The 144,179-nt window shown below is 37.4% G+C and overlaps 2 protein-coding genes across 8 annotated transcripts; both read right to left on the bottom strand.

Moving 5' to 3' along the window:
• Positions 1 to 42,625: 42,625 nt before the first annotated feature.
• On the bottom strand, positions 42,626 to 113,472 carry LOC149812083 (polyadenylate-binding protein-interacting protein 3-like). 7 transcript variants are annotated; one of them, XM_089993739.1, is made up of 16 exons: positions 113,306 to 113,458; positions 112,388 to 112,551; positions 98,383 to 98,539; positions 97,953 to 98,114; positions 97,622 to 97,758; positions 97,190 to 97,380; positions 94,762 to 94,939; positions 94,436 to 94,666; positions 77,218 to 77,345; positions 76,994 to 77,066; positions 76,567 to 76,600; positions 65,284 to 65,504; positions 65,041 to 65,187; positions 45,384 to 45,479; positions 45,158 to 45,220; positions 42,626 to 42,902 (listed from the first exon to the last, which is right to left on the bottom strand). In XM_089993739.1, the coding sequence occupies exons 3-16, from the start codon at positions 98,519 to 98,521 to the stop codon at positions 42,885 to 42,887; spliced, it is 1,818 nt and encodes a 605-aa protein (XP_089849865.1). In that variant the 5' UTR covers positions 98,522 to 98,539; positions 112,388 to 112,551; positions 113,306 to 113,458; the 3' UTR covers positions 42,626 to 42,884. The 7 variants fall into 7 exon arrangements, with proteins under 7 accessions (XP_089849865.1, XP_089849866.1, XP_089849869.1 ...); XM_089993740.1 differs by having other exon boundaries at positions 112,460 to 112,551; positions 113,306 to 113,411; XM_089993743.1 differs by lacking the exon at positions 112,388 to 112,551 and adding an exon at positions 110,095 to 110,165 and having other exon boundaries at positions 42,626 to 42,927; positions 113,306 to 113,410.
• A 24,216-nt stretch (positions 113,473 to 137,688) lies between these two features.
• LOC149812082 (uncharacterized) lies at positions 137,689 to 138,563 on the bottom strand. Its single transcript, XM_089993744.1, has one exon. The coding sequence runs from the start codon at positions 138,544 to 138,546 to the stop codon at positions 137,902 to 137,904; it is 645 nt and encodes a 214-aa protein (XP_089849870.1). The 5' UTR covers positions 138,547 to 138,563; the 3' UTR covers positions 137,689 to 137,901.
• Between the last annotated feature and the right edge of the window lie 5,616 nt (positions 138,564 to 144,179).

Here is a 144,179-nt window from a genome sequence, read left to right as displayed (position 1 = left end):
ATACTTTGATCTCTAATGCTATTGGAAATTTATTATATTACGAGATGTATATTATTGACAGATGCACGTTTGACCTGAAAAAAAAGGTTCATAATAAAGCAAGAGTGGAGGGTTCAATTTGTGAGACATACACTTTAGAAGAGATTTCAAATTTCTCATCTATATACTTTGAACCTTACATTCCAACACGTTACACTTGCTCACCTCTTAATGATGATGTAGAACAATTTACTATGGCTGACAAACTATCGATATTTCAACCACTTGGGCATGCCTTTGGCAGTTGCCAGTCAAGACTCTTGGAAGATTGAGAGCAAGATGCAACACATATCTATATCCTTTTTAACTGCTCAGTGATCGACCCTTACATCGAGTAAGTATACTTAATATGTAATACTAAGTTCTATACGTGCGTACATGGCTCAGTAATATGAATATTTGTTAAGTGTAGAAGATTTGATCTGAAGTTACGAAGAGAACTTTCACATCTCACTGATTCAGAAGTACAGAAAGAACGTAAAAATAAGTTTGGGGCATGGTTTAAAGAGTTGGTAAGGAAGATGACATGCATTCTTTTCGTGTAAACAACAATATGTTACTTAATTGGTCGTGATCACAGTCATTGTTTATGCTTATAGGTACGTCATGGTGATGTTAATGATCAAGAAATATGTGATTTACAAAATATTCTGACCAAAGTTATGCAATGTTACAATGGGTACATCATAAATGGTTATCGATTTCATACAAAAGACTACGGTGTAAACAAGTCAACGATGAATAGTGACATGTGTGTTAAGGGTAGCAGCTACAGTGAAAATGAACATGAGTACTATGGTGTTATTGAAGAAATAATGGAGTTGACTTACTTAGGCATAAATAATATGGTAACTTTATTCAAGTGTCATTGGTTTGATTCCACAGCAACAAGAGTCGACAAAGCATTAGGCATTGTAGAGGTGAATCATAAATCAAGGTTTAAAACATATGAACCATTTATATTAGCCTTGCAAGCTCAACAAGTTTACTATACTTCATATCTGAATACAAGAAAGTCATATAGAAATGAATGGTGGGCGATTTGCAAGGTGAAGTCTAAACTATACCCCGAGTATGATCAGTTACAAGAAAACAAGATTGTTGAAGAAGGTGATTACTATCAATTAGATGATATATATGACTTCTCTTATGGTCACGATGTCATACATGGTCTGCATGCCACATCTCTATTGATCAATGGCATATGTATGGAAGAATATGATCCAAATGATATACCAAGTAGATGGGTGCCCAATGAAGAAGAAGACGAAGAGGACGAAGAAGAGGAGGAGGAAGAAGAAGAATATGAAAGTCAAACAAGTGATGATGAAGCATACTCGAGCTAGTGAAATACATCTTATAATACATACTATATCACTTTCTCATATGCTGTTATATTTGTATTTCGGAGACCATGCTAGTCATGATTGTAGTTAGCGAGATATTTGAGTATGTTTGCTGCATAGTTATAAATCTGATTCATGTAGGATGATGATGCGTAAATTACCCATAATCATAATACATTTTCATTGCATAAATGTATCATTTGTAGGTTTATAACCCACACTTAGATGCATTTAGATTTCATTGAGCTACGGTTTAAATTTCGTTCGAATCGGACTTAAAACGAGAGAGATATCGCATTTACAGTGCATTGGGCCAGACCTCGGGGCGAAGCGGGTCAGAAACAGATCCAATTAGGCCATCTGGGCCTTGGATTTGGGCCAAATTTTCACGATCCAACCCACATCAACCCATTCACGATTTTTAGAAAAGATTTGCAGAAACCCCCTCTAAAAAGGGCGCCCAACAATATGTTTTATTTTAATCCTTCTTTTGGAAAATGCCAAAAATCGAGCTTTGGCTATAAAAAAATGTTTTAAAACCCTAATAGGCATCTTTTGCTTTGTGAAGAGCGCCTCCTCCAGCCCGATTCTCACTCCAACACCTTCTTCCTCATCAGCCAAATCGCCCCACCTTCTTCCCTTGGGTTTGCTTGGTTTTGCCAAGCACCTCCATTAACACCACCTCCTATTCTTTTGTTTCTTCTTCCATACCTCCCTTTCTTTACCCCTTGCTAAAACTAACCTTTCATGCTGTTGTTTGCAAGTAGTTGCAGCCATGGAGTGTGCCAGCCATGGATGGGGTGATGTCTGCCCCTCCATGGCTAGCTAGCCCTTCCACCGCCGGCTCTCTACATCATCCACACCATTGGTTCTTCATGCCACCTTTAGAGCATCACCACCTGCGATTTCCAGCAACCTACAGCAAAGCAGGGTTAGCCAGCACCATTGAGGGTTGATTAGGCGTCTCCTGAGCAAAGTCCACCTCTTCCTTGACCCCTTCACTCTTCGGACTGCTGGAATAATCCCCGGTCAGTCTTTCTGATTCCCATCTTCTAGTTAGAACCTATTGTGCGTGTGATTTTGGTTTTTCTGCTGCTTGCATTTTTCTTGTTGTTACAAACTTAGGGTAAAGTCTGTTAATGCTTAAACCAACATCTAGTCTTAGTCTGGATCGCAATCTCTATTTCAAATTTTTTATGTTTTTGATAGTTGGAAATTTAGTTGAATCGGTTCTCCTTCTAATACCCAAATCGGTTGGATTACCCCAGCCGGCTGAAGCTATTTAGCGTGGAGTTCAATTTAGCAAATAATGTATATATGTTATGTTTTGAGTGTGTTTAATTAGTTTTAATTCTATGTAACTAGTCTATTGTGTGTTCGTTTTAGGAGAAGTGAAGAAAGCCCAAAATCGGGTAGATTTCATCTACCCAATTTAGGCGAATTAATATAAGTTTGTGTATTTGGGAATTCCTTGGATTGTGTATTAAATTTAGTTAAAGTACAGTAATTCTGCATTGTTTTGATGTCTGGATGTGTTTGGATTACAAATTAGTTTACTGTTAGGTTTGGCATGATTTTAGAAGTATTTCCCCTTTACTCGAGTTAGGTAGGTTCAAAATAATATAAATACTTTGTCAAATTCTATTTACTCTATGTTCTAGCATAGTTATAATACTTAGTTTTTGACAGTACTAGAATAATTTAGCTGATAGTAGGATTGTGTTGCTTTGTTGTAGTTGAGTAACTAGTTGATCCAGTGTTAGCATTTGTTGTGTATGATAATTTAGTTTTATTTTTATGAGGTTTCATGTAATGTTCAACATAGTTAGTCCATGTATTGACATTTAGTTTTATTTAAGGTCATTAGGTAGGTAGAAGTATGCTTTGCATGTGTGATTAATTAGACAAGTGCAAACATTGAATGAGTTCAAGTGAATAGTGTACTAAAGTAGAAATCCAGTTTTTGCATTGGTTTTCGCTCATTGCCCTATGTGCAATATTCTGAGTTTTCTCAAAATTATTGTTCTATGCTATTCATTAGTAGGTTAATTGTGTGCAAACCAAAAATCAACTCATTTCGAGTTGATTTGGTTTGCCTTTTAAGCGTTCTACAAAATTAGGTTTTTCGCGATTTTAGATTTCGGGTCAAATGGTTCTAGAAATTATATCGAACTTGAAACGCTTGTATCCAGAGTTTCTGGATGAGTTTTTCAATTCTGTAAAGTTCGACAGACTCTTGAGTCTGTCAGAAAGAGAACAAAAGAGAAATACTTAGAATCCAACTTAATCTATCTCTTCATACTTCCTGTTTGCAAAAACCTATTTGAATCCGATTTTGCACTATTCAGGGACAAAACAATCATTTGCTTACTTGTTTGATTTTACTTAGTTTTTAGTATTTTCTAATATTTAGTAATAAACTAACAATAGTTAGGCTAGTTAAAGTATATTTAACTCGTTTGTCTAGTTAGAAATGATAGTTTTGGTTTTCTTTGTTTTTTTTATTGTAGTTTAATTTAGTAATTAGTTCATGAATAGTTATAGTGTGACGTAAAATTAATTAGTGATGATTTACTGACTTTTAATTTTCTTTGTTATAGGTTGATAACTTAGAAATAGATCCTACAAGTGTATTTACAATGCGAAGTGCAAATGCACGTGTGGTGAAAAGACAGAATTACCCCTGGCGATCTGGAGACAATTTAGCAAGCTATTTCAGTTCATTTTTATTTTCATTTTTAGATTGTCATTTAATTAGGATTGTAATATTAACGTAGTTGTAAACAGTTGTGATATTAATAAATCAAAGTTTTAGATTTTAATGTGAATGTATCCCATTCCCTGTGGATTCGACCCGTACTCACCACGAAAGTGGAAAGTCGGTTTATTATTACTTGATGGGTGATTTTCCAAAATATTTGAGTGTGTTTATTGCATAGTTATAAAACTGATTCATATAGGACCTTTAAATCTTTACATTTCATGCATATGTCATGTCCATGATAAGATCAAGAGTTATATAATTGATCCAAATAACATTTTTATTTGTTAGAATATGGTTCATGGAGGTCACAGTGGTCGAGCATCCAATGGTAGAGGATCAAGTGGAGGCCATGATAGCTAGTCTCAACCTTCGTCTTCACGTAATGCTTCGATAGGTATATCATTTAAATAATTATATACTTGATTAGTTTAAATGTGCATTGTGTGAATTTCTAACTCATTTTTTTATAGATGATGTTTCACGTACACATGACCCACCTACATCAGTTATTCATACATATCACGAGACAATGTCGGATGCAGGGTCTTCTCAGTCTGACACATGATAACTCATTCAAATAGTATATATCGATAGTCAACAATAAGTATTTCATTTTTACTTATCAAATACTTATCTTATAAATAGTGTATATCGATAGTTGATTGTTAATGTGTATCAATTCATGTACAGTGTGAGGTTTGAGTCACAAGAACTAATACAAGAAATTAGGCAGTCACTACTTCAGCATCTTTTAGGACCGATCGCTCAATGGAAAGAGTACCTGAATGAGGTGTTGGACAGATTGTGGTCTTCATTCATGGTATACAATCAATTATCATAGCTAATGTGTTTCATATTTAATTTTTTGTTATAGTCATGTATACTAACTTTTTGAAATTATTTGTAGGCTTTGAATCACTTCGCGACTGCGAAGGAGGAGCAGGATGCGAGGCGGGTGTGGCAGAAGGTGGCTGCCAATCAATTTGCCGACATGTTGCACAATATGAAGACTGCAACAATAAAAGCATCTGTTCGGATAGATGATCCACTGCAGTGGAAGGGCCATGGCCTTTCTACTATCAGGTCAGATTATTGGAATACAATGTGTGACAAGTGGGCAACCCATGAATTTTAAAACCGCTCAGCAAAGGATGCACAAAACCGAACGAAGATACTCGATGCCCATCTACACACAGGTAGATCTAGGACTTTTGGGAGCCACCAGAAGAAAATGGTAACTCATCAATATATATTGTTAAATTTATAAGTATTATTACATACTTTTTAATTGAATTTTTTATCATTTAACCTCGTAGGAAGCATAAAAAGGAGGCATTGTGCCTTATAAGAATATATTTTTTGAAACACATAAACGTAAGAGCATAGGAGAGTTCGTATCAAAGAAGGCGAGAGCGATAACGATATGTATTTAATGTATTAATAAATATTATAATAGATAAGTTACCATGGACATTGTAATTCTTAATTATTAATTTATACTATAATCATTACTTTGTAGGAATCATATAAGTAGCAGATGGTAGAGCGATATGGCAATGACTCCACTCAGCATCCGCCTTTTGATCATGCAGCATGGGTGACTGCAACCGGTGAACCAAAAAAGGGTTGTGTGTTCGGGTTTGGGAGTAATATGAACACCACACCATTTGTTGCCTCCTCCAGCCAGGGCTCTCAGAGTTTTCCTGCCAGCATCAACTCCCAGCGTCCGATTGATCATGCTAATGCTTGGGATGGTGTTCGTCAGCTTGTTACGGATACAGTGCGTGACTTTTTACCTAAAGCAATTTCCAACGTTGTCCGTAATGAGTTGTGCAGCTTTTTTCGGGACATGGAAACTTTGTTTGCAGGTGCTCGTCAGGTATGAAATTTCCATGTCATTTATTTCATGTTGTTAGATTTCAAGCTAATATATGCATGATTTCATCACATATGAGCATGATTTCATCACTATGAAATTGTTTGACTGCCTTATAACACATATATGCATGATTGAATCACTATGAAAGTTTTTTGACAACCTTATAACACATATAAGCATGATTTTGTTACGACACTGAAGTCGTACATGATACTTCAAGTACAAGGTTTTGATGATAAACAAGTAAATCAACTGCATTTCAGCTAAGGCAATGAAGACATTGAAGAATTCGATGAAGAATCTTTAAAGACTAGTGTGCAAATGTTAAATTCATTAAAAGACTTAGATTCTTGTAAGAGCCTTACTTAGAGTGCATATTTCGATTGCATTTCACCTAAAAAGTCTTTAGAAAAACTTTTCTAAAAGAACCCCTCATGAATTTTTTTTTAGAAAACTCTTTTCTTAAATTTTTTTGTTTATTAGTCGACCAATAGACTCACCACTCGACTAATCCTTTCGCGCCATATTTTCTAAAAAAGTCATTTTTGTCAAATTAGTCGATCGAAGGTATTATCAGTCGACTGGACAAAATGTCTATTTTCTGGAAAATTTAACAGTAGTCGACTAATGACTTTATCAGTCGACTGGACAGAATATGTGTTTTCTAAAAATTTAGCAGCAGTCCACTAATGCTTTTATCAGTCGACCGGACAGAATGTATGTTTTTCAGAAGATTTTAGCAGCAGTCGACTGAAAGGTTTTTCAGTCTACTGATGATATTATCAGTCGACTAACTTTTCTCTAGTCGACTAAGTTTCAAAAGTTCAGATTTTCAAATGGCTCGATAAACAGATCAGTCGACCGACGATAACTGTCAGTCTACTAATAACTAACTATTAGTCTACTAACTATTGTTTCAGTCGACTAATTTTGTCATTTTTCCTGAAACTTCAAAAAGGCGTGTCTTTTCATTTTTCAAACGTTTTGATTGTTCAAAATGGACTATTTTGACACTCTTTCATACCCTCAACGAATGGAAACTTTCAACTATAAATATGAGTGCATTTTACTCAAAAAAACTTTAATTCAATCAACTTGAATCAATTACTCTTTGCTTTTCACTCATATTCATTTTCTCACTCACTTGATATTTTCACTTCAGTTTTTCACTCAAATTCTTTTGAGAGATAGTGAATTCGTGAGTAGAGTATTTCAACAACCTCAAAAGCCAATTGCATCTCATTTGCATTCAAAAGAAGGGCTCATAGGTTGTATTGTAAGTTGTTACTTATTTCAATTTTCTGTAAAAGGAAGGACTCCTTGGTTTAAAGGAGTTGTTTGCTTTTAGTAGGTGTGTTACTGAAAGTGGGACCGGATTTGGTTTGTGTATGATCTTGTAGTTACACAAGGTTGATAGTGGAAATCTCAAGCGGGTTTTGCTTGGAGACTGAATATAGGTCGGGAAAGACCGAACCAGGATAAATTCTTGTGTTCCTTTGTGTGATTGCTTTTTAAATTGCAAAATCCGTTAATATTCCGCAGACAAATTTTAAAAGCATTATTCACCCCCCCTCTAGTGCTCGTTGCCTCGATCCTACTGCACTTTCATTTGGTATCAGAGCAGGTTTGCTATTATTTTGATTTGATCATCATCTAGCATGACAACTACAACATCTCAACACAAAGAAGGATGCTCCTCTGTTCGTCCTCCTCTCTTTGACGGAACAAACTATGGATACTGGAAAGTGAGAATGACAATATTCTTGCAATCCATGGATCTCGATATTTAGAGAGTTGTTTCAGATAAATACCAAACTCCATCAACTGATTTCAGCCGATGGACCGATGAAGAAAAGAAGACTGCTTCACTTAATGCCAAGGCGATGAATGCATTGTATTGTGTCGTTGACAAGGTAGAGTTCAATCATATCTCTCAATGCTCTACAGCAAATGAAATTTGGCATACTCTTCTCGTGACTCACAAAGGTAAGTCAAAGGTAAATGAATCTAAAATTGCTTCTTTAGTTCATAAATTTGAATTGTTTAAAATGAAGCAAAATGAATCTATATCGGACATGGTAACAAGAATGATCGATATAACTAACACTCTGAAATCCCTTGGAAAAGAATATTCACAAGTAGATTTAGTCAGAAAGATCATAAGGTGTTTAACTCCTGAATGAGAGAGAAAAACCACTGCTATTGAAGAGGCAAATGATTTAAACACTCTCTCTCTTGAAGATTTGGTTGGTAACCTAATGGCATATGAAGTCCAACTTCAAGACAGACAAGAAGAAGAACCCAAGAAGAAATCTCTTGTTTTTAAGGCTACTTCTGACTCTGAAAATTCAGAAGAAGATGAAGATGAAGATATTGCCCTCATCACAAGGCAATTCAGAAGATTCATCAAAAAAGGAAGATTTCAAAGAAAGGTAAAAAAAGCAGATTCTTCCAATCCCAATGAAGTCAAGTGTTTTAATTGCAAAAAGGTTGGACATATTAAGAAAGATTGTCCTCTTCTCAAAATCAAACCCACAGACCAATTCAAGAAGAAAAAGGCATTTCAAGCATGTTGGGATGATAGTGACTCCTCTTTCGATAAAGAATCAAATAAATAAGTCACCAACATGTGTTTTGTAGTACAAGAAGATTCGGTAAGTCAATTTGACTATGATTAGTTATTAGAAGCATTTAATGATTTATATGCTAAATTTAAGAGTCTAAGTTCTAAAAATAAAAAGTTAAAAACTGAAAATTCAACTCTTGACTCTCAAAACAAAGCATTACTTTAAGAGATAGAAGATCTCAAGAAGGAAAACTCTTGTCAAGCATTTGAGATAAAAAAAAATTGGAGTTAGAACCAATCTCTTACAAAAAGAAATAATTAGTCTAAAAGAAAAATCAAATGATCTTCTTTCTATAGTGACCAAATTCACAAATGGTCAAGAGAATCTAGAAAGACTTTTTTGTTCTAAAAGATGCTCTGTTAATAAAACTGGATTGGGATATAGCTTCTTTGATACTCAAAATAGACCAAACTATGTGGTGAAGAATCAAAGACAATATTCTCAACCATTTGTTCAAAGAACTAAAATTTCTAGTAGAAATGCATCTAATCATGAAACTGATAATGCTTATAAGCCTAGACATGATTATTCTAGAAATGTTAAATCTTTTTATAGAAAGAATATTTATTATCAAAGGAAACCAAAATCCAAATGGATATGGGTTCCTAAGACTAACTCTCATGGACCCGAAAATAAAAATGGGTCAAATGCTCTGTTTTCTAATTTTGTTGTAGGTACACAAAATAAAGAGCAAATGGATATTGGACAGTGGTTGTTCCAAACATATGACTGGAAGGCCTGAGTTATTTTTCACCCTCCAAAGTAAGGATGGAGGAACCGTCACCTTTGGTGACAATAGCAAGGGAAAAGTAATCGGTATTGGTAATATTGGTAATCCAAAATTTCCCTTGATAGAAAATGTTCTTTTAGTAGATGGTTTAATGCATAATTTATTATCTATTAGTCAATTATGTGATAAAGATTTTCTTGTTTCTTTTGAAAATGATTTATGCTTAATTTCTGATTTTCAATCTAAAAAGATCATTTTTAAAGGTAAAAGAAGGAACAATGTGTATAAACTATATCTAGATGAGTTACCCACTTTTAATGAAAAATGTCTTGTTGTTTCAAATGAAATTCAATGGTTATGGCACAAGAGACTTGGACATGTTAACTTTAAAATTATTTCCAAGTTATCCAAGAATGATCTTGTAAGAGTCCTACCTAGAATACCATATAAGAAAGATCACTTATGTGATGCTTGCCAAAGGGGTAAACAAATCAAGAGTTCTTTTAAAGCAAAAGATATAGTTTCAACAAAACGTCCTCTTGAACTTTGACATTTAGATCTATTTGGACCTTCTAGAATTCAAAGTTTGAATGGTTCTATTTTAGATATGAAAGCAACATTTGCAATATATTTTTCCAATTGCCTTCTAGTTTGGACACCACTCTTTATTTCTCCAATAACTTGTTCATGTGAATGATTGGGAACTTCTTTCCAAACCGGTTGAAGAGGAATATTTTCTTGAGAAGTATTCTCTATCAAGGGTTCTTCTTGAGGTATTACTTCTTCTACTTCGCTTAGATGTATAACCTGCTCACAATTCTCATCAAATGCAACATGTAAAGATTCTTCAATGCAAGATGTTCTTTTATTGAAAATACGATAAGCTTTACTTCTAAAAGAATATCCAAGAAATATTGATTCATCTGATTTAGAATCAAACTTATCAAGATTATCTTTAGTATTTAACAAGAAACATTTACTACCAAAAATTTTGAAATATGAGATCTTTGGTATACGATCATAATACAATTCAAAACATGTTTTATGTAAAATTGGTCGAATAAGAACACAGTTTAAAACATAACATGCTGTATTTAAGAACTTAACCAATTTACTAGGAATGATGTTTGAGATTTAGTTGATAGACCAAAGAATTATCCTGTAATTGGAACAAGATGGGTCTTCCGAAATAAGTTGGACGAAAATGGTGAAGTCATTAGTAACAAAGCAAGGCTAGTAGCACAAGGCTATAATCAAGAAGAAGGCATAGATTTTGATGAAACCTATGCACCAGTGGCTCGATTGGAATTAATTTGAATGATGCTTGCTTTTGCTAGTTACATGAACTTCAAGTTATATCAAATTGATGTTAAGAGTGCATTCTTAAATGGACACATCAATGAAGAAGTTTATGTAGAGCAACTTCCAGGCTTTGAAAATGAAAAATATCCGAAAAAAGTCTACAAATTAAAAAGAGCTTTGTATGGACTTAAACAAGCACCTAGAGCGGGGTATGAAAGACTACGAAATTTTCTAGAACAATCTGGTTTTTCCATTGGTCGGGTAGACTCCACTTTATTTATTAAAAATCTTAATTCAGATATTCTTATTGTGCAAATTTATGTTGATGACATAATATTTGGTTCTACTAATGATTCTCTTTGTAAAGAATTTGCTAAAGCTATGCAGAAAGAGTTTGAAATGAGCTTGATGGGCGAATTAAACTACTTCCCTGGACTTCAAATAAAGCAAACTGAAGAAGGAATCTTCATCAATCAGGCTAAGTATACAAAAGAACTTCTCAAGAGATTTGGGATGGACTCATCGAAATCAAGAAGGAATCCTATGAGTACAACTACTTCTCTTGACAAAGATAAAAATGGTAAAAGTGTAGATACTAAGCTCTACAGAGGTATGATCGGATCTCTATTATACTTAACTGCTAGTCAACCTGATATAATGTTTAGTGTTTGTATGCATGCAAGATTTCAAGCTAATTCAAAGGAATCTCATTTAACCGTAGTAAAACAAATTCTTCGTTATTTGAAAGATACTTCAGATTTCGGTTTGTTTTACCCAAAATCATCTTCCTTTGATTTAGTTTCATATAGTGATGCAAATTTTGCAGGAAGTAAATCTGATCGCAAGAGTACTAGCGGAACTTGTCATTTCTTAAGAAATTCCTTAGTCTCTTGGTTTAGTAAAAAGCAAAATTCAGTGTCACTCTCAACAACTGAAGCAGAATATATAGGGGCTAGTTTAGCGTGTTCACAAGTACTATGGATGAAACAGACCTTAAAAGATTTTGGTTTGAATTACTCCACAACAACTATTTATTGTGATAACACTAGTGCTATAAATCTTTTGAAAAATCTTGTTCAGCACTCAAGAACTAAGCATATTGAAGTTAGACATCATTTCTTAAGAGATCATGTGTTAAAAGGAGATATTTCGTTAAATTTTATTTCCACTAAAGAAAAACATGCCGATATCTTCACTAAACCACTTAAAAATGAAGATTTTATGAGAATTAGGAGAGAACTAGGCATTTGCTCATTTTTGGATTTATAAAAATGCTTATTTTTGAACAAAATCTCAAAATCGCACTATATTAGTCGACCGATAAAATTTCTAGTCGACTGATGTTTTAAAATTTTTAGAATGAATCGCACAATATTAGTCGACTGATAAAATTTCTAGTCGACTGATGTTTTAATTTTTTTTTAGAATGAGTCGCACATTCTTAGTCGACCGAGAAAATTTTAGTCGACTATTTTTTTTTTTAAATTTTAACTGAAGGGACCCGATACCCCTTGGATTTTTTTTAACACCCATTTTTTTTTTGCATCGTTTCATTTTTGTACCTTTTCATTTTTTTAAAAAAGGAACATAACCCTTAAAACAAAACCCTCTCTCTCTCTTCCGAAAAACCCTCGGAGTGTTGTTCGAACCTATCCTCGTCGAGATTTTCTTGCCGTGACAGGGAGATGCCGGAATCCTCTGGCCGTGACAGGGAACGCAGGAATCCTCTTGCAGTAAACGGTGTATCTTCAAATCTCGCCGGAATCCTCTTGCTGTGACGGTGTATCTTCAGTCCTCGCCAGAATCCCCTTGTGGCAGCCTCCTCGCATCTGTCGTCATCCACCGCGGACTCCTCCTCGTCTATTCACTGTTTCTGTTGCATTGGTTCTCCCTCACAACGTCGGACAACATCTTCCTTCTTCCGGACGACATTTGGAAGTCAACATCATTCTCTACAACTATTATTTTTTTGAGGTGAATCTTTTTTTAACCATGCCTCGTTCGAACTCTGCATCTGCAAAAGGTTTAGGTTCTCGTCCTCCTACACCTTCTTCAAGACATGGATTTTCTCTCAGATTACTTTGAAATCCTCTTTTATATGATACTTTTGGATCGATTTCTGCACTACCTATTTTACCAGGCCGAAATATACTATTTCACCTGTTTTCTCGTTACAAAATAAGAGAATTATTTCCAGGAATTTCACATCTTTTTTATGCTTGTGCAGATACTCTCACTATCCTTTTCTGATTCACTTATTTTATACGAATTTACATTTTGATCATGAAACTGGAGTTATGTCCTCTCTTGTTTGTGATGTTGAAATCGAGTTTGATTCTAAACTACTTGGAGAAATCCTAGAAATTTCATCTTCAGACACTCTTTTCAATACTGTTGAACTGAATGATGAGAGAATTTTTGAACAAATTCTTCTTCCAGGTGCACCTCACTGCCCTCCTTTCAAAAATACTAATCTTCAAACTCGTGCACGCATTGCTGGACGAATCCTTGCCCACAATGTTCTACCTAAAACTTGTTCTTTTGATTACTATTCCACAGATCTTTCTACGGCTCTTTATGTTTTATTTGAAAATATTTCTGTAAATTTGGCCAATGTGTATTTTACTAATTTGTGGAAACAAAAACCATTTATTTCTTATGGATGTCTTCTAACTCGTATTTTCAGACATTTCAAAGTTTCTTTAACAAATGAAAAATATATTGAGCAAAAGGAGTTCTTTGATCAAACAATTTTTAAAAGAATGAAAATTAAATATCTGCCTCCTTTAAATGTTGATCAAACTGAACCATCTGATCCTACTAAACCATCAATTTCTAAACCCTCACCATCTTCTGCGACACCTTCATCTCAAGCAAAAAGAAAGAAATTTTCTACAAGTCAAGACAATGATGAAGTTTTGCAGCGACTCGAAGCTTTGGAGCTGCATCAACGAACTTTTCGTGAAGATGTGACTCAACAACTATCTTCGAGGATTTGTTCAACTCACTTTTCTGATCTTTATGTTATGTCTTTACTAAACTTTGATACTTTATGGGTTGTAATATTTTAAACTTGTATCTCCATTTTGCTTATGCTATTTCTGCCCTTACTCTTTTTTATTCTGACAAAGGGGGAGAAAAAGATAAAAATCAAAATTGCAGGGGATCTTGCATGATGAATGGAAATGCAAACCAATCAATATGTGATATATGTGCTAACTTTTAATGTTTTGCAGCATATTGATAGGGAGAGTAAAATCTCCATCTATGCATCTAAATGCTTCATCTTTGATTAAGTTTGTCATCATCAAAAAGGGGGAGATTGTTACGACACTGAAGCCGTACATGATACTTCAAGTACAAGGTTTTGATTATGAACAAGTAAATCAACTGCATTTCAGCTAAGGCAATGAAGACATTGAAGAATTCGATGAAGAATCTTTAAAGACTAGTGTGCAAATGTTAAATTCATTAAAAGTCTTAGATTCTTGTAAGAGTCTTACTTAGAGTGCATATTTCGATTGCATTTCACCTAAAAAGTCTTTAGAAAAACTTTTCTAAAAGAACCCCTCATGAAATTTTTTTTAGAAAACTCTTTTCTTAAAATTTCGTGTTTATTAGTCGACCAATAGACTCACCAGTCGACTAATCCTTTCGCGCCATATTTTCTAAAAAGTCATTTTTGTCAAATTAGTCGACCGAAGGTATTATCAGTCGACTAGACAGAATGTCTATTTTCTGGAAAATTTAGCAGCAGTCGACTATTGACTTTATCAGTCGACTGGACAGAACATGTGTTTTCTGAAAATTTAGCAGCAGTCCACTAATGCTTTTATTAGTCGACCAGACATAATGTATGTTTTTCAGAAGATTTTAGCAGCAGTCGGCTGAAAGGTTTTTCAGTCTACTGATGATATTATCAGTCGATTAACTTTTCTCTAGTCGACTAAGTTTCAAAAGTTCACATTTTCAAACGGCTCGATAAACAGATCAGTCGATCGACGATAACTGTCAGTCTACTAATAACTAACTATTAGTCGACTAACTACTATTTCAGTCGACTAATTTTGCCATTTTTCCTGAAACTTCAAAAAGGTGTGTCTTCATTTTTCAAACGTTTTGATTGTTCAAAATGGACTGTTTTGACACCCTTTCATACCTTCAACGAATGGAAACTTTCAACTATAAATATGAGTGCATTTTACTCAAAAAAACTTTAATTCAATCAACTTGAATCAATTACTCTTTGCTTTTCACTCATATTCATTTTCTCACTCACTTGATATTTTCACTTCAGTTTTTCACTCAAATTCCTTTGAGAGATAGTGAATTCGTGAGTAGAGTGTTTCAATAACCTCAAAAGCCAATTGCATCTCATTTGCATTCAAAGAAAGGGCTCATAGGTTGTATTGTAAGTTGTTACTTATTTCAATTTTCTGTAAAAAGAAGGACTCTTTGGTTTAAAGGAGTTGTTTGCTTTCAGTAGGTGTGTTACTGAAAGTGGGACCGGATTTGGTCTGTGTATGATCTTGTAGTTACACAAGGTTGATAGTGAAAATCTCAAGCAGGTTTTGCTTGGGGACTGGATGTAAGTCGGAAAAGACCGAACCAGGATAAATTCTTGTGTTCATTTGTGTGATTGCTTTTCAAATTGCAAAATCTGTTAATATTCCGCAGACAATTTTTAAAAGCACTATTCACCCCCCCTCTAGTGCTCGTTGCCTCGATCCTACTGCACTTTCAGATTTCATCAGTATGAAAGTTTTTTGACTGTTTTATAACACATATATGCATGATTGTGATACATAACACATTTATTTAACAGCCTTATAAACCATATATGCATACTTGAATCACTATGACATTTTTTTGGCAACCTTAGAGCACATATCTGCATGATTGAATCACTAGGATTTTTTTTGTCAGCCTTAGAACACATATCTGAATTCTATTAATGTCCTTCACTTTATTGCTAGTCTATGTGTCATTCATCCATCTTACTTTGATTGCTTTAGATTAGGTGCATTATATATAATTTATTTCATTATATTTTGTTTATCAATACTAACCTTTCGGTTCTCTTGTAGGATGCTGAAGATAATCAGCGTAGAGGAGCTGATGGAGGCATGGATAAAGGGGCAGATTGAGACAATGAAGAAGATGATGCTCTGAATCTTGGCAATGATTAGATTCATGTGTTGAATTTGTTGCACCTTCTTGTAGTTTCAAACGAAACTCTTTGTATATATTCACTTGTAAATAATTAGAACTTGGCAAGGATTATAGTGGATCGCTAAATTTTTTCTTCTTATAACTTGTGTTAAATTTGTTTCACCTGCTTTGTATATGTATTTTTTATGTGTACTTTGTTTTTTATACACAGGATATATAAATTGTATAACGAGAAAATTTTTCTCGATATTTATATTTCAAACAATTTTTTTAATTTTTATGACGGATTAACGATGGATAATATCCGTCGCTAATTAGTATTGGCCTCCAATTTAGCGATGGATATTTATCCTTTAGCAGCAATTTTATAGATACTAGGTATGACGCCCTTTGTTTGACATGTCTTAACATTCACAAATATAGTACGACATTTGCAACCATGAGTTGCAAAGGTCTCCAAAGTGTGTGAACTTTTTATTAAAATATATTAAGGGGCATGGGTAGGAAGACATTAGCAAATGTGTGAAGACATTCGTGTGCAAAGGTCAGAATATCTGCAAATGTGAAAGTATTTAGTTAAAAAAGGTGTGCACATTTTAGGGACCTTCGCAACTCATAGATTCGTCTGCAAAGGTCAGGATATCCGCAAATATGAAAGTATTTAGTTAAAAAAGGTATGCATATTTTGGGGACCCTCGCAACTCATACATTTGTGTGCAAAGGTCAAGATATACGCAAATGTGAGTATTTAATTAAAAAAGGAATGCACATTTTGGGGACCTTCACAACTCATGGTTGCGAATGTCCCCAAATGCATGAACATTCTTTTAATTAAATCACATAAGGAGGACATGCAAGAGGACATTTGCAAATATGTAAGGAAAATTTTGCATATTTAGGAGAAAAATCACATATTTGAAAGAAATTTTACATATTTAAATATTTGAAAAGTTCACATATTTGGAGGAAATTCGATTCATTTGTGCCAAGGTTAAAAAAGTTTATTTACAGTAAAAAGTTTATGAATTTAAGAAATTATAGGGCATTTTTGAGAAATGCATCATTTTTGTCATACAATATGGTCATTTTTTGATAATAAAAATAGTACCAAATGGATCTTGAATCTTGTTGTTATCCCGCTCGTACTACTGGATCATTTTTTTGGAGTTGGACAAGACTTGCCTTCAAGTTTGGATAACACATTTGTACTTCTCCCCATTATAACTTACGTTTTGGGTTCTGTCCACAAAGTGTGATATGAACATGGCCATGCTCTTCAAGTTGAAGAGGCATAGCATGACCACTAAAAGAAAAATGCTAATTAGCGACGGATATTTGCGATGAATTTTTTTCGTTGCAAAGTTGCGACGGATTAGTGAGAGAAAACTATTTGTCGCTAACATTCAAAATATTTGCAAATGTAGCGACGAAAATATTTCCCTCGCTAAATCCGTCGCTACTTAGCGATAGATTAGCGACAAAATTTTTCCTTCACCAAAACCCTACAAAAAAATACTAATTAGTGACGGATTAGCGACGGAAAAATTCTCTCGCTAATTTCGTCGCTAATTTTTTATTTAAATCATCCCACCTGAGGCACAAAATTTTCCCTCCCTCCATTTTTTCCTCCCCCCGTTTGATTTAAATCACCCTTCCTCTGACGATACACAACAACCCCCCGAGCCGTGACACTGGCGTCGGCCCTCCGAGCATCCTCCTCCTCCCGCTACCTCTCCCCCGCGCCATCCTCCTCCTCCTCCCGGTAGTGCCCCTCACCGGTCTCCACCGCTCGTCCTGCCTCTCCCTCGCCTGAGGCCCTACGAGTGTGACTGGCGTCGCCCCCCGGACCGTCCTCCTCCTCCCGCTACCTCTCCCCTGAGTCGTCCTCCTTCTCCAGACGGTGCCCCTCGTCGGTCTCCTCCTCCTCTCGCTACCTCTCCCCCGCGTCGTCGTCCTCCTCTCGGCAGTGCCCCTCGCCGGTCTCCACCACCCGTTTTGCCTCTCCCTCGCCTAAGGCCCTCTGAGCGTTACTGGCGTCGGCCCCCGGACCGTCCTCCTCCTCCCGCTACCTCTCCCCCATGCCGTCCTCCTCCTCCAGGTGGTGCCCCTTGCCGGTCTCCACCGCCCGATCGGCCGCCTGCAGCTGCCCGCGTCCCTTCTCCCGCCGTGATTGGCTCGCTGCGGAAGAGCGTTCCGACACCGGAACACGTTGGTTCTGTGCAAAAAAAATTGCTCCCTGGCGGAAAACGCGCCGACAAAGAGCAATTTTTTTTTTAGTTTTTTTTTTAAAATTTAACGATAAATTAGCGACGGATATTAGCCATCGCTAATTTAAAATAGCGAAGGACTCACGATGGATCATGTCCATCGCAAATTAGCGACGGATAAGTTTTGTCACTACTTAGTGTCAAAAAAATTGCGATGAAAGTTATTCATCGCTAAACCGTTTAGTGACGGATTAGCGTCAGATTAGCGACGGATTTAGGTCGTCGCTAATCCACAGGTTTCTTGTAGTGGACCCATTCTAAAGAGTGTAGAACAACTAGAGACACTTTTTCTAAACTATCCATAATCATTCTTCAAGCCCCTGAAGTGATATACATCAACTGGATCTGGAGTTGCTAGATCTAATAATAACAAGCTCCAATCCAAAGTTGTTATTATGAAGATAATTTGGATCTCATGCTCTAGAATATTTGTCACCCTTTACTCTACATGTTGTTGGTGTTCCATGAGTCAGTTAACCATATCCTATAATGGTGGGTCAATTATCCTTATTATAGCCTATAACAATGAGTCATTGATCTCGCCATTATAGGGTATCTCATCGTTAAAACAACCCCACCGCTATTAATGTTTTCAGTTTTAGTGAGTAATCGCGCTGGTATTGGGTTACCTTTAACGGCGCCTTATAAATGTCGCCATTATTAGTCAACAAAGGTCATTACTTTATGATGACTTATTGTGAGAAATATCACCCTTATAGGCCAAAGTAATGAGAAAAATCATCGTTATTGACCTGCATCCTTGTAGTGCTTTCTCCCTCCCCCAACAATAAAACTGTCTCTAGAGTAAACAACAAATGATGGATCATTACCAACTGAGCTCTGCTTGTCTGGTAAGAGCAGCTAGTGCACGTCACCTTGTGTTGGGATGTTGCAAGTTTGAATCCTAATGGTATCATTGTATAACTGGTAGGGGTCTGCCTATATTTCTAACAAAAAATTATCAGCTATGACGCCTGTTTTAGCAATAAAGAATATATAGTTCCTCTGAGATACCGGTCAATCAATAGCAGTGAACTACTTGTGCAAGACGCCCAAACGAGATCAATAATTGTCGAATTACCTCGCAACATTCCATCATGATGGTATGAGTGTCATTTGCCGATGGAGAAGCAACTTCAAGAGACCATCTTGGTGTGTGCAAGCCTCCATCTGGCCAAAGCAGCATTTCTTTTGTTGGACTTTTAACCTGATCAGTTTTTCTGTCTCTACTTTTGGTTTGATGCAATTGGGGATGTCTAGATTGGCAGTGTGGTGCAGATTATGTGCAACTGTTGGGTAGGGTGGCCACCAACAAAAAGAATTGGGCATAGAGTGGAAACTTCTGTCTGAATATCGTTACCACTACAAAATGAAAGGAAATAGCGACAGCTTTTACAGTCACTAAAGTCCACGAGGCCTTTGCTATTGAGCGATCCGCCCGTCATAATTGTTTGGTCGCTATGACGACAGTCATGTTCTGTCGCTATAGCGGTTTATTCTAAATGATACGGCTTAAGCCATACGTAAAACTCTAATTATATATTATTTGTAGTCGGTGGTCCCTATTTAGCCGCTGCATAACAAATGACCAAAATGTCCATGTTCAATTCAAAATTGCCCTCCGTTAAAAACAAAATGACCAGCATGCTCATGTTGAGTTTAAATCAACTGTTATAACAAAATGACCAGAATGCCCCTATCATTTTAAATTGTCCATACTATGCAAAATAGTCAGAATACCCCTGTTCACTTCAGAAAAAGGCCTTGAAATTACTGTAGTAAAATGATCCTGTGCCTTTTAAAAATGCCCCAAGCATAACAACGTAACCAAAATAATCCTGTTCAATGCAAAATAACCTGACTGTCCCGTTCACTTTATGGTCGTTCTTGCCATAGCATAATCATGAGAATGCCCTGCAAAAGGCAACAATAACAAAGACAACTGCATATAATGTAATATAACTGGAAAACATTAAGTTAGTTGTTTTTCTGACTAACAATCATCTATTGGAAGGATGAAACAAGATAAAACTTCTCCTCTACTAGAAAAACCGTCATAATAAATGCAAAAGGAAGCATAAATTTTAGCCTCTCACCTTAAATTAATGTCTTCCTACTTCTAAGCAAGGGTTCTAAAAACCTCCACCTGATATTGACTCAAACACATGCAAAAAGAAGTGTTAGATTCTTGTTGCAAATCATAATTTAAAACATACAAAGTTATTGGTTCCTAAAATTTAATGATGCTCAGATTGTCTTGTCAAAACCAAGAACCCTGTCAGTGGTCTAAGCTCTTAAATTTTGATATACAGTGTATGCACACATACTAATACTCAGTGTTATCAAAAACATTTTTTTTTTACAACAAGATTTCTGAGACATGATCAACAAGATTTTTGTAGGTTAATCTCCTATATTTTCCAGTTATTTCAGTTTCAGTTTCTTAGTATATTACTATATTTTAACTTTTGTTGGTTAATCTTGTATATTTTTCAGTTATTTCAGTTATGTAATTAGATTCTTAATATATTTTAACTTTTGTTGGTTAATCTCATATATTTTTCAGTTATGTCATCAGTTTTTTAGTTACTTTTATATGTTAATCTCATATATTTTAACTTTCGTAGGTTAATCTCATATATTCTCCAGTTATTTCAGTTATGTAATCAGTTTCTTAGTATATTTTAACTTTTGCTGGTTAATCTCATATATTTTCCAGTTATGTAATCAGTTTTTAGTTACTTTTATATGTTAATCTCATATTTTTTAGAATAATCTCATATATTTTTCAGTTATTTCAGTTATGTAATCAGTTTCTTAGTATATTTTAACTTTTGTTGGTTAATCTCATATATTTTCTAGTTATGTAATCAGTTTTTTAGTTACTTTTATATGTTAATCTCATATTTTTTAGAATAATCTCATATATTTTAACTTTTGTTGGTTAATTTCATATATTTTTCAGTTATGTAATGCGTTTTCTAGTATATTTTATCTTTTGTTGGTTAATCTCATATATTTTCCAGTTATGTAATCATTTTTTTAGTTACTTTTATATGTTAATCTCATATTTTTTAGAATGATCTCATATATTTTAACTTTTGTAGGTTAATTTCATATATTTTTCAGTTATTTCAGTTATGTAATCAGTTTCTTAGTATATTTTAACTTTTTTTGGTTAATCTCATATATTTTCTAGTTATGTAATCAGTTTTTAGTTAATTTTATATGTTAATCTCATATTTTTTAGTACTTATTTGAGATTTTTTTATTTCTTATTGGTTGTTATTTCATCAATAAAGCATTTCTTTATTTATTTGTATTTTTAGATATTTTTTTATAAATTTTTTAAAGTTTTCAAAAAAATATTTGAGGCTTACGCTTTACGCCTCGCCTCGGTTTTTGGTGGAGCGCCTTCCTACGCCTCAACGCTTTTCACAACACTGCTAATACTAGAAATTTTGCAAGTACACTGAGGCTTACCTTGGGTAGTGGCTATGCTCCTGGTTCAATTAGCAAGTAATTGTCGACCATTTTTTTGGACTGTTACATATGAAAAATTAATAATGGTGATGATCACATCCTATCTTTTGCAGGCTAGCCACATCTAAACTAGCGTGAAACAGAAATATAGAGAACAGAGAGAATAAAAGGGAATACACTCTACGCTATAAATTTAGTTTAGAAAGCTTATATATATTAATTTTTCCATTTTTCAGTCTTAGAGAAGATTCTAAGCATGTCGTCTTCTTCTGCGTTTGTACCAAAAGTAGACATGTCTGGTATGCCGAAAAAGTTTGTCGGTCAGAATTTCAAGCGTTGGCAGCAACGCATGAAAATCTGGTTCACCATGATAGGGCTGTTGTCGATTCTAGAAATCGACTGCCCTTCGGTTTCTGATACTGACCCTGACCCTGCTGCAGTCACTGCGGCAGTCCAGTGGAAAGAAAAGAACAGTATATGTCGTGGCTGCATATTGTTGGCTCTGTCCAACACATTGTTTGATGTGTATTGTTCTTCGTCTACCACTGCTAAGGGTCTATGGGATCAACTTGACAAGAACTACAATACCGAAGACCAAGGTCTTTAAAAGTACTCTGTTGCCAAGTTTCTGAAATATCAGATGGTAGAGGGCAAGTCGGTCATTGAGCAAGCACACGAGTTTTTGTTGTTGCTCCATAGTTTGGCTGAGGCTGAAATGAAACTTCATGAGAAGTTTCAAGTTATGACCATCGTAGAGAAATTTTCTAAGTCTTGAGTAGACTTTGGTATGTCTCTCAAGCACCGTAGAGGGAAGATTTCCCTAGATGATCTTATGGTAGCCATTGCCATTGAAGAGGAGCATAGGAGCCAAAAACAGATCGTGATACCAACTGAACCGCCTAAGGTGAACATGATGACCGGAGCTTTTAAGGGCAAAGGACAAAAATCAAAATCTGCAATGAAAAACCAGTTTAAACCTAAGGCCAAAATCCAAAAAAAGGCAAAGAACAAACTGTGCTGGAACTGTGGGCAGGTTGGGCATTGGGCTAAGGAATGTCCTTCTAAGAAGGCCAAAGCTCATGGGACCACAGACGGAACGCCTCAAGTCAACATGGTGACTGAGGTCGTTGGGACCAGTACTGGGTATGTTTCTGTTAACTCGCAAATCTATCACGTTTATGAGCCAACAGAGTGGTTGGTTGACACTGGGGCTAATATGCATGTTTGTGCTGATAAGTCTGTTTTTGTCTCATACCAGGCTGTTGCAGGCAGATCCGTGACTATGGGCAATTCAACGACTGCAAATGTGTTAGGGATTGGACGCGTGGATCTGAAGTTTCCTTCAGGATGAGTTTTAGCTTTACACAGAGTGCACTATGTGCCTGTAGTTAGAAGGAACATTCTAAGTGGTTCATGTCTTGTTAGAGAGGGTTATGAATTTAACTTTAAATGTAATAAAGTTGTTGTTTTACATTCTAGAACATTTATTGGCAAGGGGTATTTAGATTATGGTTTGTTTAAACTTCGTATTGAACATGTTTGCAGTGATAAATTAGATAATGATGTTTCTTTTGATTCATTGACTAATGTTGCATATAACATAGAATCATCTGACTTATGGCATAATAGATTAGGTCATGTGAATTTCAACTCTGTGAAACGCATGATGAACTTGAAAATGATTCTTGAGCATTCTATTGATAAAACTAAAAAATGTGAAATTTGTGTGCAAGCAAAACAATGTAGGAAACCATTCCATACGATTGTTAGAGATTCTGAAATATTGGATCTCGTGCATACAGATATCTGTGAGTTTAATGGAGTGTTAACTAGAAATCATAAAAAGTATTTTATCACTTTTATAGATGATGGCACTAAATACTGTTATGTGTATCTGCTAAAATCAAAAGATGAAGCTTTTGATAAGTTTCTTATTTTTAAGAATGAAGCAGAAACACAAACTGGTAGAAAACTTAAAAGATTGAGGTCTGATAGAGGGGGAGAATATACCTCTAATAAACTCGATGAATATTGCAAGTCTGTTGGAATAGTTCATGAGTTTACTGCTCCATATTCTCCTCAATCCAATGGGATTGCAGAAAGAAAGAATAGAACCCTAACTGACATGATAAATACTCTACTTGGGAGTTCTGGATTACCTACCTATATGTGGGGGGATGCTCTGAATACAGCTTGCCATATTCTGAATAGAGTACCTCAAAAGCATAAGGATAGTAACCCTTTTGAACTCTGGAGAAATAGGAAAGCTAGCTTGAAATACCTTAAAGTGTGGGGGTGCCTTGCTAAGGTACTTGTCCCATAACACAATAGGAAGAAGTTGGGTCCTAAAACAGTAGATGCTGTCTTTTTGGGTTATGTAGAGAACAACTATGCCTACAAGTTCTTAGTAATTAAGTCTGAGATATCTGACATAGATGTTAACTCTATTGTAGAGCTTAGAGAAGCTACATTCTTTGAGGATGTATTTCACATGAAAGTTGGTGTACCTCAGAATCTATCTTCTTTAGATATACCTTCAACTTCTGGTTTCATTCCCGAACATGTGGAAAGGATGACAGATGTGGGGGTAGAACCATCTTGTTCTCATCCTAGACCTAGTGAGTCTGAGGAAGTGGTTGAACCTAGAAGGAGCAAGAGACCAAGGATTTCCAAGGATTTGGGAAGTGACTTTATCACTTACCTTATCGAGGATGATCCTCCCACTTTCCGAGATGCAATGGCTTCACCTGAAGCAAAGCATTGAAAATATGACATCAAGAGTGAAATGGACTCCATTATCTCTAATGGTACTTGGGAACTGGTTGACCTCCCTCGTGATAGTTCCACAATTGGATGCAAATGGATCTTTAAGAAGAAGTTGAAACCAGATGGATCCATTGACAAGTACAAGGCGAGACTGGTTGCCAAGGGGTTCAAACAAAAGGAGAGAATAAACTATTTTGATATCTATTCTCTGGTTACCCGGATGACCACTATTAGAGTGCTTATTGCACTGGCTTCCATTTATGATCTTTTGGTCCATCAAATGGACATGAAGACCGCTTTCTTACATGGCGATCTTGAAGAAGAGATCTATATGGATCAACCTGAGGGTTATGTGGCTCCTGGTAATGAAGATAAAGTTTATAGACTTGTTAAGTCATTATATGGACTTAAACAAGCCCCTAAACAATGGCATGAAAAGTTTGATAATATTATTTTATCATTTGGCTTTGTTGTAAATGAATCTAATAAGTGTGTTTATTACAAAGTTAAAAGTGATGGTTGTATTATTTTATGCCTGTATGTAGATGACATTCTATTGTTTGGTTCCAATATGAGAATTGTTAATGAGACAAAGTCGTTTCTTAGTAGTAAGTTTGAAATGAAGGATATGGGTGTTGCAAATGTGATCTTAGGCTTAAAGCTGACTCGTTCAGCTGAAGGGTTAACCATTTCTCAATCTCACTTTGTTGAGAAAGTACTTATGAAATTTGGCTATAACCAAGGGAGATCTGTAGCAACTCTATATGACCCTTCTATCCCTCTTCATAAGAATACGACTGGTGTTCATGTGTCTCAATTAAGGTATTCCCAGATTATTGGAAGTTTGATGTATCTTGCAAATTGCACGAGACCGGATATTTCGTTCTCCGTAACAAAATTAAGTAGATACACAAGTTGTCAAAATCGCACTCATTGGAAGGCATTGGACAGGGTACTTAAATACCTGAAAGAAACTATTTCCTTGAGTTTGCATTACAAGAGATTCCCTGCAGTTCTTGAGGGATATAGTAATGCGAGCTGGATAGCCATGAACTCTGGCAGTTATGGCGTGACAGGGTATGTATTTACCTTGGGTGGCGGTGCAGTCGCCTGGAGATCAGTAAAGCAGACCATCTTGTCTCGGTCTACTTTTGAGGCTGAACTCTGTGCTTTAGATGTCACAGGATTGGAAGTTGAATGGTTAAAGGGACTTCTTGAGGAACTTTCTTTAATGTGCAAGCCAATTCCTACAATATATGTGCATTGTGACAATATGGCCATTATTGCAAAGATTAAAAGCACAAAATATAACCAAAAGCAGAGAAGACACATCCAAGTCAGAATAAAATCTGTAAGAGAACTTGTGTCTCAGTTAGTGGTTGTTGTGGACTATGTTGGATCCAAAGAAAACACAACTGATCCATTAACGAAAGGACTAGATAAGTCTTTAGTCCTGAAATTCAGAGAGAGGATGGGACTGAAACTCATCAGTAGTTCATCTGCAGTAGCAACCCAACCTATCTGAGTGGAGATCCCACAAAGGAGGTTCAATGTGGTAATAACAAGCTGTAGGGTGAACTGGATAGCACCTTATTTATGAGATATTATGTATATGTGTTTGTTCCCCTGTTTACTCTGGAAAGGTGCTGTAGCTGCAAGTTAAGGAAGAGTTAAAACTCTAAATGGGTTCAAAGCCTTCTAGGCGAGATGTTAGCAGTGCATCTCTGGAGAAGCCCACCTATGTGAGTGTAACTGTGTGGCCGCAGTTTTAGGAATTGGGTTATTCCTGAAGTCACTCATGAAACAAGATTCGGGCGCATGGCCTTTAACGCGCCGCCCCTAAAGATTACAACCAGAACCTTTATCATGTTGTTGCTAATGGACACTCCTACACCAAAGGTTCAAGTTCAAGACTTCAGTTCACTTTGTTCCTGTGGGGGTAAAGTTAGTCAACTAAGGTAGTGGTTCAAACCGGAAGGTACCATTGCTGAAAGCATGATATGTCCTGTTGCAGATTGTCTCATCTTGCATCTTGGTTTCCTCCCATTTCAATCTTTGAATTTGTGGGGGAATGTTAGGTGTAAGAAGGAAGGGAGAGAGAATTCAAAGGAGAAACTGAGCTGTTTTGGAGAAGGTGGTCTTGATGAGGTGGAATAGTCCCATATTGCTTGTGTTTGAGTTTGTTGAGGGCTTTATAAGCCACATGTGAACTCATACACTTGTTCTTGAGAACAAGAGAGTGGGATGACCACCACACACACACACACGCGCGTGCCCGCCCGCCGTGTCATGTCGTGCCGAGCCGAGCCGAGCCGAGTCGGGTTCGGGTTCGGGTAATTGGCCCTTTAGGGCCATATCCAATCAAGACAAAGTACCTTTTTACCCAAAGTTTCTTTGGATATTTGGATTCTGTAACGGGTTATGGGAAATGATAATGGGTCATGACTCCTCGTAGTCCGTTAACGGATCACGTCTTTCGAAGTCCGTTAACGGATCACGTCTCCTCAGAATCTGTAACGGGTCCTTCCACGTTTTCATAACCGTTTGTGGGTTATAAAAGCATGGTAAGGGTTGGGGTTACACACAGGCTGAGACAGACGCATTTCTGAAGCTCTGCGATTTCCCATCTCCCCTGTTGCTCTCTCTCTCTCTTTTCTGAGTTATCCCGAAAGGGTGTTCTGCAGCATTTGGTTCGTGGAGGTTGTTTTCGAAGGACGATCCGCCGGAGTGCACCGTTCGGTTCGTCGTGGCTATTGTATCCTGGGAGAGGACGCTGGACCCTGATTTGCACTGTATGTGGGGGCGAATCTTCTCTAAGGGGAGTATTTTCGTACGCCTTAGCCTGTTACATAATCTAAACATGTTTCTGTTGTTTTCTTTATGTTCTTTGCATATGTTTGCTCTTATGTTGTCGTCTGGATTTTGGTTGTTTGCGGAAACCGACATGCCTGCTCCCTGTTGTTGTTTCGATCGTCTGTTGATCATGTTGTATACACTGTTGAATTTCCTGTTTTATATCGTGCTTTATATCATGATGACGATTGTGAAACTGTGTGATCCGAAAAGTGATCCAACATGTTCAATTTGGGTCATCAATGTTTGAAAGATTTATCTATCAGCATTTGATGATGTGTGGTTATGTAATTGAAGGTGGTGCACGTCATGGATCATTACAACATAAATTCTACTTCAATGTCAACTTCTTGGGGAGCCACATTGCCATTAAAGAATGTACTTCGAGTCTTGTCTTTTTTCATGATCAGAGTATAGTTACTGGTTCATCTCAACCACAGCCAACCGTGTCTATTGTACGACAAGCATGGTTGAGCTCATTTCAGGTTCATTACAACAAGCTTCATACGACTAGCCAGCAAACAGTTGCCTCTCTATCCCAAGTCCAGCACAGGGATGCATTACACTTGCAAAGAATATTTCAGTGCACCAATTGCGGAATCATGCATATGTAAATGGGGTAAAGCTGATACAATGGGAACTTGAGAGGGTTATGCAAGAACTAGACTACGTTCAGCTGGATTTCTTATGTCAAAAGTATGCTATGTTGATGCGCAGGGTTTGGTGCGTATGAGTGCAGCGGCAAGGGCAAAAGCCAGAGAGAGAGAGAGAGAGAGGGGGGGGGGGGGGGGTTTACGTGGTTCAACCAAAAGTTGGCCTACGTCCACGAAGGCTATAGGAGGGGAAATTCTATTCATGCCAGCAGAGTACAAAGTGCCCACGAAGGCTTAAGCGTAACTGCCTTTAACAAGAGACAAGGATAATCCCTGGAAATCAGCGACAAGAAGAGGCAAAAGGATGTTGGATCCTGGTAATGGGTCCATTGTGTGGCCATAGGGTTTCACAGAGGCAATCAGAAGAGCCTCAAAACGGTGGGCACTTAACTCACATAAATATCAGAATGAATGGTATACAAGCATAAAAGAATCCTTGGAAGCACCCACACTCGCACAAACAGTAGAAAATGATTTAACATGGTTCGATTACCATAAACCTACATCCACGGTCTATCTATTCTCTCTTGACGATTTTATGAGAGAGAGAGAGAGAGAGATTCCCTTAAGAAGAGCTTCACCTTGAATCAAGAATAGGACTCTGGTCCTTAATTATCTCCTTAATTTTAGGAGTTTCGACTACACTATTTGGAAGGTTACCATCTTGGTGGCTTCCTTGAGTTGCCGACTTTCTCATTTGGGTTGCCAATGGAATTGGCAATGTTTACTGTGTTATCATGTTGCTTTGTTGGACCATTAGATGTGGGATCCAAACCAGGGATCATGATATCCATATCAATATCCTTAACATGCCCCGACAAGCTTAACGTCCTGGGAAGGATGTTGAGCTTGGATCTAAGCAGAGAAAATTGAGCGAAACTTACAGCCTTGGTCATGATGTGGGCTAACTGATATGTGGAGGAGATGTACCAGATTTCCAACTCTTTCTTAACTACATGATTCTGCACAAAATGGAAATTGATTTTGATGTGTTTGCTTCGATAATGGAAGATTGGATTTGGAACCATATACGTGGTGCCAATGTTGTCACACCACAAGGTAAGAGGACCACGAGGAACAATCATAGGAGTTGCTTGAGCTAAAGGATTTCAGCAGTGGTGGATGAAAGAGCTTGATATTCAGCTTCTGTGCTGGATCGAGAAACTGTAGACTGCTTTCGAGCACTCCAGGATATAAGAGAATTATCTCCAATGGATTTTCAGTCATCAAGACTCTCAACCCAGACAGTGTTGGAGAAGGTTGAGAGTTGGTGGTGAGAGCTTCAACGAAACATGAGATCAAAATTTTATTGTGGCCTTGAGATGGCAAAGAATCCATTTGACAACACTCCAATGATTTGTCGTAGGCTAGTGCATAAACTGACATACTTTGTTGACAGCAAACGCAAGATCTGACCTGGTAAGTGTGAGATACTGAAGAGCACCAACAATTTGTCTGCACTCAGTGAGATCTAAATGTGGCTCATTGTCTTGGAGGTACAACTTGAAATTAGAGGCAAGAGGGGTGGACATAGGCTTGGCTCTGTCCATGGCAGCATGCGTGAGCAAGTCAATAGAGTATTTTAATTGAGACGATATGATCCCACCCTTTATAGGAGTTGCTTCAATACCCAGAAAATAATTGAGAAGGTCGGGATCCTTGGGAGCAAATTACAATTCAAAGCAAGTATGACCTGATCAATGAATATCACAAAATTACTGGTATGTAAAATGTCATCCACATAAATAAGAACATTGGCAAGCACAGTCTCACGCTGATGAATGAAAAGAGAAGTGTCTGAGTGGAAACCAAGAAATCTAATTCTTGAAGGAATAAACTGAGGTGGTGAAACCGGGCATGTGGGGCTTGTTTGAGCCCATAGAGAACTTTGTGAAGTTTGCAAATGTGATGAGGGAATCGCAGATTCGCAAAACCAGCAGGTTGGGTCATATAGACCTCTTCATTAAGGCATCCGTGAAGGAATGCATTGTAGACATCAAGCTGGTGAATGTCCCATCCGAAATGGACAATAATTGCATGAATAGTGTGGATGTTGGTTGGCTTTATCAATGGACTAAACGTTTCAAAGTAATCAACCCCAGCCTCGTGCGTGTACCCCTTAGCCACAAGGTGAGCTTTGTAACGCTCAAGTCAGTCGTCGTTGTTTGATTTTGAATATTCACTTGCAACCAACAACATTCTGCAAGAAAGATAGAGGCATTGAAGACCATGTTCCATTTTAGATCAAGGCATTAAACTCATTATGAATTTCATGGCACCAGTTGGGATCATGGCACCAGTTGGGATCCTTGTAAGCTTGAGAAAAATAAGTTGGTTCTTGTAGATGACGAAGCTCAGTAAGGAAAACAAGAAGAATGGGGGAGCGAGTGGTAGAGAGGGCCTTAGGTGGGAGGGAACTTGTCTGCAACCGAGTGTCCATATGGTGAGACCGAGACAGAGGAGTAGGGGGGTGGGTTGGGCCAGTAAAGAGCCCACATCAACCACCAGGTCAATGCTTGGAGAAGCAGGAGTGATAGGGGTTGGCGCCAGGGAGGGGGTAATTGGTAGGCTCGGGACGTCGATCTGAATTGATGCCTATAGAGAGGGTGAGGTTAGCCTGTGATGAGGAGAAACAACTAGAGGAGAAGGAAGAAGAATAGATGCATGAGATGAGGTTGCAACCACGGAGGAGGGTTCCTTATAGGGAAATGCGGCCTCATCAAACACCACATCACAGGCAATCCAGGTCTTACCACTATGCTGATCAAGGCAGACATAGCCTCTATGTTGGTTGTAGCCTAGGAAAATGCAGCAGATGTTATGGAATTGAAGCTTATGTTCCTTGAAGGGGTGCAGTCACGGATTGCATTCGCAACCTAAAAAATTTAGGAAGGTATAATCAAGTTCATCATTAAATGGTAGGGAGTAAGGGGACCTCATTAAATGGTAGAAATAAAAGTATAGCCCAATACTAGGGATGGCAATGGACTAGGGGAAAATGGCACCCTACCTCACCCCGTTTGGACCAGGATGGAGGACATGAAACGAGGATGGAGGTTAAAATAAAAACCCATGCAGGGATGGACTTAGGGTTTCCCCTGCCCCGTCCTCGATCCTTGTTAGTAAAATAACTAAAATACCTTTAGGGATGGCAATAGACCGAGGAGAAATGGGGCCCCGCCCTGCCTCGCCCCGTTTGGATCGTGGATGGAGGACATGAAACGGAGATGAAAGTGGGGATAGAGGTTAAAATCAAAACCCGTGCTGGGATGGAGGGAAAAATCTTGAGACGGGGTGGGGGTGGAGACCTTGCCCACCGCCTCTGCCCCAATCCACTGTCATCCCTATCCAATGTTCTATAGGAACTCCAGATTGTGCAAAAAGGGTAAGGCTCGTCTCAATAGTGCATGTGTTTGCATTTAGTTAAGCCATTTTGCTCATATGTGTGAGGACAAGAGACTCAATTACCAATCCCACATGATTTCAAATATGTGGAAGCAAATCTGGATTCTCCTCCTCAGTCATTTTGAAATGACTTAATGGTTCTTTCAAATTGATTTTCAATAAGAGATTTAAACGTCTTAAACACATCCAACACATCATGTTTTTTTAAGAGAACATTGTTACTCCAACCTTGTGAAAATTGGATTTCTGAAAAGAGATTTCAAGCCTAGAGGCACGTTCTTAAGATCGCTATCTTTAGAACTTTAATCTCCCCACTCCGGAAATTCCGAAGATGCGAAAAAGGGTTTTGTTACGACTGAGTTTCCAGGATACAACTAGGCTTGAACCTCAAGAGAGTCACTGCTTCGCAAGAACAGATGACCTCTCCCACACAGGAACTCTGCAAGCCAAACTGAGAAGAAAGAAAGGAGAAAACTAGAGAGTCAGAGATTATGTTCTTCAAAAGACGAAAATAGAAGAATTTATAGACTTTTAGAGAGGCCAAAACGTTTTGCGATAAATGAGATTAATGGCTATAAATCTGACGGTTTGAAAATAGGATGAAAAGGTACCTGAACGGTCACCCACCTTTGACTGTTAATCAAAGGCCTTTAAAACCGTCCAACAGTCACAAAGCGCCTTAAACTCAATATAAATGATATTAAAACTTTTCAAACGGCCAGATATCTCAAAACCGAAAAATCAAAACGGATATTTGCGCAGCGGTGCGAAGTGCAAAGTGCGCCATCAAAATGCCACCTTGCCCTTGCACGATGCGCACGCCGCGACCGTTGCTGCACGATGTGCACGCCGCGACCGTTGCTACACGATGCGCACGCCGCGACCGTTGCTGCACAATGCGCACGCCGCATCCGTTGCCCGTAAGCCACCCATGGACACAAGGCTTACCAAAGTAAAGAATAGAGAACAAAATCTGTATTTAAACCACTAGAAAAACTGATTTCTCTTAGATATGGGACTAAACTTTTTAAAACACTTTTGGTGGAAAGAAATCATCAATTTTAAAACTTTCCTAACAAACATAAAGCCATGTGAACCGAGAATAGATATCAATAAAATGAACGTAATAACAAAATTCTCTCTTAGAGAGAATAGAGGTAGGTCCCCAAACATCAAAAAAAAAAATCAAAAGAAAGGGCATGACTTTTGCCTTGTTGACATGCATCACAGATAGTATTGCTAAAATTTCTAACAAAAGGAAGACCATATTTCTTAATGACATGATGTACCACTCACATGGACGGATGCCCCATGCAATTATTCCATTGATCAATAGTGGTTCATTATCCAGTGTTTACCTCTTTTTTTTGAGTAGTCTGCAAAAGATTGGTCCTGTAGAGACCGTCCCTACTTGGTTCTTGGGCCATTAGTTTCCCCATGCTATGATCCTTTACATGGAAAAAAGCAGGGTGAAACTCAAAGTATATGTTGTTGTTAGAAGAAAATTGATGCATAGATAACAAATTTCTGGTAATATCAGGAACATGAAAAACATCATGCATAACAAAATTGGAATTTTCATATATAATAAGAGAACTACCAATGTGTTGGATGCTCAAACCTATGTTGTAACCCACTCAAATAGAATCATTACCTTGATATTCGGATTGAAACGACGAACTGTTGAGGTTAGCAGTGATGTGTTGGGTAGCTTTATTGTGTGGGTACCATGATCCATTATCAGTTATTTGGGACGGAGAAACATGATAAGCTTCAGCTGCAGCAGGCTCCTTCTGGAATCAATAGGATCGGCACTAAAGCTCACCATAGTTATTCTTGTCGCAGGCTTGGCAAACAACAGGGGCAGAATGATTTCCTTGTTGTTAGTTTTTGTTTTGATTGAACCAATTGGATCGACCACCATGGCCACAATAACGGTTTTGGTTTCCATTATTGCAATTTCCACCACCTTGATTTTTGTTGTCATTATTTCCACCACGATAATGGTTTTGATTGTTTTGCCAATAGGCAACACTAGCTATGGGAGACACAACTTCATTGGCATCAGATTCACTGACTTGTACCTCATGAATTAAGAGCATACTCAATAAATCATCGATAGTTAGAGGATCCACATGAGTGATTAATGAGGTGAGAAATGCACCGTAGTCTTTTTCTAGGTGACCGGTCATGATAAAACTGCATAGATCATCATCATGAACCAGTTTGAATGCCATAGCCAATTGATGGGTCCGCATCTTCACCTTGTGAAAGTAAACTGAATGAATCAGTCCCTTTCTTAATGGACTAAATTTGAGATCTCAACTACTGGATTCGAGATCAAGAAAACACAAAGTACATGTGTTTGTGAGTGATCCAAAGCTCGTGTGATGATGCAACATCAATGACTTGGTTGTGAACCATGTTAGATAGTGAGGTCAACAACCAGCTAAGAAGCAACTGGTCTTGACATATCCATTTATGAAAAACAGGATTTTCAATAGTGTCCTTGCCTAATTCAGCAGGTAAGAACCATGCAGAGCTTGTTGTTGATCCATCAACTGTAATACCCACAATGTTTTTGGGATTTATTTAGATTATCTGCCATCTAATTAGGAATTTATGAAATATTTGGATTTGATTCTTAGTAGAGATCCATATTGATCAACCAAACGCCCGATGATGCCCCCCCTATGCAGCCTCCAGCAAACTCACCTACGCATGTGGGACTGTCGACCATTATTGGTCCCGATACTAATGAGCGACACCACCATTAACGCCAACCCTCGCTCATTTGTATCTATTATGGGTGGTCAGAATCCCATGAGGTTTTGAACCAAAGTTAAACATGCTTTTGTTCATGATTATTCAACTAAAGAAAAAGTTTTAGTTTTTACATGTTTATACGTAGTTAAAAATATCGGGGTATTACATTTGGTACCAAAGCGGGATGAAAATATTGGCTCCTGATATGTTCAATAAACCTGCATCACTTTGTAAGTATATTCTCATTGAACTAATCATTGTTTTATAATATGAATGTGTGATGTCAAGAACCTAAAAATATGGCTAGGTACATCGCCTTGGATTAAACCTAAAGGGTTTTGTCATTCAAAAGTTTTCTGATAATCATAGTATTACGAAAAATATCTCGGTTTATTTAAGTAATCCTTATGAATGAAAATTTTGAGGACGAAATTCTTTTAAGAGAGGTTGGATGTAATAGCCATAATTTTTAAGGATTTATTTAGATTATATAGCATTTAATTAGGAATTTATGAAATATTTGGATCTGGATCTCAGTAAAGATCCAGATTGATCAACCAAATGTCTGACGACACCATCCTACGCAACCTCTAGCAAACTCACCTGAACAGGTGGGACCGTCAACCACCATTGATCCTAGTGCTCATGAGCAACACTACCACCGACGCCAACCCTCTCTCGTTTATATCTGCTGTGGGTGGTCAGAATCATTTGATATTTTGAACCAAAGTTAAAAATATTTTTGATGATGATTATTCAATAAAAGAAAAAAAATTAATTGTTATGTATTTTATAAGTGGTTAAAGATCTCGTGGCATTACATCAACAAACCTGATCAGATTTAAACTACATAGGAGGGGAGTCTTTTGTGATTCCCAAAGTCGGTAGTTCTCTGACAATAACTTCATCGAGAGAAAGTGTTGCAAATCTGTGGGTGCAAAAAATGGCAACATGGAGTGAGAACTCAAACCTAACGACTCCATTGGATGGTGATCGTGAGATCTTTATATAGCTCTGATACCATAAACATGCACAAAAGAATCCTTAAAAGCACTCTCACACACACAAACATTAAAGAATGATTTAACATGGTTTGATTATCATAAACCTACATCGACAATCTCTCTTCTCTCTTGACAATTTTCTGAGAGAGAGAGAGGTTTCCTTAAGAAGAGCTTCACATTACATCAAGAATAGGACTCTAGTTCTTAATTATCTCCTTGATTTTAGGAGTTTTGATTACACTATTTAGAAGGTTACCATCTTGGTAACTTCCTTGAAGACTCCTTGAGTTGATGACTTCCTCATTTGGATTACGAATGGAATTGGCAATGTTTATTGTGTTATCATGTTGCCTTATTGGACCATTAGACATGGGATCCAAACTAGTGATAGTGAGATCCTTATCATTATCCTTAATAAATTGGACTAAAATCCTCATTTAAGTCTTAAAAAATGACTACCTAGAGAAGAGCTACAAATACTCAGTCATTGCCCAATGCAAGTTTATGAGAAAGCACTAACCCCATTGAAGCAGGTCATTTACGATAATTCCCTCTCACTCTCTTATAGTTTCTATGTTATTCTCCCCACTCACTGCACACATCCTGATCCTAAAATTCCTAAATTGGTATCAAAGCCCAGGGGGTGTGTGTGGTGCAGAGAGTGGTACCTCTTCCAGACAATCATGCTCGGCACTGGAGGAGAAGGTTGCAAGCATGGGACACCATGCCTTGCGGTCGTCGAATGGGCGTGCCCCTATACTGTATTTACACCCTTTCGCAGCTACTCAGGTTGGTAGACCATTCCAAATCGCGTGATGTGGTCAACCCCTTTGGCCGGGCCCAATTCGAATGAATACTAATAGAGGGCAGTGCCTTTGTCTCTTTTGACCATCTATTGCCTTGTTTGGATGTTTTGAATCTCCTTGTAGACTTATCCAAGTGCATAACATTGACCTCTTGTCGACTTGCTTGCTCTTTCTCTATTGTTTGTGCCACCTCAACACCTGGCATGGTGGTCTATTTTAGAATAACTTCAAACCGGTTTCTCTCCTCTTGGTTGGTGTTGACCTGATAAATTATCATTATGTTAGATTGGTTGTGTTGTGAAGATTATTGTGATTATCCCATGTTGTCTACAAATCTGACTACCTCTAAGTTATTTGTCTGCTCATGACTAGAGAATGGATCATTGTAGATGCCTGAATTCTCATTTTTAGTTTATTGTTTTTCATCTCTAGAGAGTTTGGGTTAACCTTTGTCTAGAAGATCTTGAATGATGCCAAAGAGTGATACACAATTTGGTGTCATGACCCATGGTTTGATAGAATTTACAGAACTTAGTAGGGTCATTTTTCTTAACTAGGAGAGGGTTAGGAATATTTGGTAACCTGATCATTCGAGCTTACAATAACAATTCCATGACCTTTGTTAAGGACTATCAAAACCAAGTGAACTTATGATCCCATGTCCAATTGGGGTTTCAATTAGAATAGGGAGTTCTTGCATGTGATCCCCTTATGATCTATATTATCCTTGAGGCGTCTATTGGTTCTGTTTCTTGTTGTTTCAATCCTTGACTAGTAGATAATGTTATATCCCTCATTTATGGTTGGACTCCATCCAACTAGCAGCATCAATGAGTTTCACGAAGGTCTCATACTTTTGGGTGTCTATGAGTCTCTTAAGTGGTTAATTGAAGTTGTTCATAATGAGGGTGATGGCATGAGACTCTCAGATTGGGTCCTTCATTCGATGATATGTTGATCTCCATCTGTTTATGAAATCATGTGTCCTTGTTATTCTTTTGCCTATAATCATAAAGTTTTTGATAATTGGCAAGGTGTCAATCTTATACCAAAATGTCTCAATGAACAAGTTCATTAAAGTCTTGAATTGTCTGATTTGGTAGACATCCAATGTGGAGAACCAAGACGAGGCCTCCCCTCAAAACTGCTTGAGAACCAACGAATTAGAAAATGGTCATTTTTCAAGCAGTCAGAACAAGTATCTAGGAACAAAGTAACATGGGTCTCATGATTTTTTATCCCGCTGAACTTGACAAACTTTTTGGAGGTAAGACCCAAAGGTTCACTATCTTGACCGAAGACAAAATCCTTAATATCGTAGGGTCTTTTCTCACCTTTTCCTCCCCTCATTTGGCAGCTCATATTCCTCAGTTCTTCTTCCAAGTTCCAAACCCTTTACTCGTATTCATTTGGTTGGGAGGATGGAGCCCTGACTACTAGCACCACTATCTCTAGCACATTTGTGGGTTGAACTCTTTTGATGGGGACATTTTGACCCTTTTGCCTATGCACTTGTTTGTAGTTCCTTAACTTAACCTCATTCTATATAAATTTCTGTTAAATCTCTTACATCATACGTTTTAAGGTTGCGTTAGAGTTTTCCAATTTTTCCAAAGTAGACCCTCCTAAGAGGTCCTGGTCTATCCCTTTTCCCTTGTTTGACATCTTATGATTGTATTGAACCTCTTCCTCTTCATTTTTTGAATGTATTTCTTTCTCATCATGTTGACTGAAAGAATATCCTTCATATGGGAAGGTAATCTCCACTCCTTGGTGTGAACTTTTCCCTAACAAGGCTCATAACTCCATGGTAACTCTGGGTTTTTTCTTAGGGTTTCTACATAGATCTTTGGTTATTGACTAATATAGTAAATTTGGGTTGAGGTTCTTAGAACCTTGTCCCTAATTTGATGGATTTAGATTCTTAGGAGTATTTATATAGAATCCTTCCTCAGAATCATTGGTTTGGAATCTATCCACAAGTAAGAATCCAAACAAATCACATAGCACACATATCAAATTTTAAAAAACAAGTTTCCTAGGTATCCTCGAATGCTCCACGGATTTGTGAGGCCACTTCACTGGGTTCTAATGGATGGGGGGTTCTTCTTGCTGGATATTTTGATATATATACCCAAGATATGGCTCCTGGTATGTGCGAGTGAGTACTCAGCCTCCTTTGACAATCACTAATATATCCAAGTTGATAGCTTCTGGTACTGGTAGCGAGATATGAAGATCCAAGAGTGTAGGATAGGATGGGGGGGTTTGCAAAATCCAATCAGAAAATAGTGACTCTACAATGAAAGTCCTAAAAAGGATAAATCAAGCAAAGAAGCAAAGTCAATCCAAACAATGTTCCATACAAAATATAAAGCTAACTTGTTGGAGGTTATTAAGTTTTTTCTAGGAAACCTACGTGTCTTGATGTTCTCCAACAAGTGTATCTAGTTAAATTTCCTAATTTAAAGCAAATAAGAAAAAACATTGAGTTCTATTTAGGGTTTTTACCTATGAAACCCGAAAATAAACTCCCAAAAATATATTTTTTAAGCTTTAAAAAACTAAAAACAATTTTCATGGGACACTACTTTCTAATGGGATCTGATTCGTATTAATACAAATCTCGAGATCAAAACTTGGATCTGAAGAAAACCTTTCCCTACAAATTTTCTTAGACCCAAACACAACACATTAACAGCCAAGTAACTGTATTGGAATAAAGAAAATCCTAAGGGTAATGGAATCACGAGACTCTAGTACTTGAAAATCAAATTAGAACCAAAGTTGGGGGGTTGCTGAGGTATTTCTGAAATCTAAGATCCATATCATATTTTTGAAAACCTCCCAAAAGAATAGAGAAAGAAGACTCAAAGATCTTTCCAGTGACACCTTATTAGTCGAAAAGTGATCAGCAAATGATGAGATACAACCCAACAACATACCTAAAATAGGAGAAACACAGGTGTCAGGATACCTGTTTAATATGTTCCATGTTATTTTTTGACTATTAGAATCAGAAATCGAGAAAAATAATAAAAATAATAAAAATAAAAGAAATAGTTTAGAAAAATAGTTTTCTAATCTCACCAAGATCACCTTAATCCGATGAGTGGTTGAAGAGATATGACTTTCAGAAAATAGAGTGTTCGCCAACTACTATCTGCAAACCAGAATTCTACCTCAGTTTCGCAACCAAGAAACAATGACCTAGGAGGGTTTTTAGTTTTGACTCAAAACAGAAGACTTTTAGATCTATGTCTCAGCTTTTCAACGACTATAAAAATAATGGTTTTCATTACTGAAGTGTTGAAATGCTGAAATATGATCTAAGAAATAGAAACATGGTTTCTCATTTTTTGTGCATTTTCAGAGGACTTAAATGCAGAATCTGAACTCATGCTGAAAATGAGAATCGTAGATCCAAATGTCTATTTTTTAACTACTCCTAGAATGTAGCAATATGACTTATGGACAAAGAGATATGGTCTTTCCAACATGATAAGGCTTGATAGAAAAATAAGATAGAATTGGATTTTTGGATTTGAGGGATCCAATATAAAAAAATACTAAAAAATGAACTAGCATCGCAATAGTGAAAATCCCAAAGATGTTGATTTTTGTGACCAAGCGAGCAGTCCCACCGTGATCATCATTCTTTGGATCTTCAACTTTTGAAAACCAAAAAGAGAGATTTTATTCAAAAACTATTTTTTATTCAAAAAAATGGATTCGAAATTGAGATTAGAGAGATAGTTGTGGGGTCTGCTCTTTAAGTTGCATGCCTTTCCTCTTTCACCGAACATAGATGAGCTGCACCAGGAGATTGAAATCTTTAATATTGGGCTTTAGCTTCGCGAACATTCGTACCTTGTATGTGGGTCTTAAAATGAAAAGTAAGTTTGATGGTGTGAGCCACCACCAAGTTTCAAAAAAATGTGAAACAAAAACAAGTATACGAAAGTCAAAATGAATTATGTTAAATTAATGAAATAAAATATGAAAAAGAAGTCAAATCTCATGAGCTTAGGTAGCCCTTTTCTATGATGATGACGAGTGCAATGGTACTTGAGCAGTACTTCAACTAAGTGCAGGCTCTAAAAAGGTTGAGTGAGATAATAGATCTAGGTCCTAAGCTCGACCTACTTAAGCAAAGCTTTGGTGTTAAGTCTATTAAGCTAGGACGAAAAGGGATTTTTGCATGTAAGGGTCTTTCTAGATCTCAGATGTCAGATATTGTATTGGGGAGGTTGATTCCCTGCTTATAGATTTTTTGACAGATTCTAACATGGTTCTTACAAATTCAAGATCTGAAGATCTAGATCCATTCAAAAGTGAGCTGGCAGATCTGATTGGTTGGGATCTCAGAGGTTTCTCTTTGATTGGCCAAAGGCTTTCTAGTCTAGGAATCAGGGAAAAAATATTTAGAGAATTTTTAAGATTTTAAGAATGATGGTTAATTCATTGAATCCTACGAGTTTGCGAGATAGGAATAGAGTTTTGAAAAGCTTATCTCCAAATGACACACATTTTTTAACCAAATGAGTCATTAATGATACATGCTGCTAACAAAAATCCATGTGTCATTAGGAAAATGTTGACAACACATCATAGATTTGGCTAGTTAGTGACGACAAATCATGTGTCGTTAAGGGAATGATGATGACACATCATGATTTGGATCGACTGCTAATGAGACTTCAAAGATCCGTTAAGAACAATTCATGTATTGTTAGGGGCTGCTAACTTGTTTTGATCATAACTTTTGATTTTAGAGTTGGATTGACATGATTTTCAACTTGTTTGAAAGCTAAGATCTTTTAGTCTAATTCATCTTTGATGCCAAAGCCTTGAAAAACCTTTAAAAGTCAACAAAAAACAGTTGAAGTTAGCATAACTTTAGAATGAACCCAAAAAAATAAGATTTTGGTCATATGAAATGACTGCATCAAAATTGGGGTATCTACAATGTGCAATAGGGCGGAGCAAACCATTCACCATCTATTTGTGGCTGGCCCTGTGGCTACATCCTTGTGGAGGCATGTTGCTATTAAATTTGACAGTAAATATATTCCTTCAAGGCAGCTTATTCCTAGAACTCCAAATGTGGTTTTCTAACCGTTTCCGGTATCAATGTGTTCACGGATGTTATGGTTGTCTGGCGAATTTGGTTTAGAAAACAAATACGGCATGATCAACAAACTTACACTAAGGCCCAAACGAAATACAGCCTTTGGACCTTATGTTGGGAGAATTTATGCAAGCTCAAGTGGATTCCAACTGACAGAGACCAGCTTTCTATTTGGATCAAGATTGGTATTATTCTGAATCCGTGGCCACTATCAGGACAAAAAGATATTGATAGCCTCATACAAACGTTGCCCCTAAATTTGCTGCTACCTGAGATCCACGGTCTTGAGGAAGAGCTTACTTTTGTTGAGCCGTCCCAAAAGCAAGTGTCAATTGCCAGCAATAATAAGCGGTTCAGATCTTGGCTCCGGCAAACCATTAATGGCTCGCGAAGGGTGGACACTAGGTTTACGTTGGTCAATGTTTCCATCTTTGCTATTGGCTCGCGAAGGGTGGACACTAGGTTTACCTTTGTCAATGTTACCATCTTTGCTATATTACTAATTGTAATCCTAGTGTGGAAGTTAGTAGGCTTCTGCACTCAGTCCCTTAGGGGACCGTGTCATTTGGGGGCATTGTCCCCTGGATCGATTTGACTTGAGTTTCTCATACAGTTCTGTTATGAAAATAAATGAACAGGCAAAAAAAAAAGGCAAACTTATGAGAGAGATGTTACCAAGAGCCCTTAAGATTCTGTCAGACGCACCAACCAGTTTGCTAAAGAATTGATTTTTAAATGATTAATTTGCATCCCAAGAATGATGCGCACCAATAGGCTCTTGCTTCAAGGGTGATGCTCAGTATAAAGTTGATGTATATCTAAACAATGGTTCCATAGGAATTATTCACTGGTAAGTACATAAATTATTTAAGAATTTTGAAGGGACACACCTTCCAATTTCACAATAAAGGCTGGGGACCCATAGCTAGGCTCGGCTCGGCTCAGTTTGGTGAGTAGATCATTGCACCTTGTAAAATGAGATTGTAATCCTAATGCCATTTCTTTTCTCATTTTCTTGTTAGGCATAACAAGTCGCGTAACGAATAGGATCAGTTCAGCCTGTTGAGGCATATTACATTGGGCTTCACAGCAATGTTGTCAGTCGGTTTATAAACCAAATCATTTTTAAAAAAAAAATTAAGAAAATGGACCTGAACTGGATCGAACAGAACCATTTTGAGTCGGTCAACATTTTGATTCTTAAAAAATAAAAAATCATAAAATTTTAAAAAAGGAAAATATAGAAATGACGTAAATGATAGGGTCCAATTGAATTATAAAATATGTATTCAATGCCTAAACAATATAGGAACCAATAAATATCATAACTATAAAAAAAATTTAAAAAACAAAACTGATTCGCAGGACTAATATCATACATGCTAATACTAGCTCGGATGCATACCATATCCGAATCTGCACCTAAACCCAAAAGTGGTTAACTCCAAAACCTGTGCACATCATCGATCCAGAAGATCGCAACATTAGCACGGCAGCATCAAATGCTACTAGAATCATCTACCAACATAAACAAATTCAGGAATAGAGGGCAGGCAGACAGCAACAGATAATGACAGATGGTTATTTGTGGTAAACGAGCTAAATGCAAAAGTTCACGCAAAACAAAGGGTACGAACTTGAACAATAACTTTAATACAACATGACGGTGGAATTTACAAGAACACTATAATGATAAAATGTCGGCGATCAACATTCTCACATTCAGGACACCACAGTCCAAGCAAACCCCATGGTCCTTGCCAAACGTATAAATTATTTTTTCATAATTTTTTCTTAAAGAATTCCTTGAGACACCCAAAAGAAAGACTATTATACACGTATCGTTGGAGGACCATGACAACGAGTGTCAGAGTGTGGACTAGTACTCCCTTCATTTGAACTGCAACTCCTGTCAGTAGCAGTTAGAGCAGATACTGTCAGCACAAAAAGAATGAGGATGATGAGAATAGTACAAAAAGAATAAAGAGAATGGAGAGAAAAAAAAAGTTGTACTATAATCATATATATTGCTCGCCGAGTGCAGTTAGATGTACCAGACGGTAAGCTCAAGAAATGCAGAAATAGCTGCAAGGTAAATTGCAAAACAAAAGGATCTGCAAATGTGTCACAAATATGACCTACGCTACTGCATCAGTCGCACATATGCATGCAATAATGCATGTGTGCAGTCACGCATGAATGTAGGGCCTTCAACAGGCAGCGTTTGATTGAAATCAGGGTTTACCCAAATAACCAGTCAGGTTCCCATACCAGACAGGATTATGCTGCATCAAGAAAATGAATCAAACCCAACCTGTATCATTTCGGGAGCATTTTTTTAATGCAATTTTTTTTCAGGAGCATTTACAATGAATATTTTCACAAGTATACACAAAATACTTGAGTCTGCCAGGTTGGGTAGGATACCAAACAAATTATATGCCAAACCCAACCTCTGTTGCTCAAGTTGGCTTTGCATTGACAAATAATGCTCAGTCTCATGTAGGTGCACACGAGCCGAGCTTGGGTTGTTCAAGCTCGGCTCGGCCAGAAATATGTCTGATTGAATTCGGCTCAAGCTCAGAGTCGAGCTTGAATAACACTGTCCAAGCTCGGCTCGGTTCCGAGCTCAAGCCAAGCTTGACCGTATTTCAAAAAAAAGTGTTTTTAAAGTTTTCAAAGTCAGGAATTGAACACGCCACCTCTACAAAATTGTATAGGACGTCCGTTTCTAATACAAGGGACAGAGAAAAAGTATGTTTAGACAACGTCAGTCACTTTTTTTTATAAAAATCTCTACAACTACAACGGACAAAGCAAAAAGTATATTCAGTACACAGAAGCAGAACATGTCAACATTATCACCTTTTGACAAAAAAGCTCATTAAGGCAAAACTCGATTTTCGTATCACAGATACAATACCAGACCGAGCCTAACTGAGCTTTTTGAGCTTAGTGCCTTGATCAAGTTCGGGTCGTTTATCTAGGCCGAGCTTAATCTGATGTTCAAACTCGGCTCATTTATATTTACAAACAAGCTCGAGCCGAGCTTAAACAAGCCGAGCTCGGGTTAGCTCGGCTCGTTGTGCACCCCTAGTCTCATGTCCATCCCCAAGTGTTCTGGTTCAGGTCAGGGTCAGGTTTTCAACACAAACCCAACTAATTGATAGTGCTATACACAAGCACGCACACATGCAGGAAAGACACCTGCACAGCTATAGGCCTACAATGCTAGCATGAACAGAGGCTAGCATGAACAGAGCACAATGGCAAAACATGTAGTAGGGAATGAACAGATCCAACTGGAAATTCCAACGCTCTATGCCTATGGTTAGTAGTTTGTTTTCTTTTCCTTCAAAGACAAAAACATGGAGCAGTCTAGAGCACGTTCTAAAATAGATCTTTCCACAGACTGAACATGATGAGATCGCCAGCTATGTCAATTGCACAAGCCACTAATAGCTTTAGGGTATGTATGTTTTGGTCACAAGTGATTGTGATTCTCAGCTATGATTCTTCAGCCTGTGATTCCTGGTCACAGGTTCACACTTGTGACCAACTTTCACAAGTTAAAAGGTGTTAAAAGGTATATAGAATCACATCTGTGATTCCTCAGCCCATTATTCAACTTTCATGTGTTTGTGTCGCTCTGTGAAAGTTGTGCGGTTGTGATTTATAATCAAAAGAACTTGAGAAAATCCCACTTTCATAGCATTCCAAACATGCTTTTAGTGTGATCAAACAGTTATAAGTTTCTTATGATCAGGACAAGTTTGGTTCAAATGTGATTGTTAGATAGTTACTCCATGTTAGACAAGGATCTTGAGTTCCAAACCCACAGGCTATTCACAAACCTGTGAATGGAAAACAATGATCCAAACAATTTTGTTCAAACTGTATTTATGTGGGTTTCACGAATCAATAATTGGATCTTCACATTAAGTATTATAGGAAAACGAGGCTGAAGCAATTGTAATATCTGAAACAATGCTAATAAGTTTTTTTTCCTGATGAAGAAACATCATACCAAAGTGTGTACAAAAATATTAGCAAAGTATTTAGCAGAATGACAATGGTGCTGTAGAGAGAAAAAGAGACTATTTCCAGCAAAAATACATGGGAAAACAGCAGATAGAGTATAATGTATAAAGAAAGATGCCTTACAGGAGGATAACTAGGCATGTAAAAGACTTGCCTAGGCTGACCTATAAACATCTGCTGCCCGTACTGCCAATAGAGAAGTAAATGTTAAAAGAACAAAATTTTGCAACAGAAAGAACTTAAATGGATGCACAGGAGTTAGATTTATAATTGCAAAAATGCATTTCAATCATAAACAACCCAAGATTCCACAGAAATACAAAGCTACTGTGTAATTTTCATCAGATACCATAGGGCCATTTGGATAATATCCTTGAGGAGATGGCATTGGTGCAGCCTGGGCATTGTATACAATGGGCTGATGCCCGCCAAAGGAGTGACCAACCTATAAAACATGGCAACTGTAAATTTCAGCTTGAAGATTAAAGTTGTATTGAGTGATGAAACAAGACACAAGCTTAAAAGAAATTATAATATTTGTGAGGTCATGAATCACCCCTTTGTGTTTTTGTGAAATATACCCCACAATAGAAGCACAGTTCTATGTCATCTTATCAAACCCCTCAATGATTAGATTTCATCTACAGGCAAAGTTCTCCATAAGCATTTTATGAGGAATTCTTAATTTAGAACACCAAGCATTTCTGGAAACAGCCAAAACAACCCAACAAAAATTTCCTCGTTCATATGGTATAGGAGCCAAAGCTTCATTCAGAATCTCTAATTGTTTTCTTCCAAAGCATATAAAATAGAAAAAAAGGAGGAAGATGTAGGTCACTATTAGAATGTGGAATATGGATTGGATATGGATCCGATATCGGATCCATATCCATTCATGAGTTTTGCTTTAGTTGTATTATAATGTAACATGTGTTACTTATAAGGGGCACTTTTGTCCTTGTAAAAGATAATTGTAACCCTATACTAATGAAGCACTAGTGCAGCAACCAAGACAGTTTTGGGCCTGCCGATTTCTCAAGAAGAGCTCTCTCTCTCTCTCTCTCTCGTGTTTTCACATGGTATCAGAGCACGCTGTATTTATGGGCGAAAAAGGACCTTCCTCAGGGACGTGAAAAGCCAAATCCTCTTCCTCGACATCAGTCCACGTGCACTAGCCAAGATCTGCTGCAGCAAAAGCCGAGTTCTCCTCGTTCCTTTCAGAACATGTGAATCTGGTCTTCCTCAGCGACGTGAATCAGTTTACACAAAAAGGCTGACTTCATCTCCTCTTCTTAATTCACACACAGCAACTGCTGGTCACTTCTTCTTCTTCATTCATTCACAGTTTACACAAAAAGGCTGAGTTCGTTTCTTCTGGTACCAATTTCTGTCATAAGTTGCGTCACTTTATTCTTTGTTTTCAGCCACATTTCTGTCATAAGCCTACAAATGAATTCTTCAGGCAATTCTGGTCTTTCCTCCAATTTCCTGGGGCAGCTGGTTTCGGAAAAACTGAATACAAATAACTATTTGACTTGGAAAAGGCAGATTACCCCTTTTATTCGCAGTCAAGATCTTTCAGGTCACTTGGATGGCTCCACTCAAATATCTCCGGAATTTGTCACCACCGAAGCAAAAGGGGATGGAGAAATGTCAAGCACTATTCGCAATCCTGTATTTATTGCTTGGATAAAACGTGAACAGGCTCTCGTCGCGTATATCACTTCCACACTGTCGCAAGAAGTTTTGGTTTCTATCTCTGATGATTGCACATCTAAAGTATTGTGGGAAACTTTAGCTCAAACCTACTCTCAGATATCAGAGGCTAAGGTGATGTTTCTCAAGCGTGAATTTCAGCTTTTAAAGAAGGGAGCAATGACCATTATTGAATTTTTAAATCAAGTCAAAAGCATCACAGATCAATTAGTCATTGTTGGATATCCAGTGTCCGATAAAGAAAAGGTGCAACAAACACTGAATGTCATGGGATCAGAGTATCATGTACTTGTCACTTCTTTATTATGCTTGCCTTCGTTGCCCAGTTTTGAGGAATTACGTGCTAAACTTTTCCAATACGAGATGTCTTTGAAAAGCATATCTAATGCTTCAGCACGGCAATCATCTACGCATGAGATTCTTGTCACAGGGACGTTTGTTGATCGTACACGGGGAGGGCGTGGCAGAGGCAAGGGAAATCCAATCCAGGGTGGACGTGGGATACTACTTACACCAAATTCTAATGTCAATTTTTCAAAGAATGTTCCCACATGCTATCAGTGCAACAAGCGAGGTCATATCAAGGCCAACTGTTGGTTCAACCCACCAAATCGGAATAGAATGCAAAACACCAGAAATGTTGGTATATCAGGAACTGCAGGTACGTTTCGAGTCAGTGAAGATGCTAAGGATCTCCTTCTATCTGCTATGGCCAACTTGAATCTGAAGCAAAATAATGATGGAATATGGTATGTTGACTCTGGGGCAGCAACCCATGTCACTGGTAATGTAGGTAAGTTCTCCATTCTGACTCCCTATTTTGGAAAATCTAATATTGTAACCGAAGATGGAACTCACCACCCTATTTCAAGCATAGGCAATGTCGTCATTCCTTTGTCTAAGTCATCTATTCTTTTATCTGATGTTGTTCATGCACCGAATATAAAGAAAAATATTGTATATGTTTTCAAGCTTGTTGATTCTACCAATTCTTCTGTGGAATTTACTCCTATTTCTGTCTTTGTCAAGGATCTTCAAACGAAGGAGATGTTCGCTAAAGGAGAGCGACGTGGAGACATGTATGTCTTTAATGAAGATCCAGCCTCCAGTGTCCTAAAGCCCCAGTCTGATCTCGTCTCCAAAAGTGTCCTAAGTACATCCAAATGTAATAAGTCAGATCTCTGGCATTCTCGTCTTGGTCATTGTAGTCAAGTCTTTATTGAAAAGTTAGTGTCCAATGGTCTTCTTTAGGAGTTTGTTTCACCTTTATTGAGGAATAAAATATGTCCCAGTTGTCAGGTCTGCAAAAGTCATGTACTTCCTTTTCATCAAATAAATAAAAGAGCTTCTATACCCTTTGAGATAATATGTTCAGATGTTTGGGGCCCAGCTCCAAATCCTTCCTTTTTTGGAAGTAAATATTATGTATCCTTTATTGACAGTTTCTCTCGTTTTACCTGGATATTCTTTATGAAACACAAATCAAAGGTCTTTTCCATTTTTCGTCACTTTCATGCCTATGTTAAAAATCAATTCTCTCAAAATATCCAAATTCTCCAATGTGATGGAGGTGGTGAGTATTCCTCCAAAGAATTTTTAGATTTTCTCCAAGATAATGGGATGCATCGTAGAGTTTCTTGCCCGTACACTCCACAACAAAATGGAATTGCTGAACGTAAACACAGACATATTGTAGAAAGTGCAATGAGTATGATGCATGGGAGTAACTTACACATTAGTCTTTGGTCTGAAGCCTTTCACACTGCCACTCATGTGATAAACCGACTTCCTATGCCTATTCTTGAAAATCAATCTCCCTATTATGTTCTCTTTGGTGCACATCCTGATTATAATGAGTTACGAGTTTTTGGATGCATATGTTATGTTCATATTGACAAATCCATGAGGACTAAATTCCAGGACAAAGCCTCTATATGCCAATTTGTAGGTTATGCATATGAACACAAGGGTTACAGATGCTATGATCTTGCCAATAAGAAGATTAGAATTTCCAGAAATGTTGTTTTTGATGAAAATAATTTTCTGGGAAAAGAAACAGAGGCCAATCGTGAACCTACTGGTGCAGTTGCTAATTGGTATGATCCATGGCTTAGTGCTGAACTTATTTCACATGCTGCCGAGCATACTATTCTGTCTCCTGAAAGCATACATGGTGAGACAGTTTCAGATGATGCATCACAAGCAGAGTGTCTAAGATACAAAGGAAATGTGTATACCAGGAGATCTAGAGAGCAAACGAATGTACCTGTTGAAGAACACATTGTATTGTCTAATGACAGAGAAGCACCAAGAAGATCAGGCAGGATAAGGCATCCTATTGAAAAGTGGGTTAGTTATGACAACTTTTTTATGGACTTTCAGATTTTTCTATCCCAGATTGAAAAACACGATGAACCACTTGGTTTTCATCAAGCTATCCAATCCCACAAATGGATTGAAGCGATGAATGAGGAGATCGAGGCACTTCATGAATGTCAAACATGGGAGATAGTTGGCCGTCCTCCAGACAAAAATGTTGTTGGTTCCAAATGGGTTTATAAAATTAAATATAAACTGGATGGTAGCATTGAACGGTACAAGGCGCGTCTTGTGACCAAGGGTTTCACTCAAGAATATGGTCAGGATTATGATGAGACATTCAGTCCAGTGGTGAGAATGGGAACTATTCGCATTATACTTGGCCTGGCAATTGAACATGGGTGGATCCTCAGTCAGCTTGATGTTAAGAATGCATTCCTTAATGGGGACTTAAAGGAAGAGGTCTATATGGAGCAACCTCAAGGTTATGCAGAAAGAAGCCCAAAAGAATATCTATGCAAGTTAACCAGAGCTTTGTATAGATTGAAGCAAGCTTCTAGGTCATGGTTTGAAAGCTTTTCCTTACAAATCCATAAACATGGTTTCTTTCGTTCCCAACTTGACCATTCTTTGTTCATATATAGGAACGGTACTACTATGGTTTTCTTACTCATATATGTTGATGATATTGTTATCACTGGTAATGCTCCAGACCACATTCAGCGAATTAAAGTTCTATTGAGTATGCGGTTCAAAATGAAAGACCTTGGGGAGCTGAGATATTTTCTTGGAGTAGAGGTAGACAGACAAGGTGATAAAATGTCATTAACTCAACATAAATACACTCTTGATCTTCTGGCTAAAGCAGGAATGACAGATTGTAAACCTCTACCCACACCCAGTGTTGTTAACCAAAGGCTCAGTATTTATGATGGTGAGTTATATCCTGATGCAGTCAAGTATCGGACTTTAGTAGGTATGCTACAATACCTTACCTTCACTAGACCAGACATTGTGTATTCTGTCAATCAAGTATCTCAATTCATGCATGAACCAAAGACTGGTCACATGGATGTTGTCAAACGCATCCTTCGCTATCTAAAAGGAACGGTGGGTGATGGACTCACATATACTTAATCTTCATGGAAATCACCAAAACATGACATACTGGCCTATACAGATGCAGACTGGGCAGGGGATCCAGATGAGAGAAGGTCTGTTTCAGGATATTGTGTTTTCATTGGGAGAAATCTTGTCTCATGGAATAGCAGAAAACAGAAGGTTGTGGAAAGATCTAGCACAGAAGCAGATTATAGATCTATGGCAGTTACCACAGCAGAAGTGACTTGGATTAAGCATCTTCTTATAGAGATGGGAGAGGATATCTCAAATTCGACACTTATGTGTGATAATAGAAGTGTTATACAAATTACATTCAATCATGTTCATCACAGTCAGACTAAACATATTGAAATCGATCAACATTTCATCAGACAAAAGATAGCCGACAAAGAGATTGAACCAGTTTATGTGCCTTCAGAAGACCAAGTTGCCGATATGTTTACAAAAGGTCTTACAAGTCACCGTTTCTGGTATCTGAAGAACAAGTTGCACATGGTTCAACCCCATGCACAACTTGAGGGAGGGTATTAGAATGTGGAATATGGATTGGATATGGATCCGATATCGGATCCATATCAATTCACGAGTTTTGCTTTAGTTGTATTATAATGTAACATGTGTTACTTATAAGGGGCACTTTTGTCCTTGTAAAAGATAATTGTAACCCTATACTAATGAAGCACTAGTGCAGCAACCAAGACAGTTTTGGGGCTGCCGATTTCTCAAGAAGAGCTCTCTCTCTCTCTCTCTCTCTCTCTCTCTCTCTCTCTCTCAAGTGTTTTCACAGTCACAACATCTGGGGCACTTTTTCAAGGCTGCTGTTTTAGCAGCTACCAGATACTTCTTAGTCCAGACTCCAGATCATAGAGACCTATATTGGTTCAGTTGTTAGGGCTTTATCTTCTCATCAATTTCTTAGTTGGATGGTACATTATCACGGTAATTATATTTCATTGGAGACAATGAGATTGTCCCAAAAATTGTAACTTTTATTTTTCACTGTTTCTTCCCAGGTTAAGATGGGTCATATTCTTCCTATTTAGGTCTTTATTGTTGGACATTTTCTGACCTATGAACATCACTATGCCAATATTTTGTGTGAATTCAAGTTGTTGCTGTCTTCTGTTTGTGATTGACATTTCTTTTTGACGGCTGCCTCCCATAAGCTTGATATATGCAACAGATAATCTGGATCTATTTAAATTACACTAATGAGACTTAGTGGATCCATTATTCTTGTTGGCCTTTCATGAATTATGTCAATCATGAACAAAGAAAAACTTGGGTACATGGCTTCATAAAAGGCTGAGGAGACATTATCTAACAAAGAATCAAGAATGATCATGGTTTTTGTTTTAGTAGAAGATCTGAGATAAATCAGTCAAATTCAAATTGCCCAAGGTGACAAGGTTTTGAAGGAGCACTTTTGCACCAAAAAAATGAAAAACAATACAAGATGTTTTGATTCTTTTATACAGAAGCTTTGGGATGATATCTTATAATGCATGGATCTGGTGTTCACTCATATTATTTATAGGAATTTAAGCCTTATCTTGGCAAGCATATGAACATATAAGAACAGAATTTGGATTCAATCATTTTCATATGGTGCTTCAACCTGAGTTTCATAGAGCGAGCGGTATGATACTGCATAGGCCTACCCTTAGTGGAGATGATGGCTGAAGAAGACAGTCAGATAATTCTCTTAGCAAAGATCTTTTAGTGATACTGGTCTTGGCTACTAGATCCTCCACAGATCATGATAGGAGAAAGTAGATTCCAGCAAGCCTGAAGTCCTGTATTGATATGCATGAAACTACATGAATTGCATCTGATATAAGGAACTAAGGCATATGAAATAGACTATGCAACTACAAGAGGAAAGTGTCTTATGTTGAAGAGGAGGCTAATATTGTCCATAGTTGTTGACTATCATAGGCTGCCATTTATCCCTTTAATGTCTTTTGTACTTCTTGAAATCATGTAAGGGATATTTGTCCTAACTCAAAAGTTTCCATAAACTTGATAAAAAGAATTAGAGAAGTCTAGAGAGAGTGTTTTGGCCCTAGAAATATTGTTGTACATGTGAATGTGGTTGCTGAGTGCATTTGGAGATGTGTTGAAGATTCGAGTGTGACAAGGGGGCGGCAGCTTGGGTATGTTGTAAAAGGGTGTGTAGAACACCATATAGGTTGAACCCTAGGTGTGCACCAGTGTATCCAAGCTGTTTGTTGGCTTGTATAAGCATCAAGAGTAGGACCAACCATGAGTTTGGGTTCAAAGGATAAGGGGAGTACTCCCTTGGAGAATTCTTCATCAAAACCTAAAGTCTCTAGTGGTGAAGCTTCGGGTGTGAATGAAGGATCAACATTTCAAATTACCACCACGAAATTCGATGGAAAATTATGAAGAGTGGTCTCGATCAGTGAAAATTTTGATCGGAGCAAAGAGGAAGCTTGGGTATATAAATGGCGTAAGGAAGCCTGAGGAATGGGATCCTACATTGCTGGATTGGGAAGGCGATAATTACTTAGTAATGGCGTGATTACTTCAACCCATGAAGCCATACATAGGGAGGACCTTCATGAATTTTGAAACAGCTAAAGAAGTGTGGGATGCCATTCGTTAGGTGTATTCAAGAAAAACCAATGTGGCACAAAAAGTGTGATCTCATGGAAAAGATACAAAAGTGCAAACAGGGAAGTCGCCCACTAAGTGAATACTACAATGAACTACGCCAGTTGTGGGAAGAATTGAGCTCGTAAACGAAAATGAAATGTGCTAGTTGTGTGAAGTGTGTGAGTTGCTCCAAGGAGAGGCAAGAAGAGTTAGAAGAAAGAATGAGGTTTTTCTTCCATTATGGAATGTGTATACCATCCTTCAAAGGGAAGAAGATAGAAGGAAGTTGGTTAATGGTCAGGACTCAACTGTTGAAAGATCGGCACCCTTAAGTGAGGCATATCCCCAAAGATGGAGTGGTAAAAGAAGTAAAGGTCGAGGGGGAGCCTTCATGTGGGGTCATGGAAGAGGCTCCCACATCAATGATGAGAAGGAAAAATTAAAGTGTACATATTGTGGCAAGACTCAACATACCAGAGACCAGTGTTGGGATTTAATAGGAACACCCAACTCTAGGGGTAACCGTGCATATAGTGCAGGTCTTGAGAAGAAGGAACTCAACAAGAAGTAGCTCTTCTAAAGAAGAGAATTGAAGAGTTGGAACTAAAAAACATGGAACTCAAGAGAAGCCTGGATGAAGCCACCACATCAACTTCATACCATGCTCATCAAGCTACAGAGGCAACTGCACTTCTCTCATCGAGTGAGTGGGTTATTGATTCTGGTGCTACAGATCACATGGCCGATATGAGGTCCCTATTCTCATATTATTACTCTTCATGTTCCAATAGGAATCTTAAATTAGCCAATGGGTCTCCTTCTCCAGTCCTTGGTGTGGGAACTATCCATACTTCGTACTTTCATTACAATCTGTTCTGCATGCTCCTAAATAACTTGAAAACTTGCTTTCAGTTAGCGTTGTTACTAAAGACTTGAATTGTTCCATAACATTTTTCCTTTTTTGTGTCTTTCAGGACCTGAAGACGAGGAGGATCTTTGATTGTGGGCACGAAGAGAGAGGGTTGTATATGTTGGAGAGTTCTAAGGAGCCAAGGACTAGTAGTCACCATGTGTCACATAGGATAGAGACAGTTTTGTTATTGCACTTGAGAATGGGACACTTGCCCATCTCAAAGTTCCAAATTGTGTATCCAAATCTGAAAGGGAAAGCTAAGAATGAAGTCTTATATTGTGATACTTGTCAGAAAGCAAAGCAGTGTAGAGTGTCATTTGGTTCACTTCAATGTATAGGGTCCTACTCCTGTCATGTCTCTTCTTGGTTAAAGTATTGTGTATTCCTCATTGATAACTATTCTAGAATGACGTTTATATGATGAAATCCAAAGATGAAGTTTGTTTCTTGTTCCTTGTGTATCATAAAATGATTGCAAATCAATTTCATGCATCCATTAAGATTCTCAGTTCTGATAATGTGGGGAATATATATCTCATAGGCTTTAAAAGAATCTACATGAATATGGCATAGAATCCCAAACTTCAAGTGTTTACTGTTAAAATGTAATGTTCTTTTTATATATATCAGAGTTACCGGAAGCGCCCCTACAGTAGGGGAAGCGCGCTTCCCCGATACGCGTTTCGGAAGCCCGAAATGTCACACTTCCGAAACGTGTGGGGGAAGCGTCCCCTTTTTTTGGGAAGTGTGTTTTCCTTTTATGGGAAACGTGCTTCCCCCTTTTTCCATTTTATTTTTTATTTTTATTTTTATTTTTTTCGCTTCCCCCTCGCTTCCTAGGTCGCTTCTGAGACGGTTCGTGATTCGCTTCTAAGTAGTCCCATACTTCCCGCTTCCTAAATTTTTTAAAGTGTCTCATCACCATTGCTTCAATTTGAAAATCGATTATTTTTCAAATTGACATCAAAAATGCTTTTTTAAATAAAGATCTTAATGAAGAAGTATATATGGATGCTCCACCTGGTATGGAAATCCCTAAAAATAAAGTTCTCCGTCTTCGTAAAGCTCTTTATGGAATGAAACAAGCTCCCAAAACTTGGCACGATAGGTTTAACAATGTAATGATAGAAAATGGTTTCTCTTCATGCTATACTAACACTGCATTGTTTGTTAAGAAATCTGATGCAGGAATTGTTATATTACTGTTATATGTTGATAACAGGTGATGATACCAAGGGAATCAAGAGCATCAAATCTATCTTGACTTCAAAATTTGAAATTTCAGACTTAGGAATTCTGACATATTTTTTTAGAATTGAGGTTGTCGATTCTCCAAGAGACTATTTTTTGTCTCAAACTAAACTTGCTTGTAAGATTCTTGACAGATCAGAAATCACAGATGGCAAGGTCTGTGAAACTCCTAAAATAGTGGGTTCGAAGATGAAGATTGATGATGGGATTCTCCTAAAAGATCTCACACCTTACAGGCAACTGGTTGGATCTCTAACGTATCTCAACAATACTAGGCCTGATATCTCTCATGCAATACATGTTGCTAGTCAATTTCAACATGCACCTACTACAGTTCATGAGTGTCATTCTCCGCATCATCAGATACATAAAGGGTACAGTAAAAAATGGGGTATTTTTATCTTTTTCTGAATTGAATTTAATTGCTTATACTGACTCTGATTGGGGAGGTGACCCGAATAACGGTCACTCCACCACTGGTTTTTGCATCTTTTAGGTGAATCTTTAATTTCTTGGAGATGCAAGAAACAACAGAAGGTCTCACTCTCATCCACAGAAGCCGAATATAGAGCCATGGCATCTACTACCATGGAGATTTTTTGGATTCGCAGATTGCTGGAAGATATGAATGTTCAAGTTCAAGGGCCCACAAAATTATGTTGTGATAATAAAAGTGCAATTTATATGGCCAAAAAACACACATTTCATGAGCGCACAAAGCATATTGAGATGGACTGCCACTATGTTCGTAAAGAATACTTAAGAATAACCATAGACCTTCCATATGTTACAGCAGAATATCAACTGGCAGACTTCTTCACCAAAGTGTTGTGCTCTCCAAGATTTAACTTCCTTCTCGGCAAACTTCCGATTATGTCACCCTAAGTTTGAAAGGGGGTGTTAAAATGTAATGTTCTTTATATATATATATATATATATATATATATATATATATATATATATATATATATATATATATAACTCAATAAGGGTATTTCGGTCATTTTTCACATTTTACGCATATTCTCATTTGAGAATATGATTGTAATTTCTTTTTTTATTTTAGTCTTTCTTTTCCTTTTTTTATTTTTGTAACATGGGGGGCCCCTCAACATATACGTTGGAGCCCCCTCCAACGGTTATAATTATAACCGTTGGAGGGGCTCCAACGTGTATGTTGGAGCCCCCCCACTCCTCCAACTTGTATTTATAGGGGTGATTCCCCTCAAGCTTCTTTAAGTTTTTGTAAAGCCCATTTGGAACTCAATATATTGAAGTTCATATTTTTTATGCCTTTGTGCATGTGTATCCGTGCCTTTGTGCACTTGTGAGAGTTCTCCTTGTGCCTTTGTGCACACTTCATGTTTATAGCATTGTGTTTGTACACAAATACTCTTTTTATAGAGATTTTTACATTTATTCACCCCAACAAAATGGGGTTGCTGAGAGAAAAAACCTGACACATGTTAGAAGTTACATGTGCACTCGTTTTTGAGATGAATGTTCCTAAGAGGTATTGGTCAGAACAAGTTCTCACAACTACCTATCTTATCAATAGGCTGCCCACTGAGGTTTTAGGTGGAGAGTCACCAATCAGTAGACTTAAACCAAATAATCTGTTATTTCATGTTGTTCCCAAGGTATTTGATTGTGTTTGCTACTTTCACCTTCCAAGCATACACAGAGGCAAACTTGATCCTAAGGTTGTAAGATGTATCTTTGTAGGTTATCCCTCTTCTCAAAAAGGATACAAGTCATATGACCCTCCCTATTACTAAGAGGAGATTTGACTCCATGGATGTGTCATTCTTTGAGGACAGTCTATTATGCCCAACAGGGAGAAGGTTTTTCTGAGTGGGAAATGGCAAGAACTGAGGTGCCTTGTTTTCCAAGAGTCCCTATTGATAGTCCATCCAGTGACCTCCAGAAAAAAAAAGTCTGAGATGATCAAAACTTACAGTCGTGGAGAAAGAGATATTTTATTACCTTCATCGCCCTTGATCGAAGAGACTCCTGCTTCAAATGTCCAAGGAAGCAAAGAAAAAGAAGAGCCAAGCACAGTTGAGCCACCAATAAGTGACTTAAATCTTTCCATTGCCCTTTGCTAAGGGAAAAGACTTTGTGCTCGGTATCCAATTTGCAATTTTGTATCCTACCATAATACATCTGCCAGTTATAAAACTTTCATTGTCACTTGTGATGCCAATCCCATTCCAAGAACTGTGGAAGAAGCGATGAAGATTCCTTAATGGAAGGAGGCTATGATCTGTGAAATGCAGACACTTCAAAGAAAAACAGACATGGGACCTGGTAGTCTTGCATCCTGAAAAGAAAACGGTAGGATGCAAATGGGTATATACCCTCAAGTTTAAGGCAAATAGAACTATTGATAGATACAAAGCAAGATTGGTGGCTAAAAGATATACTCAGACCTATGGAATTGATTATCATGAAACATTTGCTCATGTTGCCAAGATGAAATCTATACAGGTTATCATTGCTTTGGTTGTTCACAAGTCTTGGCCACTATACCAGCTTGATGTAAGAAATATTTTCCTTCGTAGTGATCTACAGGAAGAAGTGTATATGGCTCCACCTCCTGGGTTCTCTCCAAGTGCAGAGAAGAATCTAGATTGTAAGCTAAAGAAGGTTATGTATGGGTTAAAACAATCACCACGTGCATGGTTTGATAAATTCAGTAGAGCTATCATGGAGTTTGGATACAAAAAGAGTGCCTTTGTTCACACTCTTTATTAAGAAAGGAGAACATGTGAGTATTCTCATAGTCTATGTGGATGGCATAGTTGTTTCAGGTGATGATGAGGAAGAAATATCCAAAGCTAAAGAAGTATCTAAAGCAAGTATTTGACATCAAAGATCTAGGGAGGTTGACGTATTTTCTAGGAAATGAAGTGTTGCAATCTTCTAAGCGGTTAGTTCTTTCACAGAGGAAGTATGAAATAAATCTTTTAAAGGAGACAGGCATGTTAGAGATCAAGCTTGCAGATACTCCAATGGAGGTGAATCACAAACTATGTGCAAATACTTTAAAAAAAAAGAGATTACCCATATTAAGTCAAAATCAGGTACCAAAGGCTAGTGGGGAAGCTTATCTATCTGACTATCACGAGACCAGATATTGCATATGCAGTAAGCATATTGAGCAGAGCATGCTCCTAGCCAGTCACATATGTAGGGAGTGACCCAGGTGTTGAGGTGCCTCAAGGGAAACCCCAAGAAAGGGATTCTCTGTGCTAATCATGAACACTATAAAGTAGAAATATTCACAATTGCCAATTGGGCAGGACTGCCAAGATGACAGATGTACTACAAGTTATTGTGCCTTCGTAGGAGGAAACTTAGTGGCATGGAAGAGCAAGAAACAAGATGTGGTTTCACGCTCTAGTGTTGAGTCAAAATACCAGGCAATGGCACTAGGGACAAGTGAAGGAATGTGGATAAGTTCAATCCTACAAGAGATTGGTATTGATGTGGATCACCCGATGTTATTGCATTGTGACAACAAGTCAGCCATTCATATAGCTACAAACCTTGTCTATCATGAGAGATCAAAACACATAGGAGCTATGTCACAGGGATTCGGCTAGCAGGGTGCGGGTGCGGCACCGGGTGCAGTCAACCCGACCCTGGGTGCATTGACCGCACCCAGGGTCATTTTTGTCCATTTTTTTGGGATTTTTTTTTTATTTTTTTGCCCTATGAAATGGGCTGCGGAATTTTAAAAAAATTCTTTGGGGGGCGCTACCCCCCTATAACCCCCCGCCAGGGGCGGCCCCCCTGGACCCCCGCCCGCTGACCGCGCAGCAGGACCCGCGCCGGGGGGAGCCCCCGGACCCCCCTTCCTGCAAGGACAAAAACAATGAATCAGGCTCCATAACTCATCACTTTCATCTTTGGGGACAACCATATAAGATAAAAAAATGATAAAAAGTAAGTTGGGCATAAATGTTATAGACCTTAACAGCTACCATACATTCATACATATACACTATACATGATATATATATATATATATATGTATATATATATATATTACATTTTTTCCCCTGGCGCACCCCCGCACCCGGTTTTTTTGGAAGTGCCGAATCCCCGCACCCGCACCCGCGCCCGCACCCGCACCCATGTGACATAGCATAGGAGTGGATTGTCACTTCATAAAGGAAAAGATTGAAGATAAGACATTTGAGATCACTCATGTCTCAAAATCAACTTGTAGATGTTCTCACAAAAGCTGTGTAAAGCAAAACATGCTGAATCAATTGGCATGATTGGCATATTCACCACAAACTTGAGGGGGAGTGTTGAAGAGGAGGCTAATATTGTCCATAGTTGTTAACTATCATAGGCTGCCTTTTATCCCTTTAATGTCTTTTGTACTTCTCGAAATCATGTAAGGGATTTTTTGTCCGAACTCAAAAGTTTCCATAAACTTAATAAAAGGAATTAGGAGTCGAGAGAGTGTGTACTCTCTTCCCCCTTTCTTCGTCTATCCCTTTGTTCATCATCTCGCTTTCTCTCTTATTTATCTGTCTTCTCTATCTTCTCCATTCTTCATATGTCTAGTGATTGCAGGAGCTAGAGACTGATCTGGGTGTTGAACATCTTATAGCCTCTTTAGTGGGAGGTAGGCAGGGTTCATATGAGCAGGTTGCTAGCAATACAGCTGTTCTATAGCTCCCAAACCTGACTTTCTTACCATCATCATCACAAAACACACTTGAGCAGACTCAACAGTTCCACTCAAAACATACTTAATCCAACTTAATGCCATTTTAAATATTTCCAAATAACTACAGGCATTGAATTTCAAATTGGTAATGATGAAGTCACTCCTGGAGTACCTACTCCCACCTAATAGAAGCTTTAGATTTTCAAATTTCAAACTTTTTTTGTTGATCAGACACTATAGATATAATCTATAAGCATTATTTAGTAGAAAACGAGTTTTGGATCATGTGATTATCGCATACACGTATGTTTTTTAAGACCTTTAAAAATCAACTGCTCACAATGTATCAAAATTGCATGACTTAAAAAATCTTATTTTTATGTCCAAAAAAATGAACCAAAGCATGATTCCTATCAAATAAACTATGTTGAGTACATCCATAAGGTTTAATTGAGAAGATACAACCTACAACCATGATTTCTAGTATGTAGGAATAGGTACTCCTGGAAGCACTGTAGCATTATTCATTTCAAATATCTTTATGTAGTACAAAGTGCCTCCCACTGCTTGATAAGTTGTCAAGATGGTGATTTTTGTTCCAAGGAAGACTAGAAGTGATAATCAAAAGGACTGAACTTATGATGATTCTCAAAGGTTCTTTTGGTTGATATTTTGTTGTTCATATTCATCTCTCAAGGCACTTGCTTCTTAGAATATTGCAACTTTACAACTACAAGCTTATTTGATCCTCGAAGCATTGTTTGGATGGTAGTATCGAGGTTTTATAGTTCCTCACTATATCATTATTATGCCAACATCTTCTCCAACGACCATGCCATCTCATGTATCATGTTCATATTCATCCTCATCATCATAGTAATCTCTCTCTCTCTCTTGGTCAGCCATCACCCTTGCAAGGAACTAGGTTGACTACTTTCCAAAAACCTGATCACCAGAAAATAGACAGAAACCTTTACAATATGGTTTTTCACATAGTTCGGGATACCACACGGAACAACCCCCTTTGTATCAAAAAATGGTAATATCATCTAGTATAATATTATATCACATAACACAATTACACACCTTATTGTATCCTATGATGCATGCTGTAAGCATAATTATCCACCTTATTGTATCCTATGATGCATATTGTATCAAACAGTTGGCGACTAATGAAGAATGTGTTCTTGTATAGGGACTTACATGAAAGGGTGTATATCTAGCCCCCACACTAATATCATGGAGTTCCTCAAGCTAAAGTGTTGAAACTTGAGAAAGCAATATATAGCCTCAAGCAAGCACCAAACACATGGTTTGAAACTTTGTCATTGGTAATACTTTTACTTGGTTTTGTTCGAAGTCAATGTGATTATTCCCTACATATACATTCTGGTACTACTGAAATTACCCCATTTCTTGCATACATAAATAGCATTATTGTTATGATACCATAGCTAGAATCCAACAACTGAAAAATATATTCCATAAAAGGATCCACATGAAAAAACTAGGTCCACTGAGGTACTTTCTCGATATTCAAATTAACCAACAAGAAGATCCACTGATCCTAACTTAAAGCAAGTATGCCAAGGATCTCTTAAGCAGGTTTGGAATGAAAGACCATCAACCCATTAAGACACCACTTGCAGTAAATGCTTCACTTGAATTGAATCAAGAAGGTGTTGTGCTTATTGAAAGGCGACAGAGTTTTGCAAGCTTAGCAGGAGCTCTTCAATAGGCTTACCAGGCCATACTCAGCATATTAGCTAATAACCTATGTCACATAGGTGCGGGTGCGGGTACAGCGATGCGGCATTTTAAAAAAAACTTGGGTGCGGGGATGCGGGAGTGTATATATATATATATATAACAATTACCACTAATGAAATAAAAAAACAGTTTTTTTTTTTGGTCCAGGGTTGGACATTTATGACTCTGGGTGCGTTGACCGCACCGGGTGTCGCACCCGAGTCGCGTCGCGTCGACGCGGGTGCGGCTCCCTGCTGGCCGAATCCCTGTGACATAGCTAATAACATATCATAGTTTATGCCAGAGTTACCGGAAGCGCCTAGGCATGTGGGGAAGCGCCTTTTTTTTGGAAGCGCGCTTCCCCCATGCTTCCCCCTTTTTTCATTTTTTTCATTTTTTATTTTTATTTTTATTTTTTATTTTCCTCTTTTTTCGCTTCCCCCTCGCTTCCTAGGTCGCTTCCGGTTCACTTCCTAGGTCGCTTCCGAGACGGTTCGTGATTCGCTTCTAAGTTATCCTATGCTTCCCGCTTCCTAAAATTTTGAAAGTGCCTCGCTTCCCGCTCCCGCTTCCTCGACTGGCAACAATGGTTTATGCACAACCCAAACAAAAGATATATGAAGGCTAACAAGAGGATACTCAGACACATTAAACGCACACTTGGTGATGATCTAGCACATAAAATATCAAAGTGTAAGTTGGAGTCTTCCATGGTTGTGGTAGCATACTCAGATGCTGAGTAGGATGGAGATCCAAACACTAGGAGATCTGTGACTAGTTATGCAATGTATTTAGGTTCATCTAGTATCTTGATCAAAAAAGATACAAAGGACACTGGTGTGCTCTAGCACAGAGGCAGAATAATGCATTATGGCAAGTGTAACAACAGACATTTTGTGTATTAGGCATGTGCCCGTCCTTGCATCAAAAAAAATGGGAGATCCTTACTCTATTGTTATAATTGAAATGCAGTTGTCATCTCCACTATTCCCCATGGGAAGATAAAGCACGTTGAGCTGGACCAGCATTTCATTATAGAGAAAGTTGAAGATCAAGAGATTCTGTCTGTTTTCAATCAAGGAGTTCAGATAGGTTATGTCTTTAAATAGTCTCTATCAAATTTTTGACATTAGATGCTTGAACAAACTGCCCATGTGTTAACCCATGCACAATTTGAGGGAGCCTTGTTGAAATTGACTCCTTTATGGCTATTTTCATGCTTGTGTTAATGTTTTCTACGGTTGGTATTAGGGGTATTATTTTTTTTAAGATAGAAGAGGTTATGATGTCTTATGTAAACATATAGAAGGTAAAATTGTCACTTTAGGGTATATGTAATTTAATAGAAGACGTCCTACCATAGTCCTCATTAATGGCTGCTTTAGAAGCAGTGTCTCCTCTATCTTCCTCATCCTTCTTTTGTCTTTCCTACATTTTATTGCTTATGTTGGGCATAAATTCCTATGTCCAAGTTCATAACTTTCGATCTAAGATTATGTTTTTACCCTTTTAATTTATTTTCATTCTTAAGATGTTGCTTTAAACACTTTGACGATTGCAACTAAGTGCCCTGGACATTGATACTGTGGTTGCTCTTCCACCATTGATGAAGAATAATCTCTCTCTCTCTCTCTCTCTCTCTCTCTCTCTCTCTCTCTCTCTCTCTCTCTCTCTCTCTCTCTCTCTCTCTCAAAAATAGGAGTTTACAATTTTTCCTTACTAGGATTTTGCATTGTTATCTTTCACTTTTATTCATTCAATTATTTCCCCAACAATCACTTTGAAGTTATTATATCTAATAGTTGAAAACCCATGACAAATTTCTCGTCATTTAGCATCAAACGTGGAACTTCACTCTCTCTTGCATAGTGCACCACAAGCCAGTTATATGAATGAAAAATGTGCTAGATTATACTCCTGAACACTGATGGAGCAGAATTTTCTCTTTCTAAGGTCAAAAGTTCTCAATATACATCTTTGTTATATACCACTTTGATTCTTTGTAATCCCACTAATTGTTTTGACATTTAGTTGTATTTCATGTTCCCAAATCTAGTGACAGTTGTTTGGATGCGATTGGGATGGTTTCAAGCTCTCAGACTCTTTCGTACAAGCCACACATACAATCTGTTCTATGTAGAGATGCTTGCAAGAAAGTGTCTCAGCATGATCTGATGAGGAACGTGAGATAATCCCAATGGATGCACAAGTTGTGCCACTTCAAAGTTTTGTTCTATACACTGGTTAATAAGGAGCTAAGTTTGAAGAAAGTGCCTGCTTTGGGCCATCCAATAATTCAAAGAAAGAGAAAGGTCAAAACTATCATGTTTTGTAATTAACTAGCAAGGTAAAGAGTTAATGACCATTAATTAGATGTAAACTAACAGAAGCAGACAAATGGCAATTTCTTGAAACATTGGACGCTAAAAGTTAAATTTTTAAAACTCAAGTGATTAAACGTAATTTCTCAATACTTTAAGAACGTATATGTAAACTACCTTTTTTGTTACCTTGCTTTTTTGTTACTTTTTCTTGTTCTCTTTTCTTATTAAATAACATAGCCTCCATAGCTTAGGTTGCAGGTCTTACCCATCCTCCATTCTATACTGCTGGTATAGAATGACCATTAATTAGATGTAGACTGACAGAAGCAGACAAATGGCAATTTATTGAAACAGTGGGCGCTTAAAGTTAAATTTTTAAAATTCAAGTGATTAGACGTAATCTCTCAATACTTTAAGAATGTAGATGTAAACTAGCTTTTTTGTTATACCTTTTTTGTTACTTTTTCATCTCTTGTCTAATTAAATAACAACCTAGCCTCCATAGTTTAGGTTGCAGGTCTTACCCATCCTCCATTCTATACTGCTGGTGTTGAGCCTCTCAAGTGAAGAATCTAACCTGAAAGCATTTTCATTCACCACAGCTTGAATTCAAATCTAGATATGAATTCCTAGATCCAAATAGATCCTGATCAAACTTGAGACAGAGAGAGAGAGAGAGATGCAGATATGGATTGGGAGAATAACTTGGTTGAACCAAGTCAGACTTGGAAGTTGGAACTAGATTTGACGTGTTTACAGATAACCAGTTTGGGATATGGTGTGCACCAACTTATTTATGATGTCGGCAAAATTAAATCAGATATATGGTTCAACTTGGATGCAATTGCAAAACTACTATACGCTTGATCTTTGACTAAACACAGATGGAGATCAAGTTTATCAAAGATGTTCCCTAAAAAGGCTTGTAAACATAACATTGCGTACACAACACACAACCAGAGCATTTGCTAGCAAAGAATAATATCTATGCTGTTAAGCAAATGGACAAGTCTTAGATACACAACAGTGGTCCAATATGGAACCCTCATACCTATCAACCACGGAACTCTGTTACCAGATCCACCAGCAACAACAGGAATTTCCAAGAAAATGCATTTTTTGTTACTTGTTTAAGTATACAGTGATGATTCTACTTGAAGATAAAAATAATAGATTACTGTCAGCATCAATTTTTTGCAGATGATGATCCACTTGTAACATTCCTCAAGACATCACAAAAAGCAGAAAGTATATCGTGCACATAATATATGACAAAAATCAATTGAATTTAAGAGCTCACCTCTAGGCCGATTGGTAGGCCATGCATATGTGGAAAAGAGGATACATTAGTAGGCAAATAAAAAGAGCCATCAGATACAGGAGCAGGAGGTCTCAAGGGAGCCACAAATGGGGTGAAACTCTTTGCATTAGGGTTCGGCTTAAATTCCTGGATCATGGCAGGAACAAAGAAAGCAGGTTAGTAGAACATTACAATTAAGCTTCAGCAAATTCATATTAGAGAGAGAGAGAGAGAAATCGTCACCTTGGCATGAGGATTTAATGTTGATTTTTCTGAAGATAATGAACCCACTGATGAGCTTGGAGACAGTGCAGGACGACTCGAAACAGAGGCAGAAGCCACACACTCAGAAGTGGATGATGTTGAACTCCCAGTTCTAGACCAACTATTCCCAACTTGAACAGGCAACCTTTCCTTTCCAGATGCCAGAGAATCTGAAATCTCTCCCGAAGAACATGAGATTTCTGGATTTTTCAGGGTGGACGAATCATAGTTATTGTTAAATCCAATTGGCATCAGTAATGAAGAAAGGGGAGAATATGAAGCAGCATTGGCATCAAAGAACCACCACAAGGATATATATATATATATATATGGAGAGAGAGAGAGAAAGAAAAATAGATAGAGATAGAAGGAGAACTGTCCAACCAAAGGAAGGTCCAAAATCTACAACCGTTGATGATCGGCAGTGTTCCTTCTCTAACGAGAGTTTTTCATCAATCAGACTTTACATATTGGATCTTCTCATTTATTTAGTAAGCATCATGTTTCAGATTATGAATTTTCGATATTTAGATGTTCCCTTAAAAGCACTAAAAATCAATGGCCCACAATACTTTGTATTATAAAGTTTAAATACATTATGAACCGCCAAATTTTTCACGTTACGAAAAACATGTCTAGATGCCATATAGTCTTTGTGCAAAGCATATTTCTTACTAAATAAATTATAAAGAATAAATATATAAGGTCCATTAGATGAAACACTCAAACATTGGAGAAGGGAGCAGTCCAATCGTCATTGGTTCTAGATTTTGGACCTTCCTTTGGTTGAACGGTCCCATATATATATATATATATATATATATATATATAGGATGCACTTGCTCCGTATTGTGAACCATTAGATCTCAGAAAAAAGAACATGTATCGCAATTGTTAGCATGAAGCTTTGAAATCCTTCATCTCTTTAACCATAATAAATGCAAACAGTAACCCGCATAAATGCAATGCATATTTTTATTTTACATTAGCATGACCATGTAATTAAAAAAAGATTGTGTGCCACACAGGCACTCACACAAACACACATAGATATAGGATATTTGCTACATATTTGTAAATGCAATATGGTAGAAAACAGCACTTTTTCACATTTTTCATGTTTTGGTAGGTTTAACCTTATAGATGTGATCTATGTTGTTTCTTTAGTAGAAATAGGTTTTGGATCATGTTTTTACAACATGTAAATTGGTTTTCCAAGGGCATCAAAAATGAGCAATCCACAATGTATCAAAATTTCATGACTTAAAATATCATAATTTACAATGTAAGTTGCTTAAAAGGAAAGGTTCATGCTGATGTTACATTTGGAGAGCCTGGCCATTTCAAAATTGGTGATTCACATGGAGACAAAGGAACGAGAAGACTTTCAAGTGTCGACAGGATTTATGCAGACCCCCAAAGATTACATCAACATCTGAAATACTACTTAAATAAGCTGCCTTACTCAAAATGGGGAAGAGTGGACCTGTCATACTCATTATATGGCATCTATACCATGAGCGGCGAGCTTGGGTGACTCATCACTTAAAGCATAATTTTGTTCACTTCTACTAGTGTGTTTTAGCAAAATTTCCTTTTTTTATATATACATACATACATATCTATGTCACATAGGTGCGGGTGCTGCTGCGGACGAGGATATGCGGCACTTTCAAAAAACTTGGGTGTGGGGCTGTGGGGAGGATATGTGTCTGCGTGTGTTTTATCTGGTCAGATTGGGTAGGCGCCTAGTCGCTGGACCTCAAAAGGGAAAATTGGTAAATTTTGAAAAAGAAAACCCTTTTTCATAAAAGGGTAAAAAAGCAGGTTCTTCTTCGTCTTCCATGTCTCCCCTCTTCTCGTCTCTTCCTCTTCTTCTCTTTCAGTTGAGTGAGAGAGAAAGAGAGAATATATATATATATATATATATATATATATATATATATTATTTGGCTGAAGCATGTGTAATTAGAATTTGTGTATCTATTAATATGTGTACATATTATGAAATTCTCTACAGTATATACGTTATGAGCTTTGTATTGATGTATAGATATATTCTGAATTTTTCTGTTTTTATGGTCTAAGATCATGTTTTTCTGAATGCTTGGATCAGTACAAGCATGATTCTATTTAAGGCATGTTATGAATTTTGTGTTAGCCATTAGCATGCATACATTATTATTTTTTGTTATGAATTTTTCTTTTTGAATTATGCCAATATTATGACCTAAGTTGCAGGGATTCGGCCAACCAGGTGCCGCACCCACGTTGACGCGATGCAACACGGGTGCGGCACCCGGTGCGGTCAACCCGACCCTGGGTGCGGTCAACGCACACAGGGTCATTTTTGTCTAGTTTTTAGACTTTAAAAAAAAATGCCCGATGAAAAGGGTTGCAAAGAGAAGGATTAGGGCAAATTTTTTTTGCCCTAATCCACCCTTCCTCTCCTCCCGACCTATCCTCTTGAAGCCGATGCCAATCGACCTCTTCGACGGACCCCGACGCCGCCGCCGACCGCTCCGTCGGACCTCTCCTCCTCAGGTACTCTCTCTCCTCTCTGACTCCCTCTGCTCTCCTCTTCGACCCCTCCACTGCACAAAGAGGGCATAGGGAGGGGGCCCGGCCCCTCCCCTGCACAAAGAGGGCGTAGGGAAGGGGCTCGACCCCTCCCCTCCACAAACAGGGCGAAGGAGGGGGCTCGGCCCCTCCCCTGCCAACAGGGAATGCAGGGAGGGGGCTCAGCCCCTCCCCTGCACAAAGAAGGCGCAAGGAGGGGGCTCGACCCCTCCCCAGACAACAGAGAGTGCAGGGAGGGGGTTTGGCCCCTCCCCTGCACAAAGAGGGAGGACAGGGAGGGAGCTCGACCCCTCCCCTGCCAACAGGAAGCATAGGGAGGGGGCTCGGCCCCTCCCCTGCACAAAGAGGGTGCAGGGAGGGGTCTCCGCCCCTACCCTGCCAACAGGGAGCGCAGGGAGGGGGTTGGCCCCTCCCCTGCCAACAGAGAGTGCAGGGAGAGGGCTCGTCCCCTCCCCAGCACAAAGAGGGGGCTCGACCCCTCCCCTGCACACAGAGAGCGTAAGGAGGGACTCAGCCCCTCCCCTGCATTACATTTGCACATTCACCTAACTGTCAAAAATAAATCTTGATTGTGTGCATAATTGATTTTAATATAATTTTTTTTGTTTTCAGGACAAAAATGATGGATAAAGGGAAAGGACTTGCGTCATCCTGATCCCCACATGTGAGTTCTACTACTAGTGTTGTTCATAGTTGTAGTGGGAGTGATGATGTGGGGCAACTATGGGTACATGTAGATAATCTTTGCAAAAACTGGAAAAGGAGGTGGTGGAAACAAGAGATTTCGATGCAAGCTCTGTGAAAGAGATTTTGGTGGGTCTTATACAAGAGTTAAGGCTCATTTGTTGAAGATATCAGGACATGGCATTTCAGGATGCAGAAGAGTTGATGAGGCAATGCAAAAACAATACAAGAAAATACATGAAGAATATGAGAAGAGGAAGACAATGAGTGATTCTTGTGCAATTAGTGTGTCATTTTTAAGCCACCAAGAATATGCTAAAAAAAAGAAAAGTAAATGTAGGAGGTAGAGGAAGATGAACGATACAAGCATCATTCAATACATATGGAAGGGAGGAGATGGATAGAAAAGTAGCGAGGTATTTTTATTCTAGTTCACTCCCATTTAATACAGCTAGAAATCCTTATTAGAAGAATTTAGTTACTTCTTTGGCAAATTGTAATTTTAGTGGCTATGTACCTCCGAACTCAGAAAAAATATGAACCACAATTCTTGCAGAAGAGAGGGCAAATGTTGAGAGATTGCTAGAAATTAAAAAATATTCATGGGAGCAAAATGGAGTTTTCATTGTTTCTGATGGGTGGACACATATTCAAAGGCGTTCACTAATCAATTTCATTGATTCTTCACTTAGTGGCCCAGTATTCTTGAAAGCAGTTGATGCATCGGGGGAATATAAAAATGCTGAGTATTTGAAAAGGTTGTTTATAGAAGTAATAAAAGAAATGGGTGATCAAAAAGTAGTATAAATCATCACAGACAATGCTCCAGTTTGTAAAAGTGCAGCATTGAGTTTGGAGAGTGATTATCCTCATATTTTTTGGACTCTCTGTGTAGCACACAGCTTGAATTTGGCCCTCAAGAGTATCTGCAACCACAAAGAAGAAGAAAATTCACCAACATATGCTCTATGTTCATGGATTGAAAAATTAGAAAAAAATGTCTAAAGCATTAAGAATTTTGTTGTCAACCATCATCAGGCTAATGCTATATTTAATAGGCATTCTGACCTGAAATTGTTGAAGGTCGCTGAAACACATTTTGTGTCCATCATTGTGATGGTGAAGAGGATTAAGAAAGTGAAGAATGCTTTGGTTAGCATGGTGATCGATAAGAATTGGACATTCTATCGTGTTGATGATGATGTCAAGGCTCAAAAAATTAAGAAATTTATTATTGATGATGAGTTTTGAGACAGGGTCGTATATTTCCTTCAATTTACTCAACCCATTTGGCAAATGTTGAGAGAAGTTGATAAGGATGAGCTCATGCTTCACAAAGTTTATGAAATGTGGGATAATATGATTGGAAAAAAACAAGTTGTAGTTTTCAAGCATGAAGAGAAAAATCTTGCATTGGATGATTCAGAATTTTTTAACCATATTCATTCAGTTTTAGTCATAAGATGAGATAAGAGCAACACTCATTTGCATTGCATGGGACATTCTCTTAATCCAAAATATTATGCAAAAAAGTGGCAGGAAGGTGGTATTGGTCGTGTCCCTCCAAATTTAGACCTACAGCTATCAAGGCATAGAAATATGTGTATGACAAAACTTTATACAGAATCACATATTCTAAATCAAGTCACATAAGAGTTTGAAAATTTTGCTTCTTCAAGATTATATAGACAAGCATTACTCGCGAGAGAGGAGGATAATATAGATTATATTACATGGTGGTCAATATTTGGATCAGAAACACCTCTTTTTTAATGTCTTGCATTGAGATTGTTATCTCAGCCTGCTAGTTCATCATGTTGCAAAAGAAATTGGAGCACATATTCTCAAATACACAACATGAAGAGAAACAAACTCACCAGCAAGCGTGCAGAGGAATTAGTATATGTTCATTCAAATCTTTGACTAATTTCGCGAACCAATGATGAATACATGTACTAATTTGCTCGCTTAGTTATTTAACTATTTCTTAGTTTTTTCATTTAAATATACTTGTATTTAACATTTTCAAATTGGGTTTGTAATGCAGACAAGGATCATCTAAATTTTGGGATGTAAACCTAGAGTGTGACTTAGAGGGAGAGCATGATTTCAACATTACAAACATAGATTTATCTGAGCTCAGTCTTCCTTCTACATATGCATTTGATAATGAAGACGAAAATTATTAGGATCCATTACCTCATCGTCATATACGTTATGTATGATATATTTTTGGTATGTAATTATGCATTTTTTGTTTCTTTTGTTAGTCTATTATATAATTTACTTCTTTTCTGCTTTACTTGTTTAATTGTTTTTATAATTGTGGTATTGGTTTTTATGATGTAGAATAGAATTGTAGATTGTTAATTTGATTTATTGCATGCATAATGATGAATTGATTTGATATTTTAATAATTATTTTTTATTTCATTAGTGTTAATGTTGTTAATTGTTAAAACTTAAAAATTATATATATATATATATAATTTTTTTTGCTGCACCTCCGCACCCAAGTTTTTTTAAATTGCTGCACCCCCGCACCCACACCCGCACTCGCACCCATGTGACATAGGTTATGACTTTTGTGTTAGCAATTTTCTTTTCGCATGTTTATGTAAAAGCATGTTTCCGTGAAATTTTCTATTAACTTGGTATATTTTGAAATGCTTGTTTGAATGCATGATTACGTTAAAGCATGACTTTTTGTTGTTTACAGCTTGCTTGGCTGAAAGCATGTGTACTTATTTGATGTATACATGAATACATCTTAATAAGATGATCTTATTAGCTAAATATATATTTGATGTATACTTGTATAACTAGTGGGGTCGGCCTAACCCCAGCTTGCCTATTAAAAAAAATATGTTTGATTATTTTATTAATATATATGTATAATATAATAGCACATATGTTATTCTTTGTTTATTTCTTATTGGTGGTCAATATTATGTTGCATACATGTTTGTTATTAATTTCAGCAGTTTATTTGTATATTTTGTGCATTTTTTTAATTGGTGTACTATCTAGTCTGCCTAGTCCCTGACTAGGCTTTCTAGGGGCTCACCGCCTACCACTTTTGACTAAATATGTCTAGTCTAACCCAGGCCTGACTCAGACCTAGGTCAACATATACCTAGGTCTTAGTAACATCAAACCTGGATCTCCTTAGACCTATGTCTGAATCAAAGTTGTGCCAAAAGCAAGGTTACCAGAAGCACCACAAAGCATGGGGAGGCGTGCTTCCCCGAAACACGCTTCGGAAGTGTGTGGGGAAGCGCATGTTTTAAACTGGAAGCTTGCATCCCCATTTAAAGGAAGTGAGCTTCCCAACAATGGGAAGCGCATTCCCAAACCAAAAGGAATTGTGTTTCCTCGAATGAGGAAACGCGATTCCCATTCTGATGGAAACTTGATTTGCTGAGTTGGGAATCGAGTTTCCTGGGTAGATTTCCCTTTTTTTGTGCTTGGGCATTTTTTCCCCTACCTGATTTGTTTTTTACCAAAAAAATAAGAAAAGTTCAGTTTTTTAAGGTCAAAAAGGTCATTTAACATAAAAAAGTTTAAAAATACAAAGGGGGACATTTTGGGGCTTTTCGAAGGCTTGAGAAACACAGTGCTCTCGACAACCAGCTCTCTAGGAATCTTGGCTTCTTTCTTCTCCGAATCAGGCAACATGAGAGGATTTCTTGCGACAGGCATGGCCTTCTTTACAAGGTACGCCCTTAGTTCTCTCTCTCTCTCTCTCTCTCTCTCTCTCTCTCTCTCTCTCTCTCTCTCTCTCTCTCTCTGTCTCTGTGTGTGTGTGTGTGTCTTTAATTTAGTTAGTTTCCTATTTTCTTTAAATGGATCTGCACATTTTTGTATTTTGTAAACCTAAAACAGATTTTGGCTTTCCAAATCTTCATGACTTGAATTATCCATGCTATTGATTTTGTACGTATTTTTTTCTGAAACATGTGTTCTATAATTTTGCTTCTTGTTCAATTCCTATTTGCTTCCCACTCGATTCTCTCTTTGTTTTCCCTTCAAATCCCTTTTCGCTTCCTAGGTCGCTTTTGGATCAATTTACTTGTCGCTTCTGATCCGATTCTCGGTTCGCTTCTAAGTCATTTTGCATTTCCCGCTTTTTAAATTTTTAAAAATGTCTCAGTTCTTGCTTCCACTTTCCAAATTGCTTCCTCGACTGGCAACCTTGGCCAAAACAGACCCCATGTCTGTTCTGATCTAGGTCAGATTCAAACCTGGGCCTGCTTTGACCCAAGTGTGATTATGACCTGGTCAAAACAAGTCCCATGTCTAATTCAGATATGGGTCAGCTTTGACACAGGTCTGAATCAGACCTGGGCTGAAACAAATTCAATCATACCCGGTCAGACCAGGTCTGAATAACACTTGGTTTAGTTTGTTCGAATTTTTGGACCGGCAACATTCTGCACCATCCGAATTTTTGGACTGGCAACATTCTGTCCTGCATGCGGACAACACCTGAATTGAGTCATGGTGAGCTTGTAGATGCTCTATGGACTGAGACCCAACATCAACTAGGTGAAATGAACAAAAAGGTGGATGAACTAGCTGCACTGATGCACGAGTTCTTGAGGCATCAAGGGGATGAAACAGCCCGGGGTCCAACCCACCCGAATTTACGGACCTGCAGATTGGCCACGCCAACGGGAGAAACCATATAAAGCAGCCCCGTATCAAGTTTTCCACCTTCGTCGGTAAGGATCCAACCAACTGGATCTTCAAAGCCAAACACTATTTTCAGGTCATGCAGACCCCGAAGATAGAAAAAGTATCAACATCCTCCATCTAATCATAACATGTGGCTTATGCCAGGTGTTATGAAAGACATTAAAAAGAAAAAAAAAAACATAAAGAGAGAGAGAGAGGTGGATGCAGCAGAAAGAGAGGATAAGGAGAGGAAGGAAGAACAGGAAGAGGAGGAGGGGGGAGCAGGAAGGAATGGAGAGGAGAGAGAGAGAGACTTACCGAAAAGAACTGCAGCAGCAACAGCGAGGAGGTGGAGTGGCAGCTGAAGAGGAGGGCAGCGAAGACGCTGGGGGGGGGGGGGGGGGGGGGGGGGAATGTGCCCTAAAAACCCCTTCTTTCCCCCACCCCCCCTTTTTAATAACTTTAAAAAAAGGATCAAAATGGACTTGATCAGAGTTGGTCGAGTCCATTTTGGACAAGAATGAGCCTGAGTGTGGTTGACCGCACCAAGTGCGACGAGACCTGAATCTCGTAGCACCCAAAGATGCACCCGTGTCACATCACATCGACATGGGTGCAGTGGCCTGTTAGGCAAGTCCATGTGACGTGTGTGTGTGTGTGTGTGTGTGCGCGAGAGAGAGTGGCGAGCAACTCCGAAATAGTCTTATCTCAAGTGTCCTAAACAGCTTTAAAGAAGCAAGGTTTTGGGTGTTTGCTTAATCTGAAATCATAGACAAATTCTCTATAGCTTACTTAAGTAAAAAACATGTATTAGATTAGACATTTCACATGTTTAGATGTGTACTTAGGAGCGACCTAAAAGCAATAGCTCATATTGCACCAAAACTTGTTGAAATAGAAATTAAGGTGTCTCATTGAATCAATTCTACAGGTTAAGATTGAGCAAAACACGTGCAACTATGTTTTTAATATCACATGCATTCAACTTATTAAAATGACCAAAATGCCCTTAAAAGTAATAGCATTTTTTTAAATGCATTTTTTTTGTATTATGAGTCTTTTGGATTTAGAGGGAAATAAAAAGTCAAAACACCCATTTTCAAAAAAGTAAAAAGTATACTTTACAAATTTAAATATAGAAAAAACAAAGTTATCTTGTTTTACCCCAAAAAGTAACCATGCATTTTCAAAAATACCTTTACTTTTGAGGGCACTATATCATTTTAATAAGTTGAATGCATCTAATGTCAAATACAAATACTTAAGACAACCCATTAGTGAGAGAGAGACAAAGAGAGAGCATAATTGAACCATTATGGACCACATTATTTTTTTGATGTTATTCAGTATGTTTTGTAAATGAAACCTTATAAATAGGGGTGGCCATCAGGGCCGGGCCGGGCCCGATCCAGACCCCATTAAAGCTCGAGAGGCACGACACAATCACTGGGATGCCGAAACCTTATCCGAATATTATTGGTTCGAGTTCAGCCGATATTATTTGGACTCGGATACTAAAAGCCTGTCCGAAATTTGGTTGGGTCAGAACAAGCAACCCATAAGCCACAAAAGCCCATGCACCATTGAAAGAAATGGAGTGGCTATTTATACTGTTTGGATAGGCCTTGCCTCTTCTCATTGAGCAATATGGAACTAATCCTAGTCAGCAAACTTTTATCTTCCCTTTTTACACCCTAGAGAAAGAGACAAAGAGACAGAGGAGCATTTATGGGAGAAAGAGAGGGAGCATTTATTGCTACGCTTATATTTATGGTGCATGATGCATGAAGAATGAATCAATGAAATCATATGGGGAAGTAGTCCCATATCGATCAACAAAAGCGAGTTGAAGCTCTCAATTGACAATAAAAAAGGGTGAAGCTTCATTTTAAAAGTAAAATTTTAACTTTTAATTTATACTTAATTTTCTTTTTACTCATGAGGGCCTGACTCAAGCCAGAACCCATGCCCGAGCCGGGCCTTTTTTCGGGCTGGGTCCTCAAAATGATGCCTGTGCACAGTTCTTACTGGACTGGGTAGGATTCAAGGCCCGATGGCTGCCCCGACTTATAAATATTATCTCCATACCTTATTTAGTGAAGAACATTTATTGCATAAGGAATTTTGTATGTTAAGACAGCGTTTTAAATAAGTTGAAAATTGAGCCAAAGCATGTTTTCTAGCAAATAAATGATAATAAACACATCTACATAATCAAATTAAGAAAAACACTACTGCAGGTAAACTTTATGAAGTGGCCCATACCAAGTCCATACTCAGCTTAGGGAGGATAGACCAATTGCCATGCCATATATATATATATATATATATATATATATATATATATATATATATATATGGTAGATCATATCTTCACGGCCTTTTTGACCATCTGCTCATTTTATTAGATGATTTAAGGAGTTGTACATATGATAGCAGAAGGCACACTCTCTCTCTCTCTCTCTCTCTCTCTCTCTCTCTCTCTCTCTCTCTCTCTCTCTCTCTCTCTCTCTCTCTCTCTCTCTCTCACACACACACACACACACACACAGGTATATACATATATAGGAAAATATTGGTGGGTTCCAAACCCCACAGTTGAAACTTATAGGGGCAAGTCGCGTTGACCAAATCTGACCCCATAGATGTGTTTAGCATAGTCCAAATAGTAAGAATCGGACTTCAAATCATGTTTTTTCGCTGTAAAAAAATATGATATTTTGAGGGGTAAAACTTGTTGTACTGTAGGCCACTGATTTTTCAGCCCCCAAAAAAACATATATACAACATAATCCAAGGGCCTATCACTACTAAACCAAACATGTAGATCACATATGAAGGGTCTGATCTACAAAAAAGTAAAAAAGGATAATGTTTATTCGTGGATTTGGAACCCACTAGTGGGGGGAGTGTATCCATGTGCATGTGTGTGTGTGTTCTATTTTTATATTTTTTCGAGTTCTCTTTCATTAGATCTTATTTCTGGATAGGAGGGTAGCTAGGAGACGTCTGACACAACAAGGTCAAGAACAACTGAATTGAACCAAGATTTCAAGAACCATGATGGGAATGTTTTTTGGGGCCTCTCAACAAGGAACTCTAGAAGTATTAATCTGAGGGTTTTCAGAAAACCAAGAGGTTTCTTCTAGAAGGAAGCACTTCTCAAGAAGGGGTGGGCCAGAAATTATATGAGTTCTTTTTTGAAGTCATCTGAGGTTCTGGAGTTATGTTTGTGGTCTGGCCACTCCGTTTTTGGGAAATTTAAAGAATTCTAAAAAGTATGAACAGAGTGACGATAGCAGAAAAAAGGTTTTTACTCACCCTCTAGCTTCAAAGTTTGACCCTCTTCACAGACCTGCATAAAATACAACTTAATATAAGAGAAAGTACACTAATGAAAAAAGGTTCTCACATGGGTAAAATAAATATGGCATATTCGTGTGTGCATGGTGTATGCTATCAGAGTTAAAATTGAGCAGAATCTCTTTTCTATTTAAACTTTAATATGTAATGTACAGAAAAAGAAAAGTACATGGCTATTTATCTAGATCATTGGATACAAATTGTGGGATACAGAGAATTAGTTGAAGGAAAAACCTTGATCCAAAAGGTTAGTCACAGGTTGTGAGTTGTGACGCAAAGGAACCTAGTTACCACCTTACCACCATTGGAATTAAAACAACTGAAAATGGAATAGTCTAATACAATAAGGGTCTCCAAAGTGTTCCAAACTAGAAAAATGACTTACTACTTTTCTTCCCATGGTCTCTTTAGATAAACTTTTCACCAAAGATTCATCACTTGCCTGATTCTCACTAACCCTGATTAACAAATCAAACAATACAATCTAAAGTAAACAGTACACAATCTGACAGAAGGTACACTAAAATTTGCACTTACTCGTGCATAAGTTTGAATATGCAAGATAAGGACTATTACAGACTATAAGGTAAAAGAATGACAGGTAAGAACCTGATTGCATCATCCACCATGGAGAAACTATCCGATGCAAAATCGGAAACTGGTTCTCTGCCACCAGTAGTTGAGCTAGAGAGGTGCATACTCGCGTCAGATGGGAAAGAATCAGAGGAATCCTCACGCTGTGCAAAAAAATACCAATAGAAGCTTAATGGAAGAAAAGACTTTTCTAGTATGATGGAGGAAAACACATAAAAGCTATTTTCCATATCACTAAATTCCTACCAAGAACCAAAATAAATTACAAAAATTAAGCATAGAGAACATAAAATACAAAGACATTATTAGACATTATTTTATACTAGAGAGGAGAAAGAAACTTTTAATTCTATGCAAGCTCAACTAGAAACAGTTGTTAATGATGAAAATGACAAATGATCGTTCCTGGACCTTCCCCAGAAAAGATGGCTTGAGAACTTTAGGCTCATCCACCAATTACACAGACTTCATTAGCAGCCATCATGATTCAAATATGCCCACTCATTCTTCTTGCTGTTTTGAAATGAAATGTTTGATAAAAGGCATTTGAATACATGCTTGCACACAAAGGCACATTCTCATGCACAAGAAAGAATCTTTTAATTCCATGTAACCTCTGTCTCATGTTCATATTCATATCCATATCTATTTATAGTGCTCCAACAAACACGTGACAGAATCAAATTCCATGAGAAATCATAAATCCATGCTTAAAAATAATATGAAAAGAACAAGATTCTACATATTTCCAAGGATCTACATCCAACACCAATTATGCAGGGAAACTATTTAACTTTGTTTTATCTGCTATCACCATTTCAATTTTTTTTCCTGGTTAATACAGATAACTATCATCTGCTAGCATCATTTCATTTTTTTAATTAAAAATGGAAACTTTGTATTAATAACATAAAGAAAACAAGAGGTCATGAAAAATCACTGAGAAATAGTAAGAGAAAAGATAATTAGTGAACAGATGATAAACCAATTACTATTTATGATGGTCTTATCCAAGATATCCAACCCAGCACACTTCTCCTTTGCACATACAAGCATATCGGATTGAACCTTCAAGTGAATCACCACATTGTTAAAGACCCTGACTTTAAAAGTCCTACCTTTGTTAAAATGTATATATATATATGTGTGTGTGTGTGTGTGTGTGTGTGTGTGTGTGTGTGTGTGTGTGAATGGATAAGTATATATTATATATATTTTAATTGTTTTATTATTCTAATAGGTTTTGCCCATGTAGGAGCATTTTGGTCATTTGCACACATGTAATAAGTACTGCCCATTAGGGGCAGTTTTGTCTTTGTATATTTTTTTACATCTTTTGTCTTTTCCCTCATATGAGGGTATATTGGACTTTGTCCAATATAGTCATTGGGATTTCCCCAACGGCTATATTTATAAAGGTTGTAAGTATCGTATCGTTACCCGTATGGATCGTGCCCAAAGTAACACTCTATTGTATCGTAGCGTAAAATATAGTAAATTTTTAATACAAAATTTCCAAAAAATCCCAAAAAATAGCAAAAAATCTAAAAAAATAATATCACATGAAACAATGATGAATTGCACAAAATACAACCATAAAATCACATATGAAGCATTTATGTCTCTATGAGCTGCATAAGGCATCATCAATCACCAGCTATCTCACAAGAACAATGCAAAATATTAAATATCTTGCAATTAAGAACATGCTACAATACTCATACTTTTGTATTACATAAGCAAAATATTATAGCAATAGTTACACTTGATTTTCAATCGGTTTCCACTTGAGTGCCCCATTATCACGTCGGATCATCTTATGTCATCTTTGTTAGAGGAGTGTGGAGCCTGATTTCTACCTTGATATAAATATTTAATTTTTGTTGATCCAACTTCACAGTAATTTGGCAGGGGATTATAGGGGAGGCAATGCCCCGCTAAGGCGAACATTTTTTGGAGAGTAGCTTTGTAATTTTACTCATAATAAAGATTTTTTACCTTAACCCACTTCTTTGGGTGAAAAAACAGTGAAAATGCACTTCTAATGGCCTCTAGACAAATGGAGAAATCAGCCCTCAAAAGGTATTTAAAACCCAAAATGACAAAAAATAACTTTCGATCCTTTTAAAGTGTGTCGAAGGTGTATCGTACGACACACCCTGTATCGTATGACACACCCTGTATCATTTTTCTTGTGTTATCATTTTATCATTTTTCTTGCTAGAAGACTTACACTTTTATCATTTTTCTTGTGTTAAATTTCTAAATTTTGGTATGTGAGCCCTGTCCTGAAGCGTCGACAAGTGTGACTCGTCCTTCAGAGCAGTCTTCTTCGCTGGTATGACTATTTAATACTTTTACTTTAAGTATGTGAATTTTATGCGATTGATTGAAATTATAGTTTAATATTCTTTTTGTGAATTTAATAAGTCTTGGTATGATTACGTGAACTATTATTGTTAGTGATCAACCCTAAGGGGGTAGGATCAGTAGGAGTCTAATTTGTAGAAAGGATGTACGTTGTAGATGTCGCATTATACCCACAGAGGTGCTTCGTCCTCTAATGCTGCTCCCTCAGACTGGCAGGAGCAAAGGGATTTCATGATGGAAGCCATTCATACTTTGACAGAGACTATGACGGCTCAAGCAACACAAACAGTGCAGGCGCTGCAAGCGGCCCAGAACCTCCAGGCGGCACAGGCTGCACAAACGGCGCAAGCTGCACAGGCTGCCCAGAAAGCTGCGCAGGCAGCCGCACAAGTAGCAACTCGTGACCCTCCTGTCAATATTGTTCCAAACGCAGGCGGCGTTTCTTTCGAGCGGAACCATGAAGTTGGACCCGCCTTCCTTTTCAGGAGAGGCAAACCCAGAGGCAGCAGAGCACTGGGTTGAGGAGTTGGAACGGGTGTTCGACGTCCAGTCTGTTCCTGAGGACAGGAAGACATCTTTTGGCACGTACCGTCTGAAGGGCGATGCCAAGAAATGGTGGGACACCCTGCGAAGGGTGAAGTTCGCCGATTGAGACGAAATTCCCTGGGAGACATTCAGGGAAGAGTTTCTGGACACGTATTTCCCCGCATACGCCGAGGAACAGATGCAACGGGAGTTCCTTGATCTGACTCAGGGAACCATGAGTCTGGTAGATTACACTACCAAGTTCCGGAACCTCGAGAGGTACTGTCCGAACCTCTTCAGAAATGAGAAGGGAAGAGCGTCGAAGTTCGTGCACGGACTAAAGGATGGATTACGAGCTCGTGTACTGTCAGGTCGGCCTCCTACCTTAGCCGATGCGATCGAGTCAGCCACGGTTCTGACCAAGGACTGAGAGAGGTCTAGGAATGTGTCACAAAAGGGAGGCACGAATGGAGGGAATGCTTCGGGCGGAAAGAGGAAAGACCAGCCGATAGGCGAAAAGACTCAGGTTGGCAAGAAGCAGCGAACCCAGGAAGGACGTCAGCAGGGTGCGCATCAGGGACAACCTCAGCAGAGGCAACAGCAAGGGAAAGCCCAATCAATGTGTCGTAGATGTAATGAAAGTCATCCTCAGGGTTTTTGTCCGATGTTTAAGGGAGTTTGCTACCGGTGCCAGCAGCCAGGGCACATCGCTCCCTACTGTCCAAACCCGCCAGTAGCTCAGGGAGGACATCAGCAGCAGCAGCTACAACAACAACAACAGAGACCTCAGCAACAACAAGGCCAAAGAAAGACCAACGGGAGAGTTTATGCCGTTACGACCACTACACAGGACGATCAGGTTGATCTGGTCTAAGGTATCGTCTTTGTTGTCAATCGTTAGGCTCGTATGATGTTTTATTTCGGCACTATCGATACTTATTTAATACGTTTTAATTTCGAGGACGAAATTCTTTTAAGGGGGTAGGGATGTAATAACCTCAAATTTTGTAATTTATTTATTTAAATTTATTTGAAAACAACGAGTATTTTTCTAAATTTGGGCCTCGGATCCGTTACCGGATCCATAAAAGAACGTGTAAATAACCCACAATGAGGTATTAAAACTATACTTATAATAGTTAAATAAATAATTAATAGTATAAAAGAAAAGAAAAACCGAGTATTTAAGGTTGGATCCGTGTTTGGATCCAAATGGATCCAACATATGGATCTAAGATCCATAAAATGGTCTTTATATCCATATTCATAATAAAACTAATAATATAATATATAAATAAAATTTAAATTTTTATTTTTTTAATTATCCGAGGATCCACAGTTGGATCCATTCGGATCCAACTGATGGATCCATATGGTTGGGGGTCGGGTTACGGGCCTCGGGTCCGGACCCGAGCCGCACCCCCTGTGTAACCCTTTTAAAGAAAGGGGCAACCCGATAAGGGTTGCCCGATAGGGTTGTAGCAGAACAGAAAAGGGGAAAGAGGGGGGGGTTACGCAGGCGTAACCGAAACCCCCACCCATCTCGGCAAGAAAAGGGGGGGGGGGGGGGGGGGGGGTTCGGCGATAAATGGGAAGTGGAAGAGGGGGTCTCACCCTCTTCCCTCGTCTCCCTCGTTTCTCCCTTCCCTCAATCTCTCTCTCTCTTTCGCTGTGTGTGCGCACGCCGGAGGAAGGAGCCCATTACCGGCCATCCGCAGGCGTCAAGGGCCCCTCGAGCATCTCTTTTCACGGCAGTCGGAAGGAGCGTCACCAGTCAGCACCCCTCTGCGACAACCGTCTCCGGCCACCGGAAAACCACCGTAAGAGGTACGGGTTCTCTCTCTTGAAATCGAATGAGAAACAGGATATGGACTGGATTTCATGAAATATTTTGAGGGGAAATCTCATCTTGAACTTCATGGTTCTTTTTGTTTTCTTTTGGGCTTTCGGTGGGTCGAGTTTGGGATGCTAGTGGTCGGGATCCAAAGGAAAAGGGATGTGGATTGCCGGAAAATTTCCCAAGGACAAGTGCTGCTTCCCGGATTCCTTTTAGGAACGCTGTTTCTGAAAACCCCAAAATCTCAGATTTGGGTTTTTTTTTCCGATCCACGTTACGGATGGGTTTAATGGCTGCCAATTTGGGGATCTCAGCTGCTGGGAAACCCCGTTTTCAGATCAAGGTTGCTGCATGTTATGCAGTCTTTTGATGCTTAGAACCTCCGTGTTCACTTCCTGTTATGGCATATCCGGAATTGATGCGTTGGCTGTGGTACCAATGCTGGAACTTGTATTCTCTGTAGATGTCCCTGTTCTGTGAACTATTTAGTATTAGAGGTCATGCGAGTACATGCAAGAAAAAAAAAAAAGATTTGGTTTCTGTAATACTTCACCATCAGTCCGTGTGTATCTGTATAATGCTGAATCATTTTAACTGGTACCTGCCTATCATACTGAAATAAAACCCGGAATGGATTGGATGAACTACTAATCGATGTGGTAGGGGAAATTTCCAAAAAAAAAAATTGATACGTATAAATCTGATCAACATTAATATGCTTGTGTTGTGCTTTCCTCCGCGAAGTGATTTTGAAAGAGTTGCCATTAAAAACATGTCAGTGAGGCATGCATTCATTTTGTGTAAATTCGATATTTAACTTGTGATTTCTGTTTTAAATGTATTGTATAGAAATCAAATTTTGGGTTGCACATGGTCAAAGATATCATGATTTTTTCTGCATTAGGGAAGTACTTGCACACGGGCTGGCTCGGCTAACCCGGTCTGGCAGGGACTGGCCTGCCCAGTCCATCCCTTGGGCCGGACTGGAATAGGCCTGGCAGCCCATTGCTAGGTCCGGCCAGAGTCTGCCCAGGCCAGACCCAGCCGACCTGGGCCAGCTGGGCCTGTTTGGGGACCCCAACCGACTTAGGTCGGCTGACTGTAAGCTGTCAAAAAAAAAAAAAAGAGACACCTTATATATATACGTTGATTTAGAATCTGCACAGGTTGTGCTGATTCCATATACAGAAATACTTATGTGTAGGTGCACAATGGTTTCAGATATGATGATGTTTTAGCAGTATGATTGAATTGATGTTTATGCTTCCTATCATGTTTATGCTACAAGATGACCTTACGTATGCATCTATGATTGCAATGTGACTACGTTTGCAGAAAATCTGTTTCCAAGTTCAGTGTCCTAGAAAGATTGTACATGGTTTACTAAGATTGTGGTGTATGATTGGTGAATTGTTGACTCGTGTTTTGGGTGACTATTCTACATAACTCTTTTTGGTCCAGTAACCAGTGCTAGAAGCTTCTGTTTGGTAAGCCAACATGGTCTTGGTCCAGGCCGCCCAGTGTTCGCCAATGCTACTTAGACCATATGCCTAATATTCATATTATTTGTCAACCTTCAAAATTCTTGGAAAAAGTTTTGGTGCAAGGGCTGTGCATTTTTATCATAATAAAAAGAAATCTTAGGACACCAAATCTATCTTGATTTATGTTTATGTATTTTGTTCATGCCCATTTACATTGTGATCAAGATACGTAGGATAGCTTATGTTGTATTACTAATGGTAACACTTGGCTGTTTTCTCATGCATGAGTCTACATGGAATTGAAGTATGTCTACATGCGAGTGGTTGTATGAGTGTGCACATAGCCGTTGTACGTATGTATTGCAAGGAAAGCATGCATACAAATACTCAATGAAATCATGCCGTTGACATGAATATGCAAATCCGAGGGACACATGCAATAAATATGAGACTGCGAATTCATATGCATGCATATGCTTATCATTGTTAGTGCGCATTTTTAATTGGCATGCATAAATGTATATTGTGAAACATTCAAAAGTGATGCTTTGTGGTATGCTATTCATGTTTTTTTTCATGTGGTGCATCGATGATAAATTGGATCATCAGGGGCTGGGTGAGCCTCGAGAACTAGTTATTCTCCGTTTTAATTGTTTTTGACGCATTGCAACAAATCAAATGTGATATTGTTGTTTTACCGCACTGTTCTATGTTGTCACGGGCGGTGGTCCCGTGAAAAGCTTAGCATGCTGAGGTGCAAGCTTAGGTTATTAGTTCTGCATGTAAAATTGCAAATGTAAAAGAAATGAATTAATAACCAGATAAAAGAAAATAAAGAACAGTGTAATTCACTTTCTCCTTGATGTCCCTGCTTTAGCGTGGGAATCTGGGATATTGCGGTTTAGGGAAAACCATGAGGATACAAAAACTCCGTGTGCGTTTTGTTGCCCCTGAACCCGATATTGAGGTTCTTCTCCTGGCCACGGTTTTAGAGAGAATCCGCCACTTTACCCGGGAGTGGTGTGCTAGTCACAGCTGTGAGTTTGTTTTGGTATACCAAGAAAGTGGCGCCAGTGGATGCTGTTTTCCCTGGTGTCCCCGACTTTGGATGCTGTTTTCCAAGGTTCCGATAGATGGTGTTGTTTCCTGATATCGGTCGAGGGCTAAGTTTGGAACCCGGTAATAAAATACAAATTGTGTGTGAAGCTACCCCGGGAACCCTACTTGACCTCGGGGATTGTACCCGTTTGGTGTATCCGCGGGCCACTGTAATTAAAAAGAGGAACTTAAGGATTGTGTGCATTTAATAGGACATGCATATGGAAAGAGGAAAACTTAAATGGAAAATAATAAATGGTTCATGCATTGCACATAAATCATGCATATTCTTGCTATGCATTAGTTCATGCATGTTTACCTGTTAACTTGGTTGTTTATGTTGATCAGTATGATGTTGAGCTCTTTTGCATTTAATTGCCTTATTGATTAAGTTGTGATCAATGTTACATATTTTGTGTTCCCTCCTGTTAAATGTTGCATGTTTAATTATGCATGAATGGTTAATGGACTTAGGAATTGAGTATAATCGTATTCCTCAAAATATTACATGGATCTTATTTATGCTCTTTTTCTTATTTGATTCATTAGGGAAACCTTTACGCAGAATTCTTCGGATTTCTGACCCTCTTATTTTATTGGTTTTTCCCAGGCACAGGTGATCAGTGAAGTCGACTCGCTTCTGAGGGATACGAGGGTCACATTTGTTTCAGACGACTTCACTTACGGGCAGAGTGGCTCTACTGTTATTTTCTTTTAGTTCTTATGATTTCCTGCAATTTGATATTTCATTTTTGACATGGAACATATTACTCTTATTGATTCATTAATAAAAGAATTCAGTGGATTGGTTATGATTGATAAATGTAAGTTGTTTTGTGGTGTATGGTTATCCAACTGAAATTGGAACTGTAGGGACCCCAGGTCTCTGGGAAGTTTTCCGCGGCTCTTAGAAAAAAAAAATTTTTTATTCCGCATTTTTCAAAGGTAGGAGTTGGGGTCGTTACATATAAAATATTAAATTGTGATTTTTACATTGTAAAATGATTTTATTGGAAATTTTGCTTGAATTAATTACACGGTTGTATTTAATGGGGAAAGAGCCTGAATTTGTTATTGCATGTGGATTTGCATAATTGTTCTTGTGTAAAAAACACTTAATTAATTAATATAGTAAAAGAGACCAAACAAACAACAACAATAACAACAACTACGCCTTCATCCCAAAACAATTGGGGTCAGCGATATGAACCAAAAAAGAAATTCATTTTGGGTCTTCCACATGAATCCTTTTCCTCCAATCATTTCTATCCAACGCCATGTCCTCGGTGAGGTTCAAAGCATTCATATCCTTTCCTATCATCTCCATCCAAGTCTTCCTAGGCCTACCCCGACCTCTTTTAACTAATATATTTTCCCATTTCTCCAACCTTCTAACTGGAGCATCATTAGGCCTTCGCCGAATATGTCCAAACCACCGTAAACGATTCTCTCGCATCTTATTTTCAATGGGTGCAACACCTACCTTCTTACGTATCTCTTCGTTCCGAATCTTATCTTTTATTGTATTTCCACACATCCATCTAAGCATCCGCATCTCAGCTACACTCATTTTTTGAATATGATGTCTCTTGGCAGCCCAACATTCCGTACCATATAGTAAAGCGGGTCTAATAGTCGTCCTATAAAACTTTCCCTTCAACCGCAATGGCATTCTACGATCGCACAGCACTCCAGTAGCACTTTTCCATTTCATCCACCCAACCTTTATCCTATGATTTACATCTCCATCAATTTCTCCATACTTTTGAATGATGGATCCCAAATATTTGAAATAATCATTCACCGGTATATCTTGCTCACCAAGCTTCACTACACTCCCATCACTACTTCGTTGCTTACTAAACCGACATTCCATATATTCAGTCTTACTCTTACTCAACTTAAAACCTCTAGCTTCCAATGTCTGTCTCCATAATTCTAACTTAGCATTAACCCCAGCTCTAGACTCATCAATCAAAACAATATCATCAGCAAACAACATACACCACGGTACATTTTCTTGAATTGATCTCGTAAGCTCATCCATCACTATTGCAAATAGGAAAGGGCTTAAAGCAGATCCTTGATGTAACCCAACCGTTATCGGGAAATTGGTTGTCACCCCTCCACAAGTGCGGACATTGGTTACTACTCCTTCATACATATCTTTAATTATACTAATGTACTTGAGAGAAACACTTTTCTTCATCATTGTCCACCAGAGAACGTCCCTAGGTACTCTATCGTATGCCTTCTCTAAATCAATAAAAACCATATGCAAATCTTTGTTCCTCTCTCTATATCTTTCAATAAGTTGTCTAAGAAGATGTATAGCTTCCATAGTTGATCTTCCAGGCATAAAACCAAATTGATTCTCCGATATCATGACAACCTTCCTCAACCTAGACTCAATCACCCTCTCCCAAAGTTTCATAGTATGACTCATGAGTTTTATACCACGATAGTTTGTGCAATCTTGTATATCACCCTTATTCTTATATAAAGGCACCAAAGTACTCTTCCTCCACTCATTAGGCATCTTATTTGTTCGCCAAATCAAGTTAAAAAGATTTGTTAACCATTCTAAACCTTTCTCTCCCAAGCATTTCCAAGCCTCGATAGGTATACCATCTGGGCCAACTGCCCTTCTTGATTTCATTTTCTTCAAAGCCTCTGCAATTTCTTTCTTTTGAATCTTGCGCATGAAGTCACGATTTATCTCATGAAAAGGAATGGAGAAGTCTCCAAGATCTTGAGCATGACTATCATTAAATAGCTTATCAAAATAATCTTTTCATCTCTCCTTAATCTCCTCATCTTTGACTAAAACCCTTTGCGTTTCATCTTTGATACATCTAACCATACCCAAATCCTTCGATTTCCTATCTCTCATCTTTGCAAGCCTATAAATATCCTTCTCGCCTTCTTTGGTATCCAACTTGTCATAAACCTCCTTATATACCTTAGCCCTCGCGTTTCGAACAACTTTTTTAGCTTCCTTCTTTGCTATCATATACTTCTCCAAATTCTCATTATCACGACTCTTAGATTTCTATAACACTCTCTTTTAACCTTAATAGCTAATTTGACATCCTCGTTCCACCATGATGTATCCTTACCTAGTGGTGCACCGCCTTTAGACTCACCCAATACCTCCTTAGCTACTTTTCTCATACCACCCGCTATCTTATTCCACATTGATTCTGAATCCTCCTCGAGACACCAATCAACTTCCTTAACTACCTGCTCTACAAACATTCCTTGTTTAGCTCCTTTCAGTGCCCACCACTTAATTCTAGGATCTATCCTATGTCTATCCCTTTTGCGGCATTGTCTAATTCTAAGATCTAAAATTAAGACTCTATGTTGTGTAGCTACACTTTCTCCTGGTATAACCTTACAATCGATGCAACAACCCCTATCTCTCTTTCTAAGTAGGAAAAAATCTATCTGACTCGTATTAACCCCACTTTTAAATGTTACTAGGTGAGACTCCCTCTTCCTAAACCAAGTGTTTGCTAAGATCATATCATAGGACAAACAAAAATCTAAAATCCTTTCTCCACTTTCATTTCTTTCTCCTATACCATAGCCTCCATGGATATTCTCAAATCCATCCCTACTAATGCCTACATGTCCATTAAGGTCACCGCCGATGAAAAGCTTTTCTCCATAAGATGTCTCTTGTACTACTCCATCTAAATCTTCCCAAAATTGATGCTTAATGGAATCATCTAAACCTACTTGAGGTGCATAAACACTAATAATATTAATAATATCCGTACCTAATACTAATTTAATAAGTAAAATTCTATCACCCTTCCTACGGACCTCAACTACATTATCTATAAACTGACGACTCATAACAATCCCTACTCCATTCCTATTCCTATTTATTCATGTATACCAAATCTTATATCCCCAAGGTTCTATCACTTTAGCTTTCTCACCTACCCATTTGGTCTCTTGAAGACATAAAATATCAATCTTTCTCCTACACATAACATCTACTAACTCTACCAACTTACCAGTTAAAGACCCTATGTTCCAAGTGGCTAACCTAATTTTATGGTGTTGGACTAACCTCTTTACCCCCACCCGTCCAACAAAGTGAGGGAACCCTTGCCTATTTGACACCACACCCGGGCGCCGGTGTGACGCGTCGCTTCTGGGCGACGACCTAGCAACCCTTGCACATTTATCACTGCCTCCGGGCCTAGAGAGTACAACGCGTCGCTCAGTAGGGAACGCCCCAACGAAATTCTCATATTGGTTCATTTTCATAGGATATGACAAAGTTTTTATGCTGGCTGTCACAGGCCTACCGCAACCCTCCTCCTTTATCCGGGCTTGGGACCGGCAGTGTAAAAGAGACCAAACATTGTAATAATTTTCTTCCTTGATGTCCCTCTAAAATGGTAGAAACCTTGGATGGCAGTCATGGGAGACCGTGAGGATACTAAACACCGAGTGCATTTGTTGTTCTCAAGAACCCAATGTATAGTTTGTGTTTCCGGATACGGTTGTAGAGAACTTTCAACCACTTTGCCTTGGGGTAGCGGTGTTGACTTGGTTGTAGTTAACAACTTAATTGTAATTATTGGTATACCAAGAAAGTAACGTCAATGGTTGTGGATTTTCATTGATGTCCCGGCATTAGGTGAGGATTCTTAATGTTTTGAGGGATGGTGTGGATTCCTAATATCGGTCAGAGAATAAGTGTGGAACCCAGTAATTTAAAATACAAATTGTGTTAAGTTACGACTGGGAACTACATTTAACCACGAAAACTTTGCCTGTTTTGAGTATCCGGGGGTTTATAAGAAAGTGAAAATTAAATTTGTGTGCATCAAATAGGGACATGTATGCAAAAGCAAATATAATAATTTAACTTAAAAAGTTATTCATGATGTTGTATTGATTCATGCATCCTTAAATGTTTGATTTAGCAGGAAGTTGTTGAATGTTTGATTAAACTGCTTAGATAGCAAGTTTGTTCTGATGATATGTTACTTGTGATTCCTCTTAAACTTGTGCTTAATTTACTTTATGTTATTTTCCTTACTGTTGAAAATCTAGAGGGTCTCGTACGAGAACTTCGGTTCTTACCCATTTTCTAAAAATGTTTTTCAAGCCCTGAGGCTCCGTGATAAAGGGACTGACTGGCTGGAGGACTCGAGGATTATGGATCTGGTGGCTTGGGTTCTGACGGATATGGATGTTTTGTCTTTTTGTTTTGGAAATAGAATGAAATTTCATTAAGACTATTCAATTAAGATTAATTCAATTTCAATTTATGGTTTAAATTGTATTATATGTCAGAAACGGTTGATGAGTTGTGAATATTAAATCTGTAATGTGTCTCTGGTCCTTGAGAGGTTTTCCGTAATTGTTTTAAAAAAAACACATTTTTCGAGGGTCAATTTGGGGTCATTACAGTATGTGGGATTTTTAAAATCTCTCCATGTGTTTTCTAATCCTTTCCACTACACGTTTGCAGTTATATGGAAAAAGGTTATTCAATGAAAATTTTGCAGATATTTTGTGTGTATTCTCATAATAAATTTATTATTTTTATGTGTGACCTCTTGGTCCTTAGTGGCTTTTATACTTGAACCCATATTTAGGTTGTGTGTGTGACTCTTTTGTCTCTTGTGCATGAGCCCTATCGGGTTATCATACATTATTATGTGCATTAAATATGCTTTAATTGCATGTTATATACATGTTGAAAATATTTAGATTTGTTCTATGTTGGTTATCTTGCATGTTTTGATTAATTTAATTAATTCTTGTTTTTTATGATATACTTGTGTTTTTGGTTAAGTTCTCCTTTGAGTTCTTATATTTAATATATTTGTTGTCATGTTTTGATTAATGAGATGAATCTTATTTGAAATATTCAAGACTTCAGGACTTTATTGCTAAATTGATTATATCTTATTGATATTTTATATCTAAAATATGTTCATAATTTATGTTTTCTTGAAAAATATATTGTTCTTATGATTATGTTTGTCTAAATGAGAAATTCTTAAAAATCGATTTTGAAGTATATTTCTTCTATCTATCTTAATAGTTATTTCACCTTGCTTGAACTGTTGCTAATGTTTCTAAAATTTTAAAATTATTGCTTAAGTTGCATATCTCACTCATTATTAGTTTATAGTACCTTTATGTTTTCTTGAGGAACTTAACCATCCTCTCTCCATATATATATATATATATATATATATATATATATATATATATATATATATATATATATATATATATATAAATTCTTGTTATTCTTGTTCAAACTATATATTTGTTTTAAAAATATATACATATATCTTATAACTAATTTTTTATTTGTTGGGTTAAAACGTTTTCTTTTAGTAATTATTTGGTTAGGAATATTTCTTTGTGTAGTTGGAACCATTGTGGTATGTACCGTACCGTATTGTAGGATACGATACGTATTGTTACTATGAGAAACATCGATATGATAAACACTTGTATTGTGATACGAATGTGTATTGTATTTAGATCATATGTATCGTACAGTCAGTGTACTTAAAAAGGTTTGAATCATAATTTTTAAGGTAAAAAATCTTTATAAGTAAAATTACAAAGCTACCCTGCAAAAAAAAATCGCCTCAAGGGCCGCTGCCCCCTGTCAACTTACCGCAAAGTTAGATCTGCGAAAATTACAAATTTATATCAAGGTAGAAATCAGGCTTTACACTCCAACAAAGATGACATCAAATATCCGACATGGCAATAGGGCACTCAAGTAATGAATGGAAACCAATTGAAAATTGAGTGCAACTATTGTCATATTATTTGTTTTTATGTAAAGTATGGCATGTTCTTAATTGCAAGATATTTATTATTTTGCATTATTCTTGTGAGATGGTTCGTGTTTGATAATGTCTTATACGGCTCATAGAAGCATAAATGCTTCATATGTGATTTTATAGTTGTATTTCATGCAATTCATCATTATTTCATGTGTTATGATTTTTTTTTTAAAAATCTAGTTTTTTCTCATTTTTCATGATTTTTTTTAAATTTTTTGAATTTTTTTTATTATGATTTTTTACGATACGATACATATCTTATTTTGGGCTTGGCCGATATGAGTAACAATACAATACTTACAACCTTGGTTGAAACATTTGTTTTGTTCTCTTTATAGGTTCTTAAAGATGATATGGGTTGAGAAGGAAATTATGTTTTTTATGGAGATAGCTGATGGAGGCATTTAGTGAAGATTATCAATGAAGACTTGGATACTTCCCTTTGTTTTTATATTTCTAAACTATCGGTAATCACACTGTAAGTTTGAGAGTGAGTGTTAAAATATATTGATTCAGATATATAGGGTAAATATTGGCTACTAATGAAGGTACAGTACTAATCTAGAAATAATTGGTTGTATCGACTCAATCTAACCACATAGATGTGTTCAGCATGAATTGTTTGCTAAGGATCAAGTCTTGGATCATGTTTTTCTAATGTAAAAATGTGATCTTTAGAGTTATGAAATGGGTACATTGTGGGTCGTTGATTTTTTTACCCCTTTAAAAACTTAATTACTTGTCATAATTACATTATTCAAAATAAGTTTTTTAACTAAACAAACCATGTAGATCACATCTATATGGTTAGATTGAGTTGATACAACTTGCACCTATGATTTCTAGCTTATTAGTACCATACCATCATTAGTAGCCAATATATATAAGAGCATATATTCCTATATGAGTGGATATGTATATATTATATATATTTTTTAATTATTTTATTATTGTAATAGGTTTTTCCCATTTTGGGGCATTTTGGTTATTTGTACACGTGTAATAAGTACTGCCCATTAGGGGCACTTTTGCCTTTGTATATTTTTTACATCTTTTGTCTTTTCTTTCATATATGAGGGTATATTGGACTTTGTCTAATATAGTCGTTGGGAGCACCCAACAACTATATGGTCTCTTGTATAAATGGGTTAAAACCCTCTCTTGTTGGCAAATGTTTTTCCTAAGCATTCTACTTGAATAAAAGATTATTATTTTTATGCTTTTGTGTTCTTTTGTATGTGTTTATTAGTGTCGCTTGCGATCTTTTGTATTTGCCATTGATTGGATTGTGTGTGGTCCCTTTGAGGACTTGTGCTTATGTAGTGCCTTAGTGCCTTTGTATTATTCCTTAGTGGATTTATATTTGTCTTGTGCACATTGTACTTTCACTTTCCACTTGTTTCATTACAACCTATCCTCTCCATCCAATTGAACCACCATACTAATAGTAGCAGCCACCACCATGGTTGGCAATCTCGGAACTTGGTTTTGGATTGGCCATATGCAACTCAGCGGCTCTGGTGAGTAAAGTTTTTTGTTTTATTAAGAAAAATAAAAAAAAAATATGAACTATAAGTCATCATGAAAATTAAAAGCACTAAGTCAATAATAAAATAAAAGAACACATACTTTGCTAAATATCATTCATATTTAACTAAAATTCAACATTTAAGATGAAAAATAGATGTATGCAGTATGAACATATCTTCAGATTAACAGAAAAAACTTCACAAATAGACAGGAAAATAAGTTACAAAACAAAATCTGAATTTGCAATTTCTATTCTATATAATAATGATAAGCAGAACTAAGAATACCTGTGATGAAAAAGAGGCGTACCAGATGAATAGAGAGAGAGAGAGAGAGTGATGAGGATCACACCATTATTTTTTGCGTTACAGAGATTTTAGGGACACACTAAATCCCTCACCTATTGGGCATCACTGCCACACACACACAGAGACCAGTGCCGACAGAGGGAAAGATGCTTTGCCCGGTATCACCAACACCGAAACCTCCCTTCTATCAAACACGCTGCACTACCTTTACTGTTGCTACCCTCGGTCGCACCCCCAGAGTTTGACGATGTTGGTGGGGTGGTCAAGCCCTAGCCCACATACCTCGCCAGGAAAACTCACCAATCATTGCCGGCGATAACCAGTAATGAATGGAAAGAGTAGCCAGGTGGGCATACGGACAACAGAAAGAAGGGGTAGGGTTTCGAATGAGACCCCTCTTAACCATTTACCTTTTTTTACTTGAGCTCCAAAGTTTTAACCGTGACTCGGCTGAGTCACAAGCCGAGTGACCTTTGACTCGGGACTTGGCCGAGTCATCTGAGTTAAACAACAAACTCGGCCGGTTCTGGGTTACTATCGAGTTATCTCCCTATCCTTAGCATTAAAAAAATATATATACTTTTCTTAGTTTTGTTACTTTTGTATTTTTTTAGATTTTCTTTTATGACATTGAGATTTAGCTGCGCTTTTTCTCAAAATTTATTAGAAAGGCTAACCTGAGATTTTTTCTTGCCGTGACATAGCCCAGACTAATATATCACCATCTTTAAACATTAATGCATGACAAAAACTAAGGTTCATTATGCTGTATAATGGCTCAAGGAATAGAAGATCTTATGCTGAGGTTCATCTGAGTCCTTTCTTCACATTTAGTTTTAACCATAATCTGTTCTGTGGGTAAGGAAGCACATTTTACAATTGAAGTTACTTCTATATGTTTTTGTCATGCAAAATTTGAATTGCATGTAACAGTGAAGCTAAGGGACGAACACCAACCATATTTATTTGAAAGAGCACCAAGTGAATGATTTGCTAGTACTCTTTAGTCATGATGTCTCTGCATATCTCTTTGTAAGCACAATAGAACGAGAGGTGCAGGCTCATTGGACAAATAAGGGAAATTAGAGAAGCGGGAAGCCTGATTCAGTATTTTTATGTGTGCCAAATTCAGGAGCATGTGATGCATGAGAACTCAAACAAGAAGAATGTTTACCATAGCAACACAAACAAAGCAAATGATTTTTTTCTTCAAAAAATAAATTCTTGCAGGCTTACCACAGAGCAAGAGCCAGATGAAGCTTGAGTTTGACTATTGGATTGGTTTTTGGTAAAGCAAGGACCGGAAGCATAAGATTTGGATGGAACACTAAAAGTTTGATCATTACAAGTATCCAACAATATGTCATCATTTTCTTCACATACTCCATCATCTGCTCCCCTATAAACTGATGAAAACCTTGTTTCTTCATCAAGCTCAAAGTCCTCAGGAAAATTAATACCCCTTTCCTGTTGATGAACAAGCCAGTGTAAGGATAAAAGATAAATATGAAGTGAGATTGGTTTAGCCAAAGCAAAATTGGACAATAACAAAATAATGTAACCTCAGCTAAATGGAGATCTTGAGTCTCCTCTCCCTCAATTTCTCTTGTGATTCTCAAAGCCTCCTTTTCTAGCTCTTTCATTTGAGGACCCCTCTCGAGTTTTGTTGTATATAGTTCCTCATCAAACGTGCTTTTCACTCCAAACAATGCTTCATTCACTTCAAACTGATCCCAGTTCCTTTTATCAGATACAAGAAAATTATTTATTACTAAATAACCCCGTAACAAAGATATCATACAAGAAAAGAACATCAGTGTTTTGTTCAGAAATAGTATAAAGATAACACCTCTTCATTTGTTATTACTGGCAACTTCCTAGAACAACTACTACTACAACTAGAGGAAATTTGTCAAGAAAGGAACTTACCATCAACCAGTGTTGTTAAAATCATGCTTCAAGGCGCAAAAAGTGTGCCTCGCCTTGAGGCGAGGCCCTTTGTGCCTTGAGGCACATGTCTGAGGCGTAAATGACAAAAAAATAACAAAAATGCATTATTTATTATTATTTTAAAGGTTTATTTTAATAAAATGCATTTTTAACATTAAAATAACAAAAAAATAGTTTTTTATTAATTAAAAACTTCAAAAAATTGTGTCCTCATATCTTATTTTTCAAAACATTTTCAAACTTACGAGTCAAACCTGCTCATGCGTCCTCGTGTCGACAATGTGTCGTTCTGACATACGTAGAGATGGATGGTCATCAGCAGTCGAACTGTATGTTAAGCGAATCGGAGTCCAATCTGAATGCATGTTTGTATCTTACTTGAATGATTCAAATATGGAAATAATATGCCAGACTTGGATTGGATATTTGACGGTATCAGATCCATTTGGTTAGTCTAAAACCAAACTGAGCATTGATGGTAGAGAAGATAGTTAGGGTAATCAATATCCTGTGTAGTTTTTCTCGTGGAACTCATTTAGAAAATAAAAACCAATAATTTTTTGTATAATTATGTGTTAGGAAAAAGTAATTATGTATAATAATTTTTTCGGTATTTATTTGAGATTTTCTATCTTATTGGTTGTTGCTTTATCAATAAAGCATTTTTTTTATTTGTATTTTTAGATATTTTTTAAAGTATATTTTAAGTTTTCAAAAAAAAATGAGGATTAAGCTTTACACGCCTAGCCTCAGTTTTTGGTGGACCGCTTCGCTACGCCTCAATGCTTTTCACAACATTGCCATCAACCATTTAAAGTGTTCTAATTTAAACAATATGCTGGTTATTTCATCAATGCATACCAAATATAAGATTGTGCTCTCTCAAAAGGACAAAGCATTTAAAACATGCACACAACATATGAAAAATAAAAAAAATCAAGCTTCCAAAATCACCAAGAAAATTCTGAGAAGCAGTTAAAGTTTGTATCTCATGCATGCATGCATGCACATAGACAGAGCAGAGTTGAGGTTGTGTATTGGGTAATGTGAAAAGGTCGAAATAGGAAATCCTCATTCTGATGGGAAGTGCAGAGCCAAGGTTCCTAGAAAAATGAAAACCTAATTACCAGCTAGCTAAGCAGTATCTGGGATTTAAACCAATGAACCTTTCACTTTATTTGAGAGAAGTTGACAGGACATCTCTGTGAGAACAGAGAAAACAGACCCTTCAAGCAGTAAAAGAAGCAACATTTTTAACTGTTTCCATGGGCTAAGTAAACCTAATAGAGTAGACACATGGCATTCCACACCTTACACAACAAGAAACAGAATTCTAAAAAGCAATCCCATGTAGATGAGGCTAGGCTAATGATGGTTATGCAATGTTTCACTCAAAAAGGTTGTCAGAAGTCACCATGGTCATGTATTGTAGGTCAAGGGGCCCCACTTGCCTACAAATCTACCAATACTTTTAGTTATTCCTGTCACAGGTTGCAGGTCATCACTGAGACAGAAAACCAGGTAGTCGTTGTTGACCAATTACATATTTGACAATGATAAATAGTAACTTGCATCTTTTTTCAGGGGCCATATTTATCATTATGTGTCCTCATAATGATTAGGTCTATTAGTGGAAAGCAACTTTCAGAACCACACCTAAGGATCATCGCGAGTTTTCTGTTCTTTATATAGATTATAGATGCATGAAAACAACTTTGATTGCCAAAATTTCATAAAGAAGCATACCACATACCAGTAGCAGTTCACTAAACCCTCCACATAAAAAAAGATGAAATAAAACAACTGAATAGGTATCAAGCTGATATAGAACATAGTGGACAAATATGAGGCAACTATACCATTCAGTGGCGTTGGTCACACAACTTGATCAGTAGGTTATCGGTATAACTCATTGACAGTCAATGCCTTTGAAAAAATGATAAAAAACGAAGAAGTGCAGTAAAAGAATGATATAAATGACAAAAGATTAAGCAAGATACAATTTTTGTTAAAACTAATAAATAAGGGTTGTGTGCCCACCTGTTCCAGGTGTTATCAAAGACCTTTTCCAACTCCGGACGTTGTGGAATGTCTTCATCGGGAACCCAGCGTTCAAGCTCTCTCTCAACCTCAACATAGTGGGACTGAGATATCAAAGAATCTGTCATAATATCCTGCCGTTTTTCACGTGCATGTTTATTGGCAAAGCCACTGATTGTTAATGGTACATCCTGAAAGAAACAAAAGAGCAATGCCTAACCAATCAGCGGAGAGACTAAGAACTCCTAGTCAAGACCTGTACCTATAAATATATCATATCATCTGCAGAAAATGCTAATCATGAAGATGCACTCTTAGATAAGACATTAAGATAACAGCAATATTATACAGTTGAGTACCATGAATAGATTTCCCAGATCTGAAAATTCAATATACACCTGAATTGCTTTGAAACATGGAATAAAACATAACCTTGGCTATGACTTGCACAAGTTCCTTGGAAGGAATGATCAGTGTCTTTGAAGGAGCCATGCCAGCAAAATCTGAGAAAGCCTTCTGGCCCTTGAAGAAGGGATCCTTAGTTAGCCGGGCCATTTTCAGAATAACACCTGCAAAACATCAGCATGTTGCCAACTTACGATGCATGCCTAAAAACACACATTGCTGAGAAAATATGCTTTCTTAACAAAAAACAAAAGTAGAACTCTGGGTTTGGGAATGGGTTATATGACGTGCAAAAGAATATCATTTGAACTGTTAATGATCGAGAGACCACAAAAAAGCTGCAGCATGCTAAACTCACCAAACTCTTTTTCAGCATTTGTTGCATGAAAAATTCCAGTGAATATAGATCCATTTTTGACCTGGACTTCAACACTTTGTCCAATAAGGCTTGTCGTCAGAAATAATAGCCGATCACGTGAAGGGCTTTCACATCCTCCATCTTTGCTTCCATTTACAATATCTGTAGCATAACCCTATTAGAAAATTTAAAGACTTGGAACCAACTTGTCAACTTAACGTAACACATGGCATCTCCAAATCATGGGTCTCAAAAATGTGTATGACACAGAAGAGACTTTGGCAACAGTCGGGTCATCAGATGTCAGAGTCCTTTTTGACCTGACCTGTTCTGTGGCCCATCAGAGTCAAGCTGATCGCATAGGTGGTAAGTCTTTGTCTAGAAGTGAAAACATGTTAAGCAATATAAAACAAGGTAACACAGCTTGAACCTGTAACACCAAAACTGCTGGAACGAAACTTTGCAGACTGCAGCTTACTATCATGTCTGGTTCCTGTCTCTCTGTCTGCTCGCCTGCGTCCAAATCCATTAGCAGAAGGTCTTGGGTGCAGTGCCTGCTGCTGGCTCATTCTCACGGCTCAAGTTTACTGCAAAACTTTGAAGATTAAGATTGATATAATTTTCATCTTATTACTAAGAGAATATAGGCAAACAGAAGAGAATGTGAGCTCATGTCATGATAACACAGGACTTGATTTTGAAGGAAACAGAGATGTATACTGACAACAACAAGTATAAAGTTTAAATTAAGAAACAGGTAATGCTCTAATAAACTTGTTTAAGAAGTGGAGAAATCTTTGTGAAAGTCCCAGCTTCTCCTCTGTCAGATTATTGGTCCAGCCACAAAACTGTTGTTAACCCTTTATCTCCCTGCTAGTTTGCACTGTATAGCAGACTTTATATTCAAAACCATATCTGTCCAGCTTCACTTCACATTTTCTTTAGATTAGCAGCTTTTGTTTATGCTCATGAGCACGACCTAACATATTTTTAGCGGAGGCAAAGCCAGGGCTGTTTAAGTTGTGCTCTGCGGTAAAAGGAATGCAGATACAGTTTTTCAGCATGTATTCCTTATATGCTAGGAGAGAGCTTTACCAAACCAACAGTCCAAGTGTGTGTGGGTGTGTAAATTTGCTACAATTGTTGTACGTACAATTAGTAGAAAACACCATTTTTCTCACATTTGTTCCACTTCTTTTGTAAAACTAACCTTGTAGATGTGATCTATATTGTTTCATTAATAGAAACTAGGTTTTGGATCATCTTTTTGCATCATGTAAGTTAGTCTTCCAAGATCTTAAAAAATTAACGGCGCACAATATACCAAAATTTTATGACTCAAGAAATCATATTTTTACATTGAAAAAAGATTATCCAAAATGTGATCCCTAACAAACAAACCATGTTGAACACATCCATGATGTTAGATTGAATGGATGCAACATGCACCTATGATTTTACAACTAGATTTTACATACAGTAGGCACTAGCAAATATAGGTGCCCCATTTGGATGACATCCAAACCAGGTTTCTAAAACCTGGTTGTGGGTGTTAGACCTGGTTTTCACATGGAAACCAGGTTTTCAAAAACCTGATGTAAAACCAGGCTTTGAAAAAACTGGAGGTGCCTAGTTTTTTCAAAACCTGGTTTAGATCAGGTTTTGGAATATCAAATGGAGTAATCTGATTTATTGGGTTACCTTCCTCCATAACAACCCCATCATCCCCCTACCCCCAATCCAATCCCATCCCCCTCCCACATTCTAACCTAATCTCAGGTCAGCCATCTCAGTCATCGACCAGCCGAAAAATGACCAGCCCAATACTGCCTGGTGTGGGCAGTACCGCCCTAGCCATTATCTGACCAATCAATGCTGGAAATGGTTGGGAAGCTTTTTCTTTTTTCTGTTTAATTTTTCCGACCCTTTGGCCATTTCTCGGCCACAGGCCATCTGGAAAATGGCCGGGCTGGCATCGCCAATGACGGAAGTACCAAGCCAGCCATTTTCCAACCAACTTGTGGCTGAAAAATGGCCAAACATTTTTTTTTTCAAAACAATGAAAATCCAACCATCTTTCGAACAGCTATCTGCTGGAAAACGGATGGGTTGGCACCATTCAAATTGGCAGTGCCATCCCAGACAAGCCCAACCATTTTCCAGCTAGTGGGTGGCTGAGAGATTTTCTCTTTACTTCTTTTTTAATACTTTATCGTTTCTGGCCATTTTCCAGCTACTCATTAACCAACAGGTGGCTGTGATGCACACATGATTCATCTTGGAATTCAAAGTGGGATAGGCAAGGAAAGAGCATCCATTGGATTAGACCTAGAAGGAGATCAAAGTTTATACAATTTTAGTGACAGTAATAGCCATGAATTCTTGTATATATATATATATATATATATATATATATATATATATATATATAAAGACCTGGAGTAGGAGCTATGATCAGCAACTATTTCCCTTAGCCTGAACTTTTCATATTCCTTTTTTCCTGAGAAAAAAATCAATAGATGTGTGTGTGTATAAGACCTGGAGTAGGAGCTATGATCATCAATTATTTGCCTTAGTGTGAACTTTTTGTTTTCCTTTTTTTCTGAGAAAAAATTCAATAGATGTGTATATATATTGGGCCACCAGAATATGTTAACTGGAAATATGTGAACCAAAGTGTGAACTAGGCATTTCCAACATTTTTTTTTGCAAATCCAACCCTGTGGATGTATTCAGCACGGTCCATTTGCTAGGAATCGACTGTTGAATCATGTATTTTCAATGAAAAAATGTGATTTTTGGATTCTTCAATATTTAGGAAAATTCTGAGTCATTGATTTTCAAGCCTTAAAAGATCCTTCTTATGCATCATAATCGGATGATCTAAGAGTCGGTTTCTATAAAACCAAGAATCTAGATCACATCCATATGGTGAAATTTAAGAAAAAAATAACAAAATAAACGATGAAAATCTCAAATCATACTCCAGTTCAAAAGACCTGTATATGAGTTATTGTTTGCTACACTCATTGGTAAGGAACCCTCTAGTAAAAAACTATCATATTTTTTATTTTTTATGTTTTTTGCAAATCTAACCCTCCAGATGTGATCTACATGTTTAGGTTAGTAAAAATAGGTGCTCGGATCATGTTATTCCAGTGTATGTAAGAGTTTGCAGGGTTTAAAAAATTGTAGGCCATCCTACAAAGTACCAAATTTTTAACCCTCATAAGATTGTATTTTTATGTCAAAAATAATACAATCCAAGAGTCGATTCTCAATATCTTGACCATGCTCAACACATCCCTTACCATAAATATAAATATTTATATTCATATTTATATTCATATTTATATTCATATTTATATTCATATTTATATTCATATTTATATTTATATATAAGACCTGGAGTAAGAGCTACGATCAGCAATTATTTGCCTTTGACTGGAACTTTCTTTTTCCTTTTTTTTGCCTGAGAGAAAATTCAGCCTTTATTAACAGTTATAAATGCAGTCTTAATGGGCTGAGAAAACACAACAACAACAACTACGCCTTCATCCCAAAACAATTGGGGTCGGCGATATGAACCAAAAAAGAAAATCATTCTGGGTCCTCCACATGAATCCTTCTCCTCCAATCATTTCTATCGAATGCCATGTCCTCGGTGAGGTTCAAAGCATTCATATCCTTTCCTATCATCTCCATCCAAGTCTTCTTAGGCCTACCTCGACCTCTTTTGACTAATATATTTTTCCATTTGTCCATCCTTCTAACTGGAGCATCATTAGGCCTTAGCCGAATATGTCCAAACCACCGTAAACGATTTTCTCTCATCTTATTTTCAATGGATGCAACGCCTACCTTCTTATGTATCTCCTCGTTTCGAATTTTAGCTTTTATTGTATTTCCACACATCCATCGAAGCATACGCATCTCAGCTATACTCATTTTTTGAATATGATGTCTCTTGGTAGCCCAGCATTCCGTACCATATAATAAAGCGGGCCTAATTGTCGTCCTATAAAACTTTTCCTTCAACCGCAATGGCATTCTACGATCGCACAACACTCCAATTGCACTTTTCCATTTCATCCACACAACCTTTATCCTATGGTTTACATCTCCATCATTTCGAATGATAGATCCCAAACATTTGAGACAGTCATCCACCAATATTTCTCGCTCGCCAAGCTTCACTATACTCTCATCACTACTGTGTTGCTTACTAAACTGACATTCCATATATTTTGTCTTACTCTTACTCAACGTAAAACCTCTTGCTTCCAATGTCTGTCTCCATAATTCTAACTTAGCATTAACCCCAGCTCTAGACTCATCAATCAAAACAATATCATCAGCAAACAACATACACCACGGCACATTTTCTTGAATTGATTTCGTAAGCTCATCCATCACTATAGAAAATAGGAAAGGGCTTAATGTAGATCCTTGATGTAACCCAACTGTTATAGGAAAATTGTTTGTCACCCCCTCCACAAGTGCGGACATTGGTTACCACTCATTCGTACATATCTTTAATTATACTAATGTACTTGAGAGAAACACCTTTCTTCATCATTGTCCACCAAAGAACATCCCTAGGTACGTTATCGTATGCCTTTTCTAAATCAATAAAAACCATATGCAAATCTTTGTTCCTCTCTCTATATCTCTCAATAATTTGTCTAAGAAGATGTATAGCTTCCATAGTTGATCTTCCAAGCATAAAACCAAATTGATTCTCCGATATCATGACAACCTTCCTCAACCTATGCTCAATCACCCTCTCCCAAAGTTTCATAGTATGACTCATGAGTTTTATACCACGATAGTTTGTGCAATCTTGTATGTCACCCTTATTCTTATATAGAGGCACCAAAGTACTCTTCCTCCACTCCTTAGGAGTCTTATTTGTCCGCCAAATCTTGTTAAAATGATTTGTCGACGATTCTAAATTATTATCACCCAAGCATTTTCAAGCCTCGATAGGTATACCATCTGGACCACTGACTTTCTTGATTTCATTTTCTTTAAAGCCTCTGCAATTTCTTTCTTTTGAATCTTGCGCATAAAGTCACGATTCATTTCATGAGAAGGAATGGAGAAGTCTTCAAGATCCTGAGCATGACTTACATTAAAAAGCTTATCAAAATAATCTTTTCATCTCTCCTTAATCTCCTCATCTTTGACTAAAACCCTTTGAGTTTCATCTTTGATGCATCTAACCATACCCAGTGTTAAAATGTAAAACTATATATATATATATAAATACAATTTTCATTTCTTTCTTTTCTGTAATTTTTTTCCTTTATTTTTATTTTTTGTCTTTATGTCATCTAGTTCAGTTTGAACTAGAATGATGGTTGCTAGTCAAGTCATGTCCAGACTTGACTAGCAATAGAGTTGTTGGACTGACACAGTCCAACAGCTCTATTAAGAGCGGTTGGACTGACACATTCCAACAGCTCTATTAAGTCCTCTTTCAGCCGTGTATATAAAGGGGTGCAACACTTCTTGTATTTCATTTCAATGCTTCTTAAGCAATTGATTTTTCATATCAATAAAGAATACATTTTTTTTTATTTTGTTTCCAGTTATACCCTTTTTAAGGGTTATGCTTTAGTGTCATTCTTGACACTTTCCCTTGTGAATCTAAGCTCGTGTTTCGAAGATCCCCATTTCATTTCATGGTATCAGAGCTGCGAAAGTACTAAATCTTGAGGAAAAGTTGCCTCGGTTTCCGTGCCCGTTTGCAAAAGTGTTTGCCACTTGAAGAGAAGTGTTTTATCACTTCATTGGGGAAGATTTCACATCTTGTTGTATTGTTTTTTTCTTCTTTCTTTTTCATTTTCCTTCTTGTTTCTCTTCTATCCCTATTCTCTCTCTCCTTGTAATCGATGGATGACAATGATAAAATCACCATCATGCCTATGAAACTAAGCGATACGAACTATGTAACATGGGCTTCAATCATGAAGCACCATATATGGGGAAAAGGCCTATGGGGGATTGTGGATGGTTCCGATTCGGAACCTAAGTTATCTCTTACTAAAAAGGAGAGAGATAAAGAGGTCCCTCTATCGGAAGAAGAGAAAATCAAGGCTATTGCCTCATACGAGAAGAAATGAAAAGAATGGAGAATATCTCATGCGAAGATAATGTCATGGCTTATCAATAGCGTTGACATTAAAAAATGCTCGAAGTCTTGCCAAATTTGATCATGCCGATAAGGCATAGGAATACCTTAAGAATATGTATTCCCTTAAAGATATTGCACACGTGTGCAACCTCCAAGAAAAAGTTCGAATGATGACACAAGGAGACAAAACTATTCGTGAATATTGCAATGGGTTGTCCGAACTTTGGGAAGAACTTTCCCTTTTAGAACCAAAGTGGCATTGTGCCGAAGACATCGAGCTTCGTCAGAAACAACTCGATGCTGAACATTTTTACCAGTTTATCACTGGATTAAGGCCGAAATTTGAAACCACTAAATCGGCCCTACTTCACCGGGGAAAAATTTTTTCTATTGTTGAAACTATTAAAGAGTTAACAATAGAAGAAAATCGTCTCCGGAAAGGTTCTTTAAAATCTGAAGATGATTCCGTTTTAGCCGTGTCTAGACCAGGGAATCATGTTCGATCATATAGGCCTCCTCACTTTAACCAACAAAATGGTGACTATGATAAGAAGAAAGTTATTTGTCATCACTGTCATGAACCGGGACACTACAGGCCACAATGTCCCAAACTTAAGGAGCTGAGAGAAAAAAGAGCTGCAATTGCTGGATCGGAGCCTAAAGATCAGGATGCACCAGTTTTCATGGCCCAACTAATGGAGATTCTTCAGCCTCTCATCAAAGGTGCATCTTTCTCATCTGAAGTTTCAACTGGCACAGCAGCCTCATCTTTTTCTGATCTAGGTAAAATTTCTTGGCTCCTTGACTCTAGTGCATCTTTTCATATGACCCCAAATAATCAAAGTCTATCCAAATGTGTTAAAAATAAAATAAGTGTATCAAAGGTCTTTACTGCTGATGGGACTTCTCTTGAAATAGAATGAATAGGAAATTTTGAAAAAATTTATAAAACAAAGAAATTTTTTATTCCAGAAATTAGACATGTTCCCAAATTAAATTTAAATCTTTTATCTGTATCTCAAATTTCTGATTATGGGTGCAATATTTCTTTTTCTTCTCATGGTTGTTGGGTACAGGATCGCCAGTCAGGCAAGCTGATTGGAGAAGGCCATAGAGAAGGAGGACTCTATTACATGGATTTTTTGGAAATGTCGAAGAAAGCTTTTTGTTATAATATTCAAAAAATAGAGTTGGAACTGTGGCATAAAAGACTTGGTCACCCACATATAGCCAAAATCCAACATTTTCCAAATCTAGGAAAATTTTGTAACTCTGAATCATTTGATTGTAAAGATTGTATTCTCGGCAAAATGAAAAGATTACCATTTTAGAACAGAACCTTTTTCTCTTCAAGACCACTTGAATTAATACACTCGGATGTTTGGGGTCCTGCACCAGAAATTTCTAAAGGAGGATTTGTTTACTATGTTATTTTTGTCGATGATTTCTCCCGATATACGTGGATGTACTTTCTCAAACATAAGTCTGAAGTATTTTCATACTTTCAAACTTTTCATAATATGGTTAAAAACAAGTTTCAAAATGATATTACTATTTTTCGCACGGATTCAAGGGGAGAGTTTTTATCCACAGATTTTCAAAATTATCTTAAATTGCATGGCATCACACATCAAAGATCTTGTCCTTATACACCTCAACAAAATAGACTGGCAGAACGAAAACATCGTCATATTATAGAAACCACTAGGACTTTATTAATAGCAAATCAAGTCCCGAAAGACTTTTGGGCAGAAGCTGCCTTAACTTCCACCTATCTCATTAATAGGATGCCATCTTCTTCGTTACAAAATATCACTCTCATTGAAAAACTTATGAACATTTCTCCAGACTACTCTAGACTAAGAATATTTGGGTGCAAATGTTTCATATTTACTGACAAAAATGATAAACTTTCTCCTCGTGCGATTCCCTGTGCCTTTTTAGGATATGCTGAAAACCAGAAAGGTTATAGATGTTTTGACTTCAAAAATAATAAACTATATGTGTCTAGAAATGTTTCCTTTCTTGAAAAGGAGAGCTTCTTTGATTTTAGAAAATTAAAAGACGTCACTGAGTACTCCTTTTTGCTAGATCTAACATCAACATCTGATGAATATGACCTTGACTGTAGCTTTGATGATGATCAAAGAATTATTGATCTTAATGTTGAAAATGAAGAAGTTCATAGAGATACTAGTATTCAATATTCCAGGCGACAAGAGTCTAATCCTCCATGTGCACTTGAAAAATATTCTAACATTCCAACTAGACAATCATCCAGAGTCTCGAGGCCTCCAGGAAAGTTTGTATCATACGAGTCTTTTTCACCCACATATAGGGCAGTTATTGCATTAATTCACTCATATGAAGAACCATCCACATATTTTCAAGCAAAAAATGATATCAAATGGATAGAAGCCATGAAAACTGAATTAGATGCACTTGAAAAGGCTTTTACATGGAATATTCAAGATCTTCCTCCAGGAAAGAAAACTATAGGATGTCGATGGGTTTATAAAATTAAAACCGAGAGTGATGGTACTCTTGAAAGATATAAAGCCCGTTTAGTAGCCAAAGGTTATGCCCAAGAATATGGGATTGATTATGAAGAAACCTTTGCTCCGGTGGCTCGTATGACTACTGTCCGAACCTTAATTGCCTTAGCTTCTATCAAAAAATGGTCTATTTTTCAAATGGATGTCAAAAATATTTTTTTAAATGGAAAGCTAGTTGAAGAAGTATACATGAAACCCCCTCCTGGTCTAAGTATTCCTAAGGGTAAAGTCCTTTGCTTAGAAAAAGCTCTTTATGGACTTAAACAAGCACCAAAAGCTTGGTATGATAGGTTTAGTCGTGTTATGATTGATATTGGTTTTCAATTCTGTTTAACTGACACAGCTTTGTTTATTAAGAATTCTGATGCAGGGATCATTGTGCTTCTTCTCTATGTGGATGATATGATCATCACCGGAAGCGATAAACAGGGAGTTGAAACAATTAAAACACTTCTTAAATCTCATTTTGAAATGACTGATTTGGGCTTGTTGAGATATTTTTTAGGCATTGAAGTTGCTTATTCTCCTAGAGGATATTTATTATCTCAGACTAAATTTGTTTTTGATATTGTTTTCAGGTCTGGTATTACTGATGATAAGAAAGTTGACACTCCAGAAGTTGTTAATGTTAAAATGAAGATTGATGATGGAGAACTTTTTGCAGACCCTACTCCTTACAGACAGCTTGTCGGGGCATTTTCCTATCTATTCATTACCAGACCAGATATAACACATGATGTTCACACAGCAAGTCAATTTCAACATGCTCCTACTTCTGTTCATATGGGAGCAGTCATGCGTATTATCAGATACATCAAATCCTCTCTTTCACGAGGACTTTTCTTATCTTCATCCTCTTCTCTTGATTTAATTGCATATATTGATGCTGATTGGGGAGGTGATCCCAATAACAGACACTCAACCACTGGCTTTTGTGTCTTTTTAGGAGAATCATTAATCTCGTGGAGGTGTAAAAAGTAGCAGAAGGTATCTCTCTCATCCACCGAAGCTGAATACAGAGTCATGGCAACCACGACCATGGAAGTAGTTTGGCTCCGACGACTGCTTGCTGACATGGGAGCTGAAGCAACAAAGGCTTCACAAATGTGTTGTGACAACAAAAGTGCGATCTACATTGCCAGTAACAGAACATTTCACGAATACACCAAACACATCGAAATGGATTGTCACTACGTCAGAGAGGAATATCTACACGGGATAATTGATCTGCCATATGTCACTTCAGAATATCAGTTAGCAGACTTCTTTACAAAGCCTCTCGCTGCTCCCCGATTTCACTTTCTTTTAGACAAACTTTCGCTCATTGTACCGTAAGTTTGAGGGAGAGTGTTAAAATGTAAAATTGTACATATATATAGATATATATAATAATATTATATTATTATTATATATATACAATTTTCATTTCTTTCTTTTCTGTAATTTTTTTCCTTTATTCTTATTTTTTGTCTTTATGTCATCTAGTTCAGTTTGAACTAAAATGACGGTTGCTAGTCAAGTCCTGTCCAGACTTGACTAGCAATAGAGCTGTTGGACTGATACATTCCAACAACTCTAAATAGAGCTGTTGGATTGTGTCCAACAGCTCTATTGAGTCCTCTTTCAATTGTGTATATAAAGGGGCGCAGCCCCTGTTGTATTTCATTTCAATGCTTATTAAGCAATTGGTTTTTCATATCAATAAAGAATACATTTTTATTTTTATTTTGTTTCCAGTTATACCCTTTTTAAGGGTTATGGTTTATTGTCATTCTTGACACTTGCCCTTGTGAATCTAAGCTCGTGTTTCGAAGATCCCCATTTCATTTCACCCAGATCCCTCGATTTCCTATCTCTCATCTTTGCAAGCCTATAAATATCTTTCTCTCCCTCTTTGGTATTCAACTTGTCATAAACCTCCTTATATACCTTATCCATCGCGTTTCGAACTACTTTCTTAGCTTCCTTCTTTGCTATCATATACTTTTCAAAATTCTCATTATCATGACTTTTACTTAGATTTCTATAACACTCTCTTTTAACCTTAATAGCTAATTTGACATCCTCGTTCCACCGTGATGTATCATTACCTAGCAGTGCACCGCCTTTAAACTCACCCAATACCTCCTTAGCCACATTTCTCATGCAACCCGCTATCTTATTTCACATTGATTCTGAATCCTCCTCGAGACACCAATCAGCTTCCTTAACTACTTGCTCTACAAACATCCCTTGTTTAGCTTCTTTCAGTGCCCACCACTTAATTCTAGGATCTATCTTATGTCTATCCCTTTTGCGGCATTTTCTAATTCTAAGATATAAAATTAAGACTCTATGTTGTGTAGCTACACTTTCTCCTGGTATAACCTTACAATCGATGCAACAACCCCTAACTCACTTTTTAAGTACGAAAAAATCTACCTGACTCGTATTAACCCCACTTTTAAATGTTACTAGGTGAGACTCCCTCTTCCTAAATCAAGTGTTGGCTAAAATCATATCATAGGACAAACCAAAATCTAAAATCCTTTCTCCACTTTTGTTTCTTTCTCCTATACCATAGCCCCCATGGATACTCTTAAATCCATCCCTACTAATGCCTACATGTCCATTAAGGCCACCGCCGATGAAAATCTTATCTACACAAGATATCCCTTGTACTACTCTGTCTAAATCTTCCTAAAATTGACACTTAATGGAATCATCTAAACCTACTTGAGGTGCATAAACACTAATAATATTAATGATATCTGTACCTAATACTAATTTAATAAGTAAAATCCTATCACCCTTCCTACGGACCTCAACTACATTATCTATAAACTCACGACTAATAACAATCCTTACTCCATTCCTATTCCTATTTATTCCTGTATACCAAATCTTATATCCCCAAGGGTCTATCACTTTTGCCTTCTCACCTACCCATTTGGTCTCTTGTAAACATAAAATATCAATCTTTCTCCTACACATAACATCTACTAACTCTACCAACTTACCAGTTAAAGACCCTATGTTCCAAGTGGCTAACCTAATTTTATGGTCTTGAACTATCGTCTTTACCTTCACCCGTCCAACAAAGTGAGTGAACCCTTGCCTATTTGACACCACACTCGGGCACCGATGTGACCCGGCGCGCCTGGGCGATGACCTAACAACCCTTGGCCATTTATCACTGCCTCCCGGTCTATAGAGTACAGCGCGTCGCTCAGTAGGGAACGCCCCAACGAAATTCTCATATTGGTTCATATTCAAAGGGTGTGACTAAGTTTTTATGCTGGTTGTCACTGGCCTACCGCAACCCTCCTCCTATATTAGGGCTTGGGACCGAACTGAAAGAGAAAAAGGATTTACACATAAAAAACCCTTGATGATGAATCATAACCAAAACGGAAATGCAGCATAATGATCAAATCAGATAAATCTTATTTGTGTGAGGAAAGCATACCTAGAGGCCTCAACAGTGCCTGGAAACCGAAGATCGTGTAGGGTTCTCCTACGAACAGTGGCCGGTGTTTCCTGAAAAAAAACAAAACAACATAGAAAGAAACCACCGTGTAGGAAAATGCCCCAAACGTGAGGGAAGAGGCCGGAAACCACCGTGCAGGAAAAGCCCCAATCTTGAAGGAAGGAAGAGGCCTCTTTCTAACCCTCCAATCGTGAGGAAAGAGGCCAGAAACCACCATGCAGGAAAAGCTCCAATCGTGAGCGAAGAGGCCGAAACCCACCGTGCAGGAAAAGCCCCAATTGTGAGGGAAGAGGCCTCTTTCTGATCTGCCAGGCCCCAAGCCCCAGTATAGATGGGAAAACCAAAAAGAACGATCTGTTGAAACAGAGGGCTCAAGCAAACTCTAGAACGAGAGAGGCCTACTTCTTGAGACGCCACTCTGCATATCGAGTCAATCCCTGACCAGATGCACCTGTGGGAGACGACATCGTGGGTTCTCCGGCGAGGGTCGTCGGCGAGTGTCGAACGGGGTTTTGCCGAAAGATATCGTAGGGGGAGACACCGGCGCAGGGGGTTCGGCGAATCGAGGAAGATGGGGGCGAGGGGGAGAGGGGGGTCGACTGAGGGTTGTCGGTAGAAGAGGACTGTCTGCGAGACTGTCGACGAGGGTCGGCGGCGAGTGCACAGGGTTCTCCGGCGAGGGTCATCGGCGAGTGCACAGGGGAAAGGCACGGTGGACGGCGCAGTGGGAGACACTGGCGCAGGGGGTTCGGCGAGGGTTTGACAGGGTTCACCGGCGTCGGCGGTGAAGCCGCAGCAGAGGCTATTCGCTTGTAGGGTCGAATATCTGACCCTTTTGCTGGAGTTTAACATATTAAGAATCAATAGGCCCCTTTTGCTTAATCTTTCTATTGATAAAGGAAAAAGGAAAAAAAATCAAATGAAAGAGAAAATCAGGCTAGGAATAACAGAGTCACAAGAAGCTATGGAAACAATCACACACTCAGACTAGTAATGCAGAAATTGGTTGAAACACATTCAACCAATTTCGGACCACTTATGGTCAGCTGGTGAACAAAATACATGTCCAGGTGCATCAGAAGATTGTATCTCTTGGTTGTGGGGCAAGCCATCAGTCCAGGTGCATGGAGAATGCATCAGGTCTGTTGGTTATGGGGTTTGACATTTTACTATATTATAAGAAATACGGGTGCATTGGCCATCGAGTTAAATCGCATTTTAGGCAAATGAACTAAGCATACTGACAGTGTATTACCGTTTTGTTCAGTAGAATTCAATTGAAGGTTTCCATTTGACTTGAGTATCTCTCTCCCCCTTTAGATATCACTGTTTATTTTTCATGTAGGTCATTCTCTTACCAGATTGCCCCAGATCAATGTCTTGTTGGTGATAAATAGAGTAGCCTGGTTGCTAGAAGACTAAGCTCCATAAAATATATCAAGGACTCCAATGATTTTGTATGAGTAACAAAAATGTTCTCCACATAATGAAGCTAAAACAGAAAAATAATTTTCCATTTGATGACCTTAGTGGCATCAAAATCCCTACTACAAAAGGCAACTGGAGCCAGAAGACCCACAATACTCAGCCAATACAAGCTTGTGCAGCATGATAACAAATTTTTATTTATCTATCCTGTTTAGTGGTAACACCTTGTCACGTTTGTTTCTACTTTTAATGAAAGTTCACTTTCCCTCTAAAAAATAAACTATTGCTTAGAATTTCACAAGATTTTCTTTTTCATTTGAAAGGAAGGATTTCACAAGATTATGATACCTCTCGATTGTCAGACTGGTCAAATAACGAATGACACCACACACCTATTATCCTGACACAAACCTGAACGCATGAATCATGTACGCAATTTATTTCCTGACTTTTTTCAGAACTCTTGCATGGTCTAGTCACACATGCTTTTACATCTTTTCTGATCACTAAGAATGGTTTGAGCTCATATGTCAAATTCATCACTTTAACTTTAGCGCACATATAGTGACATACTTTAGGATGTGGGGCGCATCTGCAAAATTTTATCTTCCAGGAGAATTCCTCTGTCGGTTGGTATAAGCTAAATAAGCAGGCTGCATTTAGTGGTAGAATGGTATGTTGCAGAAGCACTCTAATACCTTTAGACAACCTAGCGCTTCCATCATCAGTATGTTTTCATCCAATAACATATACAATCACGCCTAAAAGCAACATTATTGGATTCATGGAACAGAATTTATTAGTGTAAGGATACGATTCGTTATGACATGTATTAAGACGATACCTTTTTTGTGGTCATACATAACTTAAAAGGAAATATATTTGCCACCAGAATTTGGAGTCTGACTGCATTAACCTTGTTCTAGACTGGTCATAGCCGAGATATCCCACATTCAATATGAAGGAGATAATCTGATCAAATCCTTTGTGAACCTCAATCCTTGCATTCTGAAAAAGATCAAAATTTACTCAGTTCCAATACTATCTTATTTTAAAATGTGAGTTTTATGCTCTGAACTCTGCAAAATCATTCAGTTTACACCTAGGATCACATTAGGTTGATTCACCTAAGCTTGTTCTAGCATGCGCCTAGCATTGTAAAGGCCCTAATTAATAAAGATCAGCTGGACCAAGCTAGTTCTAGCTTTATTTCGTAAAAGTCCTGACATTGCTCCCCTTAGGCACAAGATTTACACCAATGGGCGAGCGCGAACCAACGGGCTGACGATGGTACTCTCTCCATGTTTAGATAAGAGGGAGGGCATTGTTGTTGGACCCAAGTCCAGTGCAATCGAGCGCAGTTGCGGTCACTACTTAACTTGCTACAGAAAACCCAAAGCAATCGAAGAAGTGCTCGTGCTTCGGAGTTGTGTGCTCCATCACATTCATATAAATGTGTAAATCGTATCTTGTCTCGACAGCGAGGGAAAAGAGGACAAGAAGGAACGGGTTGACCGACATGTTTGAGTGGCCGCACATGCAAGTGGGCATGCGGCTGCAACACCTATACGAAACCAACCATACCAATTCCCTCCGTCCAATACATCTTCCGTTGAAAAAACCAATGGAAGATCGCCCCAAATTGTGAGATTTTCTTCTGCTTTTATTTCTATTCCTGGAATTCTCCTCTTGGAAGCGGAGATCTCCTTTTCCCAACCATCCAAACAATTTTAGAGAAAGAGAGACAGAGAAAGAGGGGTACCTCTGGCCGCCGCCACCCGCCGGAACCTTGTTGTTGCAGAGAGCGTGCTCGCGGATGGAGGGAGATGATAAGGGAGGGTTTAGCCCTCTCTCTCTCTCTCTCTGTGACTGTGGAGGGTGTTCAACTTCTGGTTGGATTAGGGCTCAAATCAATGCCGCTTTCAACCCAAAGAGGGCCTTTTTAGAATGAGAATAACGTTAATTTCTTCAGGGACGGTTTTGAGGGCAAAGGAAACGTCGATTCGAACGGAGTTGGCCGTGTCGAGTACGTTACTGAACTCGAGCTGGCTACCGAAGATGCCCTAAAAATGTGACACGCACTCCGTCCAATGGCACTGGCCTTCGGATCGGGTTTCAACACGATTCTGGGAACTGGTACGAGTCCATTCAAGTCTGGGTTGTGTACTTGTGTTGCATCATTGGGATTCTGATGAACCCACTTGATGCCACAACTCGTCCCCAATCTTTTGAACGGACTAGCCGAGTAAACGGTTCGGGAGCAGGTCGGGTCGTAGTAGTTTTGAATCCAGATACGATGAATTTTAAGGAAACGAGTCTAAACTTAATTCAGACCTAAAAGTAGATCGGACTTAGTTAGGTTGCAACTTTCTCCGGAGTGTGAGTGTGTGCATATTAGGCGCAGTTGGGGAGCGGTGTTCCCACGGTTAAAATGGAAAGACCAAAACACCCCGTTTTTTTTTCATCAAACAGCCTCCTAAAGATTTGGGATAAACAAGATTCCATTCATCAAAAATGGGAGGGCAGGTGCTGGAGGATGATCAGTTGATCAATGTCATCACTGATCACTTCGTTCAGACGAGCATCAGATTAGAGCTGGAATACCAGAAGTGAAGACCTTCTTCAACTTTTTGGAAATTTAAGAAGATGATTCAGATTCGAGCTGGAAGATCTACACGTTTTTTTCTCTAAAGGCGGTGAGGGTTGTCCAAGCTTAAGATTGGACCCAAGAAAGTGATTTGACAGTTGATGTATCATTTTCACGTATAAAAAAAGTCAATGAACACTTATTCATACTAGAAAAAATACCAATAAGGGTCACATGACAGTGCCTGAATCAGGAGATCAGCATAGGAAGTCCCCCACTTTCCGAAGCTTCTTAAATTTTTCTTGAAACTAATTAGTTATTAATTAGCTAGTCTTAATTGTTTTTTTAATTGCTTAAAAAAATTTAATTAGTGTATGAGTCGTGATAAAAATTGGTTTTTAAGAGCTTCTCACTTGTTTAGTTTTTTTTATTTTTGATAAGATTCTTTTATAAAATCACACTTAATTTAAGATTGGACTCCAAGCCTTCAATTTTATAAATAAAGGGTTAATATTCTCATTTTATAGATAAAATAATATTAAAGTTTTCTTAACACCTCTCTCTCTCTCTCTCTCTCTCTCTCTCTCTCTCTCTCTCTCCTCCTAAGCAAGTAATACTTGTGTGGAAAACATGTTTGACATGGGTTACATCTTTTCTCGGAGGGCTCATACTTCCAACCTATATTTAGAGCTTGCTGTAAGTTATATCCATCATGGTGCATTAGGACTCCTCTACCTTGCTTGGGTCATGTACCAAATGCTGCTCATGAGGATTGGACAACCTCCAACTTCAAAAAAAAATTTACAGCTTGCTATGTCGCACATCTTTGTGAGTGGTGATTCTCACATTGACGCTTCATCAATGGCTTTTAAACACTACACTCTCAAGTACTATGCTTTCCAAATACAAAGATTGGCACTGAGCTTCGTCTCAAAACCCAACTCCACCTTTCTGCCTTGCACAAGATCTCTTGATGTCCATTGTGATGCATTAGGACTCCCAGGGTCATAGCCTTCTCCTTGGACTAGCTTTCACTGCTGGTGGAAGGCACTCGTCTTTCATTCAGAGGAGTCGAATCATCACCTCATGATGGATGGTCTGGAATGAGAGGAATATCCGTTTGCACTTTGGGGTGCAACAAAATTCTGTGGTGATTTATAAATTTGTTCTCACAGATGTATTCCACATGGCGGGATCCAAATGGTGTTATCAGGAACTCTAATGGCTGAGACCTTTATTCCTTTTTAATCTGCAACTGTTTCACTCTCTCAACATTGAGTGCTCGTCAATCTTGAACAAGTAATTTTGTCTAATGGTTGTAATTTAATTAATCATTTTTCTTTTCTCTAAAAAAACTTTAAAATAGCAAACACCTACATTCCTTGGTTGATGTGTGACCTCTGTTTTCACCAGACTTGGAAAGATACAGCTTACCATGATCAAACCATGGCTAAATACAAATTCTTTATTAACCTTCTTTTACCTTGTTCAACACTTATCTTTTTAACAAAACCCAAATCTCACTTGAGAAGAATACTCGTCTAAGTTCTTCTGCTACCGCTGTGGCCACTAGCTTATAGCCACAACTGATGGTTGTTGTGGAGCCAGTTATGATGTATTGTGACAACCATGCTTAAACCCCCTTGATTTCCTTATTCTGAGGTCGTGCCACATATCCAAAGTCATGAAACTATGAGAATCACGGGTGCATGAGGAGAATGGTAATCATGATGTTGTAATTTTTGTGCAAAAAGCAGGAAACCAATAGTTCAAACCAAACAATAAAAGCAATTTAATTCCAAAAGTAAGAGAGTTTACCCAAGCAAGCCATGCACAGGAAACCAAACTCGAGTTGGACCTAAGGGTGATCCGAATTCAACTGGGAATCGTGAATCTAATCAAATTCATAATAAGAATGAGAAGGGAGTGTTATGTCAGATCTATCATAAACTTAATTATAATGCTATTAATTGTTGACATAGATTTAATCAAGCTTTTTAGGCTGAAGATATACAACAAGTCGTGGTAGCCATGAAGTCAGGACATCTTGGTTCCTAGATAGTGGAGTCACTTGGCACATCACATCTGATCTAGGTAAACTCAAGAATTTGAAGAACTTAATGGTTCTAAAAATAATAATAATGAGAAATGTCTGTTGTTTGAATATTATTGATACTGGGACCAATATTGTAAAAAGTATTGAGGTGTAGCAAGGTGTTCTACCAAAAATTGAGGCAGGGCTTAAAGCGTAAGCTTCAAAAAAAATGAAAACTTTAAAAAAATTATAAAAAGATATTTAAAATTACAAATAAATAAAGAAATGCTTTATTGATGAAGTAACAACCAATAAGAAATAGAAAATCTCAAATAAGTACTAAAAAATAAGTAACTAAGAAACGGATTACATAACTAGAAAATTAATTATATAATTGAAATATATAATGTCCTATAAAACACCTTTTTCTTCTTCTTTCATGCTTCTTTTTTTTTCATACCTCACGCAGTGGGCCTGGCCTTAAGGCAAGGTGCACCTTTTGTGCCTCAAGGCACGATTTTAATAACACTGGTTGGGACCATGAATCTAAAGGTTGGGAATGAGATTTTGAAACTTCAAAATGTTCTCGTTATTACTAAGATTAAGAAGAACTTGAATTTGGTTAGCCAACTCACCATTGACATATATGTTTGAATTTAATTCCAATGGCTTTGTGATAAAAGACAAGTGTAGTCGCAAGCTAGTGGTGGTGAAGGACAGTTGGGTTGGAGATCTATATGGCCTCTAGGAATGGAGCAGTGTTCTTCTCACCCAGGTTCTGATCTGCAAATAAGGAGGTGTGGCATGCTCTATTGGGGCACCCAAACATGTAGGCCGTTGATTTCATTAAGAAGAATAAAATGATTGAGATAGGTTCAATTGTCAATGATTTTTTTATTTGTTTGAGTTGTCAAATGGTCAAGATGTGTCATTTACCCTTTCTTTTTTATTGAGGAATATTACACTGAATTATTTGAAAAAGGTCGATTGTGATCTTTGAGAACCAACTCTGGATCATTCCTTTCAAAAAAAATGGTTTTATGCTATTTTTGTGAATGAATACTCTCAATTTATTTGGTTCTACTGTAACTCCTACTAGATGGGTTTAACTCCCACCTGGTTCGGAGGGAGGAGAGGGTATTTAACGCCCTCAAAAATTTTAACCTTAATTATAGTTCAAATATTAAAATTTTGAGACCAATTTTTTTTTATAAGTATACGTAAATCAGATCTTATAATGTGGAAATGATTTTTAAAAACGGTTAAGACTTTGGGCGCGGTTACAATAAAGATAACAATCAAATTAAAATATACGGGATATACACATTTCAAACCATATACAATATAAGACTGAAATATGAAAAGTCTTAATTTCATTTCAAATCAGAGTATGAAAATAATACTTCAGTCTCTACATGATCAAGTACTTAAAACAAAAAGATCATGAATACCAAGATCATAATGCAAGAGTGGACCCTCGAGAATGCAACTCGACCAGCCCTTCGCTCCAACTACTCATCATACTTTACCTGCATTACCTGTCCTCCATAAAATGGGGTCAGACTCGCTAAAGTCTAGTAAAGCAACCCAAACTCAAACTTAAAAAAAAACATATCAAGCATTTAAAGGTAAAGATATATTATTCATCTATCGTCAAGTGATAGATAAGAGAACAATGTCCTATGAGTCAGTCATTTCAAGCATTCAAACATAAAGCATTTAAAAGCATTTCATCACTTAATATTTTATTCAACCTTAACTCACGTAATAAAGCATAATCTATATGCATTCAAGTAATACAAGTCATCGCATAAATATATATATGCATCTGAGACATTCAGATCATTGCATCATTTTCATATGCATTCATAATTCTTATAAACAATAAGTCAAATCACATTTGATCATTCCAACGTAAAACACACGCAGATACCTTATAAGTAATTTAGTTAGATATTCATGATACACATCAATCATGATACATAGGTGTGATATATTTACTCAGACAATTATAATGCAATCATTTGCAATGAAACTATGTAGGAGTGATGAATCATTCACCTAATAAGTAAAAGCTAGTCATTTGTAGGCATGATGTGTCATTTACCTATACGCTAACATAAGCATCACAATCATAACCACATATCAAGATCTAAAATCAATAAGGATTTGATTATCATATCTGAGTTCAATATATAATCATGCTATAATGGAAAGGCCAAATCTATAGATTTATAACTGGTTATTTCAATCAACTCAAAAGATCATCATAATTCATTATAACATTTCATTTATTCATAATAAAGATTTACAAAATCCACGCCAGATCACCTGGTCTGAGAAATGTACAACTTCACAAGGAGTTACCGCCCTAGACGAATGGTCTACATAGTCTTTGAACAATGCACTTCCTCACAGGAATATATCGTCTCTGTGGGCTACCCGCTCTTGGATAATGCACTCTCTCACAGATACTTGCCGCTCTAGCCGGATTAGCTAACCTGGTCATGCACACCCTCACAGAGAATCCTTTGAGAATAGTTCATCAATGGGTACCATATCCATTGAAAATTACTGTAATACATGCATCAATACAATTGACCACTCTCAAGGTCGATAGCCATCAACACGGGCATAATCATATATACAATCAAAGCATTACATTATACATCACTTCATATGACATTAAAATTATAAAATCGCACATTTAACCAATAAGGCTTCATGAACCAAAGTTCACTATTGAATTTAAACATTTATCGCATGCATTTATAATTTCATTTCACGTGGCATTTAAATCATATCATACATAAGCACATTATCCTACATATCATATCATTACCACAAAGAACATTACACTGCATAAATTGAACCTCGAAGCATGCGCAAACAAAACATGAGTTTTATGCATGCATACATGAACATGCACATTTAATAATATGAAGCGACTAAACCTCAACATATATAACTCCTACATAGTTCGAGAATTGCACGCACGATAAAAGTCATATGCATTTTTCACCACATAAATCGATATAGTACCTTAGATATAATTGTGTAAGGGTTGGTCAAAATCTCATTGACCATCCTACCGTACATCATACGCATATATTTCTCAAGCAAACAGGACATACAAGTTCAAAACAATTTATAACATTTGCATGCATTCTTCTATACAAGAATAAATGAGTCCATCATATAACAAGACAATATATATAACATCCACAGTATGCATCGAACACAACTTATACATATCCATAGTAGTTATATGTGCACCATGTATTAAATTCATACAAACACACAAAGCAACATAGTATACGCAAACCAAAGTATAATGACACACATTGCGTACATATTATACATTCATAAGTGCACAGGCATTCAAACCCACACACAGGTGTACCTGTAATAAACACACTCCATATTCCGCTAACTACAATCATGACAAGCATGATCTTCGAACTACAATCACAAGAGTCCTAGATATCCACAACTAAGTAAAGTGTGTGAGCATAACTTGTATTTGCAATTCATTTAGATATTCATTGCAACATCATGCTTACACAATTAGTGCCTAAACATGTTTTTTATAAGTTCAGTTAAGGTATCTTACTTTAATAATGTGAAGAACAATGAATCAAAACTCAAAAGATCGAGGAGTTTTGAAGTCCATAAAGACCACTACCCTAGCAATACAACGAACCCTTCGTGTGCGATTGCAAATACCAAAAACTAAAAAAATGCCAATTATAACAAGATTAACCAAAAATAGTAAATTACCCTATAAATCATTACCAAAAGCCAAATAACACACAAATACACTCTAATAATTTATAAACTCTATCAAAAATATATTTAAATATAAAATATATAGTGATTTATAGCCTAAGATAGTTCTATAAATGCAAATTATACCCTAATTTGCTTGAATGAATAAATGAATATGTAATAAATAAATAAATGAAATTCAAAAGTTATAAACACATTTCTAATTTGGAGATAAAAAAATGAGTTCTTTATTTATTAATAATCCTTAAAAATTATGGATTTTACAGGGCAGGATCCCTCTCTCTCTCATTAAATGGGAATGGGAGAGAGGAAGGGGCACTGCCTCCTCCAAATAAAGAGGGGATAACCCCTCTCTCTCTCACATGTTTGGGTAGTGGGGAGAGAGGGGAGAAACTTTTCTTAAAGAGGAGAGAGGAGGGAAAAGGGGTAACACCCTTCACCCATGTCTATAAAAGCTATGAGCCCCTTCTCTCTCTTAATTTCATTTTTATGAGAAAGAAAGAGAGAAATTGAGAGAGAAAGTGAGGGAAGAGGAGGAGTGGAGAAAAACAAAGGGCACGAGGAAGGCATCTTCGAGCGGGGAGCAGGTAAGTTGATCCGCTTCTTTTCTTAAAAAAAAAAAAGCCTGGCAACCACACGGTTGCCGTTGACTACATGGTCAAGGAGGGATAGGGACAGGGAGGTGATCCCACGTCCCTACTACCCCTATTGAGGAGGCACAAAGAGGATTCCTTCTGTCCTCATAGTTGACAACTAGCAGGTTGCCTATGGCATGGGAAGAAATGACAATCGCAAGGGTTGCTAGCTTGGTTTAGAGAAAAAAAATGGTGGGGTGGGGCACAAATCATGTCCTTGCCACCTTTAGTAGGGGAGACACAAAGGAGATTATCCCCTCTGCCATCACCATCGACAATTGTGTTTCTGGTGGCCTGCTATTACGAAAAAAAATGGCATGTTGGTGTGAACAATGGTCAGCAATCATCGATTGTGAGCGGTGCCACTGCGTTCGTAATGGAAGGCAGGGGGTTGCCTTGCCTCAGTCATTGACAATCGTGTGGTTGTTGGAGGCTATCGTAACAGAAATACGAGGGGAGACAAAAAGTTTCGACTCTCTGTCTCAAACTTGAGGGGCCAGACCAGACTCAGTCTGTATAGAGTGGCAGACCAAGTCATAATAGGTAGGTCAATTGCCTTGGTCTGGTAATGGTCCAAATCGAGTCAAACAAAGGAATATATATATATATATATATATGTATATATATATATATATATAATAAACATTTATATTAGACTGACTCGGTCTAGACCGAGTCAGGCCAACTTTTGGACAGACCAAGTCAGGTTTGATAGACCGACTTGATCTAGACCGGATCAGCCATGTTTTTAGAAAGTAAAGAAAAATAAAAAAAAAATTATATATATATACACACACATGTGCGTAAGCAGATGTGTGTATATACATGGAACGGGGCAAAAAATTGAGACGGTGAAGATCTCAAATTTTCACTATAAGTTGGATCTGGGTTTGGATCCAAACCCAGATCAGATCTTGTCTACATACAATGGATCCAAAACAGATTAGATCCAGTTGGGTTTAGTTCAAACCCAAGTCCTTTTCATCGTAGATGCCACATTTGTACCAAAGCTTTTATGAATAAGGTTTAGATTGGTCATACCAGATCTAGGATCCTGTCAAGTTTATGTTTGGAAAACTTGAATGATCCACATTATAATAAGATTGAATCTGGATCTGGAAACTCAATCAACAAATCTAGTTAAACTAAATTTGAACTATAGTGAATGTGAATTAGGTATGGTGTAAAGACAAAATGAATCTGAAAAAAATTGCATGAACCTAGGGATGGTTGAAGAGTAAAAGGATAATTTTTCCCTTGATATGCTTGATTAATAGATTAAGCATAACTTTTCATTCCGATATCAGATTCAAGAGATTTTTGGATCTTTGGATTCTTCTTTTCGAGTAGAATCCATTAGTTGGAGATATGATGACAAACTCTGAGGAAATGAAGTTAGAGTTTGACATAAAATCCTAGAGGTATTTTCATAATTTTTCACAAAGACGGAACTTTAAATGATAATACAATTTTTTGTCTATTTTATATCAAAATTTGTGAGAAGACTAAGGTTATTTCTTAGAATTTGAAATTTAAGTATTTGAAGTAAGTGAACATTTTCAAATTTCTCCTTATTTAAATAAAATACATGTTGGTTGTTTAAGCATCATGTAATGTGATTCCATGTATTTTAATTATACTAGTGATATTTGTTTTGAATAGAACAATCAAATAGCATGCTTAGGAATTCATAACCTTGATGCTATGCATGATGCTTAAATATGTTGATACATGTTATACGTTCTTTGACTTGTGACATGATTTGGATTATGAATGCATCATGTATGAAGATAATCATGACATTGATGCATGTAATATGTTGTTAAATGTTGATGTATGACTTTGAAAAAAGAGTGTAAAGTTTTAGAGTTTCAATATAGGACTTGTCCTGAGAATGTCATGCTTATACCTTAGAAGTGACATTATAAGTGTCGTGACGTAATGAGTTGACTCTATAGTAGATTGTTATCCTTAGATATATGAGTGTCTATATGTTAAACATAATTAATAAACATATATTGATTGTTGTATAATGCACTAACGTCAAAAAGTGAAAACTGATAGAATAATATGCATAGGATAACAATATGAAGCGTGACAAGAAACTCTACTAGGTGAGACATGGTCTAGGACATTGTTTGGGGTATGTGTACCTCGTTCGTACATCAAAATTTTCTTAAGAATTCTTAGGTAACCCTTAGGGATTAAAAACATTGCCCATTAGACATATATAGGATGTAACATAAACAGTAAACCTTGAGGGCACGTATAACTCCTCGAACACCTTGGGGGCTAGTATAACTCCTCGTACACCTTGAGGGCAGGTATAGCCTCTCAAACTCTTTGTATAAATAATGATGCGCATTTTGTGGCTCTTGGTCTGCAACCAGCGAGCAGCTGGAGCGATTGTGAATCCATAGTCTGGGCTAGTTTGAACTATGTTGTTGTGAGTTGTTCATATGTCTGACCAACATCGTAGGCTTTGAGTTGTCTACATGAGTTGCTACGCCCAAGAAGGTTATTTCTGGAATGACCGATTAGAGTAGAATGTGAATATATACTTTGAGAATGATGATAGAAAAATAGTATAAAGGGTAAAATTCATAAATAACATGTGTACTTAGTTAGCAAACTAAATTAAGAACAAGAGCTTAGAGCTCGGTACAATTATAATGGTTATGTCTAATTTGTAAATACAAACTTACTAAGTTGTAGACTCCCCCCTCTCTTTTGGTTATAACTATAGGTTCAAGGACTGTTGTTAACCGAAGAAATTGATTGTGGGCTTAGACTCAGCTACTACCAGAATTCTCATCATTTGAAGTATTTTTCATCTTGCAATTTCTTTTTATTCTGAATATGTAATTTAGATACTTTTATTGGGATAGTAATTACTGTTGTTGATGAATGTATGAACCTTATATGAAAATAAAAATTCTGACATGATTTTGAGGTTATTTTGATAATTTTCTTCTGAAAACTAATGTCCATTAACCTGGGCTCGAGAGGCCCCAATTCGGGTCGTTACATCTACCCAATGAAAGCTAAGTCAGAATTATCTTCAAAATTTCTCGAGTTTTGTAACATGGTGAAAACTCAATTTGAAAAAAATACTAAATATTTCAACCCAAAGGAGGAGAGTTCAATAGCAATGAACTTGATAAGTATGTCAAGGGCAATAGGATCAAACATTACAATCATATATATTTTGGGTTGAAGCCTTCTCTATGATAGTGTGGTGTGGTTAGTTAATCTGCTTTGGATTCAAAATGTAAATACTAAGTATCTAAAGTTTAGCATCTAGAAAATGAAGACCTTGGTGAAGTTTAGATTCAAAATGCCATTCCTATTCAGCCTAGCAGTCAGCCCTTGACTCAGAATGTTCATTTTTATGATGACTAGAAGGAAGGATGGGATTGTCAATCCCAATCCTAAATATTTTTGGCCTTGGGTGTTCTCTTATAACCTAAAATTTTTATTGAAGCCCTCAAACATTTAGGTTGGCGTAAGTCCATGGAAGCCCTTCATTAGAATGACACCTAAGATCTAGTTCCACAAATACCTTACATGAATTTGATATAGTTTAAGCAAGTTTTTAAAACCAAGATCAAAAGTGATAGGAATGTAGAATGATTAAAAGCAAGGCTTGTTGCCAAAGGCTTTAGTCAAATTCCAAGCATAGATTTTCTAAAGACATTCTCTCCAATAATCTACTATTCGGATTATGTTGATCATTGCTATGGTCCATAATTGGGATATCAAACAACTTGATGTCAAAAATGCCTTTTTTGCGTAAGTATTTAAATCATGAAATTTATATTAAACAACCACTAGGATTTTGTAACCGCACAAAGTGTAGTTATGTATGCAAGTTAAAATGTGCTCTCTACCTATTAAAACACGACCTCTGAGTCTGGTATAACAGATTTGGGATATTCCTTATGGCAATGGGTTTCTTCACAAGTGTGGTTGATTCATTTTTATTTGTGTAAGAATAAGAAGGGAATGATTCTTCTACTTTGATAGGATGATATATTTTGTGGTTTGGTTTAAGGTCTTCAAATTGAAAGACATCAAGAGTTGGATTACAGGGGTATATGTCTTTTGTCGTAAAGGTGAAGTGGTATGCTGCTTGGTGAGTAAGGACGATGGTTTGATTAATAGATTCGCTAACACTACGGTGAGAATATTGCCACGGGATAGGATATATATCAAATCACAAGAGGCTCCTAAGTACATTATCTAGACACTAAGTGCCATCATCCTTCAAATTCTTTAGATTTTGGACTCTAAAAAATGGATACAAAGAAACTGTGAAATCATGCTGGAAAAGGAGAGTGTAGGGATGATTGACAACTAAGTTGGAAGCGATGAAAAAATGTCTTAAAAAATGGGCTGAATAAAATATAAATCATTTTTCAAATTGAATCTAAGGCAATTTGGGAAGAATTAGACAAATGTCAAATAGAGGAAGAAGTAGGAGATTCAGAAAAAATTAAAAAAGAATTACACTTGCAATATGAGCAACTTTTTCATCAAATGAAATAGGACATGTGGAAAAAAAAATTGAGATGCTTGTGACTCAAAGAGGAAACCATAATACACGTTTTTTCATGATATGGTGAACAAGAACATTATGAGAAAAAACATATCAGTCAAAGATGGGATAGAAGTCAAAGGAAAAGTGGATATAAAAAGATAAGCAGTTGCCTATTTCACATCCCTCTTTAAAGAAGAAATTCTATATAGAGAAGAGCTTTTAGGGCTATCCAAACCAAAGGTGACATAAGGGAAAATATGTACGATGACAACATAGGTTATGGAAAATGAAATAAAACAAGCAGTTTTTGAACTTGATCCCAAGAGTGCATTGAGCCCTGATAGGTTCTTAGGTGCTATCCAAACCAAAGATATTGGAGCAACATGAGCAATGATGTTTGCAAAGAAGTGACGATTTCTTCAAAACTAGAAAATTGCTCATGAGAATGAATCACATCAATATAGTTCTAATCCCGAAGGTGGAGGGGACAAACAAGTTCAATAAGTTTAGACCAATTTGTCGATGTAACTTTTTGTACATGGTTATGATAAGAGAGAAAGGGCAACAAGAAGTATATAAAAAGGTATGTAACAACAAGGCGCCTCTTAGAGCTACCATCACCTTAAGGTACTTTGCAATGAGAGGCAAGTTGCTTACTCAGAAGAGATTATAAAGATTGGGGTTCCAAATTCCTAGTAGGTGTGCATTTTGCAAAGAAGAGGAGAGGGATAGCCATTTGTTTTTACAATGTCCTTGTGCAACTCACATATGAAAATTAGTTTTCAATCTATTTGAGAGACGTTGGAGGCCGAGCTCAAATATAAAAGATGACCTAGGCATATGGATAAGAAGAAAATTCAAAGAAAAACACATTCAAGTTGGGACATTGTCTTGCATGTAGTAATACATAGATGCTACAGAGGAAAAGGAACAAAGACAATTTTTGAAGAAGCTGTCAAGTCACAACAATAGGTAACAAAGGAGGTGGTGCAAGCAGTGCATGAACAAATGATGTGTATCCTTAAATAATGGGAGCACCCGATGGCGATTGGATGGAGGCACCTTCGGTTTTGGGATCTACCCCCCGATAGGATGGATAAAGGTTAATATCCAATACATCTTCTATGAAGGATGGCATATGGTGTATACAGTGCGCAACCATGGAGAAGGCCATATAGTAGATGTGGGTTGTTTCACTGAGGAGGGAAGAGTGGAAGGCACAACAAACCATCCTAAAGAACACAGGCGTAACATGTAATATTATTATAGAAACCACCCGAATGGATCAAACTCACAACTTAAAGCAAGTGATGAAAGGCAGGGGAGCCAAAAGGAAGATACCTATGAGACTTAGAAGTTTTGTACAGTTTTTACAAGGTTAAAATTAACTACAACTATTGTAAATCTCATTTTTTGTTTAAAAATCTAGCTAAATTAGCTAGAGGGGGGTGATCAAACCTTGGAAGGATCATCCCCCAGATTGGCACCCATTGTTTGAAGAGTGATTTTTGTATACAATTACTGTTATAGTTTAGTACTGTTATAGTTTAGTGAATGGAACTAGTAGGGGTCAGCCTAACCCCAGCTTGACTATAAAAAAGGACAGAGGCTGAGGGTTTTAACTGCTTGGAGAAGGGGCCACATGTTAGGCCGTCGTTCTTAACTGGTCTCCACCATCTGAAGATTCTAAATCACAGTTTCCTCTCATTAAATATCAAAAGATAAAATATTATTTTACAAATAAAATAAATAATAAATATCAAGGGCACCTAACTATTTTATTCGAGTAAATCAAAGCCACACTTATAGGTGATAATACATCAATCAATTTCTCGTAATATGCCTAAGGTCAAGTCTGTTTGATATCCACACAATCTGTGTTTAGAATAACTTCTTTGAACAAATCAATGACATGAATATTTTGGTTGATGAGGGCTCCATTCATCTATTAGGGACGACTCATGAATGTCACCAAGTTGAAGTAATGCTGAGAGTATGAAACCCACGAGTGTGCATCCTTGCTATGAGAACGAAACTGGGCATACACACTACAAGAAATAAGACTTCTACTAGCACTAATTTAGTGCCAGTAAAAGCTCGCCTAGTGCCAGTAGTTTCGATGTTAAAAGTCTCTAGGCGCTAATTCATAGCGCCCGTAAATGTTATTTTTACTGGTGCTAAAATAACACCAGTAAAGATTGTTTTTATTGGCGTCATTTTAGCATTAGTAAAGAGTTTAATGGTGCTATTTTTGTGACATTAAAAATTCTTTACTGTTGCTAAAATAACACCAATAAAAATATTTTTACTGGTGCACTTTTAGTGCCAGTAAAAATCACTTTTGGCACTAAAATAGCGCCAGTAAAAGCCTCTAATAGAAAAAAAAATAGTACTGAGCAGCAATAGCTATAATACTAGGAAAATAGTGTATATAAAATAGGAATTGTATAAACCAAAAACTTTGTTCAGATAATGCATATCGGAAAGGCTTAACTGGTAATGTATATGCAATGCATCATGGGTTATCAACAAAGATTCATTTCATAGACCTGCTGCCACATTGGCAAATCCACTATCAACAATTTTAATTCCACATATTTCAGTAATTAAGCATCTCTACTGTTCAATAAGTAGTCCAAGCAACAATGCCAATAAAACTTAAGTAATTGCAATATTGGGACATACTGTGACTTGCAAAGTCACAATTATGAGGATAAGACAAGAAATGAATGCAATAAATATGACAACACTTTAAAACTCATTAAACACTAAAATATTCCGAAGGGTTAATACAATCAAAGGAATACTTAAAGGCCTCCTTGTGAGTACAAACGCCTTTGCTTCATTAGTAGAGTTGTTGGAGCACTGTTACCATTGACATCATAGGAACATTGTATTGACTCCGCAAAAACTCCAAATATGCTGGCACTGCAAAATAAGAAACAATGTTGTCAGTTATGATGATCAAAGCTTTTTCTACAGTCCAAGTCTAATGCACTAGTTCAAAAAGCAAAAAAAAAAGGCCTAATTTGCAGAAGCAGGGAAATGGTAGCAGATATGATTTTCCAGGGAAGAACGTAGATTGCTCAGAGAAAACAGGCTTAGAGACCTCTAGAAATAATGTCAATATATGTTGAACAAGTGAAGGATCCTCTTCCACCTTGAGAAATCATATCCAACATATAAAATCAAGACACATAAGGATAAAGCATAAGCATACGTAGAAGGAGCAATGAAAGGTGGGGATGTGATTCAAGGAGTTACCAGCTCATTCACTCCAAATTCCATGACACCATCAACGCGAGGTAAGCATATAACAGTCTGCAATAAAATTTTTTTTATTGAGTTCTGTATTTTAAGATAAGAAATACTCCAGGGTGATAAAGGTCAACAAAATATAGAAAATAACCACATGAAGGAAATCCCACTTGAATGCAGACACTCTGATGATGAGAAGTATCCATTCAAAGAGCGATACAAAATGACATCGGAAATCAAACAAAGAAGTCGACATTGATATATTATGTAGTCCAAAGTTCTTTGAAAAAAAAATCTTAGTTCCAAGAATGAAATTACAGAGGCAAACTCAAAGGTCAATAAAGACAAACATTGCTAAGAGTAAACAAGTGAATTCACTTAATAAATTACAAAAATATAGATTATAATACAAAACTCTTAAAATTTAAATTATACATGAGAAAATTAAATTTAACATGCATTCACTAAAAAAATTGCAAAAATATGGATTATAAACCAATCTTCTAATATTTAAAGCATACTTAAACCCAAAAAATCAGATTTAGCATGCATTCACTGAATAAATTATAAAAATATGAATTAAAATGCAAAAACTTCTAAAATCTAAAGCATACATTAGAAAAAAAATAGATTTAATGTTTTCACTCAATATGTTACAAAAATATAGACTAAAATAAAACCCTTAAAACCATACATAAAATAAAAAAATCAGATTTAGCAAGCATTCACTCAATAAATTACAAGATTATGGATTATAATCCAAAACCCTGACATCTAAAGCATAATACAAAAATTGAATTTAATATGTATTCACTTAATAAATTATAAAATTAGTAATTAAAAATATAAAACCTCTAAAATCTAAATTATACATAAGAAAAAAAATCAGATTTACCATGCATTCACTCAATAAATTATAAATAATATGGATTATAATAAAAAATCCTTAAAACCTAAAGCATACATAAAAAAATGAATTTAGCATGCATTTACTCAATAAATTATAAAATCAATAATTAAAATTCAAAACCCTTAAAATCTAAATCTCACATGAAGAAAAAAATTAAATTTAGCATGCATTCACTCAATAAATTATAAAATTATGGATTATAATCTAAAACCCCTAAAATTTAAATCATACATAAAAAATTCAGATTTACCATACTTTGAGTGAGAACGTTAGAAATGATGCCATCAGGAACAAAGGACACCAAAGAGGATGCCACTGAGAGTGAAGAACATCAGATAGGCTGGCATCGGTGGTGGCAGAGAGTTGGACAACACATGTGAGCACACACGCGCACGAGAGAGAGAAAGAGAGAGAGAGAGAGAGAGAGAGAGAGAGAGAGAGAGAGAGAGAGAGAGAGCTCGTGAAAGAGTGCAAAGCAGTGGCGGAGCTAGGGGTGGGCATGGGTGGGTGGTCGCCCACCCCAAAAATTCATATCAGATCCGGGTCGGGTCCGGATCCGGACCCAACCTAGATCCGAGAACCCAATAAGGTTAAGGGTTAAGTGAGTAGGGTCGCGGGGAAGGGACAATGCTTTTCCTTGCGCCGCCCTCCCCCTTCCTCCTCACCTCCTATAACGGCCATCGTCGGTCGTGCTCTTCACCTCCCATAACGGCCATCACCGGTCGTGCTCCTCACCTCCCGTAACGTCGGTCGTGCTCCTCAGTCCTCACCTCCTGTAACGCCGATCGTGCTCCTCACCTCCTATAACGGCCATCGTCGACCGTTCTCCTCACCTCCCGTAACAGCCATCGTTGGCCGTGCTCCTCTCCTCACCTCCCATAAAGACCATCACTGGCCATGCTCCTCACCTTCTATAATGGCCATCGTCAGCCGTGCTCCTCTCCTCACCTCCCGTAATGGTCATCGCCGGCCGTGCTCCTCACCTCACGGCCATCGTCGGCCGTGCACCTGCTCCCTCTTCCCTCCCCTCTCTGTTTCCCCCTCTGTGATTTTCGGCGAGCCGTTGGCCCGATCCTCAACGCCAACCCTGCCACGATGAGCACCGACGCTTCCCGCAGGTAAACCCCAACTTTTGTTTTTCTTTTCTCGTTCGATCAGCATCACCGGACGACTGGCAGAGGGTCGGTGTCCTCTGCCAGAGCCTTCCCCTTCTCCCGTGATTGTTGGAGGTTGGCAGAGGGCTGGTGGCCTATGCTGAAGCCTCCCCCTTTATCTAGGGCCGTTGGAGGTCCGACAGAGGACAGGGTGGGCGGGTGGCCTTTGCTGAAGCCTCCCTCCCCCTTTTCCTTTGGTGGTTGCCGAAGAACTGGCAACCCAGCAGAGGCCCGATTGCTTCTGTCAGGCCCTCCCCACCCATCTGAGGTCAGGGAAGGGGAAGGGGGGGGGGGCTAGCAGAGGCCCCGACCACCTCTGCCAGGCCTCCCCTGCCCCTTTGGTCTCTCTGGCAGAATGGGGGGGGGGGGTATCCTTGTGCCTGCCGACAGGGGGCTTTGCCCCCCTCTCCCTTTGTTCTTTTCGGTAGGACGGGGAGGGGGGGGGGGCTTCGCATCTGTCCTCGTGTCTGCCGCCCCCCTGCCCCTTTTATCTTTTCAGCAGGATAGGGGGCCTCGTGGCTCGCCACTGTCATCGAGCCTGCCGACAGGGGGCTTCTTTGATCTTTTCGACAGGACAGGGAGCTCCACCTCCTGTCATTTTGATCGTCGTCAGGGGGTAGTCACAGGCTAAATTGTTGTATTTGGTATGAAGGTAGAGGAGGTTTCTTACTTGAAATTTCTTTATACATGCTTTGACATTGGGACAAGACGCTGACCATTCTTCTTGATAGAGGTAAACTGATTATTTCATGTAAGAGGAAGATCTAGAGATCATATCGGGTTTGGACTTTGGAGAATTTTATGGTACTTGCTGCCACCTTATCTAGAATTTTTCTTTCACTTGATGATTGAGAGCTTTAGATTCAGTTCATATCATGTTGTTGATACACATTGCTTAGTTACAAAACATAGTTTGATACCTAGCTTCATAGAAGATTGTAATTTTCATTTTGCTCGATCATTTTTTGCAATGAGATTTAGCTCACAGAACATTGTCTTATTTTTTTTTGTTGCATAGGAATGAATAAGTTTATAATGAAAAGGCTAATCTTTGATAAATCTTCTGTAACTCGAGAAGGAGAACCAAGTCAAAAAATAAGCAAGACAGAAATTGATGAATCAGAGTTACCTGCAGATCTTGCACTTCGTCCTTCTATTTCTAGTTATCATCCTAATATCCAAGATAATGTTCATAGAGCATATATGATCTGATGTCCTCATCAACCTGGAGATTGTACATTTCAACTAAACCACCAAAAATGAAGGTTAATTCCAGCTTTGTATGATGAGTATAAGGATTGGTTGGAGTATAGTACAAGTAAGCATAAAACATATTGTTTGCACTGTTATCTTTTTAGGCCAAAAAGCATAGAGAAGATTAGTGCAGAGGCATTCGTATCTGAAGAATTTGATAACTGGAAAAACAAGAAGATGTTTGATAAACATGTTGGAAGCTCTAGCAGTTTTCACAATTCAGCACGAATAAAGTGTCAAAATTCGATGCAACAAAAACAACATATTGATGCTATACTTTGTAAACAAAGTGTTTGACAGAAAGATGAATATTGACTTCGTCTTTGGGCAACTGTTAATGCAATCAGATACTTGTTAAGTTAAGGATTGGCATTTCGAGGGCATGATGAAGCTGAATAATCTCTTAATAGAGAAAATTTTATTGAGTTGTTGAAGATATTTGCAAAGATCAATGATGACATAAGTAAAGTTGTATTGAAAAGTGCTCCAGAAAATAACAAACTGATATCTTTTGATATACAAAAGGATATTGTCAAGACTGCTTCTATACAAACCACAAATATTATTATCATGAAACTTGGAGATACTTTTTTTTCTGTTTTACTTGATGATTTTCATGATATATCAACTAAAGAACAAATGACTATTGTTTTACGGTTTGTTAATGAAAAATGTCGAGTGGTTGAGCGATTTCTTACTCTTGTGCATATTCTTGAAATAAGTTTTATGTCACTCAAACAAGCAGTTGAAGAAGCATTTTGTAAGAATAAATTAAGCATATCAAGTTTGCGTGGACAGGGTTATGATGGAGCAAGTAATATGAGAGGGGAGTTTAATGGATTGAAAAAGTCTTATATTACATGAAAATGCATCTGCATATTATATTCATTGTTTTGCACATCAACTTCAATTGGCATTAGTTGGTGTTGCTAAAAAAAAATCATTGCTTGATGTGTTTTTCAATATATCAAGCAGGTTGTCAACTTTTTTCTCCACTTCATACAAGAGATCTGAGCTTATTCGAGAAGCAAAATTTATTTGAATTGTTGAAGCACTTGCATTGGGTGAACTTGAAAAAGGATGAGGATTAAATCAAGAAACAAGTTTCAAACGACCTGGTGATACTCGATGGGGTTCTCATTACGATGCTTTGGTTAATTTACTCTGTATGTATTCTTCTGTTATTTAGGTGTTAGATTTCATTGCAAAAGATACATATTCAGGAAAAAGTTTAGATGCAATTATTTTATATCATCAGTTGTAAGATTTTGAATTTGTTTTTTGCTTACATTTAATGTGTAAATTTTTGGGAATAATTGATGACCTTTCACCAGCATTTCAGCGAAAAGATCAAGATAGTGTGAATGCTATGAGTTTAGTCACTACATCAAAACAGTGCCTTCAAGGTCTGCGAGACAATGGATGGGACTCTCTCATAAACAAAGTGTGTATATTTTGTGAGAGATTTGATATTCTGATTCTTGATCTAGGGGACTCATATACACCTCAAGGACGACCAAGACGTAAGGTTGAAAAGATCACCACATTGCATCATTATCGTATTGATGTGTTTTATGCTATTATTGATTTGCAACTTCAAGAGTTGAATGATTGTTTTACTGAAGCAAATACAGAGTTTTTTCTTTCAATGGCATGCTTGAGTCCAAAAAATTATTTTTCTACTTTTGATAAAGATAAGTTGATTCGCCTTGCTGAGCTTTACTCTAAGGAATTTTTTAGAGTAAACATAATTAGACTTGAAAATCAATTGGATATATATATTGCAGAAATGCGAAGTAGTGATCAATTTTCAAGTTTAAAATTTTTAGCAGAGCTAGCAGAGATGATGGTAGCAACTCAAAAGCACATTGTATTTTCTCATGTGTATCTATTGATTAAGTTGGCATTAACTTTGCTAGTTGTAACAACAAGTGTTGAAAGAGCATTTTCAGCTATGAACAATATCAAAAGTCGTCTACGTAATAGAATGGGAGATGAATAAATCAATGATGCTTTGGTTACTTACATAGAGAAGAAGACATTTGATACCATCAATGATGATACAATTATGAATTGTTTTCAAAATATGAAAAATAAAAGATACCCGTTGTAAAATTTTCATGAATTTAGTTGTTTGTATTTCTTAAGTGAGCAATCTTTATTTTAGTTTAAAAGTACAATTTAAGGTTTTATCTTATTATGTTCATAAATTTAGTTGTTTGTGTTTGTAATGATTATTATTTTAATTCAAAGTCTTATTTAAGTTTTACCTCTCCACGAATGACTCTTCCTTCATCAAAAAATTTCTGGCTCCGCCACTGGTCCAAATAAATGGATCGTCCTTCAAGACCATAACATTGTCCCCGAGACCCAAAGTCTGCCTACCCAATGAAAAACTTCTGGCTCCGCCACTGGTGCAAATACAATATTTTTTAGAAGTCTATGTCTTTTTTACTGGTGCACTTCTTTGGGAGTTAAAAAAAAAACACTTCTACTTTGTGCCAGAAAAAAATCTAATATTGATGCACTTTTATTGTCCACCAAATTTTTTTTATTATACTAGTGTAGTACATCACACACTAACATAACTCACTTTTTCACTAATGCTAAGTAAAATAGTGTCAATGAAAATGCTCTTTTAATTGTGCACCAGGGGCGAAGTGCCATTAAAAGAGCTTTTTTTGTAGTGACACCCTTGGGGGTTATACACTGATGAGCTTGCATTTTTCAGTTATAAAATATAAACAAAAACAAAAACAAAAACATGAAAGTTTAGATTAGCCTTTGGGTTCTCATTGTTGCAAGTTTTGATCAATTGCAAGTTGTTTTGAACAAATTTAACCTCCTAAATGTGATATATATGGCTCACTTAGTCAAGGCTGACATTTGAATTGCTGGAATCGGACCTGCGTGCAAGATGTTTTGGTAATTCAAAATTTAATGGTGGTAAAAACACTAAATTTTATTATCTAAAATTCATATTTTTCTTTATAAAAAATACCATCCAAAAGCTGATTCTTGTCAAATGGATGGGCCATGTTGGATCCAACTGAAGAGTCAGATTTAATCAAAACAACTTGCACTAATAAAATTTCATAAGTGGTATATAATAAGACATGACTTTAGGGATGAATGGATTTAATTTTATAGAGCAGCACCAACACCTAACCTTGGGTCTCGTGCCAAAGCTAGCCACCGATATAGAATGGACGTACCTTGTTTTAACGCAAAAAAAAAAAAAAAATAGCCACTTGACATACCTTCAATTATTTTTTTTATTTTTACTTTTTTGAGAAGAGACATACCTTAGATTAATTAAAGAGATCTCAACCTAAAATACACTGGGAGCATAATAGGTCGTGTTCTATGTATAGTTGATTCATCGGTCATAATCAATCCCCAGCTCACATCTCACTTGATACACATGTATATGACCCCCTTTCACAATTTTCATGAGAGATGCACAGCTCCAAAATTTAAATGAGCGGTGCAGATTGAATATAACCGTTGACCCATAAGTAAGTGCAACTAATCTGCTTTGTACAATCGCAGGGATCACCCGCTTGGGCCAGCGGGGTGGTTGTAAGGGTGCTGAGATGAAGGCACTAAATCAAACCTCATTGGCGCAAGGGTGCATCCTTAGCTTTAAGAGATGGGTCACCCAAGGCAGGGTGGTCGTGGGGCTTCACCCTAGATTTTTCGCTCTTTGGTGAGGACTTTGTCATAAAAAAAACTAATCTGCTTTGTAATGTCAAGTCAAGCCTCTTCAACAATTGCAGGTCGCAATATCCATGTGCCCCCCCATCTTTCAAAACGTCTAATCACCAGAACACTTAGTGGCTGGATCAGGTTCAGTCACATTACGACTCTGCACCTAATCACTCTCTATCTTTGGGGGAGCAGATCCAGTGATTGGGTAATTTACAAAGTATTTGGGTCACATAAAATATAAAAAATGGCTCTGCATGTGGTGGTATCCCACGCGATAAGCGGGGTCCTGTGTCAACACACGTCTGTTGTTTTGGTAGGGTCTGCCTAACCCCAGCTTAATTAATAATAATAAAAAAGTTTTATCAATTTCCTGTGTTTTGTGTTTTACACTTAAATGCAGTGATTTTCTGTGTTTGTGTTTACACAGAAAATTTGCATAGAGATTTTATGTGTTTTGCATGACTGATAAGTACTTGGGCCCGATCATCTAACCATGCCTCTGGTCTTTTCCATGCAGTTTATTAGCGATGTGGCCCAACAACAGCATATGGATGGGGCTCAAGTGCAGCTGCAGGAATATGATTGCACTTTATCTTTTTCTCAAGAAAATGCTGTCTCTTAAGCAGATGTCATTTCATATAAGTACCTAATGGCATTACGAAGAAAGTGAATTATAATTAAAAATAGTTTCTATGTTTCATTTCCAGTGAGTTTTATGCGGATAAAACACGTACCACGAATCTTTTGACAGCCAAACTCATCAATTGAAAAACAATCTAATTAAAATACCTTTTTCTCTCTATCTTTTTATTTTTTTGAATGTTAAAGTTATTGAGGGATAAAAGAAGCAATATAGTAGCGTAGTATCGATGTTTTGCATCTATTTTTTGGAGGGTTTTAATTATGAATGTTAAAGTTATGGATGATGTACAGGGATGAACAAAGAGACATAGTAGTATGTGAATGGATAAATAAATGAATGTATAAGCATGTTTATCTAGTTTATATATAAATAAATGAATGTATAAGTAGTTTTTTGTATTCGATGAATATAAGCAGATTTATAAATAAGTATATATTATTGAATATATAATGAATGAATAAGTATATAGTATTGAATGAATAAACATATTCATGGATAAATGAATAAATAAAAGAATAAGTATATAATATTGAATGTATAAGCAGGTTCAATGCATGTATAATATTGAATGTATAAACAACTTTATGAATGAATCAATAAGTATATAATATTGAATGTATAAGTAGATTCATGAATGAATAAATATACATTATTGAATGTATGTATGAGCAATTTATGAATGGATGAACAAGTATATAATATTGAATGTATAAGTAGATTTATAAATGAATAAATATATATTATTGAATGTATGTATGAGCAATTTATGAATGAATAAATGAATGTATAAATACATTGATAACGAAAAATATATATATAATTTTTACTAATGTGAAAAATGTATTAGAATAAAGATCTTTACTGGTATAAATTTTTTTATGCCATTAAAGATGATTTGCTTTAATTAAATTGTGGAAAAATTTCTTTATTGTCGCCATATTAGCGATAAAGAGTTCTTTACTAGTGCAAATTTTTTTTGTGTTAATAAAGATGATATTTCTTTTTAAATTAAAATATGAGAAAATATCTTTACTGACGTCATATTAGCGCTAGTAAAGAGTTCTTTACTAGCGCAATAATTTTTTACTCCAATGAAGATTACATATTTTTAATTAAAATTATGAAAAAATATCTTTACTAACGTCATATTAATGTCAGTAAAGAGATTTTTATTGGTGTAAATTTTGGAAAAAATTGTGTCAATAAAGACTATATTTACTGGCACAAACATTCCAAGCCAATAAAAGCTATAATGACAAGACCAACTATGGTGCACAACACAATAAAGATCTTTATCGCCTTTTTTCCTTTGTGCTTTTAGTGTCAGTAAAGCTGAACTTTTTTTGTAGTGATTATAATTAAAAATAGTCTTTATGTTTCATTTCCATCAAGAGAGTTTTATGTAGATAAAACAAGTAATCTTTGGGCAAAACTCACCAACTGAAAAATAATCTAATTAAAACACCTCCCTCTCTCTTTCTCTGGTCTAACGAGTTTCATGTGAATGGGTAGCAGTGATGCCGTTAGCCATTTTTTTTATTACTGAATCTCATTTTACTTGTCCCCCCCCCCCCCCCCCCCCCAAACCCACCCACCCACCCACCCACACACACACATACAAAAAAAAAAGAAGAAGAAGAAGAAACTAATTTTTCCGTTCTGTTTGCCACAAAGGAGTTGGATCACATTAGAACTCCAAACTCAAGGATAGAAAAGCAAAAAAAATAGGCAAAACATGGACTCTCTCCCTCTCTCTGAAAGCATCTACCATTAGTTTCTAAACTCGTTCATGGTCAAATGGTCATTACTCCAAAAAGAGTGATGATTGATCCAATATATGACTCAGATCAACGATGCAGAAAGAGCAAAAACTTCATCCTCTCTGCAGTTGCACTCTCCACCCAGACACCCACATCGGTCCGAATCATTCAGCTGCTTCACAACGCGATTCAACCTCCTTCCATTCCCTTTCATGGCCTCCATCCCCACCATCGACAAGCCGATCCGCAGCGAAGGCGGCTTCGAATCGACGGAGCATCTCCATCCCTTCCTCCGCTGCAGCGGCAACCAGCGCTCTGTGCACAAACCAGGAGAATCCAACACATCTGCAAACGAAATCTCACCGCTACCCACCAGCTTCGACCCCATCATCCCTCGCAAACGAAGCTCGAACACCATCTTTCCATGTGGGAACGCCAACGGCTCCTTCTTGTCACCGAAGCAATCCAAGACAACGGCCTCATCCCATCGTGGCTCGAAGCCGCAGACAGAGTGTTTGGTTTCGAGCTTGAAAGATTGGCCTCCGCTTGTGCAGAGGTAGTACCTGACAAAGAGGCTTCCCCTGAAGATTTCCACATTCCTTGCTCTCAAGATCCTCACCTGAATTCTAAACTTCTCCTCAAAACTCCCCATGAGATCAGTATTTAACAATAGACAAACGCTTCTTGACAGTAACAAAGTCGCGCTCGTAATGGAATTTATAGGCATCAAGTGAAGACGATAAGCGCGTGTCTAGACTCTGATCCCATGACATTACCAAAGGCCGCCAATGGAATTGAACCGGCTGAATATCTGCCTTCCTGCTGTTTGAACGAATATCTAGTAAAATAATGAAAAGGTGGCCACGTTACACCTGTAGTTTAACACTCTCGCGGGAGTGGGGAAAGTGGGGATGAGTTTATCCGCATCACTATCGAAAGGAAAAGCAAAGCAGATATTTTGATGTCACACGTTGGGCTGGGAGACAAGCCAAAGCTGCTCATGGTTCAGCTCATAAAGAGCTAGCTCGTTGGGTGATAAGAAATATATTTTGATGCCGCACCAAGTGGCCCCAGCGTCTTCTTATCTAGCTGAATCTTTTTTAGATACGGGTCATATCTTTTTCTTTTTCACAGGATACGGCTATTCGCATGAAGATATGGAAGGATTCAGTTTCTCAACCTTGCTTTTCATTTTAGGAAATGAAGCGTGTTTTAATTTGTCATGTTTGTTCGATGAGTGGGAATCAGGTCAGGGGTAACACGGAGTCACAGGGATGCCGTGAACAGAGCATTAACTAACCACCATGGCTAGATTGCTTATCTTGTAGAAGGGCCCCATAAAATTTTAGATTTTCCCAAGCTCTAGATCTGCGGCCACCCAGGCATCTAAAATTGACGGTTGATAACAAACCGGCCGTGGTGGTTGGATTGGGGATGAACCGCATCCAGGTGTGAACTCTAACGCCCCTTGACCTGATGCTCACTCTTGTTTAATACCATGGAGGGAGGGTGGTGTGTGTTCCCCCCCGAAGACGGCCGTTACTATAAGCACATGGGGTTTGTATTCCCGTGTGTGTTGACATCACTTAGCATGTGCGGTTGCAAAGACATAAGTATCATTTCTTGTTATTCTCGCCATGAAACCGCAGTTTGAGATAAAAATGTCCTCCATCCAAAAAGTCAAGGATGATGTTAACTCTTCAAAGTCCAAACGTTTCGTTTTCACCCTAAGCAGTAAACTTTTGCACCATTTGCTGTAACAAGAGCTCCCTTTGACGACGCAAACTTTGCCACCGGAGTATCAGCCTTTGTCGTCGTCTCGAGTCGAGGTTCCCGCCTTATTTTTTAGCTTGTGTTACAACATATTGTTGCCTTCTCGTTTCTGCCTTGCGTTACAAAACATGCCCGAGTTCACGATCGACTGGTTCGATCATTGGTGGGCGTCATAGGGCATTTGTCAGCCATCTCTTTTTATAGTCTTCTCTTCTTTTTTGTTGTTGTTAGGCATTATGGAAGAAAGCAATGACGACAAACATTCCAACAAGTGCCATTAAGGTGTTGTGAGTACCTTTCCATGTTATCATGCTATCGTTGAAGAACGTATGTCATCGTGAGTGCCATTAAAGCATTGTTTTGTTATTGCAGGTGGATCTTGTTCTTTCGATGGTTGAAAACTTAACGATATTTATAAGATGCTAGGACTTGTTGACAAGAATGCTTGTTTACAGATGCGATGAAGGGCCTCTACCACATCTGGTATCCTCCATTCACTCAGTATATGCAATGTATCACAAATCGAGGTTGTAGTAACATACTACTGATTTGTGAGATATTATTTTATTTGTTAATATCGATTTGTAAGTTATTATGTTGAATTTCTATATCGATTTATAATATATTTTGTGACATGTATATCGATTTGTAATATATTTTATGATATGTGTATTGATTTATAAGATATTATGTGTTTTGTAGTATCGATTTGTAAGCTATTATGCAGAATTGTCGTATCGATTTGTAATATATTATGTGATATATATATATATATCGATTTGTAAGATATTATGTGTTTTCTAGTATCGATTTGTAAGATATTTATAGAAAAACTTTTAAAATATATACGTGCAGAAATATATTGTTACGCGCTTGCGGTGATGATTTTCATATTCAAATCACTGCTCTGTTAGCGATTTCTATTGAAATCGCTTCACAACATCGTAGATATAATTAAATCGCTATCGTCACCAATAAAAGATATGATGCATAGTATAAGCAAATAACAAATCGCTGTTGTTTTTATATTGTGATTCATTCAATCGTTTTTTTGACTTGCTTAACCTTATTCGTATAAGTTGTTATATGCATCTTGAATAAATCGTAGTAAACGTATGTGCTTGCTAACACAAATTGATATCTTGCTTATAGCAGCGGTGAGCTTATCATCTGATTGTAATGAAGATGATCTATCTTAATCATTTGAAAGATATGGAGAAGTGAACATCTATACTAATAATGCACCTGAAGAAGTAAACATGTGTACTAATTATACACATGATAACAAGGGTGCAAGCATTAGATTCACTCTTGACTTGAATGTTCCAGTAGAAGAAATACAATTCAATAATGAGGTATACGATCGTCATAGTACATGATAAAGGTGCAGGCACTGGTAATGTACATGATGGTACACCTGACTCTATTCCCGTAGAAGAAATGCAGTTTAATAATGAGGATGTTGCATATAAAATTTATAATGATTATGCCTTAAAATTTGGCTTGAGTGTTAGAAGGTATTTTTGGTCAAAAAATGCATAGGGTGTCATGGTGAGAAAGACATATGTCTGTTCTAAGGAAGGTTGGAAGAAGTCAAGTGAAAATCCAACAAGGAGCATGCCAGAATCAAGATATGGATGTCCAGCGAGAATGATGTTAAGAAGACTTTCGAATGGGAAATATGTAGTTCATACTTTAATCAGTGATTATAACCATGAATTAGCAGTTTCACATGAGTCTTATGTTAAGGTCATATCGTAAAGTAACTGAAGTGCATGTTGCAATTGCTGAAATAGCTGATAGCGTCGGCATTGCACCAAGGAAGACATATAATTTGTTTGCGCACATAGATGGTGGTCGCGAGAATGTGCCATTCACACCTATGAATCGAAGAAACCACTTGAGAAGGAAGAGGACAAATAACATGAAGAATGAATAAATATGTTTTTTGGTTGATTACTTACAGAAGAAATCAAGCATTGACCCTGGTTTTTTTAGTGCAATACAACTAGATAAGGATGAATATGCTTTGAACATGTTTTGAGCTGATTCAAAGTCAAGACTAGATTATGAATGTTTCAATGATGTGCTTGTTTTTTATATGACAATGAAGATTAATACTGAATAGTGGTCATTTGCGCAGTTTGTCAGAGTGAACCATTAGTCACATAGTTGTATATTAGGCGACACTTTTTTGTACGACCAGACCAATGAAAGCTTTGAGTGGTTGTTTAGAGTATTTACACAGGCAATAAATGAGAAGCAACCTGAAGTTGTACTTACAGATGAAGATCACACAATTACGGCTGCAATGTCTCATGTATGGCCAAATGCACATCATCGCGTATGTTTATGACATATCTTTCAAAATACAGCAAAAAACATATGGCACATATTTAATCAGAAGACAGGTTTGACAAAAAGTTTACTAGGTGTGTACTTGAGAGTGTATATAAGATCACCTTTATGTCTGATTGAGAGAAAATGATTCAGATATACAACCTTGAAGACTATCTGTGGTTACAAAATTATATGCAGAAAAAGAGAAGTGGACATTGACATATGGAAGACAATACTTTTGTGCAGGTATGATAAGCACATAAAGAGCGGAATATATGCATGCCACACTGAAAAAAACCATGTATTAATGTTTAACAATATTTCGCTTCATGGAACAATATGAATTATTTGTAGACGGTCTTAGACAGAATGAACTTGAACAAGATATGAAATGCTTCATTACATGCCCTGTAACTTTGGGCATGAAAATATTGATGCGACCTGCAGATCTATATACACTAACTGTATTTGAATGGATTAAGAAGGAGGTTATACAGGTCATGAATTATAACATAGAAGGACGTGTGCAAACTAAGAATATGCATAAATACAATATTGTATGGGAGGGCAAAGAGCATAAAAAAGGCAAGAAGTATATATTACATACAATGTTGACAATGAAACAGTTGAATATATGTGCAAAAAGTATGAATTGAAAGGTATTTTATGTTGCCATGCATTAAAGGCACTTAATGAAGAGAAGATACGAGAAATACCTGAGTCACATTTAATGTGAAGATGAAGAAGACAAGCAAAGATTGAACTGCTGAATATAGATAATGTTTGTCAATCTGGTGTTGATGAGAAGTGCCACACATCCTCCCATTACAAACAACTGTGTAGGTCATTTATGCATGTTGCAGATTTGGCATTGAAAAGTGAAGAAGCCTATGTATGCATGAGAAAAGCGTCAAGGGAGTTACTTGAAAATATGTAGTTAATTCACTATCAGTTTGTTGCAGCTCATGAAGATCAGCCGAAGAAAATGGCAGCGAACAGTGGAGGTAAAAATTATGCTTCCCTTGACACTCCTGAGAAGTTGCGCCGAAGCGTGAACATCATCTTCAACAAGTCATGAGTGAACATTGTAGATTATGATGAAAAAATTCACCTAGCGAAAGGTATCAAAAGAAAACCTGCCTCTGATCGCAATCATCAGAGGACAAAGGGTGGACTAGAATTGGTTCACAAGCAAAGGTTTAAGAAACAACCAACCTCTAAGCAAAAACAACCAAGCCCTTTGCATGAACATGTATATAAGACATTATGTTGCTTCCCATGTAAATTGCATTACGTGAAGCAATATCTAACTTGTGTAGTTTTCAACATGCAGCAATACCCTACGAACGTAATTTCCAACGTTGTAACCTTTAATCCTCCCGATCAGTTTTTTCGGAACGATAGCTTCAGTTTTACAAGTCTTTTGGTATGTAATCAATGTTGGAAGGATGTTTGCATTTCTTGTGAAACTTAATGTAGTATCTTATATTGTTCTGTTTCATGACAGACTCAGATCAATTCGAAAGCAAGCTATGGAATATAAGAATCGTATGTGAATTCTGTTTAAGTCTTACTATAAAGTTAGTTGTCATGCCTCTTTGCAAGACCCAATTTCCACATTGTCGGATTTGTTAATAGTTTAACAAAAACAGGAGGTGAATATGCTTATACACTGGCTGGTCTTATTAAGAAAGAGTTTTTGGATGAAGCCATTTTTATGAATCGTAAGCCACAAAAATAGAATTGTATCTTTCACATGTATTAAAAATAGATCTCTATTTAATAATGTATCTTTCACATGTACAAATCCTTGTAATCTGTATCATTCACATGTATAAATCGTAGTTAGTGAAATTCATGAAAATCGAGTATGAAAATCAGAAATTGTATGTGAACTCAATGTTTATACACTTAGTGAAAACCATTTTTTCATCTAGACTTCACATATACAAATCATTATATATACATTGTATCGTCCATATTGTATAAGAGGGCCTCTACAACATCTGGTATTGTCCGAGAATAATTCATTCACAAACAAAGCCACACGTTGTACGAACTTAGTAAAGAACAAATCGCGAATAATTCAACGATACAAATCAATGTAACTTTATAAATACAAATCGATTTCGTTCTTAAAGACTAACAAAGACATATTGTTGTCGTGGTAACTTCATAAATACATATCAATTTCTTAGCCCTGGGTAATTAACGAGAATGGTTTACAACCGATGTCATTTATAATCG

This window comes from Nuphar pumila, chromosome 17 (assembly GCF_984573655.1).
Source record: "Nuphar pumila chromosome 17, dmNupPumi1.hap1.1, whole genome shotgun sequence".
Lineage (NCBI taxonomy): Eukaryota > Viridiplantae > Streptophyta > Magnoliopsida > Nymphaeales > Nymphaeaceae > Nuphar > Nuphar pumila.
This window is presented reverse-complemented; position numbering and strand designations above follow the sequence as displayed.

What these genes read in the sequence shown, in the direction of transcription:
- LOC149812083 (XM_089993738.1), bottom strand. Translation starts at nt 98,521, where the DNA reads ATGAGCCAGCAGCAGGCACTGCACCCAAGACCTTCTGCTAATGGATTT. An exon ending in TTTGATAACACCTGGAACAG is followed by an intron (nt 94,940 to 97,189) that starts GTGGGCACACAA and finishes ATCTGATAAAAG; the next exon opens with GAACTGGGATCAGTTTGAAG. An exon ending in GCCTACCAATCGGCCTAGAG is followed by an intron (nt 45,480 to 65,040) that starts GTGAGCTCTTAA and finishes CATGTTTTATAG; the next exon opens with GTTGGTCACTCCTTTGGCGG.
- LOC149812082 (XM_089993744.1), bottom strand. Translation starts at nt 138,546, where the DNA reads ATGCCTATAAATTCCATTACGAGCGCGACTTTGTTACTGTCAAGAAGC.